We start from the raw sequence: 122,069 nt of genomic DNA, 5'->3' as shown, positions 1-122,069 counted from the left end.
ATTCTGTTTTACGCAATTAAAAACCTTACTCCAACAAGTGGTCTATGGGCTTCACCAGTGCGCTGAAGGTCAAGAAAGCCTACTCTCAGAAATGAAGTTAGTGGTTATCCTAAAGACTAGCAACTTGAAGAAATGAGGAGATAGAAACACAAATCATCAAAAGTAGTACTTTTGAAAAAAGAGAACGAGATGGGTATTTCGTACAGATGGGCTTTGACTTTAGAATTCTTGGGGGGAGATCAGCTTTGGGTGTACAAACCATGATGGCACCAGCTGATTACTCTGTCAGCTCCCAACTAGTGTGGTCTCAAAGGAACTAAAGCCAAAAGACTTCATGGAGGATCAACCATAGCACGTGAGGAAACAGGAACAGAGACCATAGCATGGCCCAGCAGATAGACTGCAGTTCCTGGATTTCAAATCCTGACTCACTTTACTAACACCACTAAGAACTCAATTTCCTCATCTATATAATGAAGATGATAATAGTACCTACCTTCTAGGGTTGTTGTATGGAGCAAAATCCACAAAGTGCTATCATAGTCAAATGATGCACAACAAAATGAGCAGAATTGCACATTTACCACATGTATGAAGACTATGCCCAAAACTATTAAAAGTTTTAGGAAGTACTGAGATTTGGAGTATATTCTATTAAAATTATTAACAAAATAGGAAGAAAAATGGTGTCAAAAATGGCAGAAGTTCAGATAGTTCTAGGAATCTAGATAGTCTAAAGGGTTATGGGGAAGAGGGGGAGAAAGCATTCTTTTTTTGTTAATTTGGTTCTGATCTATAAAAGGCTAAGAATTTAGGGCAAGTCTCTCACATTTTATGTTTTTTTTTTTAAATAATGATGTTACTATATCATATTGTATTACTTGCCATCTAAGGGAGGGGGTGGGAAAAAGGGGGTGGAAATTTGGAACACAAGATTTTCCAAGGGTCAATGTTGAAAAATTATCCATGCATATGTTCCGAAAATAAAAAGCTTTAGTAAAAAAGGGGGAAATGACGTTACTATGCTTATAACAATTTTCTTGAAGAATCAACCACAAGTTTTGAATTTTCAAAATTTTCTTCTTGGCAGATCAAATTTAGGGAATAGCAATATATAGCAAATATATTTCTTAGCCATAATGATCATACTTACCTTCTAACCCTTGGAACTGCTTCAATGATGATACACCTCATAAATCATCTTAAATAATTCACGCTTTACAAATAAACGACTCATTAATGATCTTTGGATATAATTTAATGAAATAGTAGGCAAGCTACAAAAAAGTGTACATCTATTCAGGGGCTGTTTTTTTGATGAAATGATTAATCGCTCTAATTTGAGACTTAATTGTGAACCTAAGGGATATCTGTTTTTTACTTTGTTTATCTACTTTTGTTCCGTATTAAGAGAAATGGCAGATCTCTTATCTGGGGGTTAAAACAAAAAATGCCTTTTCACATTCAACCGCAATCAAAATGCACCTGCTTACACACTGCCCGATTTTCTAGCTCTGAACAAAAGGACAACTTGCTTGTACTTCTAGTTCTCTCGGTGGCTCCGCTCTGGACGTGAACATAGTTAGCTGAGACACTGCCAGAGTTAGACATGCTCCCAGTTCTTTCACTTGAGCGCTCTCCTTGTAGAGTTCCAAGGTTGCAGAGTTTGGGCTAACTGACTACAGCAGCACCAAGTCTCCCAACCAGGATGAAGAAGACAGAGAAGTACAAAAAAGGCACCTCATTTTCTCCAGAGATTTTTCAAATTGAATGAGGGAATGATATGGAGATAATCGTAGTTGTCCTCTGACAGTGGAATTCTTTTAAGGGTGAAGTTAAATAGAGAAGGACCGATCAGACCCCCTTTAAAAAGAGAAGTTGATGAAAATATGGACAAAGAGTTAAAATTCTATTTTCATTTAAGGCAGTTTCCGATTCAAGTTTTTCTCTGGCTTTGAATGAAAGCCAATTCAAAAGACAAAATAATACATTATCTGGAGAAGAATCTTTAACCTGATGTAAGAGAATCATCATAGGAGCTACATTAGCTCTCACAGAGTTTATTACAGTATTTTCATTTCTTATTGCATATACTGTTACATGCCCTCTACGGATCAGTATTTATATGTATTGATACATATATACATTATGCACAAGTGAACATCTCTCCATATTATCATGAAAATTCTTTCTCTTTTGATGAAATTCAGCAGCATGCAGTGCAACATTTGATGTGCAAAGCTATTGTTTTAGAAAGTGAAAAACTACTTGGGTTTAACTGCAAAGGGAACATGATCTTTATTGGTTGATATGCAGAGGTTAATTTTGGTTTTATGCAGAGATTGCATAGTTCATGATTAGTTTCTAATGAAAAACTAGAGGTGTGTTGTCAGTGACCTGGGAGAAGATCAAGTGACAGTAGCAAAAAGGAAAATTTGAAGAAGAGGCATGACTTTTAAAGTGGAAAGGTCAGCGAGCACGGCCTGAAACAAACAAAAAAGAAATGTCAGAGAGAAGCCTTTTAACCCCGTGACAAAGAAGACAATGACAAACGCCGCAGTAGGGATACAGCGGGGTCAATAATCATCCCAAATTGTCTTCTTAGCGCCTCGATTTTTAATTTAATTTTAATTTTCAATTATTCATTTTATCACTTATTATTAATAATTTAATTTTAATTTAATTGCTCCAGTTAAATGACTGTACTATTTTGACTTTTTCTTCCTAGATTCTTCCATTTCAACGCATATGCAAAAAGCTGAGACGCTGTCAGGAAGAGAGCTGAACTTTACCCCAACTTGAAATGTACAAGATAGCAAGAGTTTATAAGAGGTCTAATATTTCAGTTTGTTTCTATAAATAAATGCTCATTATGAATCCTCATCCCGTTATACTGGTATAAAGGAGGGATGACTTTAAGTGAATCATTCTGAGGCAACAATAATATCTATTCCGCAAGACTCATATATATTCACTCCCTTTAACTAAAGGTAGAACGATTGCTAGTGGGAGGATAGAATTTATATTTCTATAAAATAATAGATTTAGTAACACTATGACTCACAATTTCAAATCATATTGACGTATAAAATATAGCAGAGGAAAATGCTATTAAATAATTGGCCGAGAATTTTTTTTAAATTGATGGAAAACAAGTATTACCTATGTGTGTATATACCTATGTGTATATATAAATATACACATTCAATTCAATGCTATGGCTATAAAGTTGTTTACTCGTCCCGTGGCTATAACGCACTCATATGAACGGCAACAACAACTGGAGGGTCAACAATGATATTAGGAGCCATATAATGCTTACGATATTATCACGTGACACTATCCCAAGAGGCCCTTTATCACGGAATGAAGAAGGCTTAAGTATTTAAATATGCTCTTGAGATTAGACCTTTCGGTTTTATGTAAATTTTAAAAATGAAAGAATAATAGCACACGCTTTATGCATCTGAAGCTGAAATTGCTCCGGTTGGCAGTATTTCAGAACGTATTTCTATCTGCTCTCGCCTAAGTGAAACTTATCCTTACTTCGGCCGCCGCCAGCGATGTCACCTCCATCAGGTTTACTGCTCGGAAAGCAAACACGGCAGCTGCCAGAACTGCAAAAGAATGCACAGGGTTTTCAACTGCTGACCTACTGATCAGTCCAACACATTTACCTTGATCAAGCATAGACTTGCCCTGCTTTTGAATGAGAAGACTTGACAATTTATTAAATCTAATTCCTATCAATTGTTTCTTTGTTTCCCAGAATTTTCTCTCCTTCCCCCACTGCCCCCTAAAAAAAAAAGGCTCATTAAAGTTAAATAGGAGAGTGACGCTTCTGAGAGTTCATGTTCTCTCATATACCTCTCTCTTCCAATCAAATCATCTCTTTTTTTTTTTTTTCATTTAAATGACTATCTCCATAGGGTCACACTGGTTAATTCCTAAATATTAGAAACAAAACAGAGGAAGGTCTCTCCAGTGCCCAGGATGGATCCTCTATGGAAGATTTATGAAAAGATGAGGAAATAGTTGCACAGAATGCAAATGAGTGGAGAGGTTCTGATTGGCACAGGTGGAGGGAGCGTTCATCTCAGTAAAGCTACACAGGAGGAAAATATTAACAAAAAGAGAAACAGAACCAATAATTTCCCTAATAGAATTAAATTTTAAGATGCCCTCATAGCACTTATTTTTAAAATCTAAATGATCAAAAGCTTCTTTAATAAGTACTTCAAAGTATTACATACTTGCTATTTAATATTTAACTAATGAAAAACAAAGACATTTTTTAAAGCATACTATTTTTCATTTTCTTTGTGTTTGTGTTTTCTTTCACAATATGACTGACATGGAAATTGTTTTTCATGATTGCACATATATAACATGTATCAAATTCTTACCATCTCAGTGATGTTGGAGAGAAGGAAGAGGGCAGAGAATTTGGAACTCAAAAGTTTTTTTTTTAAATGTTAAATTAAAACAAAGAAATTTGAACAAAAAACCAAGTGAACTAAGGCAAACACAGATATGTAAGGTATTTTAACTGACATAGACAGGTACAATCTTAGAAGAAGATATTTAGAAATATCTTGTAAAACAACATGAACTATGTGCTAGGACGAAGGAGACCAGTTGTTCTTATTCAGGGTAAAGGACAGTAAGAAAAAAAAACAAAACTGTTTTGTTTCAGAGCAGAAGGCATTTCTTGCTATTTTCAGATAATAGGATAATCCAAAAGCAAAAGAATAGTTTTTAAACTTTAAGACTGTGGAAAGAATCATGGTTATAACTTGGGGACAAGCCCTGGAAAAAGAACTGAGCAAGACTGCCAATTGAGGTATGGCGGAGAGGTTCTGGGTTCTAGAACTGACTCTGGTGAACTGATTATGAGCAGGTCACTTCATTTTGGTGGAGCCTGAGTTCTTCAGAGGAAAGTGAGGGGACTGGACAAGATGACCTACGTTCTCTTGAAGGTCTCATTTCTATGACTTCATGGTTAATGCTATACCATGACTAGGATCTGGATGGCCCAATGAGAAAAACAACAGCTCAAAGAGAGGGGAGCTGTTGTTACCAAGGAGATCTGAGGATCACTTGCAAGAGTTAAGTTTCTAAAAGTGAGACATCTCGCAATGTTGGGGAGAAAGCCTTTTCGGTCTGACTTAGAGGGTCTGAGTTTGATGGAGAATAAAAGTGATCACCTGACAACACAATAGACATGTTACAATCAGTTTTTTAGCTTCAATATGCAAGAAACTACGTTTTAAATTTCTGACAATTAGGAACACAGATTCAAACACTACTTCCAATATTAATGAATCTTCTCTCCTTCTAATTCCCTGCTTCAGACCCTCGGGGGATCCTTCACCCTGGTCTCCACAGGATCTCTGCATCTGCCCCGTCCCCAACGTGGCCTCTTGACGGACTCCGGGTCCCAGCTCTTTCCCTTGGACTCCTCTCCCACTCAACTGACAGAATGGACTTGACTTGCTGAAGCTTACAGGCTGCCCTGCCTACCCTTTTCAAGGACTCCCGGGGTTCTCTGCTGCCTTTGAAGCAGACAGCCGGCCCTGCCCGATTCATTCTGACCTCTTCACATTATGAGGCTTCCTGCCTTTGCCTAAAGCTCAATATGCCATCTCTCATCTTCAAGCCCTTGCATAAGCTGCTGCCCATGCTTGAAGTGTACTCCCTCCTCACCTCTGCCTCTCAGAATCCTTAGCTTCCTTTGAGTCTCAGTTTGGGGGTCACTTCCTACTGGGGGGCCTTCCCTGATCCCCTTAGTAATGAGTGTTCTTTCCCTGTGCAGGGTAATTAGTAGAAAGTCTAAGTGAGCTATACTTAATGTGATTAAAAGAAATTGAGGAGAAAGACATTATTTTACAAACTGAAAACAGAAGAAGTTAGATTTTAGAGCCACTGACTATTAAGCTTACAAAAATATCGAATTATTAACTTTCCAGCGTCAGTCTCCTGAATCCCATTTTTGGTCAGTGGAGCCCCGAGAGCGCCAGGGGATGGGCCGACTGGGTTCTGTTCCTCTGGTGTTGCTGACTGACAGCCACAGAGGCTGGACTGGCCCATGAATTCCCTTTGTCAGAGCAGGAAAGGACTCTAAAGTGGAGGCAATTAACCTTTTTCCAAGGTAGGAAGGCAAGAAAAAGCGAGGGCAGCTCCCCAACTGAGCTCAGGTCCCAAAATGCTTATGTACTCACGATCTTTATTTATCTTGGTGTCACATCACAGAATTTCCTTTTGGTCGGCTTGGCCTTAATGCTTGGCCTTCCAGCCTTTCTTTGGAACAGCCCTGTCGGCCACAGGGCCAAGATACACAATTTCTCATATTTTTTTGAATATTTGTCAACCAAATGAAGGCCGGCCCTCATATGAGAGGGGTGATTCTCTTATTTCCTTTTGACTTTACAATCTACACTCATTCTTTTATCCCTAAACAACTATATCAATAACACTGTTTGGATACTTTTCCTTTAAGCTAACTCACACAAATCTTGGACTCTAAGAATATCAGATTCAGAGATGATTCAGTCCAATTATATCATCTAATTGGGGAAACTGAGGCACAAGGATTAAATGGCTTCCCGAAAGTCATATAGTGAGACAGCAGAGTGAAGGCTAGAACTCCATCTTCCGGACTTCTATTCAATGCCTTTTTTACTATAACACAAGAAAAGTTCTGGATAAAATCACAATTCTTCAAATTGAACCAGATTCCTAATATACTGCTATTTTCTCAAGGGCTACACTACAATCAATAAGGGTTCATATTTATTTATTCATTAAAAACATAGAAGCAATACTAATCAGCACTATTTACCTAAAACAACTCACTCCCATGTATAGCTGCGACCTAATGTGAGGATACTTGTTATTTTCATTCCTCATTTTCAGAGCTCCCAAGAATTTTTCCTTTCAATTTTTTGAAAAGCAAATGGGAAATTGGGATGGGAAAGGCAATGTTAAATTGGTTCCTTTTCTCCTTGGAAGTCAGAGATTATGTGTTCCAATCTCCTACACAACAGAATAATTCCTTTGATGAGATCTCTGATAAGTGGTTATCCAGCCTCTCCACCAATGTTTCTAATGGGAGGGAATTTGCCACCTAATTCATTACATTTATGAACAATTCTGATCATTAGAAAGGCTTTCCTTATATTGCATCTTCCTTTGAACTAAGAAATTTAGAATCCATCTAGAGTACATACAAGGAAAGGGAGGGATTAGGACAGGAATGAACAGAGGGGCCAAAGGAGAGCATAATGGCTATCTTTAACATTTAAAGGGCTGTGTTACAAAAATAAGTAAATAAATAAATAAAGGCTTGTTTTCTATGGGGAATCGATAGGGAGGGAGATTTTAGCTCAATATAAAAGGGAATTTTCAATGCCATGGATGAAATTCTTACTAATGCAACTTTATTGATAGTCTAATTTTCATTTTCAGACATCTTAACAATCCATCTGTCTATCCATCCAGTGAGGCTGTGTGATTTTGCACAGTCTTCCCTCATTTAAATCTAACTCACACGTCAAGAACAACACATCCATCCATGTATACAGATATCTATCCACATATGAATGTTTATGCACATGTATATATATATATATGTATATATACACATATACAGAAACATATAGATACATATGCATACATAGACATATAAATGTGTATACACATACTTATACAAAGGCCATCAGTAGTTTCAAAGCTGTGGTTGGTAAAGGAATACAGACAGATGACTTCCTCTTTGAAAAATTAATTTTACTATAATTCCTCCTATAAGAAACTGTAATTCAATAAAAACACTGTTTCCATTTTTTTCCTATTTTTTCACAAGAAATGCTGTCCATATATTAGAAGATGAAAGAAGAGAAAAAAATAAAAAGTCTTGAGACTTTTGCTCCCCCCCAAAAGCTATTTATTTGAAAGCTCAGAATTTTGATATCCTACTTTGGAAGAAAGGATGGGGTGAAAAAAAATACATTCTTCATAGAACTATCAGATTTTAGACCTGGAAGAGACCTTAAAACTCACCCAGTCCATTCTTCTCATCCAGAGAGAAGCAGCGGGCCTGGCCTAATGGGCTTATTAACGGCAGAGCCAGCATTAGAATCACCTGCCCAAATTCCCCAAAGACCCAGATTTTTGTACTCTATTGTATTCTTTGTGCGGTGGCTGTTGGGCATTTGATTTTCCTGATGATTCCAGTTCCATCCCGTCCCAGATCTATTTAGCACAAGAGAAGCAGTGAAATCTAATTAACAGACTATCCTATGATAAAGCTGTTTCTTCCTTCCCCTCTCAATTCCTCATGCTTGCATACATGATAACCTTGGGGTAATTATGCCAGTCCCTGACACACACACATGAAACCCAGGTTGTCACATTAGTTTATTGTTAAATAAGGAATATCCATGAAAGACTGCAAGATTTTAGTGAGGAGGATAAATAAATACACACCCAAAGCACCTGGGCAGTCACCATTAGAGAAAGAGAACGAGTTTCAATTAGTATAAACTAAATGCTACAGAAAAGACATATTCCTCAGGAGAACAAGGAGGCCCAGTTTGGATGCTGGAGCCACAAACTCTCAGATAACCAGGGACAGCTGGGAGAGGAGGAATGGCAGGAGGGAGCCCTGGGCCTCAATACACCTGCTTCCACACTTATTATGTGATTACTGGCAAGTCTTAGCACCTCACTTTTCTCAGCCATAAAATGGGGACAACAATATTTGCCTTATCTATCTTATGAGATCATCGTGAAGACGGCACTTTGTAAAATTTAAAGTTCCATAAAATGTGGATTACTATTATTACCTGGATTCTAGTGGCAGGAGACCTCTCATATAACATAGAATCACGAAATCTCAAGCTTCCACGAGGCAATCTAGACCAATTTTTGTCTGAAGAGCAATCTCTTACAGAACAGACCTGAAAATGGTTATATAGCTTCTGCTTGAGGTCCCCCAGGGGTGGGAGAACACTACATTGCACCCTATCCCCCCCAAACCCAGTCGTGCCTTTAAAGAGCTTATACTTAAATGGAGATATAAAAACATGATCTCAAATACAAGGTTAAGAGGAGAATACAAATAACTGGGGGAAACCAAGGAACACTCCATGTTTAAAAAGATTGGAGTTTCTTTGAAGGAAAAGAATTCTTAAGGGTTGAAATTGAGTATTTCAGACACAGTGAACAGTTTCTGAGTCAGGAGATACAATGCAAATTTGAGGGAACATGGAAAGATAGGCTGGAAAAGACAATGGAGTGTGCGCCAAGTGAACATTTTGGGTCAGGGTATTGACATGATCTGTCTGTGGAGTCAGAAGATTATTCAGCAATTACATGGAAGACAGTTGAGGAGATAAGAGAAGCATGGATATCATGTAGAAAGCACTATGCCAGGAGAGAGATGGCAAGAGCTTGTAGCTTAGTGAGTGAGGGATAAGGAGGATGGTAAAAGAAATGTAATGGAGATAGAAAGTGGAGTAATAAAACTGAGCAATTTCAGTTTTAAAAACTCTACTCTTTGATAATTTGAGAAACTGGACTGTCCATAAAGGGGCCCATTAGCCTAATAAAAATGATAAATCCTTGACAACTACAATAAAATAATTCTCGATTAACTCAACAAGAGTGAATTGCTGTCACAATGAAATAGTAAGAGGAAATGAATAAGAGAACTACTTTTCTGAGGTACTGAGTTGACCTTTACCCTAAGCCCTGAATTCTTTGGTACAGTGAATGAATATTTTGCTTAAATGACAGAAATAATTAATAACAAGCTCAGATATCATAGGTCAGAGAATCATAGAACTAGAACGTAAAAAAGGATGTTAAAGGTCATCAAATCCAACCTTCACCCAAAGTATAAATCATGCTTCTAGTATCCTTGGCAGACAGCTATATGGACCATACTTCTAGTGTCCTTGGCAGATATGGCTGCTACTTAGATATGTTTAGTGAAGAACTACTTACTATTTTTCAGAGTAACCCAGTCATTCTTGAATAGCTCAAATTATTGGGAAATTTTTCTTTATGTTGTTAGGAAGTTGGAGTTTTTTTTTTTTTTTTTTTTTGAGGGGGGGAGAATGAGGGGCAGATTTTATTTGAATATTGAATAAAAACCTGCTTTCCTATAATGAAGTTCTTAAAGGTTCTTTAAGAATGCCTTTCTCTTTAAAGTCACTGCCACTCTTGATCTTAGTTCTGTTCTCTGATTTTAAGTTGAACAAATCTAATCCTTAGTCCACATAACAACCCTTAAATATTTGAAGACATATTTATCCTAATTATTTTTTCTCCAGGTTGCACATTTCCAGTACTTTCAACCAAATAAGTTATGATTTGGAATTCCATTGCCATTCTGGGTCACCCACTTGTGGATTCACTCTAAATCTGTGGTTCCCAGAAAGGAGTAGGACAATGCCTATGTGGTCTCACCAGTTGGGTGAGAGTTGCATCTCTTTCCCTCAAGACACTCTACTCTGAGATCTCATCATGGAGATATCTGGATTCTTGAAGGCTCTGTCAGGAAAGTGTCAACTCTGGCAGGTACCATAAAACTGGAGAGTCTCCAAGAGATTATGGGCAAGATCAAATGTCTCTTTTCCCCAAGATCTGTCTCGCCAAGCTTAGAGAGGTTCATCAACAGACTGGAAGCAAATTGATACATTTTTTGGCCCCAGAAATGCTGCAAAACTTGTACTAAATTACCAGTTCAAGAAGGTAGCACTCACACAGTGAGGAAATCACAGATTGAAAAAAAAAAATTTAAGAAAGGGAATTTGAACTTGCTTTCTATCAAAAGAATCTTGTCTTTTACACACCGATTGTTTTATAGCCACATTTTTTTCTACCCTTTATAGTCTCATCTTCTTATGACATTTTCTACTTCTCCTATTTACTTCTAAAGGTAATTTTTAAATGAAGTGAACAATCTTATCCCTATTCAATTTAATCTTAATATTTAATAATTTATTTTCAGTCAATTAAACAAATATTGATATTAAACAAACAAATATTGATATTTGAGGGCAGACCCTCACTATGATAGAAGAACAGAATTTTAAAACTAGAAGGGGCCTAACGGATCACATAAGGCAAATTTATTTTACAGAGGAAAAAAATGCAGGTTTGAAAATTGGCTCAGATTTGAAAAGGCAATTAGGATCAAAGATGGACCTAGAATCTAGGTTTCCTGCCTCTTCTGTTACAAATCTTTTTGTTACGCCACGATTCTGAATAAAATACTGTAAATGTTTGCAGATGGGGACTTACTGTTGCAATATTTACTCAACATAAAGAAAAGGATTGTTCTTTTTTGGATACATATGTTTTACAAATAGACATTTCATATTACCAGCAAGAATTTCCAGAGAGTTGTATCCTAGGATTCTATCCCATAAAAGCAAAAGCTGGTCTGTAGCTAGGTAACCGGAGAATGCACGTACCATCCACTTAAATGATATACGAAGTCTGTAATGAAGAGGAAAAGGAACAAAGTGTCAACTCTATTTCTCTTCAAAAAATTTAAATACCCAGAAAAAGACCAAATCATTCAATAGTTAGGAATATTCCTTGCAAATATATTTAGGAGTTAAGAATGCAACTAATCTCTGGCAGACAATAGAACTGCATAGTTGAAGAATTCCATAATCTGCAGGATTAAATTATGAGGAGGCTGAAAAGTATCACCTAAAATTCCTGCATCAGCCATGAGAAATTCTCCTTTTAGGGTTAGGGTTGGGGTTAGAGTTGGGAGGCAGCGCGTATTTAAGGTTAGGGTTAGAGTCGGGAGTCAGGAGGCTTGATAGAGTCAGGAGTCAGGAGGCAGCATGCATTTAGGGTTAGGGTTAGCCCCACTTTTTAGATTATACTGATTAACAAATGGAGGGTGAATAAAAAACGAAATGCTGGAGGCCAGCCATAATGAAAGCAGATGCCATCTTCTCTGTAATTGTCTTGATTATCCCAGTGATAAAGAGCCCTTCCTTCACCATGCCTTCAGTCATCCTGGGCTATAAACTCAACCGCCCTGACTCTTCACCTTCATTCATTAGCAGATCAAATCAAACCTTGTGATTTCTATTATTACAATATTTATGGTTTTCCTCTTCTTTTTTCCTTTTTAACTTTCTTAACTTTCCCTACTCTTAACTCAGAACTCCCACTCCTAGTTGCTTGACATATTGCAAGTTTCTACCCAGTCTTCCCTGCTTCATTCCAGTCCATCATCTACAAGACTGTCAAAATAAACACGTCACCCTCCCCATTTTCCCCCTTAATAAACTCTAGTGGCTCCCTATATTCCAAGGACCAATATAAACTCTGTTTTGCATTTAAAGCTCTTTACAATGTGGTTCTAAATGACTTCTCCAACCTAAGTAGACATAACTTTGGTTCATCTTCAGCCAAAATTTCCTCCTTACTATTCCTCATGCATGACACCAGTTTCTATGACTTTCCACTGGTTACTCCCCAGATTTAAAAAACACATCCACCTAACTGCCACCTCTTAGAACACCTCGTTTCCTTCCAGATTTGGTTCAAACTCATTTCCTGATTGTTCTCCACTTATTAGAGCTTTTTGTCAAAAAATACTTTGATATACTCATACATTATGTGTGTGTGTGTGTGTGTATTTAATCCACCCATCTGTCCATCCATCTATCCATGCATATTATCTCCCTTATCTAAATTTCCTCCTTAGAGAAAGGATTGTTTGTGCTAATTTTCTAGCCCCACTTTACTACCAGCCTAGAAGCTTCTTGAGATCAGAGACTGAAACATATCTTATCTTTGAATCTTCAAGACCTAGTGAAGTACAGTGTGCTTAATGAACATTTGGCAAATGAAATAATCAATGTACTATTATTCAAACAATTTGAAGGAGTCAAGCTATATCAAAATAGGATGAATACATATTTCCTTTAATACATCATAACAAATTTAACTCTTCTTTAGCTTTGGTTAATCAGAATATCATGGTAATCTTAACATCACACTTATCATTCAGTATTTGTTTCTACAAAAGGTTTCCTCATTTATGGCAAATATCTTTCATCATAAATAGAAAAGATTTCATTGTTGTAACTCTTGTACCAGACAGGAAATTTCTGATAAAGAATGTATTGGGTATGTCTAAATCCTTCTATAAATTTTCAGAAGATTTTCAAGGTATACTTTATTATTGAATAGTTATTCCATTTAACTTAATGGTATATTTCTGTCTTGAAAGAGTTAAATCACCTCAAAGCATTTTCTTTTCCGAAAGATTCACCTTGAAGCACCACTTCTGCATTAGCTCTTTCTTGGTGCTCCCAGCTGCCAGGACCTTCCCTACATAGTATCTATTTTACATGAGTATTTACAGTACACTTATAAATGTACATATTGTCTCCCTCATTAGTCATAAGCTGTTTGAGAATGGGGATGGTTTTGCTTTTGTCTTTGTAGCCTAGCATAGTATCTTTCACAGAGTATATGTTTAATAAATATTTTTAATTGATAAAATGATTAATGTGGGAATGTTTCCCTATTACACAAATAAGAGAAAAATACTCACGGTTGAGCTCCAATTTCCCGTAGATGGTAAAAGAGTTGTGGAAGATGAGTTTGAAGAAGTGTCTCAAACAGGAAACACAGTGAAACAATACCCTAATGCAATAATAATTCATTAAAATATAGTTATAGTACTTGAATTATTTCAAGTACTCAATGAAAAAAATGATAAATATTAATGTAAATATCACCTAAATATTTTTAATTTAAGCAGCAAAAATACAAATGGAAAATGTCAGTAAATCATTTAGCACATTGAACAAACATGAAATTTCATTCATGTGTCTAAAGAGCTTTTCTTATATGTCCCAGGATATCTCATTTTTGACCCAAGGGTCTCTCTACTCAATTAGGTATATACCACACAAATAGTCCAGGAAAAACATGATTACACAGAACAAAACATTATTTGGCCTGACATGTAAGATTACTGAGGTCACAGAGAAATTAGTTGTTTTCTGGATACTTGCCAGTTTGGGGGCATTTCCCTGTTGCCTTCCCCACACCCTTTGCTGACTCTCACTCTATAATGGCTTTCCCCTTCTGTTGCCTCTCTCCTAGGGAAAAATATTTCCTGTTGCTTTCCCCACTCCTCCTATAATGTGCAACCTCCCCTTCCTTCCCTCCTTTACTCTGTCACCCCACCAGGAAAACTATTTGTTTGGTAGACATTAAACACGACTCTCTGAATAACCAATAAAAAAGAAGAAGAAAGTAATATTGATATAGCATAAACCACAACATAAAAGTGGATTCTTTAAGAAAAGTATATAAATAAATGCCTAGATCAAAACTCTGGTAGCTTAGCACTCTTTGAGACTGACTCTGCAAGGGAAATTTTGAGTTTCTACAGAAAAAGAGTTGTTCTAATTCCAAATTCAGAGGATTCACTGCAGGCTTAAAAAAAAAGGGCAACTCCCTGCAAATTCTCACCCTAGGGAAAAAGAATGGTTCTGACTCTGAATTCTGGTCTTCTTTCACCATGTGACTAAAGTGGAAATGTGTTTAACACAAGAGTACATGTTTGCTCTCTTGGGGAAGGGAAGAACAGGGAAAAGCAAATTTTAAAAACTATCTCTACATGTAATTGGGAAAAACAAATTCTATTGAACTGGGGAGAAGGCGGGCAGAGAATGAGCAGGCCAAAGTAAGCTGAAATACCCAAGTGATAGGAAATCTAAGAACTATTCATTATCATTTTGGCGGGGGTTAGGTCCAAGGAAATGGTAATTACCCAGGCTGCTTTGAACCCTGACATACAGAACTGTGCAGGGAAATAAGGGAAGAAAGGGAAGAAAATTTCAGGCTGCCCCGAGGTAGAAGATAAGAAGATAGATTTTATGAGTTTGACTTCCACTCCAGATAAAAGGAAGAAGAGCAAAATCAAGTGATCCAAATATTTTCTGTCCTAAGGTACCGGACAGAATTGCATTCTTTACATCTATGAATTTAAAGCTTTAGTTTGGAATAAAACAGTCTAAGATTAAGATTGTATAAAGAGATTTATTAACTCCTCTCCTACCTCCCACATACCAAAATGCTTGTGATTAAAGGAAATGAATAAAGAGCAGATAATTCAATATAAACATCTTCCTCAGATACCACGATGGCTCTTAAAACAAATAGAAAAATCTTTTTTTGGTCCCTCACATGTGAATTTTACTTAGCATTTCAACTGTATGGTCAAAACCACCTCTCTAAGGGTGTCAAGGAAGCTCAAAAAAGATACATTTCAAAAACTAAACAAAAGCCATTGCTCATTCTAATTGTTAGAAGAGACAGGAAGAAAATAGTAATAAAGATAAGATAAGAACCAAAGAAAGTGGAGAGATTTTTAAAATGCTATGCTCAATTTGCTTTTTACTTGTTTCTAAAACTTTAGCAAAGTTAAGGGAAAACATTTAAAATTATGTGGATAACTAGTCAAAATATGAAATTATGAACTTGGGAAACAAGTGACAAGTAATCATTTCTCTACCGATAGTATGAAATGCTTCATTTTCTACAAAATCAGAAAGGCCAGTAACACATGTGGCAAATAAAAGTGGCTACTTTTACATTAAAATGATTTTTTTACAGAACTCTGAATTTACTTTCACGTTTCAATACATAAAAGATGAGACTTCTCTAAATCTAACTATTGTCATTTTTTTCTTGTTATTCATAAAAACACTTATATTTCCTTTTTCTTAAAACTACCCCATTGTCCTGATTTTTTTGCCAAAATTACTATAATCTGTTATTCAATATCACAAATTGGATGCATAGTTTTATAATATTATTTTAACAAGTTTACATAAATTAAAAGACAATCTGCCACTACATAATCTTCTAATAAAAAAATTACAGCTATAAACTAATTTGACTCAATTTCTAATGAACTTACAGAATGATGAGAAGAGATGGAATGGAGTCTGAAGAAAAACCGCACATACATCTCACGGAATATCTGATACAATTTGGAAGGTTCATGGTACAGAAAACAAAGTGGAGCAACTGAAAGGATAAAAAAATTAATTGACAACATTGCAAACTACTAATTTAGTTTAATGAATAAAAATGCATGATGCATGTAAGTAATACATACATTCCTAGTATTTACACTCATCAAGAAGTAACAATCATAAATATGTCTAATTATGACCTCTATTATTTTAAATTTTAGACTCTACTATTTTAAATCCACTTGCTGGATCTGAAGCACATGTAAAAAGTACCAATCTTGAAAGAGGAAACTAGACTTGGTCTGGCTATATTTGGGTTTTCTGCCATTAGTGGATTTTAAATTGAAAAAAGCAGAAATAAGGCATGAGCTAAATATGATCTAGGCTTCTAAAATCATCACATCTAGACATTTTTCTAGAGGACATTTTCAATGTCAAACAAACTCGTAAGGAACCACAACCACAACAACAAAAGATAAAAATAAAATCATCTATAGCTTTGTATACAGGATGACTGAATGGACGTTCATTTCCACATTGCTCTCTAAAGGAAGCAGATTTGCCTTCTAGCATTCGAACCTTTTGAAAGAATAAAGAAAAAGTTCAAGATTTCAGAGGAAAGTGGCATAGGCCCATAGAGATTCAAAGATCCAAGTTCTTCTAATGATTGACTTAGGAGTTCCACCAATAATAATACTTAGCATTTATGGAATATCTACTATGTTCCAGGAACCGTGCTAAACTCTTTACAAATATCTCATTTGAACTCAAAAAATGAGACATGCTGGGAGACAAGATGTCATTATTATCTCCATTCTTCAGGAAAGGAAACAGGCTGAGAGAGAAGTTAAATGCCTTGCCCTGGGCCACACATTCAATAAAGTTTCTGAGGCTGGATTTGAATTCAGGTTTTCCTAACTTCAGACTCAGCACTCTATCTGATATACCACATACCTACATACAATATGAGAGGATTAAACCGAGTACATTTAAATTTTCATATAGATAAGTTTTGCTAAGTTCTTAGAATTTTTAAAAACCTCAAAAAGATGATTTAAAAATGAATGTTTAAGAACTAGCTTAGTTTAGAGAACAGTACGTACCAAGGTCAGAGAGCTGTTTTCAAACTTGCCTAACAACAAATCAATTATCAAAAAGAAGCTGGAATTATTTAACAAAGAAAAATTGAATGGTTCTTCACCTCATATAAAATCACTGCACAAGGCAGAGAAAGGCACAATAGACAGATATATGTGAGTTTAATTTTGTATCAGCATGTCAAGAAGTTGTAATTTTAGATACTGGTAAAAGAAAAAATGTAACAAAATGATTTTTGAGATTTAAAAACCTTTCAAAGTGTCATAATAAAGATTTTGGGAATAAAAACAGTAATCATCTTGTGGCTCATGAATAAAAACTGAATTCAGAAGATTTACCAGCTTTAATAAAATAAAAATTACTCATTGTCAATGATGTAAAATTGATTGGTAAGAAGCTCTAGAGCTAGTCACTAGTGGGTCATAGCTAAGAGCAGCAAGAGATGAAATGAGTTCATCAATCAGTCTCCTGCCTTTCTTGATTCTTTTCACATTTAAAAAATGAAAGGGAAAAAATGATCAAATATAAATGCTTAAAAAAATTCAATTCCAACTCTCTGGAATTAAGAGTAATTTAGTCTGATGATTCTGTTCACCAAAACATCACAAGAAAACCATTGTTAGCAACTGTCACTTTAATTTATCAGAAGAATTAGGAAAAATAAAGACAAACTAATTTTAGGGATAATTTCTAAATGAAAATATAGCTAGGGAGTTGATAAGCTACCCACCAAATTCATAAAAAAGTAAAAGGTAAAAAAGATGCTAATATATTCACTAACTATTCTACATCTATTTATTTTAGTCAAAATTAAGTACTATTTATTAAACATTTTTTTTAGGTGTGCTACATACATTAGAAAAGATATAGTTCCATCCTCATGAACATCTCAATGTAATGAAATACGTTGGATGAAGCCTATGTACATCAGATACATTAGGATGGAGTTCTGTGTGTGCCTTTTTTTTTGTTTTGCTTTTTAAAGACTCAATTTCATTTCTGTAGTAAGCAGCTAACTTCTTCAGCTATTGACACTTAATCTTACAGTCTGAAAGTTTTTTTTGTTTTTTTGTTTTTTTGCTGAGTCAATTGGGGTTAAGTGACTTGCCTAGAGTTACATGGCTAGGAAGTGTTAAGTGTCTGAGGCCACATTTGAACTCAGGTCCTCCTGATTTCAGGGCTGGTACTCTAACCACTGTACCAACTAGCTGTCCCATTTGGAAAGTTTTTAAACTATTATTTAGTGAATAAATGCAGAAAAATAATTTTATATGAAATGAGAAAACTGTAACTCCTTTCCAATATACGTAACAAAGGCTTAAAGGATCCATTTATGGTTAATATTTAAAACAGCAGATTAATTTGTTTATGATTTATATGCTAACCTACTTCTAAAAAAAGAATTTAAAGCAGCAAAAATAGTAGAAGTTTTATGTTTCACTCTGTCAGATAGGAATAGACATAGGAATAAAAACTGGACCTGTGTTTTCATTGCTCCAAAAAGAAATTGACATATGTTATTTTTTCCCATCAGTTTAAAACTAATCCTTTCCTTTGGAAAATGATTTTTTAAAAATATTTTAAAATTATTTCACTAATCTGCACAAAATGAAGGGAAGACTAGTTGGTAGAAATTAGGAAAAAATATGGATCATCATATTTAAAAAAAAATTAATACAATTGTATTGCTTTCAGGTTCATAAGTTACCTAAAACTAACTGTAAAGTGGGTACTCTTTATTATATCGTATTTTTAAGAATGATAATATACATAATTAAAATAAATATACAGATAAATGGATTCTGCTAAATAGTTATGGATATTAGAAGTTTTCTTAAATGCTTTGAATATAATCTCCATTAATTTCTTTTTATATAATGACAAATTTTGAATTAATGGAGTATCATTTACTTTGGAAATACTTAAGAATCATTTAATTTCATGGCATCAATCAGTGCCTTTATGTCATCTAAATGAACAAAACCAAAAGTTTTACTGTAAAAATATTTCAAATCAATTTTTCATGATGCAGATTAACTTTATACAGCAGAATATTAATTTTATGATTAAAGGACAAGAATATAGATTTAATTAAGATGCATTATTATCTTAATTTGTTTTTAGAAAATGGAAATACATTAGAATTTCTTTATAATACTATTTGCTATGGAGTGTTGGTAAAAGGCGGGTTCAAATGTCAATACTGTAGCACCACAAATTATGTAGCTTTACCATTCATTCCTGAGACCAGAGAAGACAATAATATCAAATTGCCTCTGTGTGTAACTTGAATGTTATCTGCTGTCTATTGAAACATTAGTTTTAAATGCTTTATATTTACACCATCAACCTAGATTTTAATTTTTATTTTGTTTAGTTTTTTCCTACTTTAGTCGATTTTATTTTGAGGGGGGAATAAAATTATTAAGATGTATTTATTTTAATAAATTTAATCCCTACTGCATGCAGAAGGAACACAGATCATGGAAATTAACTGGTTCTTGATCAACTTAGATTTTTAAAAATATTGAGCACTACTGAATTTTATAAAGTAAAATATTCAATGATTTATGAATTTTTTTTTTTTTTGCCAGAACCTATGAAATTCTCAGACAGGTGATTAAAAATATCCCTTAGAAAGTATTAGTCATGATGAATTCCAAATTTTAAAACTCCATGCCAGAAGCACCTGACAGGCTTCCTCAAACTGTCCCGTTTGCCACTCTAAGCAGGGCCCAAAGCTCATTAGCTCCTCATTCATCATCTGCTGGCTTGGGGTGACAGAGTGGCCCTCCAGCCTCTCTTCACACGTATTTGAAGCAGACTGCATACGTCAGTGTAACAGATGTAGCACATACCAACAGCCTAGGCAAATCAGGAGGTCAAACCTGATGCTCTATTTTCCATTTAATGCTTCCTGGTTCATTTATATTTTTAAAATTTCCTGGTGTGACTGGCCCTCAAACTCCAGAATCTTGCCATATTATTCACTGTGTATTAAAATGAAATCTTAACATTACACACCCTATTTCTACTAACAGAATTCAAAGTAAATGTTAATTTGCCAGACAACTAGTATAGCCTCTGTATATGTAAAACTATATATATCTATATCTATAAATATAGATATATATATAAAACTTTTATATATATATAATATAAACAGCTGTACATACTTAATATATAGCAAACAAAATGAACTGTTAGTTTACTTTTTAATAAAACAAATAAACAAATAAGAAATTGAAGATTTAAAACCTATGTAGCATGGTTAACTAGCCAACTATATAATGTGGGGAGAATAAATATGTTGGTAAAAGCATCATATAAATCATTCATTTAAAGCCCAACTTACCATACATTGAAAATCCATGGAAAGGGATTACACCTATAAAATAAAAATGACAGTCAGGTTAATAACAATGTTTTCATAATAAATCTATATTAGATCCCATCCTAAATGGGTTAGGGTTAGGGCTAGGTAAATCACCCTGCCTATTGTTTCTTATAGAACAATAATATTCCATAACATTCACATCTGGTGAGTTTTTTTACCCTGCATTATTTCAAAGTAAGTAAAATTTAAAAAATATAATGGCATGTTGTATATTAACAGTAAAAATAATAAATTTAAGTCATTAATAAGGGCAGCTAAGTGGCACAGTGGAGAGAGTCCTGGGCATGCATGGAGTGAAAAAGACACTTAGTAACTGTGTGATCCCGCCTCAGTTTCCTCATCTGTGAAATGAGCTGGAGAAGGACGTAACAAAATATTTCAGGATCTTTGCCAAGAAAACCCCAAAGAGGATCACAAAGAATAAGCATGATTGAAAGGAATGAACAATAATAAGTCATTAAATACTGTAAAAGGTACTAGAACAGGATCATATTTAAGAAATGTAATATCAAGAATACTGTTTTACAATACTTGCCCCAAAATTTAAAAAAGGACTAAGTAATTTGAACATAGAAAAAAATATATAATATACAAAATATTTCGTACTTATTACATAATAGAGGTGGTTTGGTCTAGTGGATAAATAGCTAGCCTGGAAGTTAGTTAGGGGTTCAAATACTCTATTGATACATAATGACTGTGGAGAAGTCACTAATTCTCACAAATCTGTAACATATGAATTTCTTGGTCTACTGAAGCTAAAAACAAATGATCACCTGCCCGTGTTCTCTACTTTTTGGTTGCACCCTTTTTACGGTTTCCACCAAGTTGTCAACATGCCCTTGATTTTTCACCAATGTTTCTTTGGTCAATATTTCAAAATGGTGGCATGTTGAATTTTCCAGTTTCTGTGCAGTCTTACTGGGTTTAATCTCTCATCTGACTTGTGCTGCCCTGTCCCTAACACAGTATCCTGATATGACAATTTGCAATCTTTTCTGGATCTCTTTTCTATAAAGCTCTCTGGCTTATACTTTGTACCTGGTGATTTTTTTTTTAAATAATAGTTTTTTATTTTCAAAATACACATAAAGCTTCAACATTCACCCTTGCAAAACCTTGTATTCCAAATTTTTCTCCCTTCCTTCTTCCCACCATTCCCTTAGACTACATGTAATGCAATGTATAGTAAATACGTACAATTCTTCTATACATATTTCCACATTTATTGTGCTGTACAAGAAAAATCAAAAAGGAAAAAAATGAAGAAAAAAGCAAACAACAAAAAAGGTAAAAATACTATACTGTGACCCAAATTCAATTCCTATAATTCTCTTTCTGCATGCAGGTGGCTCTCTCGTCACAAATCTATTGGAACTGGTTTGAATCACCCCACTGTTGAGAAGAGCCACGTCCATCAGAATTGATCACCACATAATCTTGTCGCTGTGTACAATGATCTCCTGGTTCTGCTCACCTCACTTAGCATCAGTTCACGCAAGTCTCTCCAGGTCTCTCTGAAATTACCCTGCCTATTGTTTCTTATAGAACAATAATATTCCATAACATTCACATCTGGTGAGTTTTTTTACCCTGCATTATTTCAAAGTAAGTAAAATTTAAAAAAAATATATTTTTCTCCCTTTAAAAAATAATTTTATTTAGAATATAGTCTAACAGTCCTTGAACTTTGGTTTTATACAACCATTAGCTTTTTTCTCTCTCAATCATACATACACATGTTTGTATATGTACATATCTACATATATGCATGTATAAGTACTTATCATTTTTGTTCTAGTTCAAAGGATGATTGCTTTTTAAAATTAATGCATTTTGAGTATTTTAGTTATATTAATGGTACTTGATATCACTAAGTCATATCTACTTATATATATATTGTATTTTATAGTATTTTTATATGTGTGTCTAAGTGTATTACACAGAGTAAAGAATAATTACAACTTAATAGGAAGGAAAACGGGGCTAAAAATTAAGAGAAAGAGCTAGGGTAAAATACAGATAGTAAATAGGGAAAGCTGGCTTTCTTTTCCTTTTTAGTAATAGAGAAAATGACTAGGAAGAGTAGATATAAGGAAAATTTAGTGAAATAAGGACAAATTAGGATCAAGCATAATAACAGGGTTACATTATAAGTTGGGAAAGCTTATTTTAGCATTTTAAAAGTAAAATTTTAAAGTCTTAAAACTAGATTTTTAATAGGATAGCTATATGGTATAGAGAATAGAGTGCTAGACCTGGAGTCAGACTTATCTTCCTAAGTTCAAAGTTCAGACAGTTGCTTGGACAAGTCACTTCACCCCATTTGCCTTGGTTTCCTCATCTATTAAATAAGCTTGAGAAGGAAATGGCAAATCACCCCAGTATCCTTGCCAAGAAAATCCCTAATAGGGTCACAAAGAGTCGGATATGTTTGAAATGACTGAACAACAAAGACTTTCAATATGAGACTGGCTCTTGACTAAATGGCATTTCAACTTGCATAAAATGAAGTAAATCAGGTTTGTGAGTGAATTACAAAGATAAAACTTAATAACAGAGAAGATGAGAGGATGATTTAGTAAGAAAGATATTTTATGGGGTATTTTCTCATTCTGAGTTTCATCCACTTTAAGATTTCTTTTTTGATAAGTAATACTTGTGTAGCTGGGAGTTGGACTTTTCTCAAAAGAATCTCCACGACAAGGAATCAATTTCATATTCAATTCATGAATATTTCATATTCATATCAAGGAATCAAATTCATATCGTTGTAACATATTGAGGATTTTTGCCTTTCTTCAGATGTATGGAGGAGAAGAGTATCTCAAAATAAGTGTCTCCATCAAACATATGAAACTTAAGGCAAGATTGGTTGGAAGATAGTGAATACAAGAAAAAATAGTTCAAGGACATGAGTGTCCATTAAGAAAAAACCTTTCTGGATGAAGGCCAGGGGACTGAAATGTAACTCTTAAAGAACCAAAGGTAGGAGAAGCAGAGAGAAAGGTATTTTTTTTTTAAAAATTGTTTAGGACTATGACTATATTTGAAATAAAAAAAATCATATGCCAGAAATAATGTGCGATTTAAGGCTACAATGAATTCTTTGCTCATAATAAGGTGTTTAGATCAAGGAGAAATCTGTGGCCATTAAAAGAAATTGTTGTAAAAACAATCACCCTGTAATTGGCTATTCCTAATGTCCTTTCAACTACTTCCCTCCCTAAGTCCTTTGACATTATATGAAGTTTGAAGGGAAGAACAGAAAACCCTTTGTATTTTCGGTCTTAATCTTCTCGGGCGGAATTCTGCGAGTTTCTGGTATCTGACTTAGGAAAAGCAGCCGCCTTTTAGATGACGGCCAGCCAGCGTCTCTATAAGGCTGGCGCAGCACTTGGCATGTGGTATCTCCTTTAATCCCCACAACAAGCCTGGGAGGCAGATCTCATTACTACTCTCCTTTTCAGGGGAAACTGAAGTCGGATCGTGCCCAAGATCGGGGGCGCTCCGCCAAGTGTCGGAGGGCTTCGGGCGGCCACATCCCCGGGGCTCTGTCCCCGAGCCCCACGGCCGCCCCCTGCAGAATATTTCAGAGCGGACTTTTTGCGGTGGGGCCGGGGCTGCGAGGCGGGGGTTTCTGGATGGGAGGCAGGAGATGGGCCCGCGTCCCGCGGCCTTGGCGGGGGCTTTCGTCAGTCAGTCTCCGCAGGGGTAGGATGAGAGACCTTATTCTATGGGGAGTCCCCCCCACTCCGGGAACCCCAGGATGAGAGCCCTTCGCGCTTTCTATCCCGCTCGGTTTGGAAACTAACTCAAGGAGCTTTGGGGACCCCGCAGGGGGAGCAGCTCTCCTCGGGAGGACGGCTCTCTCCGGCTAAACGTGGCCGGGATGGGGCTGTTTACTTCCTGTTTCTCAGCCCTGCTTTCAATAGTGCCTCAGAGCTCAGTTTCTTTGGGAGCCAGGTGTCCAAGGGCATCCAGCACTGACACTCCATCAATATCTTACGGGGGTCGCCCCCCCCCCTTTAAAAATTAATCCCCCCAGTGCGCAGTCGGGACGCACTGATTTTCACACTGTCTTGTGCGCCTCTGTCATTGTCACTGTCCCTTCCCCTCCTCAGGGTGTCTCTCCGGGAACGTGGGGACGCGGGCTTCCTGCTTCCTCGCTTTGCCCTTTCCTTCCTGCTTCCCTAACCCGGCCCGGCTCTGGGAGGGACCCCACGACCCTCAGGCCTTCTCCTGCCGGGTCTTTGGTCAGTAACCCAGCTCCATTCATCCACGATCTCAAGTGCGCCACGGCGCCCCCTAGCGGCTGCCGGCACACGGAGGCCTGCCTGCCCCCTGCACATCGTGGCGTCCTCTAGGCCAGCCCGGGAGTCCCGCTCGCTCTCTGCGCCCCACGGTGCCCCTTAGCGGCTGCCAGCGCAGGAAGGCCTACCTGCCTACTCTCTGCACGGTATGGCGCCCCGCAGCGGCGGCCAGCACACAGAGGCCTGCCCGCCCTGTATGTAGTACGGCGCCCCCTAGCAGCTGCTGGTACGTGAAGGCCTTCCTGCTGTCTGTGCACCGTCGCGCCCCCTAGTGGCTGCCGACACATGGAAGCCAGCCTGCCCACTCTCTGTGCGGTACGGCCTCCCCCACGAAGCAGCCAACACACGGAAGCCTACTTGCCCTATGCACACCACAGCGCCCCCTAGTGGCTGCCAGTTCTAGGGTGCCTCTATGCACCCTGCTCTCTACTCAGTACGGGGCCCCTAGCAGCTGCCAGCATGAGGCCCGCCTGCGCTCTGTAGACTACAGCACCCCCTAGCATCCAGCTCCAGGGTGCTTCCTAGCGGCTGTGGGCACATGGAGGCCTGCATGCTCACCTTCTATGTAATATGGCGCCCCCTAGTGGCGACCAACACATGGCCCTGCTCACCCTCTGCACATCACCTCACCCCTCGCAGCAATAGGCACAGGAAGGCCTGCATGCCCACTCTTTGCGCAGTACAGCGCCCCCGAGTAGCGACCCGCCCATGGAGGCCTACTATCCCTCTGTATACCACGGCGCCCCCTAGCGGCGGCGGTGCCAGTCACTCTAAATCACGTGACCTGTGAAGCTCGGCGGAGAGGGTCTGGGTCTAATAAAAGGGAGCGGAATCGGGATGGGGGGCGGGGCGGGCGCCGCTGCTGACCCCCAGCCCCCCTTTCCTTATAGGGCAGGGCCCGAGGGGTGGGGCCGTGCAATCCCTCTGGCTCTAAGTAACGTGTGTGTATAGCTTGGATCTCTAACAGAGCTTTAGTTTGCGCAGAAGCCTCTCTCCCCCTCACCCAGACCCCTCCGCGGCTTCTGGGACCGCTTGTAACGGGCCTGGCTGACGCCTGCCTGCCCCCACGCAGAGCTGGGCGGGGCTCGGTCTCCCTTTTTCGGGGGGTCTCGCCAAGCACAGGACTACTCCGTTCGCCGAGGTCAGACCCCGGCTGCCGCCGCCCGGCCGGCCCCAGGCCGCAGGATGAGCGGGAGCGGCCTCCTCCCGGCCTCAGGCCCCGGGCAGCTTGGGGGGCTTCGGGCCCGCCTTCAGACTGCGCCGCCTGGCGGTGGGTGCGGGCTCGGGCGGCCCCGGGCCGGGTTTCTGCTTTCTCCCCAGCTCTGGGGCCCCCCGGCAGCCGCGGGGAACTTCCCCTCTGGCTCTGGGGGAGCCAGCAAAACCACGCTTTTCGTCACTCCTGGAAAAGCGCTGGTGAAGGCTCGGCCACAACGTGGGGGACGTCGCTTCCGGGGGCCACAGCGCCATGTACTTACGCACTCACATGCATCCACATCCACATGTCCTTGCCTCCGGAAACTCCGACCCCCGAGACCGCCTGGCTTTGGTGACTGCAGCCCCAGCACGTGCCTGGCATAGAACAGGCACTTTGCGTGGGCGCTCATCCATCCATCCATCCATCTAGTAAGGTGCCTCTAGGGAATTTGGTGGGTGACGCATTTTCTCGGACTGTTTTGTGTCACTATGACTTTGGCTGCACGTGTGTGACTCAGCCACCACGACAGTGACATGGCTCCGATTCCTTTCTTTAAGAGCGCGCTGTATGGTGATGTTTATGTCTCCGGCGGGGCAGGATCCGTCCTCTCTTCTCTCCTTCTCCCCCGGACTGGAGGCCTCTCATCCGGACCACGCCCACTAATTATGGGTGTCCAGGGCTCCGTCCCAGCCCTCTGCTCTCCTCCTTTTACCTGCCTCCCTGGTGATCTCGTCAGTGCCCGTGGTTTCAACGACTCTCTCTGCCCAGAAGGACCCCAGCTGCACCTTTCTCCCGAGTTCCCATCCTTCACCGTTAACTGCCTTTTGAACATCTCAAAGAGGAGATCCGACAGGCGTCGCGAACGCTCGGGGACCCAAACAGACCGCCTTTCCCCCCAAGCGCTTGCCTCTCTCTCCAGCTTCCCTGTTATGCCCCCGCTATCCAGCTTTCCAAGCTCAGTGATCACAGCTCCTTCACAGCCAACGTGTTGTCAGATCCCCTTGAGCTTACCCTCACAGACTCTTTTGTGTATGTCCCCTTATTCATGGAGCTATGGCCCTGGCAGAGATTCTTCTCCCTGGTGCACCTGCGGAAGCCATCCCTTCTTGCAGACAACCTTTCATTTCTGTCTCCTTGTCATTCTACAGTCACGTCCGGCTCTTCATGACTCCACTCGGAGTTTTCTTGCAAAGATGCTGGAGTAGTTTGCCATTTCCGATGAGAAAACTGAGGCAAGCAGGGTGAAGGCTCGGCCAGAGTCACCCAGTGAGTAAGTGTCTGAGGCCAGGCTGGGACACAGGAGGATGAGGAGTTCAGAGCTGGCCTTCTCTGGACTAGCTGCTCCAAGTCAGTCAATCACCTAAAGAGCCAGTCCTGGGCTAAGGGTTGGGGTTACCAGGGCAGAAAAAACCAAACAGCAAACCAACAGGATTACAAACAAAACAAACACGCTCCCTTTGCCCTAACGCAGGCCCACATCCACCCATAGAACTCAGGCTGTGGGAGGTGGTTGTCCCTCGCTTTCAGCTCATCATCTCCGGCAATGTTGTCTCTGCAAATGATTGGGGAAAGGGGATGGCTTATACAGCCCTTGGGTCAGACATTCTCCACCATGTTCTAAAAGACCTCATGGTCTAACGGAGGAGGCAAAATGAGAATAACTACTTAGAAGCCACCTATAAGATAAATTGAGAATAGTTCCAGAGGGAAGGCAACAAGGTTTAAAAGGTCTAGGGTGGGACCATAATGGGGGCAAGAAACCAGCCAGGAAACCAAGAAGCTGAGGTGCCAGCAGCAGGGCTACAGATGGGAGGCAGCAAGCAAATATGTTGGAAGTCAGGAGACAAGGGTCACCATCAAAGAGTACATGTGAGGCTGTGCCAGGGCTGGAAATGCAGGAAGGATGAAGGGCTTTAAAAGACAAATCAAGATTTTGTGTCTGACTGGAGGCGACCAAGACACTGCTGTGTATTAAATGGCGGGTCACATAAGCTGGACTGGGGCAGAGAAGCCAACCATGACGCTACAGAAATAGTGAACGGGTAAAGAGGGCCTTCTGCCTGGGGCATTCCAAGCTAGAAGGAAAGAAGGTCAGGACCTGCGTGATGTCATGGCGGGGATGAGAGGGTAAGAGCGAGGAAAACATCCCGCTCTGGCTGCATGCTTTCTTGGAACTCCACAGCCCCTCATTTCTCTTTGTTTTTAAATATTGACCCACAGCTGTCTGGATTCATTTAGCTGCTCTAGAAGTCATGTTCCCTTTTGTTGTTAAGATCTTCCCTATTGGTTTATTTTAGGCTCAAGGTCCTTAACTGCATTTTCTTCTTCCCAAGATCCTGGGTAATTGCAGTCTTTCCCTTTTATATTACTCTGATGTTCATTTTCTGATTCTTTTCACTTTGATTATGGTTTCTCTGGACTTTGAAGCCATTCATCCTCTTACAGCTGTAGAGCTCCCTGCCTTGGCTGATTTCAAGGCTGGGCAGGGATCAGAAATGACCGAGCTGATGTTGGGATGGGGGCTTCAGGCAGAGGTGGGACACCCACGTGCAACTGGAGCACTGTCCTGTGCCCTCTGTTCCACTGCTGTAGCACAGAGCATTTCCATGCTGTCTCCTGGCCAGAACATAAATTTTGGGGTTAGAGCTGATTTCTCTTGTAAGCTGTGGATCTCCTTGCGAAGCCCTGCCCAAGCATAGTGGGGCTGGGAAGGCAGGTGCCACAATGAGTATAGAGAGATTTGGGGATGAGCCATCTCTGCTGTTAGATCATCAGATGTGTTCCTTGCTAAGTCTCTTAGTGTCCTAGACCAAAGCTTATTAAACTGTTTCTGCTTGTGATCCCTTTTCACCTGAGAAATTTTTACATGATCCCACGTATATAGATAATATAAAACAGATCTATAAGTCAAATATTTACCGATAATAAATAATTTCATAGTCCCCACATTCAGTTACATGACCTCATCTGGGTTCATAATCCACAGTATAGAAGCTTTCTCCTAGACTTGGAGATATCTGAAACTGCTTTATCTCTTGTGTCTAATTCCTATTTTGGAGAGCTCTGAGGTCAGAAAAAGTGCCTTGTCCTTTATCTTGTTGGTCATGTGACCTGGAAATCTGCAACAGATTTCTAAAGGGTCTTTCTGCCTCAGGTCTCTCTCAACTCAGCTGCCAAAGTGATTTTCCTGATGAGCAAAGTTCTCCATGTTATCCCTCTACCCTGGAAACTAAAAACTCCCTACAACCTTCAGAATTAAATAAATTAAAAAAAACCTGCGCTTGGCATTAAATCACTTAAGCTGTATCCTACCTAACCTTTACAATCTCCCTCTATTCTATAATCCAGTCACATTGGTCCATGTGCTGTTTTCTGCCCTTGTACTAACTGGTGGCCATATCTGGAATGCTCCCCCTTCCTCACTTCTGCCTATCTTCCCTGGCTTCCTTCAAAACTAAGATTAAATCCCACTTTTTTTGCCAATCTTTCCCAGGTCCACTTCATCTTGCCATGCTTCCTTCTGGAATTACTTTCCATTTATATGCTATATGTTAGATTTTGTGAAAGACTTTCTGAATTTATTGAAATAATTATGAGATTGGGACATTTTTGTTTACATAATTAATTGTTTTCCTAATACTGAGTTATTCTTGCAAGCTTGGTACAAATCCAACTTGGTTAGAGTTGTGAATTGTTTGGATCTGTTGCTCTAATTTTTCTGCTAGGATTTCATTTGAAATATTTGTATCAGTATTCATTAGTGACAATGGTCTATAATGATTTTTCCTTCTCTGCTTTGTTAGAACCATATGAGTCCTACAAAAAGAATCTGATGAACGTTTTATTTCTCAACTTTTTAAGAATAATTGCAATGATATAGGTATTAGTTGTTCTTAATAATTTAATAGAATTCACTGGTAAATCCATCTGGATCACTGCTTTTTTTTAATTTATGAGTTTCTTTATAATTTTGATTTCAGTCTTCAAAGTGGGTTTAATATTTCCAAATCAGGATCTCTTTATTTAGGCATTTTATATTTTGATAGGTAGTACTCAATTTAAGAAAAAGTCTAAGTTTTGCTAGCATACCTTATGTATCCTAGAAGTGCTAATTAAATATGCCTTGCCAAACTAAAAACTTTGGATTACTCCCTTCCTCCCATTTTCTTTGCTCATATAAGTGAGGCTGAACTTATCCAGAAAAAAAAAAAAATGAAACTGTATTAATTGGGTCTGCTACAAATTTATGTAATATAATATCAACCACATCCTTATTCAGCAATGTAATCTTTCATTACTTTGTGACAGATTCTCTCTCCAAGGCACCTTGGCAGCTTTCCTACATTTTGTCATCTTTTCTCAAACCTCTCAATATCCCTAATTTTCCCCTTTATTAAGATCTTACTTGGTTACCAAATTGAAGCTGTTCACAATTTTTTGTCTTTTCCTCTTTTATGCACATCTCACTGACCCTTCCCGACCCCACTACATTCCACCCCTCCAGTCTCCAAAGAGATGCTTCTTCTCGTTGCCTGAACAATTGTCCCCTCTAGGAGGAGTCCAACTTTTCCTGACATTCCCAACAAACTCCCCTCATTATCATCTCCATTCTAGGTACTATTCCTTTCCTGCTGCTTGCAAATATGCCCATATTTCCTCAGTGCTTAAAAAACCCTTGCTTGATCTGATCCACTAGCTATCAACCCCTATTTAAACACCTATTTTCAACTAAACTCCTGAAGTTGTTTATAACCTGTGCTCCTACTTCTGCTCCTCTCTTCCTTTTCTAAATCCTTCACAATCTGCCTTCCAAGCTTACCATTCAATTTCTGTCTCTGGGTGTGTCTGTCTTTCTGTCTCTTGCTTGACTGTCTCTTTTTCTTTCCCTCTCATTACGAAGGAGCTCATATAATTGATAAATTCTGACCTTTTCTCAGTCCCAATTCTACTTTGCAGCATTTGCCACTATTATCCCCTCCTCCTAGATACTTTCTCCTCTCTAGGTTTTAGTGTTACTGTTTGCTCTTGGCTCCCCTCTGACTCCAGAACTCCTTCACAATCTCCTTTGCTGGAGATTCAGGAGTATCCTGTAAGCTTCTGTTCTGGGTCTTCTCATCTCTCTCAATCAGTAATCTCATCAGATCCTTTGGATTCAATGACCTTATCTATGAAAATGCCTTCAGAACTCTATACTCACCCTTAGTCTTCCTCCTGAGTTCCACTTCATCATTAACTATCTTTTGGATACTTTGATTTGGATACTTGGATACTTTGGATACTAGAAGAATATCCTTCTAGGCTTTTAAAATCCAATAACTGCAAATAAAAATTTATCTTTCCTCCAAAATTCTCCACTCTTCTGAGTTGAACTAATACTGTTGAAGGCACCAACATCCTTCCAAATGTAGGAGTCACGCTCAAGCCCTCACTAGCACTCATCCCATATCAGTTTCCAGATCTTGGCAGTTTGCATCACAATGTTTCTAGTGTAAGTCCCTTCCCTTACCTGTAGATTACAATGATAACCTTCTAAATGTTCTCCTGGCACTTCAATCCAGCATCTACAAAGATGCCCAACTTATTTTCTGACATGAAACATGTCCCTCCACTCACCATACCCAGACACTCGGTAAACTTCATGGATTTCTATTATCTCTAGGATAAAATTATGGAGTATTTTGTTTAGAATTTAAAGCTCTGTACAATCTGGCTCCTTCCCCCTTTTTTAGATGTACATTTTACAACTTTTTCAGGGTGTTATTTTCTAATGTCCTATTTTTCCTCCTTACCCTGATGAAAATCAATGCAAAGTCCTGGTAGAGAAGATAAACATCCTCATATTCTTTTCTAGATAATTGTACTTATTAACTGTACTTACATTTTCTATTATTTGAGGTATCTGAAAATTAATTTGTTGCTCACTTTTGATTTTGTTTGTAAGCATGCTTTAAATATTTTTGCATTAAAAGTCTATCCTTTTCTTTGGTAATTTGATTCGGGTTTTCAGGATAAATTCATTGTAGCTTAAATTCCTTTGCTTTTCATTTTTTAATTCATTTTCCTGAATTATTGTGTTTGTAGAATAATCTTATTTGATTGCAATTGTCTTTCTTTCATATTTAAAATCTTTCATCTGGCTCCTTGCAAATTTTTTTTGTTTGTTATTGAAGTAGTAAATTTTCCTTTTCTTGTAAAAGTCTGTGGATTTTAATAATCATTGATTTGTTGTCCAAATCAAAAGTTTTGGACAACTTTGTTGAAAATTATTTCATGAATTGCACATGTTTAACATATACTGGGTTATTCACTGTCTAGAGGAGGGAGTGGGGAAAAGGAAAGGAAAAAATTTGGAACACAAGGTTTTGCAAAGGTGAGTGCTGAAAATTATTTATGCATATCTTTTGAAAATAAAAAACTAATAAAATTTTTTTAAAAATAAAAAAAAAAAGAATTATTTCATGAAACATGGCATTCGGGTTTTTTATTTGCTTTGTTCTTCTGGAAGACCTACGATGCTTAAAAGTTAGCTTCATTTATCGTGATGTTAAGATTAATAACTTTGGCTTCTCAAGAAGCTAGATGTCTTTTTAACATTGTTAACTTCTGTTCCTTTTCTGCCAAATTTACATCCACCTCAATATTTGGCCTTCCTGAATTCTTTACTTTGTAAAAATTTTTCATTGTGTACACAATTCTTCCTATTTTGTGGTTTGTTTCCTCTTAAAATTCTGCAATATGTTTTGAATAGTGATTTAAATTCTTTTCTCATTTTTTAAAAAAGTTTTATTTCTGTATATCTTTGATTTGGACTTGTTATTTCATTACATAGGACACTTTGGGCCAATGGAAATCAGCACATATGCTAATAGGTCGGAGAGAATTGACAGGAGCCACTAAGCTGCTAAAATGCTTTCCTAAGGCCAAGAAGGCAGTAGGTATCAATGGCAGAATTTAAATCCAAGTCTTCTTGATATCAAGATAATTTTCTCTTTCCTCTGCTAGGTAGCCTCCTTTTATTTCTTTTCTGGAACTCCTGTTCATTTTTTTTATGTTGTTCAATTATTTCTGGGCAGTTCTCAGAGTTTTCTTTTCTTCTCAGGTAATATGACTTCATTTGCCTTCATATTGCAATAGCTGTTCAATACACTACATGAGCCTCTCTTCTGAATTCTCTGCTTGTCAGTGAGGATTTGTTTCAGATTTTTTCCCTTGAACTTCTGGTCTCTCAACTTTGGGTTATTCCTGCCACTTGTGTCTGGTTTTCCTTCTGACTCCTTGGCCCCTTTCTCTTGCCCTTGGTTTGAGCCATTGAAAGTCTTTAGTTTCTCCATATTTAGGGATGTCAGGATAAGCCAAACTAGGATCCTTACCCAGGGAAAATTTAGGGGTGGGGGACAAAAGGGGAAAGGAAGCACAGAAAAGATCTGTTCTTGCTTTGTTCCCAACCCCCTCTTTCTTTCTTTCCCTTCAGGCTCTGCCTGAGTGTTATAATTTGATCATATATTGTTTTGGATTTTTTCCTAATAAGCTTATCTTTAGAAGTCCAAGTAGTACTTTGGAATAATCTGATTAGCTCACAAAGTAAATATTTAATTTCTAAAGAGGACTACATTTAATATGTCACTATTGCTATATTTGATCCTGTCTAAATTGAAGTTTTTATAATTACTAGCTTAAATCTAAGTCGTCCCCCCCCCCCAGAATTAGAATAAAGGCAAAGCACATCAAACAGCAATTAAATATGATAATTAGAGCATGATGTTAATGAAGCCAGGGTCATGAATCTTTTGCACCAGTAGCTTTCCAGAAAGAAAAGATTTTATTTCATGGATATAGACTACATTTAATTTTTATCTCACAGATAGAACGTTCTTGGTCAAATGCAAGAAAAAATGAATAGGTCAACATAAACCTCTTACACTAATTGAAAAATCAATTGTACTCTATTATGTCATAGACAGTGAGGTAGAAACATAATCTTGATATAAGGCTACACTTTTTAAAAGAAATATAGATCAGCAATCATCTTTTTCATTATAAAACATTGTAATATTTCTTTCTTCCACTAGAGGAAGCAATAGTATCACTCTTACCATTTGGTGGATAAAAAACAGCATAATCTTCCATTCCTAGTTTTCCTATAAAAAGACCACAAAGATAATGATACAATTAAATGGGGGGGGGGGGGGGGGGGGGGGGAGAAAGGTACCTATTTGATTCACATATTTTGTTAATGTTGTTATTTATACTGTTACAATAAAACTGCATTATTTAGCACTTGGGAAATCTTTGTACAAAGATATAGCAAACTTTTTTTTTTTTTTTAATGAAGTCCAAATAAACACTAAAAGAAGAGTTAAAAAATAATTAAATTTAGTAAAGTTTCTTACAATTCTTTCAAGCAATATTTCTTGTTTAATTTGATTCTGGTATAATGTACTTTAATGTGGTAAATCTCTAATTCAGATTTCTATCAATACGAAGTAAAATTCCTCCCAAATTATTAGAGATTAGGAAGTTTAACTGTAAACTTAGACCCTATAAAAATTAATACTTTAAAGTTCTTTTTACTCAAAATCTTAAAATACTACCTCTCTTGACAATGATAACAGAGCCCCAATACCCATAAAATAATTGGTGGTAGTTGGAAATAAGTCAACAAGTATTGCCTTCAGTACTTCCTATGTGTGTTAGACCTAATAAAAACTATAGAGAACAGAAACATAACAAAATGTGATCCTTGCCTTAAAGATATTTCAAGAGATAAACATAATACATGAGAGAATAGTTAACAATATATTATACAATTAATATTTCAAGGAATTGACGATGTCACTGATGTAGATACTCCCTCCATTGGTGCAAATTGTATCCTTTTCCAAGCCTTTCATTCTTATCCATGCCCTCCCATAATTCTCCACAAGGGAGTGTCCCACTGTCCCAAAGATTATTCCCAAGGGTTTTTCATATTTCATGGATATTAGTACAGTCGTTAAGATTCTCTACCTGCTATCTTTCACCCCTACCAGAAGACTTTTTCTGATCACACCTTTCCAGGATGTTATCTTTTAGGCCATTTCCTATGGATAATCTATTGATGTCTACTTACATGAATCATGTATTTCTCCACTGTCTTTTGGGTCACTTGCAGTTATGATTTTTTTGAGGTCATGGTGTCACCACAATAACACCACCAGAAAAATTGATGATGATCGGATTACTTTGCCTCCCTGAGACTATGACTGTGGGGAGGAGGCAAGAGCTAATGGAAGGAGCACAGTCCCAAATGTGGGCATTTTGGCTGAAGGACAGGCCCAGAAATAAGAATGAACAGAATGTGTTTGAAGAACAATGAGCAGGCACTAGGTTAACGTGGAAGGGAAGTAGAGACCTTGAACACCAGGATGATCTTGGATTTAAGCCATTTATTTATAGCAATCTGTTATCAATTTTTAAGGAAAGGAGTGACATCAAGAAAAGATTAATTTGGAAGAAAACAGTCAAATATTAAGCACTTGCTACATTGCCAGACATTGTACTAGATGTTTTACAAATACTATCTCATTTGATTATTACAAGTCTGGGAAGTACGTCCTATTATTATTTCCATTTTACAATTGAGGAAACTGAGGCAGGGATGGGATAAGTGACCTGGTCAGGGTCGCACAGCTAGTCTGAGGTCAGATTTAAACACAAGTTGCTACAGGGCTACTACTCTATCCACTGTATTACCTAGCTACGTCTGAGTATTTGCTCGGAAGCAGGATATATGTCAAAATTAGAGATACAGACTGAACATTCATTAAAATACAGGGTGTGATTTAAATCACGATGGAGGTTGAGCTATTTAAAAAAAGAAAAACAAAAAGACAACGTATTGAGCTTAGAGATATCATTGCAATTAGGAGAAAGAGGAGTTAGAAAGGGGAATAAGAATCTAATACCAAGTATGGAGGGCTTTAAGGAAGTGGGATTGATGCTTTCAACTGCAGCAGAGAAAGCTGAGATGTCACATTCCCTCTTGTTGGAAGGCTGAGCCATGAGAAGTATTATACTCAGGCCTGAGAAAGTTACAGGGGAGATTTCTTTCAGATAGAGGTTATACTGGATAACCACTAAGTTCCCCTTCTGGGTCAAATTCTGTGAATCTGTGAGAGGAAATGTAGCCTGATAAACTGGCCCCAGGTTTTAAACCATGGTTTCCCCTCTTCCATTTAGGACTTAAATTCTTCAAACCAATTTTTGACGAGAAATAGTAAAGGGGACATTAAAAAGGAAACACAAGAAAAGTAATTTTAAAATTTTAACAGGAAATAAAGCTTCTGTGTTTTTTAAGGTATTTCAAAGGCAGAGACTTAATTAAGAGTAAAAAAATGAACCCATATAATTCTAACTATTCTATTAAAAAGCTAAATAAGAACTTTAACCACAAGTTAACTTGTGGTTAACTTAACCACAGTAAAAATTTCTGATAAAACTAGAAATCTGCAAAAAAACATAAATTTTTGATAAATCAGTACAAGATGCACCATAATTTTTTAAGCAACTAAAGCTTAAGTCTTTTAAAATTCTCTATGTCAATTACATTTTTACCTCTTATGTATGACTTTGGTGGTGAAGCACTATTGTAGGCAAAGTGTCCTAATACAGATGTATCCCGGGAGAAACATAGTAATACCTGTGGAGAATATTGGAAAAGGAACAAGTTAATCCTGTATGCTATTACTGGAAATCATATTTGTGAAAACAGAATCCTTGTCCTGTATTGCAATACTTGCAGTAGTTTCCAATGGTTGGGTATGGAAGTGGTCAGGAGCCAAAACCAGTTTTTTGTTTTTTTGTTTTTTTTTTTTTTTATAATAATAATTCACAGAATTGTTTTATTTTTAAAGTTGGACTTTTGGGGGGATATATTTATTTTTATGTGACTTTCATTTCTTAAATCATTCTTCCAATTTCCCTACTCAGAAAGACATTCCTTGTAACAAAAAAATTAAAAAGGGAAGAAAATAAAAGCCGTTTAACAAAACCAACCAACAAATCAACCAGGTCTGAGATTATACATAATGTGATACCCAGAGTCTCCCACTTCTTCAAAGAAGTGAGGGAAGTCTCCCCCCCCGCCTCCCCCTTATCTCTTCTTAGAAGCCAAGGGTTATTATAATTGCACAGTATTCAATTTTGGATCTTTTTTGCCATTTTTCTCATTTACATTAATTATTGCATATAAACTTGTTTTTTTGATTCTGTTTTATTCCACCCTGTAGCAGTTATAGATATTTTCTAGGTTTGGTTGAACAATTCACAGAATTTTAGAGCTGAAGGGGACCTTAGAGATTTTTCACCACACACCATCAATTTCATATGACTTCAGTTTTATCATCTATAAAATTAAGAGTTTGGGTTGGAGAATCTCTAAAGCTCCTTCCAGCTTGAATATTTTGTGATTCTTTCCTACCCACCACTTTAATAATGGCAAACACTCCACAGGCTGGTTATAATTCATCACCAGATTAAGTAATTTACTTGATCCTAAACATTTTACTTATAGATAAAACTGGAGAAGACAGTAGTTGCAAAAAAAAAAAAAAAAAAAAAAGTGAAAATGGATAGCAAACTTCAGAAATAATTGGTAAATATGCTTCAAATAAATGCACTTCAAATAATCCCACAAAATCCCACAAAAATTAGCCGGTTCTACCCCCAATAAAGAAAAGACCAGCCACAACATTCTACTATCTTTTCAACTGGTACTACTGAATTACTAAATAAAAAAATCCAAATACACTTGGTAATCAACAATAATAAGCAGAATGAAAATAAGTTAGTGGAAATGACAATTATTCTAACTTTCAGTTAAAACCATCTAAACAATCTTTCCCTAAACAGTGATTTATCAGAGGAACTCAGAAGCACCGGTTGTTCCACATTAAATTCTGTGCAGATTATCAGTTCTGATTAGTTTGATTTAAAAAAAAATTACTGTAGGTACTGTTTTTTTAGACTGTTTTTAGAAGTCATGTGAAAAGAAAAGAAAAGATTACAAAGGAGAAGAAAAATATAATGGATTTCTTTTATATACAAAACTTTGAATTTTTTTGAGATTTCCATCTGTCCTGACTTCTTTTAGACTATTTTCTTGGCTACCAACCCTGGAGTCACCATTCCACTATCACATAGAAGAATTCAGTGGTAAGGCACTTGGCAAACCTCCAAGTGCTATGTAAATCTTAGCTATGATTTGGGATAGAATTAGACTTGCATCCATCATTTAGTAAATATCCTTGGTGTAACATAAAAGTGTTAAGTCAGGAGTCAGACTGGGAGGTGGAGCCCAATTCTCAAACTTCGGAGCATGTCATTTCACTTCATTAAACTCTGATTTCTTCATTTGTAAAAAAAAAAAAAAATCTTCCTGTCTTACAAGATTGCCATAACAAGGCATTGTACATGGGTGACTATTAACACTGACAAAAAACTTCATGTGTTTGAATAGTTATTCATACACCTTTCATATCCTCTGAACTAATTAAAAGATCTGAGATCAAAGACTTTATTTTCTCCATTTCCTTACTCTGTATTTCCCTAATACAGTGCTCTGTACAAAGGCACACACAGTAAATGAATTCTACCAAAGAAAGAATCAATGAATGAAATGCAATTTAAAAAATCATAGACATTCTAAATAGAAAAAGATTAGAATTAAAATCAGATGATTTGGCTCTGAAATTTATCAGCTATATAACCATGATCGATTAAGTTCTCTAGTCCCTAAAGCCTTCTTTATAATGAATATAACATTTATATTGCCTACTTACACAAAGAGGGATATCCTTTATAAACCATAAAGCACTAGAGAGACGTAAGCTATTACTACTATCAGACAAAAACTTCAAAATATCCTTCCTGTACCTTCTCCTCCCCTCCTAAGAATCTGTAATGCAATAATACTTAGTGGTTCAAGTCCAGCTTTTTCATTCTGGCATTCAAAGCTTTCATTCTGAGTTCCCAATTAATCTAATCATATTTCCTACTCTTCTGCCAAATGGCAGAGTCTCAAAGAAATTATTATTTTTCACTAACACTTTCAATCCTACTTGCATCTTTCCTTGTGCTATCTTTTGATAAGTCACTAGCCTCTTAGGTCATTTATGCAGAGTCTATCCATCCTTCAGGACTTAGAAGCTCTGCCTTTTCCAAAAATTTCATCCCACACCGATTTCTTTCTTTTAATATTTCCTTTCATATTTAAGGTTCAACAAGGCACATTCCTTAGAAACAAGAGTTCTTAAGCTTTTTGAGTCATTAATACTTAAGCAGTTTAAGTTCTAATAACCTTTTCTTAGACTGTTTTTAAATGTATAAAATACATGATTATGAAGGAAATAAATTATAATGAAATAGTTATCTTTTTTAAGTTTATGGACCACAATTTCAGTAACTCTGCTTAGAATATAAGCAGTTGGTGGGAGGAAGAGCAAGTCAATTAGTTCTAAGAGTCAAAAGATTTTTAGAACCAAGTCTGGAAAAATAGGAGGGTAATCATGTATTGGCTTTGAAATAAAGTCTTTGATCTCAGGGAACAATCAGTTCAATTACTTCATCTCAGGGGATATGAAAGAGGCACGAGTGACTATTTAAATACATAAAGTTTGTGGTCAATGTTACTAGCCACTCATGTATAATATCTTATCATGACAGTCTCAAAAGACAGGAAAGCATTATTACTGACTTTTATTTTTATAAATGAAGAAAATCAAAAGTTAATCAAGTTAAATGAAACAAATGTGAAAAATGGCCATTGGATCACAGTAGGCCTAGAGAATAATTATGTTATTTTTGTGTAGTTTTAAAACTGGCTCTGAAGGAACTTCCAAATGCATAGTTCAAAAAAAAAAAAATTGGGGCAATGGCAATATCTTTGAAAAACATGTGTAGACTATTGACAAGAGGAATGAAAATTAAAACAATTCTGAGGTACCACTTCACACCTATCAGAATGGCTAAGATGACAGGAAAAGATGATGATAAATGGTGGAGGTAATGTGGAAAAAGGAGAACATTATTGGTGGAGTTGTAAATTGATCCAGCTATTTTGGAGAACAATTTGGAACTGTCCAAAGTGCTATAACACTTTGCATTCTTTTGAGCCAGCAGTGTCACGCCTGGCGAGATCATAAGAAAGAGAAAAAAATCTTCAGACAAAAAAAAGTTTGTAGCAGTTTTTTTGGTGGTGGTAAGGAATCGGAAATTAAAAGGATACCCATCAGTCGGGGAATGGCTGAATGTGAAGGTAACGGAATATTATTGTCTTATAAAAAAATGATAAGCAGGCAGATTTCAGAAAGGGTTGGATTTACATGAATTGATACTACGTGAAGGGAGCAGAACCAAGAGAACATGGTACACAGCAACAGCAAGATTATGTGATGATCAACTCTGATTAAGATTTATCTCTAGACAATATCAATAGACTTAGGAAGAGATATGACATCCACATCCAGAGAAAGAACTATGGAGACTGACTGCATGCTGAATGCAGACTGAAGCTTACTATTTTTACCTTTTTTTTGGTTTGGTTTTTCCCTTTTGTTCTGATTTTTCTTTCACATCATGACCAATATGGAAATATGTTTAAAATGACTGAACCTCTATTAGATTACTGACTGTCTTGGGAAGGGGGAGATGGAGGGAGAAAAAAAATTAAAACTCAAAATCTTACAAAAGTGAATGTTGAAAACTATCTTTACATGTAATTGGAAAAAATGCTATTGAGAAAAAATCTGCTAGATTTTAGCAGATAATTACTTTAAAAGGCAATGTTCAACTCAATAAATTTCTTAAGAATACTATGCTAGGAAGTCTCTACTTTTACATCCAAATGGAACAGGGTAATGGAAGATGGAGGGTGTTATGATATGTAACACTTTTGATTTCTAATGGAGTTAGCATGAAGAGAAAAGTGTACAAAACAGACTCTTGGAGATCACCCATGTTTAATGAGTAGAAGATAGATGATAATCCAACAAAGAAAACTGAGGTTTAGTCAGATGTGTGGGAGGAAAACTACAAATTAGTAATGTCACAGAATCAAAAAAAAAGTAGGGGGGGGGGAAGGGTCTGGTTAATGAAAGCCGAACTGAAAGATGACCATTAGATCAAATATTAATAACCTTACAGAAAGCAGTTTGGATATAGGAGTGAAGTAGATTTCAGAAGAATGCAAGGAACTAACATTTAAAGAAATGGGAGCAATGAACATCAACAATCTTTTTGAGGAGTTTTATTACAAAAGACAAAATAGGTACAAGGATGATAATTTGAAGGAAGTGGCAGGATCAACCATGTATATAAAGGATAAAAGCAGCCTAGTATGTTGGGAAACAGAAGTAAAGGAAAAAATAGAAAAAGAAAGATCAAAGATGGGAGAGAAGGGGAATGACCAAAAAGAAAGACTTAGGCATCTTACATCCCAAACCTTATCCCAATGGGACAAAAGGTTATTTACACAAAATCTGTAGTTTTCATTTATATACTAATTTTTTGCACATGAAACTCTTCCTGAACTAAGAAATTAAGGATTTATTCTTTTACCTTTAGAGATGGTATTATAGGATATTCATTCTCCCAGAAACAGTATATAAATCTTTTCTGCATGACTTTTGGACACTCCTATAGGATAGTGGACATCTGGCCTATCAAATCAAGGTTAGACTCCTACTCATGAATCTTCCTGATATTGTGTTGATTTTTAATAAGTTAGGAATATTGTTTATCATAAATTAAGTATATATACCAACATTTGATTATCTATTATTTTCTTAACTAAGTACAAATAAAGAGACTTTTGCTTCAACTCATTTATAATCCTCTGAATAAGAGGAATAACTTGAAAGTGCTCCCAGAATCTAGTAGTAAAACTCCTTCATTTTATAGATGAAATGAAGCCCCCCCCCAAATTTAAGTGACTTGTCCCAGATTACAAGGCTAATTAACAGCAATGAGGACTAGAGCGCACTCTCCTGCATTCTAATTCCATGTGCTTTCTGCAGTAATACTCAAATATTAATTTGTATATGTGTATTTTGATACTTTAAAAGTTAGCTGACATTATTATTTTATTTATATAGTTATTTATATTTATTATATACTTATTTAATCTTATACCATTACAGCAGCAACTCACATATTTGTTTTTTAGCATTTGATTGTGGTCTATCTTATGTTTTTTTTTTTCTAAAGTAATTTCATGTTCTTTAGTTTTATCTCCTCAATAATACTATGGCATTGTTTAGAATAAGAACACACAATCAAATCTCATTTATTTAGGTGTCAGAATTCTGACAATATTAACAATCTATAATACAAACCTAGAAGGAGAAAACATAGTACACCTCAACTTGGAGGAAAATGATTGCTACAACCAATGGTGCAAAAACATCTCTTAAGAAAGACAATTCTTTAAGAGTGGCTGAGGAAACCCTGAAGAACAGCAGGAAGTGAAAAAATGACCGTGGAGGGAAGGTGAAGAGATAAGTGATAAAAAGAATAAAGTTTACGTATATGTATATGTGTGTATGTATGTATGTACATGTGGAGAGAGGCAGACAGACACAGACACAGAGACAGAAAGAATAACAAAAGCAGTTTGATATTGTATATTATCGGTTTCAACTGTTCACATGCCCATCATCATCTTAGAATCACAGAATGGCAATGCACAAGGAACCCTCAAGATTATCCAGTCCATTGGCCTTATTTTATAAATGAGAAAATAGTCCAGAAAAGGTCATGTGCCTTGTCTGAGATCAGATGACTACGAGCTAGAGATGCACTTATACTAAATCCAGTTATTCTACCATAGGACCCAGCTTTCTTTCCAGTGCTCTGTACCACATACCATTTCCTGCCTCCATGCCTTTGCACAGGAAGTCCCCACATGCCTGGGATGTACTTTCTCTTTACCCCCACATCTTGGAAAACCTAGAAGCCTTAAAAATGCAGATCTAGGGCCACTTGTGAGGGCTTTTCTGGTTCCCCATTTAGCAGAACCTTTTTACTTGATATATCTTTTGCATATACTGATAGATCAGCGCCTATTTTATGCAATACAGAACATAGGCTTCTTCAAGGGGAGACCTTCATTTTTGTCTTTGTATTTCTAGCACTTAGCACCTAATGGGCGCATAATAAATGCTGAGAGTTTGATGTTCACAATGATATCCCTGAGTCATTAAGGTTAAATTAAGCTAACTGCTATTTAATGTATGATACATTTTAGAAAGACTGCCAAAATTTTAAAAATATCTGTGTATGTCATTAAAAGAACAAGCTTCTGTTGTCTAAATAATTTACTCATGTTTGACAATTCATTTTGAATGAAGAACAAACAAAGCATTTATATTTGGAGATTATAAATTTAGAGCTGGAATGGACTTTAAATATCCTCTAGTTTCACTTCCTCAGTTTCCAAATTAGGAAACTGAGGTCTCTTTGCAATCTACTCACCCAAAAACATAACAACTTATAAAATCCTAGACATACAGCAGGATTCAAATTAGTGTTTTAGAGAGCAAAATATAAGGGAGGAAAGTGAAAAAAATAAAAGCAAAAAAAAAAAGGAAATGAGAAATTAAAACAGGATCAAATAAAAAATGGAAACAAATATTAGGCAAGAGACGTGGTGATGTTTCTCTTGAAGAGAAAAATGTCAAGACTGGAAGCATAGAATACAGAAAGAAAAATTCTGAATAAATGCTATAATACAAAACCATGAAATCTAGCAGACTGATTTATTTGTCTTTGGGTAGCCTGGATTTTCCTGTTTGCTGCAAAGGTCTATTAGGAGGACCCTGATTTACTGTACTGTCATAAGATGCAGCAGAGCACTTCAGAACAACTTCTGTGACAAACATCAGCTTTTAAATGAGCAAGATCATGGGAAAAGGCAACAAGCAGAACCAGAGGAATTTTGTTTCTGATCTTGAAAGAGTAAGTACTGACACTGTGAGCAGTGTTGAACGTTCAAATTAATACAAATCAGTGAAAATTTGGAAATCTAAATCATGGCTGAGAATTTAGATTCATTCAGAGTATGAAATTATACATTTCTTTTAAACAGCCTCCAATGTCTTAGTATAGAGGAATTCCTTAAATTAATAGTGATTTCCTTTCATCAAAGGCTAAACTACATAGAAAACAGCATATGTCAAATTGCTACTAATTAAAAGACCAACATATTGGGCATAAAAAGTATTTAAAGAGCAAGGTGTGGAACACAATTTGTTTTTTTTTAAAATCTTTTTTAAAAAAGATTATGAAAAGTAATTCTGGGCTCTGGAGGCCATGGAGAGAGTAAGGCTGTCAAGGAATCATACCCCATGCAGCTTGCTGCCCTCATCCAAGACCCCTGAGAGCAAAAATCTGTCTTTTTCTCTTTGCATCCCAGTGCTTGGCACGTGTTAAACATTTCACAAATGCTTTTTCTTTCATTCATTCAATTTATCTTGCAGAACATTTATATACATTTCTCATTTCTTACTAGTATTAAAAGCATCTTTCTTTATTCCTTCTCGTCTACTGTTAAACAACTGGAATAATCAATCAATACTCATTCTCATTCCTCATTCTCTTAAACTCCGACAGAATCCGTGCCGTTTTTCAGAAACTGTTCTCAGATCACCAGCAACACCTTCCTTGACACCTTTTTCAGGGCTGCTGACTATTCTTTCTGCTGCATACCTGCGCTCAGCCACATCGTACTCTTGGCCTGTGTCTCTCAATACGCCTTCCTTGTCTCCTTTGTTGACTCTTCATCTTTTTCTTTCCCTAACATCCGTCCTCACTTCTAACCTACTTATGTTCCCTTTGCTTTGGCACTGACATTCCCTTCCATGACGTGACTGACAACATCTATGTCAATGATTCTTAAATCTTTTGAGCTTCAAACTTTTTATCCTCTATCTTTTAGCATGATCACTCTACAAGGAGAGCCCATCACCGCCTCAAATCTGTACCTCCCACACTGACCTTATCTTTTCCTTCTAAATCTCATTTCCCTTTTCACTATTTCTGCCAGTAGAATTATCATTGAGATGATTCTTATGTTTATAACCTTTCAGTCAGCCTTCCTTCCCAAGTTCCTGCATCTCCAGCCTTCACTTCCTCTTAATTCACATTATAATCACCACACAGTCCCCACACTTCAATTCAGTTCACTTGCACAACACGCCATCACCTCTCTGATGTCCTGGTCAAGAATGAGGGACAGAAATCCACGACTGAATAAGAACCTATTTTTATGCACGTTTTAGTAGCAAGATTGCTACTGGCTTTTCCTTCTCACTCCTCACTGAGACAATCCGTTTTTCATATCACAGAGTAAAAAAAAAAAAAGTTTGGTTTGGTTTTGTTTTTTTACTCAGAGATCAAATCATTGAGAGAGAAAGTAGCCAAATATATCGAGGTCTGGATCTAATATCAGAAAGACAAAGATACAAATTCTATTTCAAACTTAAAAATCAAGAAGTCACACAACTTCTTGAGTCTCAGCTTTGATGTCCTCATCTGTAAAATAGAGATAATCACAGCACATCTCAAAGGACCAAACAAAACAATGTCTGAAAAATGATTTGTAATTTTAGAGAACGTCAATAATTATGATTATCATTTTCATGTCACTACTTGCCAAGAAGTCTTCAGTGAAGTCTTAATTGCCTACTGAAAGAAGTTCAAACTCCATGCCTGCAGTGTGATACCATGCTGCTTTTTTACCCTCACACGGGGGGGGGGGGGGGGGGGGGGGGGGGGGGGCGCGCTGTGCGTATAAGTCTCTGCTCTGAACCCACATTATACTTTTATGTTTCTTAGCCTTTGATCATGTTGCTACCTCTGCTTGGAGAATTGGCCCCTCTTCATTTTCTTCATCTGGATGAATTTCTTTCAAATCTGCTACCACATCTAAGAAGTTCTTCTTGATTCTCCTGAAGATTTCATTTTGAAATTCTCTAATGAATTTATTAAATATCCCTTATTATAGCATATATCAAATCGACCCTCACCTAAATTTTGTACCTACTCAACTGACTAGCACAGTGATTTGCACACAGTAGGTATTTAAGAAATATATTTGCATTACAGTTTTTCTAGAGTGTTTTACTTGAGAAAAATAAAGATATGTTACCTAGAGGGACAACTCAGTGATAAATCTAATCTGCCAGTATTTCTGTTGTCCCAAAATCAAAGCAGGGAGTCTAGGACAGTAATGATAAAACCCAGCTTCTTAAAACTATGGATCACAAACACTTATAGGGTCTCATAACTGAATATGGGGGGTTCGCAAAATTATGAATTATCATCAGTAAATGTTTAATTTGTATACTTATTTTACATAGTGTCATGCTCACTGTCATGCAAAAATTTCTCAAGAGAAAAGGAGCCATGAGTGGAAAAATTTTAAGAAAATCTTTGATAAAGGGCTAGTCCACAACTGGTATATCACATACATTTGAGTATGCTGTGTTCTGGCATGATAACAAGATTATTAATCATTGCTGTATTGAACAAAAGCCTAATTATTTTACATGTAAAGATAAAATTATAGCTCCAGTATAAATTTGTAGGAAGAAATAATTGCCAATAACATACATATCTACTTTTGTCGGAGAAATTTTCCTTAATCATTTACCAATTAAGTGAAGATTATCCTTTGACTGAATATTAGTTGTTTATTGGTGACAATTTCCTTAATTTTTAACTGGAGCACTTCAGAATTATAAGACATTTAGTACAGAAATAGAAAATACTATACATATAGCATAAATACACTTAAAACTTCTCTATTTTGCTAACTAGCTGAAGAACTATATTTTCTTCAGTGAAATATAGTAGGAGAAAGTAAAAATTATTTCAATAAAGTCATATAAATGTGAAATGAAAAAAAAGACCTAATTAACTTCTTCATTAGTATAGAACTTATTCTACACCTTTTATTTTCTAGATTATTACCCAAACATATTTGGAAAATGCTCAAAGGATTGATTGTCAGGAATGTTCCCCTGCTCACCTCCTCCCCCACTACTTTTTGTTGCTATTGTTGCAAAGTTCATAAAGTCCAGTGGTTTGGGTTAAACAGAACATTTAACACATTTAACACTATTGATGGCAGTGTCAGTACTCCCACCTGCAAACTCAGGGGAATATTGGAAACAAAATCCAGAAACAAGAGACTTCTGCTGGTTCCTACTTCTTGCCTGATTTAGAAATTCGATCATCTCTTATCAATGCACCTGTAAGAAAGAAAAAGAGGCGCCAGAGCTAGGATGCATTTGGACCTCTGTCCGACTATGTCCATGGTCATTGAAATACTCACAAGGCCTCCCTCCTCTCATGTGTGGAAGAGCAACAAGAACACAAAACTGGGCACACAAAAACTCCCCATGTCACCTCCTCTATTTTTTTCTCAAGACATCAATTCCCTCCAAAAAATAGTTTACAAACTTTAGACAGCACTCCTACAGGATCTCGGAGCCATTTAGTTTCTGGACAAGCATGCACTAGAAACTTGAAAATGCTAATGTATAAACTACCTAATTTACTTTTTGAATGAAGGGCACTGAGGGGGGAGGGAAGGGAAGAGGAGCGATCTCCACAAGTTTTAAAACTGAGCTTCAATAAAAAAACATCTGATGAAATTCAGTACTGTAATTGTCATGTCAATTAACTCATGAGCAATAATGAAATATTATAACTCACTAAAACTCAAAACCTATCAAATTAAAGATTACTCAACATTAAACAACAATTGAAAAAATTAAATTAGTTTGATAAAACAACAATACTAAATTGTATTGAATATTTATTTTCTAACTTCACTACTTCCAAAGATCTGTGCTTTCACTAATGTTGGTTCTCCTTCCACTACCAGAGCTCTTCATGCCATTATGTATGGTTTCATTGGCCTTTGTGGCCAAAAGTTCGAACACATGTGGCCACATATTTTTGTCATGAGCCACTTGGGATTTAGGATAGCTCTTCATTTAACAGTTGGATCTATATTTATTTACAATCCTATATATCACATGACAGTTTATCTTAAATGCTTTCTATGTGCGTACAAGGAAATTATTAGTTTCCTTATTAGAAAGAGAACATAATAAAATTGTTAAATTTGTCAAAATGTTAACAAAGAAGTAATGTTAAAAGGCACATATGAAGAATTATGAATATACACATATGTAATAAGGTATATAAAAATACACATTGTTGTAATATAATTTTACTCCTCATCCATGGACTGGACAGAAACATTCTGAATCGACATTTTATTTCATATGAAATATAAACCATATGAAAGTTCAGAGGAGCGATGTGGTCCCCACCATGGTAGGAAAATCAACTACATATCATTATTGATAATTTCATATTCAGAAGTATATTAACGGATATGAGTTCTCAAGGGGGAGCCTGTAAATGATAAATACAAGCTTATTTCTGCCATATCGGCTACATTAAATTTCAAATTTAAAAAAGAATAGACATCATCTAATGGTAACATTTGATTTTCAATGTATACATTTTTTTTCTGAGTGAACTACGCTAACTACTAGCTAATGAACAGATGTAATGATAGAAAAGTGATTTCTTTAATAAGCATTCAATTAAATATAGTTCTACAAAGTTCATAAAGGGTAAAGCCAGTAAGTATATTTGAATCAACTTTCATTTCAGATTAATTCCTGAGGATTAGATTCCACACTAATATTTATTTAGGGGCCATTCAACCAAGAAAATCAATTATATACGTGGGCACTAAAGTCTGAAAGCTTTAAGGAATAAGTAGCATGATGCAATGGAAAAGATTTGGATTCTAGGCCTTGAATGTAAATCCCAAATCTGCCCTTCACTGCCCATGAGACCAACCCTCAGCAAATCATGTCACCACTTAGAATCTCAATTTTCTTAATTATAAAATAAACAGCTTGAATTCAAGAATATCCAAATTCCCTTCTCATTCTAAATTTATCATCCTAGGATAAGTGCAAAAAAATATAAACTAAGGCACACTTCTATAGCACTTATTGTCAATTATACAAATCTGTCGCTTCATCTGTTTCTGTTACCTATTTTAGTACATATTCTATCTTCTCAATTGGATTGCCCAAGCTCCACAGCAAGGGCCATATTTATACTTCTTTGCATCTCTGGTACTTAGTGCACTGTACTTGTAACACATGTGGCATTGCAAGCACTAGCCAAGCACTTATTTTACAATATTCTACTATAATATTTATTAGGCACCTTCTGTGTGACAGGCACCGAGGAATTTAAAACACAAGAAGAGTCTCTGATCTCAGTGAGTTCACAGTTTTTGTGAGGAACAACATAAAACGAGGACGTACAAAGTTCGTACAGCATAAACTGGGGAAGAGTATGGGAAGGAAGAGACTCACTTTATTTAGGTTTCTTGGCTTGAAGGAAGCCAAGGAAAGAGGCAGAAACAAGGAGGAAGCGTGTCTCAGGAGTGGCAAGAGAGGGACAGCCTGTGAGATTGCATGTCCTGTTGAGGACCAGTGAGAGGCTGGTGTGCTGGCTCACAGAGCACGTGCAGGGAAATAGGGGGAAGGACTCGGGAAGGTCAGAGAGGGACACGGTTACGGAAGACCAAATGCCAAACCGAAGCTTTCATACCTGATTCAAGAGGAATTTACTGAATAGAACAGGGACAGGGTCAGATCACCAGGAAGATCTGTTTGACAGAGGAGTGGGAGTGGTCCTGAGACAGAGACCCCCGGCACAAGTCTAGGAACAGCACGGAGTCTGTGCCAGGTGGTGGAAGGGCCAGGGAGAAAAAGAGGGGCAATTATGAGATGCTGCTGTTGTTGTTTGTCCTCAGCTCCTGCCTCACTTTCCCCTCCAGAGCCAGATGTAGATCAGGAGGATGGAGATGGCTCTGGATGCAGGGGGAGACCTTGGCCTTCTGACAGTCTTTAATAGGGTCTCAGTTTGACTGAGGAAATGCCCATTTGGTAATTAAGGCCAGGGAGTAATCAAGGCAAAGAATGGCCTCTTTCACCTTGTCCAAAAAAGGAAAAAATAACTAAGTAAACCCGGGAGGGGAAAGTCCTCAAAGCTTTTGGCCAAAACAGAAATGATGCTATTTACATTCCCTCTAAGTCAATCAGGTCCCAAATGGTGGGTCCCAAGTGGGGTGTGACCTGGGACCTACTGTTGGGCAATCTGAGAGTCAGAGGGCAAGGTCACCTGCCTCACTTTCCCCTTCAGAGCTATCTAGGCCACTGGCTAGGTACAGATTAGGATGGAAGACGGCCTTGGATGTAGTGGCTTTTTAAAGAGCATCTGTAGGTATGATATATGGACAAAAGGAAGGAGAGGCAGGGAAGGAGGGGGGAAGGAGATGTAGCAAAGGTAGAGCTGACAAGATGGGGCAGCTGACTGGATATGGGCAGGGAAAGAGAATGATGAGTCAGGAATAACATCTTAATTACAGACAAACTACTAGCTTTTTGTTTAAATCGTTCATTGTAATGCTTACCCACCACAAATCAAAAAAGGCTTATTTATGTGCTCTTCTTTTTCTATTTTCATAGTTACTACTCAACTATAATACTCCTTGAAAGAATAATCCTAATTATCTTAGTAAGTGACGTTGCTTTTATAGTGCTTTATAAACAACAGGTGTTTAATAATATCTGTTTGACTGAAATAACATAACTTGATGATCCTGGTGCTTCCAGATCTAACTGGAAAGAGTTCATCAATTTCAAACTTTTACAGCTATACAATGAAGACACTGAGTTGGGGACGGTACAACACGCCATTATTGCTTACAGGCTAACATTTTAATTTTTTTTCAATTAATTCACTTATCAGTCAGCAAGTATTTATTAAATATTGACAATGTGCCTCGATACTATGCTGGACTTAAGATTCAATGATGAAAACCAGACAGTCCCTGCTCTTGATAAGCTTATGTTCTTTTGGGGAAGATATCCTCAAATCCCCAAATTATGATATCAAAAACTTTTCCATCACCAAAATACCATTACTAATGTTGGCACGAGAAAATCTTTCATGTTGATTTTCTTTTGCTAGTATATTTCTGAGGCTATATTACATGTTAATTTTATATAATATTGTGCTATAATAGATTATTTTTATTAATACTTGATTTATAAAATACCCTACCATATTGAAAATTTTTCATAAGGGGACAAATGGGACTCAGGAAAATAATAGTAAAGCCATTGTAAATCAGCATTCATCAATTATCCTATTTATGAGTATAGTTTCTAAGCCTTGAGAACCAGCAAAGAATGAATTATACAATCAAAAAATAAGCTAAAATGCTTCCCTTAAATACCCCAAACATGCAACTACTTAAACATTAATTAAAAGGTAAATGCTACCAGAAATTATCACAGAAAGTGTTAATCTTACCCTCAAGGCTTTAAGAAAAGATGTTCATATCATTCTATCTTTTTCTTGCTAATTAAGAGGGGGGAAAGCCGCTTTGTTCTGAGGAAAGGGTATATGGATCTTTTATGAGGGAAACACAATCATCCTATAAATGTATAGAAAATTACTGTGAAGTCCACTTTGGTCTTGTTGAGTTTTTTTGCAACTGGCATCCATAAACGGACTCGATCTTGGTTCATTTAGTCAGCAAACATTTATTATGTGCCTACTAGATGCAGTGCACCATACACCAGAGTGTAGGGGGAAAGGACATACAAAGAAGCCCACAGACTAATAGGAGGTTAAAGATTATGTAAAAAATTATAATATGATAAGGTGGACAACAATTCAGTGGCTACGATGATAAGAGTGATCACTTCTAGCAAGGGGGAAAATGTTAAGTTTCACAGAACGAGATGGCATTTGAGCTGAGTCTTGAATGGGCAAGAATATCGTCAGGTAGAATCATACAGTAAATGTGTGGAGATGGGAAAAGGTACCCACAGAAGGCACCCGCCACACAAAATAGCTAAGGTATTACTGTATGATATGCATCATGTAAATCACTGACAAACACTAACTCCATCAGAAAGTGTACAGAGGACAAATTCAGGAAAATTTCCTTTATCTGATATCTTCAGCAGAGATTTTTTTCTTGTTCTAAAAGGATAAGGAGAAATAAAATATACACATGAAAGAATAGGCAAACAAAAGCTGCTAAGAAGCAGTATCTTATGATGAATGCCCACCAGTACTAAGATATTCCTTGATCAAAGGGATGAAGTATAAAGTGTAAGAGCTTAAGCATAAATATGAGTGACATTAAATTGACCTTAGAAAGAGAAAAATAGCTTCTTCTATTGAGAAATTGATAAGTATTTCAAAAACACAAGCCTAGTAACCAATCATTATTGGGAAAGAAGAAATATTAACTTCAAGAGTGTTTTTGTTCTTAATAGCTAATAATCTGTGATCAGTATACCCATATCTCCTTTATTTTGCCTTTATCTCATGAAAGAGCATCTTTACTTCTGATATCTGATGACATAAAGAAAAGAACAATTGGGTTTTTACGTCCGGAGAGGTTACAAACTGAATGAATTTAAAAAAAAATTATTTATTTTATATTAAAATCTTATGAGAAAATAAGTGAAACAAAAGACTTATTTCTTACTGAGATTTAAAAGATACTCAATGATACGCAGGAGCATCCTAATTAAATAAAAATTGTTTCCAAGGTTTCTTTTCTTTCTACCTGCAAATAGTATTTACTTTTCAAATTTCATCTCCTGTAGGATACTAGTAATTACATCTTTCTGAAAGATTCTGATTTAGCATCCTCTTCTGTTTTTCAAGAAAAAAAAGACACACCTACCCTAACATCTGTAACTAATTTACATCTAATCAAGTAAAAATTACCATGTGTATTCTACATTACTTCCATGACATTTATGCTGACATCCCAATCAAATTCCCATTAGTAAATTTGCATATCTGATCTACTTCTACTTTAAAAGAAAAAATCCATAATCTAGGTAACTCCACATAAAATTAATTTCTCATATATGATAAAATATTTCAGCAAAGATGAAAATGACCTAGAGATAACCAGTTACAATATCTTGGCTTGTATAATCAGGTGGTAATGATGTTTTGCAAGCATTTAAGGACATTTATCTATTCTATTACTCAGTGAGATATTTTCATGCAGCAATTTCTTTGAAAAGGTTCCTGCAGTCATAAAATAAATGCTCCCTCTGAATTCTGATATTCATTTTAATCACTTGTACCTATAACAATGATTAATATGTTGACAGTTTCTACCTCCAAGTTCTATTTTGCAATAAAAAAATAATAAAAAATTCACTCGTCTGGAGACTTTTTTCCTTCCAACTAGTCCCTTACTATGGGCAAAAAATTAAAATATTCCATACTGAGAACATTTTATTTGATTATTAAAAAACAAGATTTGGATTTTAGAACTGCAAAATGTTAATGATAACTACCTCTTGAGTAGTTGGCACAATTTAAATGCTAGTTGCCACCTGTAAAAGAAAACATTGATTCTTTCAAACTTACCTGATACAAATAATCTTCAAATACAAAATAGTAATCGTCATTGCTGGCTGTCAGCTTCACGTCCTGGAATTAAAGACAGAATGTACTGAAAAAGCCATAGATCATGTATTTTTTTTCTAAATAGGAAAATCATAGAACGAAAACATCACCACCACAATAAATATATATTCAAAAGGTGTCTCATTTCATTTATTGAAGAAACTGCTAATGAGTTAATCCTCTCTAGCCATTCAGGCAAGCATCTACTCCACAATTTATTGAGAAGCAAAATATCCAAATCACACAGTACCTGGGTGTAGAAGATGAAATTTGAACTCAAATCTTACAGACTTTAAGGCAGAGCTTTTAAGAGATAGTTATAGCTCAATAATACCCAACAGAATCCTTCTACTTATTTTTGTGTCACTCACAATTTCTATTCTTTACAGACTGTGAGATTTTAAAATTTGAAACCATATAGCATCTTGTAAAAATATTGAGAAAAAGTAGATAGGTCTTTGCTTTAGGAAATGAGCTAGGGATTTTTTGTAATGCTGTGTAACTTCTTTAGACTGCTCTCTTAATCCTACTAAGAATATGCACAGCTCATCAATGTCTGTCCAGTACATAGGAAGTCGTTTAATCAGATGTCCAGTCAACCAACATATGATAATTTAGGTTACAAGCATTCTTCTTTATAGAATAAGAGCTTTAGAGTGGTTGTAGATCTTACTTAAGAAGTTCTGTGGTATTCTAGGGCCTGATATAAACAACATGATGTCACCTAAAATTAAGAGGAAATGGAAGATTTCATCATCTCTACTGTGAATAGTGAAAACGAATATTGATAAATCTACATGAAGGTCTAATAGATTTAGTTTCTATTCCACAGTATGAGATGTAATCCCCCATTTAGAGTTCCCTATTTCTGTCAGAAGCTTTACTCATGTTTCAGAAAAATTTACATTAAAATAGTTATCATAACTTGCTGATGTAAAATATTCCATTAAGCAGGTAATATCTTTCATAATATCTCAGTCGATAAATGAAAAGAACGTCTGTTGCTTATGATTGTGAAAACAGATTAGTTACTTAGTTTCTGACTATCGGTTCCTTACTTTCAATCGAGGCCAATCAGAAATCGCTAATGCTCATGATAATCATAATCTTTTTTGTTCCTCCTTACTGATTATAAGAAAGCTTTATGACTTACCATTTGGCATCCTTAGTTTCTAAGGAGCCTTAAGATCTCATTTACTGGCAATTGCTAGGCTTGCTAATCAATTGATATGCTTGGATATTATTGCCTTAAACAACGAATTGATTTTAAAAGTGACAATATGGCATTTCTCTTCCATCTGGCCATGCAACATCTTTCACGGTAAAGACCAATAACTTTATTGGTCTTTGTCTTTGTCTAATATCATGTTTGGTATTGAAAATCATTATCAGAAGATACTTGATTATATTACCCTTGAATCAGAGGAACAACAAAGTTACTGCTATGATTATACCTGTCAAAGAATCCAATGTGATATCAGCCATATTAATATATTCACAGAATAAAACTTAATGGAAGATAATGTTGAATGCTGAATTTTGCTCCACTGAATTAAATAACTTTTTTATGTTCAACAAAGTGTCTGAAATTCTGTCATTTGCATAACTCTGAAGAGATAGTCATTTAAAAGCTTGCTAATTTCCTTCCATGTTTTTATTAAGGATATCCCTCCATGTAATATTACTTCTAATATCTAATCTCTAATCTAATAATCTAATATCTTGAAACGTTTAAAACAATGAACATAGTTGTTTTAAACGTTTCAAGATATTAGTCTCACTGTATTCAGCTAGAGTCTCTGTTTCCTATCTTTATGCCTGATGCATCTTGCTTGGAGGAGATCAAATTATTTGTAGATTTTTCTTCCACTTGTTTAATGTTATTTCTGGATTCAAGGAGGATGTTTCAAATAGAGAACAATTTTCCATGTAGATATCAGCTATTTTAGAGTTCTCATAACATTTGAAACTATTTCATATATTTTCAGTTCCTGAATGTGAAACTGAGTCAAAGACTTTGTGATAATGAATAAAGGTAGTAAAAATGTTAGGTGGCCTAGGGCAGCTTACTCAGTAATTATCCAATCAATAATTATGTTCTTTAATGCTTGTGACTTGTTGGCATAAGGTGTTTGCTTCTCAATCAATATATTGGAGGCTTGGGGAAACTTTTTAAAAATGATATCAGGTATGAATTCTTTGAATAAAGAAAATAAAAATATAATTGGCTGATATTTGTCACTGTTGTGCTCAATTCTGTGGTATTAGATATGTGACACTTTTTAAAAGAAAGCTGGAGTTAGTTTCTAATCTGGAAGAGGTTGGTAAAGTGTCATAATCTCCCAGTTATCCAAGATTATAATCTTCATTACAATCTTCACTTGCTCTCCTCCATGATGATGAAGAGGATGACAATGATAATATAACTTATCCCTTATAATCATTTTAAGGGTTTGCAAAGCACGTTAAAGCAGTTCATTTTATCCTCACAATAATCTCAGAATAATCCTTATTTTACAGATGTGAAATCTATAGAAGTTAGTGTTGGTCTATCACCAATATTTTTCTTTTTCCTTTTTCCTTCCATCTCCTATTTTTTCCACACCAAGAGCATGCTTAGTTAGGTTGGATTTGAATTGTATGCTGCAGCTTCTCATCTTTATCTTTTCTTCTAATTAGGTATTTATTTTGATTTTGGTTCAACAAGTCAAGGTGACAGCACTTGGCTTATCCCAACAGGATTCCCCTCAAAATAACTGGTTGTTTCCTGCCTTTGAAGAAAAATCAAATCCCCTCAGGTTACTGTTTGGCCATGCCCAGCATCTGGCAGTCTTTAAAGTCTCCCCAGTCATTTCTTTTTTCCCCCAAGGCATGGCAAGGAGAAATGACCGAGGGTCTCACGAAAAACTGTGACAGTCAGGGGAGCCCTGGTTTCAGACACTTCTTCAGACACTTCCTGTGACCCGGGCAGCTCACGCAACCACTAAAGCCTTGTATATTAGGCAGAATTGCTGCTTTTGTCACTACAACTACTTACATTACCCCTGTCTCCCAAGGCTATTATAAAGAGGTGCTTTGCAAACCATAAGTGATATACAAATGCAATTTGCTCCCATTATGGTTTTAATCCGTATCCTATCATCTAGCTTCATATCAAAAATCATGCCTTTCAGCTGATCCAGAACGAACCACAGACTAAACCACACAGACACAGACAAAAGTCAACAATTTACCTTCCTTTCAATATAAGAGTGTATGTTAATATGTCACTAGTTGATATATCAGACACAAAATATACTTGTTTATTTACATTGCAATTTTATCTTTCTCATCTTCCCATTAGATAGCAAACTCTGTAGAGAATCAGAATTGCACATCCAAGTAGTTGTCATAAGAAAAAACATATAAATTAAAAACTTCTTTATTCAAAGAGAATAATAAAATCAGGTGATAAACATAAAATGAAGGCAACATTCTGCCTATTATTGATCCTATGCAGTTTAACATTTTCAACAGAAACTTGAATGAAAGTATCGATGGCTTTTTGCCAGAATGATTCAGCAGTTACCTGATAACCCAAATATCTAAGACAATTTCAATTTGCCCTAAAAGAGTCCATAGTCATGGCTTGGGAGTTAATAGCTACGATGGTCTTCTCTGGTCAGACCATATTTAACTGTGTTAGTTCGGAACATTGCATTTTAGGAAGAGTGTTGAGAAGCAGAAGAGTTTCTAATTAATCAAGCCAGCAAGTAAGCATTTCTTAAGAGTCTACGAAGCGCTAAGAATTATGCCAGGTACTGGGAATACGAGTCAAACCATCGTCCCTCTCAAGGAGTTTCCGTTCTCTTGGAAGGGAGATATACCTATGTTTACAAAGCATACACAGAAAATGAATACATAAATATTTACAAAGTAGTGAAACACAAAGGCGTTCAGGAGTGAGGGCACTAGGGTAGATCAGGAAAAGATTCATGCAGTGGCTGGTGAAGGGTGCTGAGGTTCAGGCATATGTGAGAACAACCAGGAAAACGTCATAGTCATTCCCAAAGTCTGTCACCTGAAAGAAGACGACATTAATCCTGCCAATCAAAACCTTAATGGATTTTTCCAAAGGTTTTATAAGACTGATCTAACCCATAGCATGCTAATATGTGTCATTTATTCTGTGGATCCTCTATAATGAATGTTTAATGATATTTAATGAAATGAGAAATATAATGATTCACGACCACACTTACTTACCTTATAAATGAGGCTATCCACCAAAAGGTCATGCTGAATCACATTAGATTTGAGCTGCTCATAATACAATAGATCCTAAAATAAAAGAAACAATTTTGAAATCCAAACAATCCTTTTTTTAAGCAGGATCAAACCTTTTGGTAAAACACAAAATTACAAATTATTTATTCAAGCTATCTGACCAAAGTAGAAAACAATATAGAGTGTTGACTCTGAAATTTTGTTTCCTTACCTGTGTATAAGTTATATTTCTCCAATTGGACATAAGTTCTTGGAGGGCAGGAAATATTTTCATTTTTCACTTTGCTAACACAGAGCCTTGCACAGAGATACTTAAGTATTTGTTGATTTATATACAAATACTCCAAATCAGGCCTCCCAAAAGTCCCAAATTTGTTCTTTGGGGATTGGGGTATCTGGTCACTTCTCAGGATGGAAAAGTAATAGAGAACATTATAGAAGCAGACTGAAAGCAAAGCTCTTGAGATCTGAGATTTACAACTAGTACTCCTGAAGAAAACAAGAGTTTTATGTTTTACAAGCCCTAGCCTAAGAAAAACAAAATAGGATAAAGGACAGAACCTGGAGGTACTTAATATTCTCCATCAGGACTTTGTTCCATGGATTACATGGCAGTCCACAATACTCATGCTCATGTTGGGGATACTCTACATCAGTGGTTCTCAAAGTATGGTCTAGAGAATCCTGGGGATCTCTGAAACCCTTTAGAGGGTCTAAAATTCAAAAATAGTTTTTATTTCCAATATGGTAAATGTCTATAAACATAATCCAGATAAACAAAAACTCTTTGGAGAGATCCTCAATCATTTTTAATAGGATAAAGATACTGAAAACAAAAGTTTGAGAACCACTGCCCTAGGTGCAATCTCCTGGTTCATTTTGAGACCAAATACTAGACCAATGTTAATGGACAGATGATTTTAGAGTAAAATGTGAGATACATTAATATCTCCAGTCTCTGAAATTATTCCTTTTAATGTAGAACAGAGTATTTAAGGGAAAGATAAAGACTCCTCTAAAGGAACCTTTTACATCTGCCCACAAAGTACAATTCAGATGCCAGAGACAAATATAAGACGGGAAAGGAACCAAAACACAGTTGGGCCTAGTAGATACTCCATAATCCAGCATCTTCTATCACTGGATCTTCAGCAGAAGATGGGATAAGGAAATGATAATATTTTATTTTCAAATCTCCTTTAAAACCTTTTTTCATGTTTCCTAAATCACCTCCAACTATGATAGACGCACATTTAACTAAATAATAAAACGAGTGCTTTTCTACTACTCACTCCCCCTCCTATCTTTATTTCTTGCCTAAATTATTTTACTTTAAAAAGTGCATTGGGATATAATTCATGTGGAAAAATCATTTATGAGATATGAAAAATCGGTTTAACAAAAGAAATAAGTCTTTGTATTCATGGGCAGGACAAGCCAAAATACAATGGCAAGATGGGAGAGGATATTGCTTTTTATAATAAAGAGAAATAGAATGAAAGATTATGAGATAGATTAATAAGTAACAGGACAACTGAAGTCACAAATACAGAAATCTAAGCGTTTTCATGAATAAATATTGAAGAATTTGCATTAATTTTAAACAGTAATATACAGATTAAATGTAACCAATAAAAGCAACTGAAGGTGCTTCTAAAACAGGGATTCTTAACTTAGGGTCTATGATTTGGCTGCTTTTTTTTTCACTCTCCCATCACTGTATTTTAATATAATTAGTGTCCTTTGTAATCCTATATATTTTATTATTAATTATTATTATTATTATTAATTAATAAATTAAATTATACATTTAAAAGCCTTATTCTGAGAAGGGAGCCATAGCCTTTACCAGACAGCCACCAGATATTCATGACACAAAAAGAGTTAAGAATACCTGTTTCAGAACAAACTTTTAATAAAAATAGAGGTTCTGAAATAATCAGGTTACCTAGATTGAGAATAAATTTATTTGTTTCAATAAGTATTAATTGTGCTCTATGTTGTGTAGTCTACATAGAAAAACAAGAGTCTCTCTCTCTCAAGAAATCTACAACCTAATAGGGAAATTTGGGGGAAGAGAAGCTTAATTGGAAACTCCTTCTTCCTATGCCATCATTCTATAATTTATGGTACTAGTGAGTTTCCTGGGAGCACTAAAAAGTTAAATTATTTGTTCAGGGTCACACAGGACTTAAAAATGCAAAGAGAGCTCTCTATCAATCATGATACACTGCCTCTCATAGGGGAGATGTGCAATAGTTGACATTTGAAATATTTTTTAAAATATAAAAGTAGTAGTAGAGTCACTAGATAGTATCGGAAATTCTTAATTTTTTCACGTAGTATAGTTGCTATACTTCACACCACAAATGAAAGGCTGTACAGCACAATGAAGAGAGTACTGAAGTTGGAAGCTGGAAGACCTATATTCGAATCCTGCCTCAGACACTTACCAGCTGTGTGACCCTAGCCAAGTCATTTAACCCCTCTCAGCTTCAGTTTTCTTATCTGTAAAATGAGGAAATAATAGCAACTACTTCATAGAGTTCTGAAAAATCAAATATATGAAAACGTAAGTAAATGTTTATCATCATTATTAATATCATTAATGTGTATACATTACGGTCTATAGATGGAAAACAGACCATTTACAGATGGAGGAAATCTATAAAAAAGCTGATTCGTCCTAGCCCCAAATGATGAAACCTGAAGAGTTATTCAAAACCGTTAGTGCAATTAATTCTGATACTTTAGTAAGCACAGTTTTCTTTTTCTTTTTTAACAGTACAATGAAAAACCTTTTTCTTGAACTTATTTATAAGCTATCATCTGGAGCAACTATGTGATAAAGACTCATCTTCATAAGTTCAAATTTGACCTTAACCTGATTTGCCTCAGTTTTCTCATCTGTAAAAAGAGCTAGATAAGCAAACCACTCTAGAATCTTTGCCAAGAAAACCACCAAATGGATTCATGAGGAGTTGGACACAACTGAAAAATGACTGAACAACAACAATATATTCAAAATCCTTATGTGGTTAAAAAATTAGCCATATGATAAAATTAGCTACTTTGGTTTCTAAGCAACTCAAATAGTATTAAAAAATTAAGATTTTATACACAGATGTATATATAATATGTATATATAGGTATGTATATACATATATGTGTGTATCTTGATTATAAAAAATAATGTTTGTAAGACTTTTTAAAAAAAGTGAATAGAAAAGACACAAATATATATGATTGTTCTCTAATAATTTTGATGTACTAGTTAAGACTAAAATACAACAATATAATTTTACTATAGATAATACATTACAAAGCATTATTCAAGTTAACTCGAGTATCTTCATCCATAGAGAATTTTATTTTCTTTTTCAAAACAATAATCTGCCCCTGCATTTGTAATGCTCCTTTGGTTTGAAGTTAATAATAAAGAAGATCCTTGAAGATCACTGCTAGGAGAGCAACAATTTAATAACAGACAAACCATAAAAATTCTAATCTAGGTGTAAAATGCTTCTCTACAGAATCAATGTTGTAAATGTTTGCAGTGAATTCTATACCATACCTACCTCCTGAGTTCCTATTCATGTGGGGCTGAACAGAGATGCAAAGAGTCACAGACTGCATCGCTATCTGACATCACGGGCCCTCCGGTAGCCAGACACTCAGGCTCTTCAACCCACTGTCCCAGGCTCCAAAGCAACTATTCCAAAGTCTCTTTGTCCTCCCCAAACTCCCCTCCCATAGTACACGTCCTCTTCTCTCCCTTCATACAGCTCTGGTCCTACTGCCAATTCTCACTTCAACCACAGTGCTAGCTATCTTTTAACTGGTCACCTCCCCCAAGCCTCTTCTTGCTCCCGTCCATCTGCGGCTGAGCGGTGTGAGATGCTAGCAGAGTACAGGTGCTGCCCAAGGACCCAGCTCCCCTCTGTCACTTTGAGATCCAACACAAATGCCACCATTTAAAGCTCCCTTTCCACCTTTCCCACTTTAGGTATGTCCTATCCCTTAGACAGATGCATTCTACCTCTGGCCAAGCCCATGATTCCTAGACTTTAAGTCCTCATGTGCAAATACAGACCTTACTCTCAGACCCTCTTTTCTTAGTCGCCTCTTCCTACCTCTAACTCTTTCTCCCAGATCCCATGACTTTAACAAAGGGCATCACATCCCGGATAAATGTCCTAGGAAGACAGCTGTCTTCCCACACGGACACGAGTCCTGGGAAGACTTCTCTACTGTGACTCAGTCGGACAAATCCCAGCTGCCACCACTCATTTTTCTTTATCAATCACTTCATGACTGCCCTCCTCCTCACACCTGTGGATCCCCAAGTCCTGCCCTGGAAAGCACGGAGCTGGCCCCTTTTCAGAGTCCACTGGCTCTCTACAGGGCAAGAAGCTCCTTTTTGTTAATGAGCTTCAGTCTCTGGTGGCCCTTCCTCCCTTTCTACTCAGCATCTTGTTCTGTCTTTCACAGCCTGGGCCAGGATTCCCTTCTGTTTCTACGGATCCACTGTCTTTGCTTTTACTTTGATATCCTTCTTCAACGTCCAAAGGACAAAGGTGTTCTCTCCAACACTCTGGAGAATGATGCCCTTGGCCTTTGGGGAGTTGGTCTCTCCCTTAAGGAGAGTTCAAGCCTGCTCTGTGGTTGTGGACAGTAGTGGACATGCATTCTACACGTAGGTCAATGTGCAGCTTTCTTTTCTGTATCTGGAGTTCTTAAACATGTTTGTATAGTGGGTCTTTTAGCCTAGGGAAGCCTACAGAGCCATCCTCGGAAAAATGTTTTTAAATGCATGAGATAAAATTCACAGGATTACAAAGGATACCAATTGTAATAAAATATGATTATACAAAAAAATAAAATAAAAATTCACAGATCCCAGGCTAAGAATTCTTGGGTCTATCTTCTTCCTTCATGATCTAATTCAAGCACTCCTTTCTACAAGAAGCCTTTTTTCTAATTAATTACTGTGTATTTAACAACTTGGTATATGTATTCACTTTCTCTATATACTTCTACTACATGTACAAATAAGATAGTATTTGAAAAGTGCTTAGCATGATGCCTGATATATAGCAGGAATTTAATATTTGTACCCCTCCGCCTTTTCTTTCCCATTGTTCTTTAGCTATTATTTAATTTTTATATTTGTTTCCCTAGCACTTTTTACGGTGTTTCATACATAGGCAGGTATTCAATACGTGCTTATAGACTGATTTTTCGTGTGTGTTTACCATCCATATTGCCAATCTCCCTTGGGGTTCAGCTATTACGGCTCCTCAAAGGTTTAATAAAATATATAGCTATTCTACAAATCTTAGCAATAAATTATCCACTCTTAAGAAAAAAAATTTAAATATAACAACTTGTAGCATGCAATTTTCAGTCTGTGGCAACAGTTTGTCATACGATAGTAACTATGAACAACTTTATTTTCTAAAAAGTGAAGGTTTTTTTTTTTAAGAATTACACAGATTCTTTTTTGTGAGAGATACTGACAACTCTTCTTTCTCATTTACTTGAAAGATTATTGGAATATTTACATTTATAAATCATTGATATTATTCAGACAAGCATTTTAAATATGAAAAACCTTCAAGGTATCTTTACAAGTAAATAACAATGTAATCAATTTTCTTTTAGTCTCTTCCATTTCACTGATATTTTCCTTATGAAATATTCTCATTCAAAAGTTTATTCTACACATACATTCCCACAGGACTTAGCTGCTTTGTTTTGTTTTGTTTTGATTGCTACATGTTTATGCTATTCAAGTTTTTCGAGCACCTTTTTTTATTTCCTTCAAGAACTATCCCACCATGTAACTTCCTGCTTCCCCAACTGCTGGTACCATTTTCTCAGCAGTTACCTTCCATGTGATCTAGATTCATCCTGCAGATTTTGAATGACATAATATCACTTCATAATGTTTATTAATTGACTAACAGATACAACTAATGGTAAATTCCTTGGGTATAAGGACTCTCTTAATTTTCATATTCCAGCACTTTATACATATTAGGCATCTAATAAATATTTGTTATAGCAGAATTTTAATATAATTGAAGTATAACAATGTTCAAATTACACGTTAATCTTGTTTCAAAAATTCTAAAAGTAACACAACTTAAAAAGTTGAAAAAAATTCTCTCAGGATCAAATAACCAAATATTCCTACTTCCTACAACTGACCCTTTATAAAATATGTATGTAAAATGAAAAGATAGACTCATGGTTTTTTCCTACTTACCTCAGGCTGATTAGAAACATTCAAAATAAGGGCCCACAATTCTGCTCGGAGTGCGGTTGGGCTACCTTGTCTGACATACTGTTGAGCAGCAGCACTATCTTGTTCAGCTAAAACTGCCAAAAGAAAAAGAAAATACCATATTAGGATTTCATTAAAAATGTAAAAGTTGATATATAATTTTGAAATATATTCTAAATTATCTGGTTAAATAGAAAAGGTCCAAGTGATAAACGGATTACTTAGTGTTATGCACTGGTTTGGTGGTCTTAATTCAAGAGCTGCTTATTCTTAAAACTGTGTATATTCCTAAGATCCTATTATCAACATAGTGTAGCTTATGACTTTCTCATCTGGGGCATTTCCAGTGCGATGGATAACACCCTCCTCATAGCACTTCACTGTCAAGTTTTTAATTGTTCTGGAGTTCTTATCTTTTAATCTAAGTTTTGATTGTAATAATATTCTCTGCCTAAGGCCCATCCCACTTCTGCAACAATTTAAGGGACTAATATTCAATGAGGAGAGTTTTTAGAGGCACAAAGTCAAATCCAATCACATTCTTTCATACTTCCTTAAATTAAGTTCCTTTACATTCATGAATTAGAACTCTCTCTCTATTTGTTCCTCTTAAGTAATATTCAGTTACTTGCCATTCTCCTTATCATTTAACTTTGTCAAAAATGTAATCTTATTGCAGTTGTTTACAATGCATTCAATTTCTTTTTTTAATATTTCTGACTCTTTCCCCAACCTACTGCCAGACGTAAGTGAATGGAAATTTCTAAAAGCTACATCAATGAGCAGAAATGATTTAAAGAGGGAACTTTCTCATGACTCAGACTACTACTCAAAATAGCTATTTTTTACCTCATGAATAAAATTTTATTAAAAATTAAATTCCTTTAATCTTTAAACTCTTTTCAAGTTAAGAGTTTTCCAGCTATTGAGAAAAAGTAATAAAAGATGAAGACACAAGCATATCATTAACTTTATCGAAGAGCACCAGTTTTATAGGACAACATAATGCAGTGTAAGGATCTCAACCTTTTTTGGTGTCATGAGGAAGACTGATAAAGCCTATGGAGCTCTTCTCAGAATAAGTATTTTAATGTATAAAATGAAATACACAAAATCACAAATGAAACCTGTTATACTGAGGTACAATTATCAAACTATTGGAAAAAAAAATTAAGATTAATGACTGCTAGTTAAAAAAAAAAAAAAAAACTTAGCATAGTGGAAATAGCTCTGAATTCCAAGCCACCACTGATGCTTAATTATCCAAGTGACCAGAGGCATGTGACAAGTTTCTCAAGTCTCAGTTTCCTCATATGCAAAATGGGATCTACCTCACAGTGTTACTTTGATCACATTATGATAAAATTGTGTATCTGTTGTTGTTCTAAAATGTTTTCAAATACTAAACTGTTATGTGAATTTTAGCAATCATCATTATTATATTGTACAGAATTAATAAAAGCTATCCTATTAATAAAAAAGAAAAAAAGGTTGATATGCCAAAAAAAAAAAAACCAAACAAACCCAAAAGCCTGTTGACCTCTAATTTAAAAAATTAATACTAACAAACATGTACAAGATCATCTTCTATTTTGTATTTATGGCAAAAGTTCTACAGAATGAAAATCCTACAAATTAGGTTTTTTATTGCTACATTTGGATTTAGGTTATAATATTGTAAAATATCTACATTTGGATTTAGGACTCAATGTAATATTATAAAGTACCTACATTGATATTCCAGATGGTTGTGCTTTAAAAGAAAAATCAGCTACATTAAAATCAGGGAAATGTTCATTATACAAAGGGGAAAATATTTCAAAAGGCACTAATAGCTGAATCAGTTGTTGAGTCTTACATCTGAGAAAAATCATCTGCAACTATTTATGGTTATATTTTCCCCAGATGCATGTGCATAATTTCTATTAACACTAATGAAATGTGTGTGTATCCAAAATAAAACAGGCTTCTTTGATTTTAAAATAAAATTCAAAGGTAGCACGGGTGAAATTATCATCCTAGAGATATGTGTCTGTGCTTTCTATTTCTTTTTTAGTGTTCTGGTTAGGGAGCTTTTCAGCTGTTATTTTTAACTAAAGCTAAAATAAAAGAATAGCTCCTTTTGTCTATACCCATTTTCATTATTGTTTTATTGGCTGTAGTTGTATGTGATTATTTCCTTAGGTTCTTAAAGGGAACAGGTTGTTTGGTAATGGTGTTGAATAAAACATTTCTTTAGAGAATGCTATATTCTTAAGAATTTAGGAAAATTAGAAATCTAACTTACCTTTTTGTCCAAGTCTCACATGTTCATTTTCAAAAAGCTCTGAGTTTGGAGAGAAAATAACATTATGAGATAAAAAATGCCCTAGAGCATTAAAATGTATAACTTCTACCACCCCTTTTAGGCATTTACAAATATGGATGCTATATATGGTGGACTATGTTAAAAACATTGATCTCTAGTGACAATGACCATATTTTTCTATACAGAAAGTTCCTTTTTCTAAGTTGTCTAAATTTATATAAAGTTGGGGTCTCATTTAAAAAACCTCTAAAAATACATGAAAAAGAAAGAATAAGTCCACTTTCCTCTGCTTCTACTAAAATACTTACTGATCCTAAAAAAAAGAGGAAGCAAAAAATATCATTAAAAGTAGAATTATCCGCTGATTGTATATTTTCACCCAAATATACTTTTGGTAATAAACAATGATTCATGTCATCATAAAATTTATTATCAAGCACTGACCACTGGTAGTACTTTTTTCCACTGAAAACTTTAAGATTCTGGTAATGTACAAACTCACCAGAATTCTAATATAACAAATATTATTATTACAGTGATTTGACTATCCTGAGGATGTCCCTCAAAATCATAAAGAAGAAGAAAGACTGCTTCTGAAAACATTATTAGCCCTATTCTCCAGTGTTGGTGCCATGACAAATGTGTCTAAGAACAAAACATATGTGAGTCTGTAGACATAACGTATGACCCATAGAGAGAAAAAAATTGAATTTTACTTTTTTTTAAATTATCAGATATATATTCTGAATTTAAACAGTATAGTTTTTCCTAATTATATTTGTAAATGAACTTAAAATTATGAACAGAATAAAATATGAATAAAAATAATAAAAAAATCAATACATGGATTGATTTAAAAGAATTTGCAAGACAGTCCACATTCAGCTACAATTTAAACTTGTAAGTGAAACTTGTTTAAAAACTTCAATCAGCAATATTTTTTAATTTTCAGGATTATATTTCAATTTAACTACAGTCATAAGGCATAAAACATTTAAGTCAAGTGGCACTTATAAGTTAAAAAATAAGTCTGTGATCTCCTTCTTTATCCCAAGTATTAACACCAAGGCACAATAGTAGCAAAAACAGTATTAGTAAGGAAGTGGCAATTTAACTCATCTCAAACAGTCATTTCCTGTGAATAAGAGATAACCAAAAACAATCATAACAACTAAGTGATATCAAAGTGATATTGAAAAATAAAATAAAATGTATTTTCAATAGTCATATGAAAATTATCTTTAAGCACTCTCAGAGGATCAAAGAAAAGGGAAAAACTAAAAACAAAGACTATGTAAAATAAAATCTCACCTACTGCATGGCAATGAAAATGTGGCCAAGAAAAAAAGATATTATATATGTTTTTAGGATCAAATAAAGTTTAAGTCAAATGAAATACTGGGTACATAGGGATTTGACCATACTTATCTACTCCTTATGGTACCTTTATAGGATAGTTGATATTTATAGTGGGACTATGAAACTATATCTATTTAGGAAAGAGAATTTAAAAGTTGAGGAAATTATCTGCATAATTAAGATTTGTATAAATATTATTTTTAACCTTATCACTGTTTTATCTAACAATCATCTTAATGACAGTACAAATGGATAGTGATGAGTAGGAGGGGAGAATAGGAGTGCAAATGACATAGATTTTGCCCCCAAAAATTAAGTTTGCAAGCCTAATGACTTTTAAAACCACAGTCTCTATCACTAATAACTTTTGAAAGATGGTTTCTAAATAAAACAAATTTATAAAATCATAATTCTAAACAATAGTAATTCTTAACAATATAATGATCAGAAAAAGCATTTTGATTTTTAAAGCAAAATGTTAAAGGGCTAATTTGAAATAAACTTATCTTTTAAAAGAAGGCCATTAGTCATGATTATTATATTGCATTTAGCAGATAAATACTAACCAGGAGGCACTTGTGTAGCATCATCAATACCCAGCTGTCCTGTATTTAAGCTCAATTCAATAAAGTAATCTTTCTGGAAAATAAAAATAAAAAATGAATAAAGAATAATCATAAGCCCTCTTGCTAAGAATATTATTTAACACTAACTTTTAAAATAAAGAACAAGGATAATGCAAAGACAATATGATACACTACTGTCCTACAATAGCAGTCTCTTTTGTGCAAATAATTCACATTTTAAAGGATGAAAGAAATTCACGCAGGTTTCTCTGATTAGTCCTTCCTTCCCCACCTATATGATTTTGCTCTTACTCATTCTATTTAAAACAACAACAATAACAACTTTTAATTTTATGCCTTCCTACTAACAAGTATTTTTCCCAGTTAACTTTTCTGTTAGTGATTTTTAATGTCTACCATGAACACAATAAAGCAGAAGCCAGAGGGAAAATAAATAACAGTCCCTAAATAATCAAGTCCTTTCCCCAGATTTTCCTTTTCTTAATACATCATATTTTTATAGTTCTATGTTTAAAAAATTCTATTCTAGCCACAATCTTTCGAAATAAAGAGCACAAGTATTATTATTCTCAGTTTGCAGGTTAAAAAAATGGAAGCTCCAAGCAATTGAATGCCTATCCCATGGTCAAATACCCAGCAGGTAGTGGAGGCAGGTCTTGAACTCTGGTTTTCTAACTCATTTCTACACTTTAATTACTAGAGATGATTAGTGTAAAGAACTGCTATGTTCTCGTCTCAATTGTTGTGGATTAAATGTTCATCCAAAGAGTACATTATCACTTTCTACATCATGGTTTGGGTTATTCTTCTTTAACCACTCAGGCTCAAATTATAATTTTAAAATGAGAAGTTATTAGATACTTTTAATATCTGAAACTACATAAATTATTTTTCCAGATGAAATTAAATCAAACGTATTAGAAAAATAAAGACAAAGAACATTTATACCCTAGACATTTTTTATAATTTTTATAATTCATGAAAAAAGAAGTAATCACAATTGTCTAGAATAATTATTCTTTTGAAATCCTTAAACTATGATCAGAATCCACACAATTTTATTATATTCCAGTTTTATAAATTATTTTTACCTGCTATTTAAAAAATAACTTTTCATAGCTACAAATCTTAGAACACTAAGATTTCAGAAAATTCAAAGATGCATGGTGGACATAAAAAGGCTGGAATATATTAGCAGACCATTAGCAATGATGGCTTCCATAACAAAAGCAACAAAATGTGGCAGCACGGATATGCACGGCTAGAACAGGGCAAAGCTGATCTTGTGGCACAAGTGAAGACTGACAGACAGACAGAGTCCTGGGACAGAATCCTTTCTGGGTTTGAATCCCATTGTCAAACATTCCCTAATTGGGTCACTGTGAGATAGGACCCCAGGCTCTTGCATGTCTGACACTCAGTAGCTTCATCTACAAAATGAGATAATAACGGCAGCTAATTTTCATGGCTATGGAGTTCAAAGCTGTAGTTTCATTTGTAGGCAGAAGTGCTTCACCCTGGAGTCTTAAAGACGTTTGACCAGACAGTGGTGTTAAACTCAATACAAAAATAACAAAATTAACAACCAAAACCCAGATCTCTGACTACAGCACTTCTCTTCCTGTAGCACTTAGAAAACCACAACGTAACATTATGTTGCACTATATATATATATATATATATATATTTTTTTTTTTTTTTAAACTCTGCTAAACACTTCCTAATTACATTTTAATCCGGTTCCAGCTCCACTATTAGGATACAGCCCCGCCAGTGGGATACCTCTAATCTGGAATACTAGGGGTTAAGCTTCTAAGTTATGTGGAAGGCATCGAGCTAAATGCTAAAAAAGCCAAAGAGCAGTTCTTGCCCTCAAAGGATCATAATTAACGGGATACAACATGCAAACAGCTTTGTTCAAATAAAGTATATACAGGAAAAATCAGCAGTAATGTCAGAGAGAAAGCAAATGAGACTCAGGTATTTAGCACCTTTTTATGGCATACAGTTGATTGAGTTTGTATCAACAAGCACTTATTAAGTACCTACTATGTGCCAAGTACTGTGCCAAGTGCTGAAAAGACAGATAAGAAAAAGCCAGTCCCTTAAGGAGCTTACAATTCTAATGAAGGAAGACAAGAAAGAAAGTTGAAAAGTGATAGTGGGCTGGGAAGAAATTGCTGGCTCAAGGGTATGATGTCCTGGGAGCCAAACCCACCCAGAGCCACTGATGGAAAGTGAAGAGTAACCTAGCAAGTTTTGAGCCCTATAAAAAGTAAGGGTATGGGGGGAGTTTGTGGCTCTGATCTTCAGCTCTCCACTCTGAGGGAAGAAGTGATTAAAGGTGCTGAGTGAGTCTACAAGGTGATAAGATTTCAGGAGAATTATTTATTCTGAGGTTAGGGAGTCAAAGTTAAGCAGATCAGGCTAAAGGAAAATTAAGAGATACCCAGAAAGTTCTGAGTCTCCTCCCTCTCTAAAGAAAGGCTTTGGGAGGAGTTTATTGCTCTGCCCCACAATCCTTCTAAGGAAGATAGTTTGATTCCATTCATGCATCTTAGCACTTTCATAGATTCCTTATTTATTTTATTGTACTGGTGGTCTGTATTAAATAAAGAAGAGTTTTCCATGCAAGCATCAGAAGTTTCAGAGTTCTAGTAATATCTGGGCCTATTTATTATGTGTTTACAATTTATGAATAAGCCAAGAGTGCAGAATTCCATAAAAAGTTTTGCAATGATCAATAAAAGTAGCAAAAATGGTATGACATTTATGGGTGACTGACTCAGCAAACACTATATCAATAGTGAGTTATTCTTTATATCCTGCAACTTTCTAGTATATTCTTTTTATTCCCTAGTTAATATATTGTTTTCTTTCAAATGTTTATGTATTTTAGGATGATTCTTGATATGAACGCTTTTTATAAAGTATATATAAAAGTTATACTCAAAAAAACCTTTGATCTACTCATTTCACTGATTTTCTTGAAGTTTGAAATATATTATGGACACAAATATTTAGCTTAAAAATTTGCACTTTTAACAGTTATTTTTAAATGGCTTTACTTACCAATTCAGAGATATATTTCACTTTCAGAGGAACCTGGATTAAACCCAAATGAGTTCTTAAATTAAGATGATCACCATTTTCATAATTTGGGTTGCGAAGATTAATTAACACCTTTAAAAAACAAACAACAAATTAGTCATTATCTATATGAATTATTAGACTTTAAATACAACTAAACCTACAGCATAGAATGACTAAGTGACTAGGCCATTAGAATAAGCAGAAATCAAACTTTAAGATGTAAATAACCACATATTAAAACACACTTAAAAGTTTTTACTTTTTGCCCCAAAACATAGGAGCTTAGTAATAAATAGGAATGTCTTAACTGTAGGGATAATGAATTATAAGAACAGATTACCAAGGAAAGGTTTTTTCCTCCATCTTCCTCAAGAATTTTAAGATTGACCACCAGTTACATAGAAAGGTAACAGTGAACTGTTAGAAGCAATTTCACTAATTTTAATAATATAAAAATTAATATACAGGGTGTTAGGAACCTAATTCTTAAATATATGATACTAAAAGCTTCTTTTTAAGAATCATACATCATATATGTGTATATATATGTATACATTCTGTAGTATAATAGCACATAATTGGCACTCAATAAATGCCAATCTGATCAACAGAATCAAACTGATGGAAAAATAAAGCTATAAATATAAAAAATCAAGGAAAAAATCCCGTTTACTTCATTTCTTAACTTAGAGATACTAGGATGTTGTGAAAATTACCCAGTCAAAGAATGATGTTAATTGTCTATGTATTAGAAATACAATATTGGGAATATAAAGACAAAAGTAAATGGTTGCTGCCATCATGGGGCCCACATATTTTTGGAAAAAACCACACATAGATAAGTAAATACATTTAAAATCAAATGGAGACAGTGACAAGTGGAGAGGCCCAATGAAGAAGGAGGCACTTCAGTGAGTAATGATAAAAGGCAGAAGCCAGGAAGGAACCGATTCCAGGATTAAGGAACAGTCTATGCAAGGACACAGAGAGAGGAGATGAAATGTCATCTATGAGACACAGCAGGAAGGCCACTTAGTGCATAAACCAATGGAAACCCTCAAAGATGGGTAAGAGCCAGAATGTGAAGGACTTTGACAAAGAGAGGAATATGAATTTGTTCCAAGAGACAGTTGGAACCCAAAGAATTGCTGAACAGGGAGCAATGGGGTAAGCTGTTCTTTAGTCAGTCAGTCAATAAAAATGCATAAAATGTCTACTCTGTGTCAGCTACTGTGCTGAGCACTGGGGACACGAAGAAAGGCCAAAGCCAGTCCCTGCCTTCAGGGGGTTCACAGCCTCATGGAGGGGACCACATGAAGGTGGCCATGTTCAGATAAGATCGATGCAGGACAAACTGGAGATAATCAACAGAGGGAAGGGCTAAGAGGTAAGGAGGCCTGGGAAAGCTTTGTAGAAGGTGGGAGCAAGCCAAGGAAGGCTGGAGGCAGACAGGAAGGAGCACGGACAAGAGGTGTTACCAAGGTCAAATCCACCAGAGTTGGCAGCAGATTGGAGATGGAGTAAGGAGAGAGGAACAATCCCAGAGGGCTTGTAGTGTTCTGGTTGGTGGGCTGAGAAGGGTGAGACAAGAGGAGTCCAGAGGAAGAGAGGTTTGGGGGAAAGACAGTCTGGGACATGCTGAGTTAAGATGTCTACAGGACATACAGCACAAGATGGCCGAGAAGCAGATGGGGAGATCAGGAAAGGATTCATTAACAAGGTTATGTCCAACAAGTACCTTGAAGAGAGGATCCCAAGAGGTAAAGGGGAGTCTGTGTCAAACATGGGGGCCAGGACAGTAGCAGCCAGAAGGTGCAGTGTGAGGAGCAATGAGGCAGTTTGTCCGAATCACAGAGTGCAAGTTGGGGTATTAGGTTGGAGAGGTAGATGATACAGGGTTTCAAAGCTAAACAAGGGGTTTAAATTCTGTCCTAGACATTACTCAGAAGTCACTGACATTGTTTGGATAGGAGAAATCACATACAAGATCTGCATCTGAGAAACATCATTGTGGCAGCTGTATAGAACATAGAGTAGGGAGAGACTTGAGACACGGACAACAAACAGGAGGCTGCTGCAATGATTTACGTGAAGGCTGATAAGGGCTTGCACTATGGGAGGGCTGGGGATTGTGTGAGAAAAGAGAAGGGGCTGGTACAAGAGATATGCTGGAGGCATTTTTAACGAAATAACAGAAATACGCATACATCTTCTAGAGCATCTTGGCAAAAAGCAGAACTGGAGATGCTACAATTGTCTTAAAAATAACTTTATTCTTCAATAGATAAAAGACCAGATGAGAATTACTGTTTTGAACTTCACTCTGACCTAGAGAGAAGAACTGATGCTGAAACAGAACTTGTCAAGTGACACTGCTGTTTTAGAATATATACCATAGTGAGTTTGGGAAAGATGGAGAAATGAGCTTTCTCAAAGATTTCAGCTTCTCAGCCTCTCCACTTTCATAGGAAGAAAATTTTCTCCAAAAAAATCTTTTTAAAAAAAAAATAAAGATTTGCAGAAAGACAGAAAAATTGAATACACCATAGAATATTCTACTCAACAAAATTAAGAATTATATACAAAGAGTAAATAAAATGATGCCCATAGGTATATTCAAGCCTTTTTGAAAAAAAAAAAAAAAAGATTCCAGGAACTCCAAGCAAGACTAAGCTTAAGGCGGGGAAATCTTACATACAAAACAATTAAATTCCATATAAAAGTTATTCAGCATCTGAAAAACTACAATGAGGGTGGCCTGATACTGTTTCAAGGAATTTGGAATTGGGGGGAGTAGAAGTGTCTGGAAGAAATATGATCTCCAATAATTTGGGGAAGGGAAGAAATATATATATATATAGTATATATATATATATATATATATATATATATATATATATATACACACACACACATATATTATATATATATATATATATATATATATATATATATATGTAAAAGGGGAATTTATACATATATACATAAATATAATATAAATATTGTATAAATATAAATATATATAATTATATATATATATATATATATATTTTATATATAAAATATATATTATTTTATTTTTTTAAAATCCATTTAGCAGTGTTTACCTCAAGAAAATCTTTAGGAGCATAAACAGGTCTGAAAAGGCTTAAATCTAGAATGAGAAAGATTGAAAGAAAACTTCATTTAAAATCTTATTATTGAGCATTTAACTAATAAACAACATGAATTTGATTAACATTTTTATAATGTTACTATGGAAACAGATGGCAAAAGTCTTATGTTATAACCAAAAAATTACTTTTTTTCCATTATAAATTTGTAAATACCCATTTAACTACAGCTTGACAGAATATCAAACTAGGCAAATATAAAAAATATAACTTTAAATAAGGGTAATATGTTTTCTGTTTTATTAATTAATGCTTCTCAAAACAGTCACAAAACCATCCACATAAACTTGTTTTAAATAACAATAACCATTGCTCACAATTAAATAGCCTTTTAGTGTTCATAAAGAGATTTCCTCACAATAACTTTGTGAGGCAGTTATTACCTCATTTTACACATAAAAAAATGAGATGTAAAGAGAGATTGTGTGACTTGTCCATGGTTACACAGTGAATAAGTGGCAGAGTCCAGACATAAACTAGGATTTGTAGTGACTCCAAATCTATTGCTTATTCCACTGTTCCATAATATTCTTAAAAAAAAAAAAACAGCTTGGAAAATTCCAATTCATATTGTCTTATTTAATATCTTTAAAATATTAATTGAAATATGGGAAATATTCAGTTTAAGTACATATTATCTATATATGGCTCTAGAAGTAAGCAGAGTTAACAACAACAATATTAAAAGACTAATTTTAAGGTTAAATAATGCAAATTCTCTTCAATAGTGATCAGGAAAAGAGGTCAATCTAGTTGGAATTATTTAAAGATGGAATAAAAAGTTGAACAAAATACATAATAGATATATTTTAATTATATAAACTTACTGGGGATAAAAAATAAGCTACTAAATTTCCTGAACAATTGTCACATAGGCTATTTTAGATTTATAATTGTGGACTAGATAATTTTGTATTACTTTTTACACTAGGAAAAAAAATGTAATTCGACATACCTGGTTCATCTGTTCCCATTTCATTCCACTTATTGAGAAGTTCCTTTTGCTCTACAACTGGTCTCTACAAAAAAAAGGTTATTCTTCAATTTTTAAAAATTTTATGAACTTTAGCCATGTCTTTGAAAACAACTATTTTCTAAAATCATATGCTGTTCTGTACACAGTAACAGCAGTACTGTGTGACAATCAACTATGACAGACGTGGCTCTTCTCAGCAATACAATGACCTAAGACAATCCCAAAAGACTCATGATGCTCTCCACCTCCAGAAAAATAAGTAATGGAAACTAAATGAAGACTGAAACATACTATTTTCCCTTCTCCCCCCTTTTCCCCCCCTTTTTGTTCTGTTTCTTTTTTCACAACATAATTAATATGGAAATAGGTTTTACATGATTCAACATTCATCACCTAGATCATACTGCTTACCATGTCAGGGAGGGGGGAGGGCAGGAAGGAAGGAAGAAAATTTGGAATTCAAAATTTTACAGGAAATAAATATTAAAAGTTGTCTTTACATGTAACTGGAAAAAATAAAACAGTATTTTAAAAAATAAAAAATAAATATTATCCTAACATGAGAAAGAATTTTATTACAATGGTGACTTAGCTAATAAACTTAAGAGGCTTATTATTTTCTTGCACTCTTATCTCTGCTCAACAATATTTTACCAAGCCAAAGTTCATTAAATGGACTAGCAAGTTACTCTCATACAAAAACCAGCTCCTTGCCAGAAAATCAATTTCTGCAAGTTATGTTATTTATGTCGATTAGCTATTTTCAGATTCCTCACACTCCTTAAAAGGCTTATAATTCCCATTGGAACTCTACCTACTGGAGAGGGAATATTTCTGATACTCTCACTACATTAAGACATTCTCATGATGCTTAATTTTTTCACACTTGAGCAACAGAAAAGTAAGCACCAAGGGATACCAGGCTTAAGACTTGAAAATGAGAAGGAGAAAAATAATAAGTACATAAGATAGTACATTTTTAGAGAAACTGCCTTATGTTCAAACAAATGGATTTTCTCCAATAATAGAGAACAACTTATCAGTTATTACTTTAGATGATTAAGGAATTGAATAAGCAGTGAGGTTGTATAAACTACTAGAAATAGTCACCATGGAATTTCCAAGCTAAATTCTGAATTGTAGCTCTGATTGCATTATTTCTAAGTAAATCATAATTCTAGGAAGAAATGAAGAAAAGAAGGAAGAGAAAGAGGATGGGAGAAAAGGAAGGAAAGAAGAAAGGGAGGGAGGGTAGGAAGGAAGGAAGGAAGGAAGAGAGGAAGAGAGGGTGGGAGGGAAGGAAGGAAGGGAGAGAGAGAGGGAGGGTGGGAGGGAGAAAAGGAAGGAAGGGAGGGAAGGAGGAAGGGAAGGAAGGAAGGAAAGGGAAGGAAGGAAGAGAGGAAGAGAGGGTGGGAGGGAAGGAAGGAAGGGAGAGAGAGAGGGAGGGTGGGAGAGAGAAGGAGGGTGGGAGGGAGAAAAGGAAGGAAGGGAGGGAAGGAGGAAGGGAGGGAAGGAGGAAGGGAAGGAAGGAAGGAAGGAAGGAAGGAAGGAAGGAAGGAAGGAAGGAGAAGAAAGACAGACCAAACTACCAGAAAGTTCTGCTAGATCAAGATGGAAAGGTTCAAGGAGATTAGCTGGTTTACATAGAAATTATGTTGAAGGCAAAAAAAGCTACTGATGTTGATTGAAACCTTTGAGTCTCTATCATTAATGTTCTGGTTAAATTTTTTTAATGAAATGGTTATTTAACTAGTCTTTATTTCTGATTAAAGGAATCAAAAATGAAAATGAAATTGCTAAAAGCTACACACATATATATTTATGTTTATAATAATTATTCACACTAATATTGTAGTAGAGAAGCTTCAAGAGTTTGTGATTTAACTAATCCCTGAAGAAAAACATGAATGAAATATATGTTTGCATTTAAGAAACTATTCTTGGAAACAAAGGTATGTCATAGTACCCACAGAGGACTGAATTGACATATGTTGTGGAAAATGCACCCATACAACCCTCTCAAAAGAGACTATCATACTATGTAAACAGTGCAGAGAGTAAACAGTACTTCTGGCTAAACTGTAACTATTCTCATAGCACCTTCCATGAGTATTAACTTCACTTTAAAATACATAAGCAATAAAAATGTTAACAGTACCTTCCGTGCCAACGGGATACTTAATTCAGTACACATACTATTTAGACTCTTCAAAATTCTTTTCTCCCAACTTCCCTGAAACATATATAAAACCAGTAAGTTTTTCCTTTAATTCATGTTTAAAATTGGTTACTATAAAAATTTTAAATAAAGTAAATACAGAACAAAAACGTTTTTAATGGTGGTTAGTAATCTTAATTTTTGTTAAGATGTATTGGTAGTTGGAAGAACATTAAATTAATTTTAAGCATTTTTGAAATGATTATAAAAGTTGAGATGACAGAATCATTAGCAATTTTGTTATTTCAATACCAATAGTAAATTATGATTTTATTATTCACATAGCATGTTATGTCATTCTGCGAAATTACATAAGCCGCCACCGCAAAATATATTTGCCATACCATTAAAATATGCCTAGACAGTAACAGCAGATTATGGTACCTAATCCACAGAGACAGAATAAAATCAGATTAAAAGAAATAACAAAGTGGGAAGTGAGAAACTGAGGAGTCAAAAATGTTACCTTGATTGAAAGCCTGAATTAATTATGATGGAAGAACTAGACTACCATTCAAAGTAATAGAGAAATTGGAAAGAGGAGAGAGTTTAGTGGGAAAAAGAAATAAATTCAAATCTAGATATATTGAGTTTAAGACATTTATGGAACATCTTTCAAGATGTCCAATTAGAATTTAGGGACATAAGACTGGAAGCCAGAATAAGGTTAGAGCTAGATAAGCAGACCTGAGATATGTCTGCACAGAGATAAAAACAAACAATAGGAGCTGACGAGGTCTTGTTCCCCTGATAAGAGTGTACACGGAGAAGAGAAGAGGAAACAGGACAGAACCCTGAGGAGGTCATCCATATGGAGATAACATGGAAAAAGATCATAAAGATTATCTGGACAGGAAAAAAATAAAACAAGAGTTTTCCTGAGATTTGTCATCACCTGCAGTTCCTACTTTTCATACAGCCAGGAAATTGATGAATGCTTGGTGAAAGAATGAAACAAGAAATGAGAGAAGTAGAGATTAAAAAACACATTCATGAATTTTTACAGATCCATATTTATAATTAGAAAAACAAAGAGCCCCGGGAAAAGCAATCCCCTATAAAAACCCTACTTCCTTTCTCACTAATATATATTTATTATGACTTGATTTTTTCTCCCTTTCTGCCTTCAAGGCAGTTCTTTCTTATTCCTACTTGGTCAGTATTAAAAATTCCTTGGATAATAGTGCTTTCTAATTTTCCTAGAAATTCAACAGTTACTGTGACTTTTGTATGACTATTATTTTTTCCACTTGCTCACTTTTCATTCTCTCAGGCTGCTATGTGGGACAACTTTCATAGGAGGAAAGAAAGGATCTTCTTTGATTACTGCTGCCCTCCTAACCTCAAAATCTAATGATATCATTCTCAATAGTCCTTATTATCTGTGGAGTGGAAAGAGATAAAACCTCCAAAAACTTTAAAAGGATATTGGGAAATTTTAATAATGTTAGATAGTAAGAGTTTAACACAAATGCTCATTTATTACTTGTTATTTACAAGCCAAAAAAAGAGTAACAAGTAAATTATTTATTAGACACTGAGAAAAGTAAGCTTTTTCAGTTTAGAACAGTGAACATTAGTACAAAATGTAAAGACTTCCAAAATAAATAAAAGCTTTGAACATTGATTAAAAAGAAAATGAACAGTGACTTCCTTTTTTACATGCTAAAATTTTAATATAGGAAGACATTACCTTTTATTGTAAACTACTTCCTGAATGAAATTACTATCCACTTACATTCACTTTCCATTACAAGTAACATCTACAGTATTAACTCAAAGGATTTCAAACAGCTTCATATGCATTATTTATACCATGAATATCAAAAAGTTTATGACTAAAAAAGGCCAGTGAATCAATAAGATTTTTAAAATTATTTTTGGCAGCATCGCACCAATTTTTAATATGCTTAAGACAATTGAATAAGAATTTTTTTTTTTAATTTCATCAATCTGTTTCTATTATACTTAACATGTAAAAAGACCCTTTGGATCTTTAGATGTTACAAATGCTTCTTTCTCAAAACAACAAGGTTAAATAGGAAAAAAAGCAGGTTTTAAGACAGTATCTTAGTATCTATTGGCTAAATAAAACTGTTAACATTCTAAAAAGTAATAAGTTCAAACTAAAACCTTGATCAACATAAAACCCAGGAAGTCATATTTTCCTACAAGATATATAAAACTGGGTACTTTTCTCTTTGTATATATTCACAGTAAATATTAAAAAATGATAATGCTAACTGGAAATTCTACCATATCTCAAACTCCTTTTTCTGTTGTAAGACAGCACTGCCATTCCTCATTTGTAGAATGAAATGGATGAAGAAGATAAATCGTTAGGGGCCTTTTAACTGTAACATTTAATGATTTTTGTGGCCATAAATGCTTTTGCAATCTACTTATGTCAAGGAACCAATTGGTAATTAATTCTCTCTTCACCTCTTGACTCAAAAAGCTCTATTTCACTTCTAGAAATTCTATATATCCTAAAAGTCAAAGAAGAAAATTTTAATATAATTGAGGTTGATTTGACCTTTTCTGAGAATCTGTTGAAATATAAATATTAATGAAGCCAAATAAAAAATATAATAATGCTGAGACTTCAAGAGATTGTAAGCTCAACAATGTGGGTATTCCTGTGAATAATAATAGAAATACTAGCTAGCATATATATAGTGCTTTAAGATTTGCAAAGTGCTTCACAAATAATATTTAGTTTTATCCTCATCATACTCTGGGAGGTTATGTGCTATTATTATTCCCATTTTACAGATGAGAAAACAGATAGACAAAAGTTAAAATAACATGCTCAGAGAGAGTCACCTGGTTCATGTCTGAGGCAACATTTGAACTCAGGTCTTCCCGACCCAAAGCGCATTATGCAATGTACCATTTAGTTGCCCTGTGTACCCACCCTATCTGATTCTCATTCATGTCCTCTCACAAATTCCCCAAATACGGTCCTCCCACATACTTGGGACCTTCCTTTAATATTCAGTCAATTAATTGGTCCATTACCTTTCATTAAGCATCTACTGTCTGCCTGGCATTGTGCTGGCTGCTAGAGATACAAAAACAAAGCTTATTCCTGACATCAAGACCCTTAATTTCTACTGGAGAAAACAAGAGAAGTAACTTTGGAGAGGGGATCAGTGGGGAAAAGGAGAGGGTAAGAATCACGAAAGGTCTCAGGCAGGAGTTAGCCATTGAGTCGAACTTGGAAAGTACCTCAGGGTTCTAAAGGGTCTGTTCCAGGCCCAGAAGCAGGACGTGGGATGCTGGGGGGGGGGGGGGGGGAATCAGGAAATATGAAGGACAGGAATATATAGTAACTCTAGAAAGGTGGGCTACGATAAGATTCCAATGCTTCAAAGACTCTGTCCTGGGTCATTCTTCATCCATCTTGCTCTTTCTGGTTCTTTCCCTGTCTCTTTTTATCTGTGTCGGTCTGTCTCTCTCTCTCCATTTTTTGTCATTTTTAATATTTCAGGACAATGTGGGATGAGATCTTTTTTCTTCCTCTTTTGTCCAATGGTTGCTATAATTATTGGCTCTGATGTTTTGATTAGAATTGCTAAACAGATGCAAAAAATTTTTTTATTTCTCATACCTCAATAGTTGCTCATAGCTGCTTTTCCCAAGGTTTCATATAATGAATAAATACTTATAAGATTAGTAAAGGTTTTTCAGTTAGTGGTGGGAAAATATATATCTATATATACATATTTATATGTATACAAATGAATAATAGCCAACCTGTGCTTTTCTCATGTATACCAAAGGTTCTTTTAGATGTTCAGGGGGTGCTGCAGGATGCCTAGGTAAAGGAAACCTGGAAAAATACATAAAAATACATTAATAAATCATAAAAGGAGATTAAAGGTTTATATTACTTGTAACAATTTGTGGGTTCTGTGAGTATGTTTTAGTTAAAGTATTCTTATTTCCACAGCACACATTATCAATGAAATAGCATGGTTATCCATAGGCCTAAGGCCAACCTGCAAAGACTTATTTTTACTTCTTATCTCAATAACAGTAACTGGAATTTACAAAGCAGACTGAAAAATTCTAAAAGCCGTATGCTTTGTATAAAATGTCTAATTTATAAATTTACATAATTTGAAGTGTACAATGCGAATCATTCACTTTTAACTATTTTGAAATTAAATCACCTCTTTTTCAGAAACTTGTGAACATTTATAAGTGTCTTAAGTTATAATATAATTATTTCAAACCACTTTGAAATCAGAAAACTAACCAAATGCAGATGTGGAAGGGATACATCTTGTACTTTACTAAAAATACAGATTAGATTAAATTAATCATAAGGTCAGAGGCTGTGAGGACTCCTGTTTTCTGCAGGAAAAGTCTAAAGGAGATGCTTGAACCCAAGAAAATATAGAAAGAATTAATGAAGTATTATACAGCTATCTGTAACTCAACATCAAATTTGCTCTTCAAAAATAAGCATGATAAATGTGGAAATATGTATAGAAGAATTGCACATGTTTAACATATATTGGATTACTTTGCTGTCTGGGATGGGGGAAGGGAGAAAAATTTGGAATACAAGGCTTTGTAAAGTGAATACTGCAAACTATCTTCGCATGTATTTTGAAAATAAAAAAGCCAATATTATCAAAAACAAGAGGTATAAACAACTAATGACAGTTTTGTTCAAGGAAGAGATCTGGTTATATTTTAAATGCTTTAGTAGTCTGCTTCTACCTTCCCCCCTAAGTTTTACATTTCCAGCTTTCCTTGAACAACACATCAGAGTAAAGAAGAGAATGTCCAGCAGTCCCAGTCCTGAATGTTTAGTGTTGTTGCTGTTCAGCCATGCCTGACTCTTCACGACCCATGGACCACACTTTCCACAGAGTTTTCTTGGCAAATACTGGAATGGCTTGAAATTTCCTTCTCAAGTAGATTAAGGCAAACAGTATTAAGAGACTTGTATAAGTGTCTGAGTCCTGATCTGAATTCAAGTTTTCCTGACTCCAGGCCCTGTGCTCTATCTAACAAAAGACATTATAATACTGGTACTGGTAGAGAAGGAAGGCCATATGGTCACCATTATTTACATATAGTAAAAATAGGCACTATACATTACTGAGTGCATAAGAGAAAGTATTATGTTGATGGTAAGAGTCAAATCTTTTGATAAGTCTTATTCTATTTCTTACTTCAATGTCTTAATAGATCTGTAATCTTACTAGGTAAGGGTAGGTACACTCATCAAAGGTGAAGCACTCAACTCCACGCCATCTTACCCTGTTAAACCTTGATCTCACCATTTCCTAATTCTATAGAGGAACTACTGAATGCTATCCAGAACAAAGCTAAAAACCAGAAATTGAGCCTATAACAATAAAAGTCAAAAAGATTTACGCTAAGTTAGTGAATTTCCACAGTAAGGTAGGGGTAATAATGTTTCAACACTAAGATCTTAAATAAAATATTAATTGTCCCAAGAAGATATACACAGCACCTCTTGTAAGACCTCTAAGTATTTTCACATAGATTATTTCATCTATCTTCACAACATCCTTATGTGATAGTTAAGGACAGGAAATGAGAAAAATATCATAAATGCAGCATGACAGAGAAATATAAAAACAGGTGGAAAAACTCACACAGTCAGTTCACTATAAACAGCATTCTGAAGTTTCTTCTCCCAACCTGTAAAAAGGAAACATTTTCAATATTTAGATTTCAATGAAAAATTATATGTCATTATTAACTATATAATGTGAAACTATGTTATTTTGATTTTCATTAGAATTCTCCTACACATCCACCAAGTCCCATTAGCTAACAATGGGTACCTGAGTCAATTCTCCTTGATAAAATAGCACCATTTTCTTGGGCTAAAAGTACCATTTAACCCTCTTTTCTTTTGTCAGGATACACAATATTTCTGGATGCTATGTACAGTGGTAAAAAATACTAATTTTATTATATAATTATATAGGATTTATTTATTATTATGTATTTATTATATATAATAGTAAAAAGACTAGTAATAAAAGGATCTAATACTTGGGTATGTCACAATCTTTCTGGGGCTTAGATATAAAAGTAATTTGGGCAAGGTGAGTTTTTAAGGTCTTCCCTATATCTCTCCCCTTCAGGTATGTGCATGTATAAGCATGTATGCACATGCACACACATATACACACATGCACACATTTGAATTTGCTATTTTATCTCTTCTTTTTCAGTTGGAAAAAACAGATGAGGGGTATGAAGAAAGGAGGAATGCAAAAGAAAAAATAAATGGAAAATCACAAGCTAAAAGTAACATGATTTATTAAACATGATTTGTTTGTTAGACTCATTACATAACTCATTATGCTTAATATATTTTTCATCTGGAATAAAGTCACTTATATTCATTAATGTAATCAGTCATTTACCCAGCACTTACCGAGTCTTCAGAAATTCTCTCTACACAACTAGAAACTCATTCACTCTTTGAATCTGCTACTCATTCTTTTCCACAAGGAGACCAGATAGGGTGGGTGGGGGTGGAGAGGTAAAGTCTTTGAGTATGACAAAAAATTAAAAAGAGTTAAATTTACAAACCTGTTATTCTAAAGAACTCCTTAATATCTTCTTTGAGTGATTCAAGTTTAATCTCAGGTTTCTGAAGACTAACCTGTTATGGTAAAAAAAAAAAAATTGTTAAAATTTTTTTGGTTGATATTGATTCCAGTTCAACCCAAGAGAGATATGGTAAATATATATACACTGCAAAGAAACTCTATTTCTCTGTCACAACATTATAAAACATCTATCTTTTGGAAAGCCTAAGGAAGGACTTTCTCACTTCTTAAAACAGGAGAATCATGGATGATAGTTCATAATCCACTCAAAATACAGAGACTTGTAGCTTATGCATATTTACGTTTTTTTACATATAAACCTCAATAGTAAAGCAATAGATATGAATTCTTCTATACATCTCTATGATGTGTGAAGACTGACTGTTCTTTAGAAGTTAACCCTTTGGATAAGTTTTTATAAAAGTACTGAGAGAGATATTTGTAAGTGATTTTTTTTAACTTTCTCTAAATTTGCACCAAATAATCATGGGATCACTCATTCCTCATACAGATACCTTCCTTAACTTCATCAAGCTTTTCATTGAAATTATACTTTTTATCCTAATTTTCTCCCCAAACAGAAGACAGTATGATATAGAAAAAAGTTTTCAATTCAGAGTTAGATAAGTTGTGCTTGAATCCTATCCCCAACCACATACTACTTGTATAACCCATGCTCTGAACATGAAGAAGGATGTTGAGCAAGGAATGGATCGGGATGGGAGGGGCAGGGGAAGAAAAATGAATTTTGTTGTGGACATAGCAAGTTTGAGATCCTTACAGGATACAGGCATTAAAGTGGGGCAGGAGAAGTGATGTAGGAGTTGGCTGCAATCTGTGGGTTCTGAGGAGTTCACCAAGGGAGAGTGAGAAACAGAAGAAGCAGGTCCAGGCCAGGCCCTTGAAAAACAGGGAGAAAAAAATAGGGAGAGGGGGAGAGAGGGAGGGGAAGAGAGAGGGGCAAAGAGAAGGAGGGAGGGAGGGAGAATAAAAAAAACAGAGAGACACACAGAGATAGAAAGAAGCAGATGGAGAGAGAAGGAACTGAGAGAGAGGGAAAAAAAGGAATCAAAAGACAGAGAGAAGGAAATGAATGACAGAGACAGACAAAGAAGGAATCAAAAGACAGAGACAGATACACAAAGATAGAGACAGATAGACACACACACACAGAGAGAGACAGACAGACAGAGAGAGAGAGAGAGAGAGAGAGAGAAATTCAGATTCAGAAAAGCCTTTGTCCTATAGGAGAGTGTAGTTAATTAATAGTGTCAAATGTTGCATAGGTTAAAAAAAAAAAAAAAAAAAAAAGGAACAGGCCTGGAAAGGGTCATGAAATTTATCCATTAAGCAATCATTGCTGGGTGCCCAACAAGATGGAGGGTTTCTTTCAAGCTTCAAGATCTCTCACACTTCTTCAAAATAAGAATTGAGTTTAAGAGATAAGGTGATTTCAACTGTCTCCAGGGTATGGGACATCAAGAAACCAAAGAAGGCAAAAACACAAAGAATTAACAATATAGAAAAAATCCCTCACCCCCATTCCCTTTACTCAGTCACTCTTCCCCTACAACCCACCCCATGCCCAGAAGCAGGGCTCCCAAAGCCAACCCACAGGCTCTACCCCCAAGCACCTCAGAACTCCCAGTGTGCACATCTCCAAATGCAAGAAATTTGCTCAGCCTGCAATAGCAGCACAGTCCCAGTGGAGCTTAGGCAGAGAACAGAAAACCAAGAAGAAAAAAGCCAGCTGCCTATGGGTGAGGCTGCAGAGCACTCAAGAAGCCTGGGCCAAGGGCCGGCGCCATCCATCTGGGCCAGTTCGGGTTCCCTTAGAAGCCCCTTGGGCAGATAAGAAAGCTAGTATCCTAAGAATTGCTACCTTAGAGAGGAGGCTGAGAGAACCCCGAACTGCAGCCTCCAAGGAACCTGCCATCAAAAAGGAGGAGGAGAGTGCATTCGAGGAAAAGGGGGTGGGGGGGGAATTGAAATCACCAAAGATCTCAAGGGGAAGAAAACTCAAGACTTTGAGCACAATCATAGAAGACAAAGGGGAAGATCTTAAAGTTGAAAGGGAAATGAGCTCCAGAGGTGAGAGTTACAGGACTTTGGAAAGGGAGAAAATCACCTGAGATAGCTCCCTGGAATTTTAAAATCCTCTAATAACTGCACTTGAGGAAATGGCTGAAGCTGGTTATTTTTCCATCTAACTCTGCATTTTAGAAGCTAACTGCTATTTATGCCACATGGATGTTGCTTTGATTCTTTCCTGGCAAAACACTAGGGGGTTTGAGGGTGGGAGCCACTTGGAAAGGCAGGGCTTAATTCTGCCTAGAGCCCAGTAAGCTTCCTGGGACTGGGGATACGGACAAATAGCAGCTATGCCCCAGTTTATTTGCTGAAGAGAGGCAGAGAAGCACATCAGTTTTTAAAGTTTCCTCTCTCACTTCCACGTTCTGAGCTCTAATTCCCAAATTTTCACTGAGGGCACCGCTGAAGAGCTCAGAGGCTCTCTATCAATCTAGCAGAAATGGCTCTGCTTATAGAGTAGAGAGAACATTAAGTATCAGTCTAATGTTTTGTGTTTGTTTGTTTTTTGTTTTGTTTTTTAGTGTTATGCCTCCTTGAGCAGAGGTGGATATTTCTGGTCTTAGTGACAGCTTTCCTCATTGAGAGGCAACTGTCAACAGAAGGAATTTCCGGCACTAAACAAGATGACCACTGACAGGATCCCCAAATTTGGCATCATTGGGAGTTTCCTGAGCCAACTTGGGAGTTCTTGATTGTATCCAGTAGGGGAGACCAGCTGAAGCAGTGACATTTGAGTTTGCAGGACCCACCTCTAGCATAGGAAGGCAGAGCCAGATTTTAGAAGAGCACTCAGAAGCGCTCCTACGGAACACTCAAGGCCAGGGTCAGCAAGGAAGCATTCCCCCCAGCAAAAAAAAAAAAAAAAAAAAAAAAAAAAAACCCTTAGGCCCCCAGCCCACTTATTTAGGAAGGAAGAATCAAGAGGCAGAAAAAGTGAAATGCCCAGAGTTTTTCAGCTAATCCCAGGCAATTAAAACTTAGGTCTTCATGGTTTAAACCCAGAGTGTTAACCATGAAATTATGCTATTCATAAAGCAATCTAGATGTTTGGGGGAATCAAAATCAAATTCGCTGGTATATAGTTCTACAATCTACTCTCCTAAAATTTTCAAAACTAGGGCAATACTTTCCTCTGGTTCTATGTCACCTCTCATCTTCTCCACAATCTTTCAGAGATCACTGACTGTGGTTCAGTAATATCATCTGTCAGTTTTCTCAATATCCTGGGATATAGTTTATCTGGGCTTGATGATGACCTCATCAAAAGAAACCATGCTCAAATACTGTCTCTCTAGTTTTGACTTAAACTTCCTCTTGGCCATTTTTGTTCTGTCCTTTCAAAAGCAAAGATCATTCTTCTAATTCAAAAAATCAGCAAAGTAATAGTTTGGTGTGTTCCTTGGCCCTATACCCAACAATTGTTATAATAGTCCCATTCACCATGGGCTGTAATACTCTCTTTTTTTGATTATCCTCTTTTCTCTAAAATTGTTAAAACACAAAACAAAAGCATCTTTTTTATAACCTTGACTTTTCTAGCCACTTTCAGCTCATTTTGAACTTCACACACACATATATGTATATTTATATGTGTGTGTACACACACACACACACACACACACACACATATACACACCCCTTTTACATAAGAATGGAGGTACCTGAACCTGGGAGAGTTAAATGACTTGCCTTTGATGACATAGCTAGTAAGTTTCAGAGACAGAATCTGAATCCACATAATCTTGCTAGCTAACTTTATCCACTGTGTTATACTACTAAGAAATAAATATTTTCCTTAAAATGTTTCATAAAAAGGAAAAAAAGTACCTAACATACAGAAATACTCATAATTGTATAAATAATTAACTTGTAGATATATCTGTAATAACAGATATTGTAAATAAACATGTCCAAAAGTTAAGACATATTAATATACTAGTGTAATGATACCTAAAATAAGAAATATGAACATAAAAACATATAAAGAGATCAATATAAATACAAAATGAAATTAACAGAACCAGAAACAGCATACACATTACAACTCCACATTTAAAAGACAATTTAAAAAAACAAGCAAAAAGTAAATCTTTCTCATGGATTTGGAGGCAAATACACATTCTCCAGATTTTCTGCTAATCCATTTGACTCCACACTTAAATTATAAGGCTTTATGTAGTCTATTCTTTATTTTGTACATTTACTTGGTTGTTTTTGATGATGGGTTTTAAGTTTAGGATAAATTTTAAGAAGTTTATGATGGTCAGTGAGAAGCATTAGAGGCTTCTTCCTGGTGTCCCTGGATCCTCTTTTCATCCTTTTCCTCTCAATCCTCCATATTAATATTCCTAAATCTCAAGTCTGAACACATCACTCCCTTTTCAAGATGTCACAAAACCTTTCCATTGTCTTTAGATTAAAATACAAACTCCTAAATTTGGCATTTAAAACGCAAAACCATTTGGATCAAGCTACAGTTTTGAAATGACTACATAAACATTTCTTCTTTCTAATACACCTTTCTAGTCAGCTTGTGTTTCTTATCCACAGCATTTCATTCCGTTCCCCATCCCTTGAAATTGCCCAACAACCCTGGATAATCATTGGTGACAAGAATATTAAGTAACCAAAATAATTAAGCATCTACTGATTGACTTCAAGGGTCTAGAAATAAAAAAAAGAAACAGTTTCGTCTAAAACTCACATAGTATTGGAGTGGGATACAAAGTCACAGAGAAGTAAATACAACATATTTACAAAGTACATAGAAAGTAAATTAGGGGAAAGGAGAAGAAAAGGAAACAATAACAAGTGTGGGAGGTGGGGGAAGGTCTAATGTGGGAAATAGATCTTGAGCTAAGAGGAGTTCCAAGAATTATAGATGAGGGAGAAGCAGATGGAACCCTGAACAAGAACAATAAGCAGGGTTCCCTGTGCAGAGAGCAATATGAAACAAGCCTGGAGAAACTGACATCCAAGGCTAGTACAATCTTTATCCAATCAGAAAAGTGTGAATTTTATCATAGAGGCAACAGGAAAACAGATGTTTCTTGAGCAGCAGAAGAGCATAAGCAGACTATGCTTCAGGAAGATATTCTGACAGATGGTGCAGAGACAAGGTGGAGGTAGAGAAGCCACTCAGACAATACTTGTGATTCTCTAGATGAGAGATTAGGAGAAGTGGATGGAAGCAAAGAATGTCATGTAATTAAAACTGCCAGGACTGAGCAAACAATTGTATAGGAATAGAGAGAGTGAAGCTGCCAAATCAAGGATGACTCTGACACTGCAAAGGTGGATGACTAGAAGGGTGATGGTACTCTTGAACCAAAATGAAAAGTTAAGGAGGAAAGCAAGCAGGCAATGATGCAAAAATAGAAGATGGAGGACTAAATATGTCTATTTCGAAATCATCTAAATAGATGATCATAGGGCAGATAGATAGTGCAGTAGATAGAGCACTGGCCCTGAAGTCAGGAGGAGCTGGATTCAAATTCAACTCAGAAATTTAATTAACACTTAATAGCTGTGTGACCCTGCCATTTAACCCCAACTGCCTAGGACAAAAAAAAAAAAAAAAAAAAAAAAAAAAGCAATAAGATCTACTTATTAGTAGAATGGGAGAAGATAAAATCCCTCAGAACCATGAAGAAAAAAGAGAGGACTCAGGACATCATCCAGGTGATTTTAACCCTGCAAAGGAGACTGGGAAGGAAAAGCCACACAAGGGGAATGAAGATCAGAAGAACAATATTATGAAAGCTTAGGAAGAGAAAGGTATCCAGGAAGAAAGTGGTCAATAGTGTCAAAAGGATTTCATTTAGCTGTGATATAAGACAGAGTTGGGTTGGCTGATGAGCTTCAGTTATGCCCAGTGGGGATCATACAAAACCAGTTATCTAATTCACATTCACTTCTGGAAACTTAGTTGTAAAAGACCAATTTCTTTGAGAAGGACTTAGTGGGAAGAGGGAGAAAAAAATAAAAGAGGGGTCTTGTGAACTTTGGAGGGCCAAAAACTTTTTATTTTTTTCCATCTCTCCTAGCAATATTCCTGACAACCATCAGTCAATAAGTATTTATTAAGCACCTACTATGTGCTGATTATGAGGAAAGCAAAAAGGCAAAAGATAGTCTCTGTCCCCAAAGAGCTCACAATAGAATAGGAGAGCCAGCATGAAAACAAGTGATGTACAAATAAGGCATATACAGAAAGAAAAAAGGAAATTAACAGAAGGAAAACAAATTGAAGAGGATGATGAAAAGATTAAGAGCATGAACATCTTTTCTAATTTGCTCATAGTTACTGAGCAATGGAAGAACTGAGAAGTTTGGGTGTTTGAGAAGATCGGGCAAGATCTTTCCTCTAGGATGAAGGCAGGAATTGTTGTAGACTATGAACCAAGCAAGGAACTTATTAAAGAAGGAAAGGGTCCTGGGAGACAGCAGATAATAGCAATAAAATTCTTGTCTGGGTGACAAATTTGGATTGAATGAAGCACAGAGAACAGGTTCCTGAGCCTTCACTGGGACTCAGGGACAAAGTAGACACACTCCCTAGAAGAAGTCCAGAACTGTATAAAGAGTCTGGCAGAAAGCTGCAGCATCCTTGGGAGGGGCTTCGTGTACAGCCCTGACAGGGAGAAGAAGGTCAGCAACTAGGAACTGTGTACACTTTTTTGCCATTTGCATTCTAAACTTGAGCTAAATTTTAAAAACTTTTCTAAAAGCCAACTAATTGATATCAACTGATAATCATAGGGAAGGGGACACAAGTAGGGTCTTGTGAGCTAAAGCCTTAGAAAAACATCCTCCATCTATCCATGCTTTGCCTAGAATTCTTAGGGCACACACAGCAGCTGCCCTCTAAAGTGCTGGAGAAGGAGGAGAAAATAAGCACAAAATACTACAAAAAGAGGGAGATAGTATCACATTAGATGTGTTCCTCCAGAATGTGTAGAGGACACTTGGTCTCCAAGGCTTAATAAGTAGACAGGGGCCTTGGAGACAAATACTGTGGGTGATTCATGGAAACTCACATCATCTCTTGACTGTTTCAGGCTCTTTCTAAGATTATCCTAGTGAAGTGATGAAAGATAAAGAGAGGAAGGACATAGATTATTATAATATCCAATATTTTTAAATAGAGGTCACATAGCATAATGAATAGAGAGAACGTTACAGGTCACAAAGACCTGGATTCAAGAGCCACCTCTGACAGGCTTTGGCTAGATGACTCTGAGGATGTCATGTAAACTCTTAGTGCCCCAGACAACCCTCTGGGACTGCATATTGCAGAGAGGGTAATTATGAGATTCACTGATAAAGTTTCCACCACTAACAAAATCACAGGCCCTTTCTTAAAAAAAAAAAAAAATGAAAGATGGATTAAGGGACTGAAGGAAGGGAAAAACAGAAGCAAGAAAATCTGTTAAAAGACAAATAATAATAAGGGAATTAAAACGCTGATGGCACTTGGAAAGTAGAAGATAAAGATATCATCAAAGGATGCACGTTTAGGATTTTTTTCTTGTGACATTTTTTCCACTTAACTTCCTACAATCAAATTAACAATTTTAATGAGATTACCAAATTTTTAAAAATTGTCATTACATTATTTTCTTAAAACAATTGTTTTCTAAAACTAAGATCTTAAAACTTAGGACAGTTAATTGATGGAATCCCAATTTTGGAAAAAGAGAAAATCAAGACGATTCCCCTGTAAACCAGAGAAAGGTTTTTAGATGTAAAGAAGCAGGATATACATGGATACATAATTAATAAATGTGATAACATAAACACACTAGTCCTAAAAACGTTTCACTAAAAAACTTATTAAGCAACTTTGTAGCATTTAAAAAAACTAAATAATAGATGCTGAAGTTATCCTATCTTTTTACCCAGATACTAAAAATTGAAATGATGCTACAGCAAACAGTAAGTCTTATATTAAATTTCAAATCATAAAAAGAACCTCACTTCCAAAACAAACCCAAAGCTCAAGACTTAAGACGGGCTAGCAACAACGCGCAGAAGGTAACAGATGTTTTATCCTGCACCCGGGATGAAAAAGGAATAAATTAGGAACTAAGGTTAGATTTAATAGGAGGAGTCTGGGGATCCCAACAGAGGAGGAAATCAAAGTCCCAATAATGTTCAGCCTTCCCCCCGCACTTACTGAAGCCTGAAAACCCAGCTGAGTGCTCAACCTGGAGCTTCGGAGCTTCTGGACAATGTGGGCAATAATAACAGACAGATCGGTCTCTTCCTGCAGCATGTTCCCTTGGTGCTGAGGAAAAGTAGCAAGTGGGGGAAACCAATGGGTCCCGGAGAAGAAACGTTAGCCTCAACTGGACTAAAACTTCTCCAGGACCCTTTTAACAAAGGGACGCTTCCGCGTTACCAAGCAACTGCAGACGCTGTCGGTGCATCCTTCTCTGCCGCCCGCAGTGAGCCCAGAGCTTCTCATCCCAATGGTTCCGCGACAGGAAGAACCCCAGGAAGGGCACAAAGAAGGCGCCTCAGGCCCTCGCCCAGCCCAGACTAAAGGGGGTGCCCATTCTGTCTTGCAATTGTCTCATAGTCTGACATAGTCTTCCCACATGTGGAACAGGAAAATAGCAGCTTTTACCATTAAACAGTCATGAAAACGGAAATAAATTTTCTAAATTCAATCTGTACTCCAATAGTGCCTGGGTAGGAAGCCATTGATTTGCCAAGTCCCAGACCTGGGAGCCTCTTCTCAAAGCAGTGTGACTGGAAGTGCCATAGAGCTGGAAAATGGCTGTCTCGAAAGTCATGGTGCGCTTTTAAGTTAGTAAAACGTAAAACTTTAAGCTTCCAAAGCTTGAAACTACACGACTAACAGGGGACATCCTGTTATCTACCTCTTACATGAAATACCAAATAAAGGATTTCCCATATCCCGGTGGATCCTAGTCTTCTAATTATCAGTCCTCCCCTGAAAAGCTCTTTCTACCTAATTTCCAAGGGATTTTCTTTTTTTCTGCAGTCCTTGGTTTAAAAGGAATTGAGTCTAGGCTATTAACCAGTCACATGCAATATTTTTTTTTAAAAAGTAAAATTTAAAAAATAGAAACGAAAAAATTTCAAACCAACATAACAGCCGGGATTTTCTCCCTTCTCATTTCTGCCTCCCGGCTTCCTTCAAGTCCCAGCTAAAATCTGACCTTCTAGAGGAAGCCTTTCCCAAAGGTACCTTGTGTTAACTCGTTTATATATAAAATGGTGGTTTTCATATAGTTTTCCCCGTTTCCTTGTGAGGTCCCTGAGAACAGGGTCAGGCTTCTGCCTTTCTCTGTACACCCAGGGCTTAGCCCAGTGCCCGGCACATAGCAGGCCAAAGCTTAATATTTTTAAGCCACTCAATCAATGTTTACTGAGTGACACATAAATAAACACGCGTCCATACGGCACAAGCGAATGAATGAATGGTCCGGCACTCCCGCCTGCTTGCCAGCTCCAGTACTTTTCAAAGACCAGAATGCAATTCTCAATTCCACAACAAAAGTGGGGGTTTGGGGAAGGTTCAGAAGAGAGCCAGAACTGAAATGTTCGAAGAGCAGACAGATCATTATCCAGAGAGAGTTGAGCAAAAGCCCCATGGCCTTGCCTCTCCCAGGCATCTATTCCCAAGCTCGCGGCCCGCAAGCTGCACGTGCAGATGCAAACCCACCTGTCACTCTCCGAGTTTTAAATCAAAGAGCGCTGTGGGTGTGGGTGTGGGTGCAAGATCCGGGCGGGGCCTGCGTGCAGGAGCGGGAGAGAGGGAGGGGGCCGCCCGGGGGCCGCCCGCCTCCTTCCCGGCCCAGACCCGGAGGCTCCGCGGTTCTCAGCCCGCGGCTGTCAGGGCCCGCCACGCCGCCGCCCAGCAGCCCACCAAGGCGCGGCCTCCGCAGCGGAAGGCCCGGAGACACCCCGCGGAGCCCCGGGAGGATCCCCGGCAAAGCCCCGGGATACGCTCCCCCGCACAGCCCCGGAGACCCCCCCCCCTTCCCCGCGGAGCCCCATTAGACAGCCCTCTCCCCGCCGCGGAACCCACGGAGACCCCCCCCCCCTCCTCCCACAGAGCACTGAGAGACAGCCCTCCCAGGGACCCAGGAGCCCCCTCCCCGAGTCCCTCCTCAGAGACCCTCTGAGCCCCCCAGGACCGCCGCGGAGCCGGGCCGGGCGCGGCCTCCCTCACCCAGGCCTGGCGCTCCAGCTGCGAGTAGAGCCGGGAGCCTTTGAGCTTCTGGACGATATGGGCGATGGTCAGGGACAGGTCCTCCTCCTCCTGCAGCATGGTCCCCGCGGGGCCGGCCAGGGCGCAGGGCGAGGCGAGGCCGAGCCGCGGCGGCGCCGAGAGGGGACCCCGGGTCCGAGGTACCGGCGGGGACGCCAGCCCGGCTGGACGCTACACCGGGACTCCGCGGGCGTTACCAGGCAACTGAAGGGCCGGCCGGTCCGTCCCCCTCAGCGCTCCCCAAAGCCCAAAGACCCCGACACAAAAGTTCCTGGGTGGCGCAGGGCCTGGGCGGAGAGCCTGGCAAAGGGGAGGAGGGAGAGAGGAAAGACAGGGGAGGGAGGGGAGAAGAGAGAGAGGGAGGGACTGGGGAGAGACAAAGGGAGGGAGGAAGGAAGGGAAGAAAAAGGAGGGAAAGACGGGAAGGGAGAGGGAGACAGAGACAGAGAGAAAGAAGGAAGGATCCACTTTCTTTCTGAGTTACACCACACCTGAGTACCCCAGAAAACCCAGAAGCCCCTTTTCTTCCAAATGAAACAGCAAAATTGAGCAACATACGCACAAGTCCGCCCATCTCCTTCCAAAAGGAACCCGAATTCAGCAACCTACACCCTATACAATCCACACTCTCGAGGGCTTTCTGAAGAATTGCTTGTTGGACAGGGGAGCCACTGACAAGGCACTGGCCAGCGTGGCGCGCCTGAATCATAGAAGGTTCTGTGTTCTGAGGGAAGCAGAACTGCGGGAGCTCAAAAGAAATGGGCCATGTGGAAATTTAGAGACATGGCAACTCTTCATGTTCACGTGGACTGTTTGTGCCTGACCCACGGTAGAACCTTCCCAGCTTGCCCAGGTCAGATCCCCTGTAGCTTGACTCCAAAGTGGAGGTATCATTGTGGCCCTTCCAGAACGAAAGAACCAACTTTATATGGGGTGAGATAATTCATGATATATACAAGCAACGCACACTCCCTGAACATGTCACCATTTTTAATCTATTTGAAAAAGCATAACCATTTTTTTCTTCTTCCTCTTAAAAAAAAACAACAACTTTGTTTTAAAAAGTCAGTCTTTGGGAAGTAGATAGGCAGAAGGATACAGAGAGGAACCCAAGATTTAAAGACAAAAAAACAAAAAGAGAGAGAGAGAGAAATTGAAACTAATATCACCACTATCAGTCAATATAGTATTAGAAATGCTAGCTGTAGCAGTAAAGGGGGGGGGGGGCGAATAAGTGGCATTTTAAAAAGCAATGAGAATAAAAGACTATCACACTTCGCAGATAATATACTTCGAGAGCGCTAGAGAATCCACTAAAAACTAGTTGAACCAATTAAAAATTATTACAACAAATAACAATAGATAGCAATCTAATAAAGTTGCGGGATATAAAATAAACCGATATAAATTATTAGCATTTTTATATATTACTAATAAATCCCATCAGGGAGAGAGAGAGAGAGAGAAATTCTATTTAAAATAATTTCAGACAATCTAAAATACTTGGGAGTCTACGAGGGTTATAGATGAAACCCAAGGACTACATGAATACAATTACAAAACATGACAGTTCTGTTTAATATTTGCTTTTATGTTGACTTTAAACAGCACCTTTCCTGTAAGGCAAGAAATTTCAACCTTTCTTTATAACATTAAGAACATTAAGAGTTGAGATGTCTCTAAATTTACACATGATCCATTTCTTTGGAGCTCCTGCAGTTCTGCTTCCTTCATAGAACACAGAACCTTCTTTGATTCAGACATTCCATGCTGGGCAGTCTCTTGTCAGTGGCTCCCATGTCGAACAAGCAATTCCAAAATTCTTCAGAAAGCCCTTGAGAGGTTCACTGTATAGTGTGTATGTTGCTGAATTTGGATGCCTTTTTGGAAGGGGATTACACACAAAATCAGTTCTAAACAGTTGGAGAAATATGAATTGCTCATGGATAGCTAGTGCTAATAGAATAAAAAGGATAATTCTACCTAAGTTAAATGACTTTAAACTGTTAAAACAAATGATTAAAAAGATGGTTTCAGAGAAACCTGGGAAGATTTATATGAACTGATTCGAAGTGAAATGAGCAGAACCGGGAGAACAAACTATGCGGTAACAGCAGTACTATAAGGATGGTCAATTGTAAAAAGATTTAACTATTCTAATCAAGATATGCTCCAAGACAATTCCAAAGGACACATCATGAAAAATACCATCCACCTCCAGAGAGAACTGATGAACTGAGTGTAGATTGAATCCTATATTTTTAAACTTCATTTTCCTTATTTTTGACTATGTTTTCTCATGGATAACATGGATATATGTTTTGTGTGATTTCACATGTATAATCAATATCATATCACTTGCCTTCTCAAGGAGTGGGGAAAGAGTAAGAGGAAAGGCAAGAATTTGGAACTCAAAATTTAAAAAAAAATAAATGGTAATTTCAACATAATTCAGAAATAGTTAATGAAATAAAATATATTAATGCAAAAATGAAATAAAAACAAATTATCGTAATAAAAATCTATTTTTAAAAATACACAGAAAAGAATAAGAAGGAAGTTTAGAAGAGAACACAGATCAACAAGGCAATATCAGAACAACTATGCTAAATTTCATATATATTTAAAAATCCAACTCTTTTCCTAGTCCTTGTTCTTTTTTTATACATTCATCAAATTCATTGTCATAAAGTTTTTTAAAAAACCTAATAGAAAAAGGAAACAAGAATTCTAGTTCAGTACTTTCATTTCATAACTGAACAAACTCCACTTCAGAGAAGCCAAGTGACACAAAGGGACACAAAGGGAATACTTGATACCCAGCACTCTTCTTAATGAATCATGAAAAAGATGCTCTAGAATTCTCGATACATCCTTCCCCACTCCACTCCCCCAAAATCATTTAATTCAAAAGCAATCCCTTTAGCACTGGATAAAATCAAGAGACAAGCTCCGGCAGTAAGCCACTATAATCTAGGAGTCATCAAATAGCCTGACCTTTAGTTTTTCTCATCTGTAAAATGGGGGTGAGCAATGGAAGAGGAAGTAGGATCCGACGAGTTCTAAGTTCCCTTTTCATTCTAAGATTCCATGGTTCTAATATTCTAAACATTTAAATAAACGCCAAATAGGAAGCTTGCTAAGGGAAAAGGAGTGTTGGAAAAAGTAAAGACCATATAGGGTGGTTTAAATAAAGAAAGGCTGAAATTTCTTGCCTTACAGGAAAAGTGCTGTTTAAAGTCAACATAAAAGTGAATATTAGACAGAAATGTCATATTGACTACTGCCTAAAAAGACCAGAATTTTTCTTTCTATTCAATGAAGTAAACTTTTAAAATTACTCAACTATGTTTTCTATGTCCTGATAGTTCCTAATATCTTCTCCTACATTGTTAATCCTAATTAAAGATTCTATTCAATTCTAAGGATGTAATCTTGAAAATTTTTAAGAATTGTAGTTATTAAGTATAAGGTAGTTCTGAATGATCTAGCTGAATAACACTGTCTCAAGCCATTCTTTCTGAAAAGTAATTTTTTTGAAAACTAATAAATGGTTGAACCTGAAGGTTAGAAATCACTACGACTCTTCAAAGCTAATAATCAAGCTTAGGGAATTTGGCATAGATTATAATTTCTTATTGGAGAGCAATTATTTCTCCTAGGAATCTAAGACTTTAAGGAGATTCATTTATTTCCAATACATCAAAGGCTTGCAGGGTTTAGCTGATACCTCAAAAATTTTTGTTTCATTTTTTTTTCCCCTTTAAACAATTAAGTGACCTAGTCAGAGTGAATCTAGATATTATGTGTAATAAGGCAAGATTATAAGGATTCTACCGGCTTCTGCTGCTGTGATTTCAAAAGAGTCCATAAAAGAACCAGATTAATCTGTCAATCTTGCAGGCATTTTTTTGTTTGTCCAGAGCTGTGGGTTCATCTAATGTGACATTTCTAACCTAGAAAGTTCTAGATACAATAATTATAATAATAATTATTATTATTTAATGTTTACAAAATATGTATATTATCTCATTTGATCTTCACAATAACACTGTGAGGCAAATTTTATTATCTCCACTTTACGGATGAGGAAACTAAGACTGGGAGGAAGGTTAAATGACTTGTCCAGAGTGTCACAATTAAATGTATGTTTGTTGAATGGTTTGAACACTCTATTCTCTGAACCAAATAGCTGTCTCAGATACTTACTGAGATACGGGGGTCCAGAAAAAGAACAGGAGAAAAGGAATACCAAGCAAGAGAGAAATATGAATTGGGCAGTAAAGTGTGTTTGATAGAAACAAACTAAGACCAAACCACCTAGACGATTTTCCAAACTACAATAGGTTCTAATGTAAATTAACTTTGCTTATTTTACTTTTTATTTTGATTTGTTTATAATGATGCTAGTTTTATTCACAGACCCTCTAGAGAGTATAGTAAGGTGCATATAAACAGCTTTGCATTTTAAGCAGAGGTAAAATTCCTTAACCTTGAGACCAATCGCACAATCCCTAATTTCCTATCCCAGAAGTCAGTGTAATTGACTTGAGGCTACAAGGTGCAAAATGAGGAATGCCTCAGAGAAGGGAGAGGATTACACTTAAAAATGGAATAGTCTTTGGAGATCTTGCCTGACTTAGGATAGAAAACTAGCTAAAATTATGGAACTAAATTCCATGCATCCCACGGAACATATTCAAAGCTAAACATTTTAAAACCTGAAACAAGCAGTATAAAACAAGACAAGTTCAGTTGATGAAGAGAAGTCAAGATAACATGAATGAATGGAGCATGGGAAGTGAGGCAAGGGTAGGGAGTAGCTCTCCTGGGGTGTAGGCAAGAGAAGTGGTCATTTGATATCTTCTTATTTTAATTTGTTGTTCTTGATAACTGGGTGATAAGCTTTACTATTTCTATTGCTGCTGAAGACTGCAAGTGCTTTAAATTCCTTCTAAATTTTGGCACCCAGAGACAAAATACCAGTCATTCCACCCTAGTTACTGCCCTGACTTAGCATATGCACAGCAGCACATTGAGCATATGATTAATCAGTCAAAAATACTTTTGGAATGAAGAGACATAACTTCACTGAGCAGTAAAAAAGAATGATCTGTTACATATATGTGTATTACATATATGTGTATGTCCATATATATTTATTTTTCACACACATATATTGGTAGAATGTGCCTTTGGATTTCTCAAACATAAAGGTTATTTAGCACCATATGAATTCTGAAACAGCTAAAATCCAAAACTTTTTTAAAAAATCCTTAACGAGAGACAGCTGGCTGGACTTAACAATATTTCAATAAAGGAACATTGAATTATAAAAGCAAAAAACTGAAAGATTTAGGAACCAAAAACAATTCCAGAGAAGTCATGATGAAACATGCTACCTAACTTATTATAAAATATGATTATATAAAATATGATACTCAGATGTATTATATATGTATATATTAGATGATGTATTAGATACTCAGAGTATATTTTCACACACACACACAGCTAATATGGGGATTTTTTTCCTCCATTATATATATTTATAATAGGTTTGTAACAGGGATTTTTGTTTTTCTTGTTTTTTAATAGTGAGGGAAGAAAAAAAATTTAAAAAAATAGTGAGGGAAGAGAAGGTAGATTTTTACTACTAAAAAAAAGCACTGAAGGAAAGTTTGAAGATTAGGTCATTGCTACCAAAAGTTACAGAAGGGTTATCTATAAGGAGTCCAGATTAGCGATCCATGTAACTAATGCAAGGAAATTATAGAAACCTCATAGCACATCCCCAAAGGCTATAAAAATTTAGTACCTACCCAAAATCTTGCAGCTAGGTAGCTAGAATTATATCTCAGAAGGCGACTATTTTTCATGGACTTACAGATTATAAATCCTGAAAAAAATGAATTCACACCTTAAAATAGCCTAAAGAACTTGCAAACAATATACTGTGCTGAAGTATATCATTACTGGAGAACAAAATGTTACCAAGATGAAATCACTTAGAGAAAACATTGATCCATAACACCATAAGAACACTTTTTGAATGGATGCTACCATAGCAAATTCTCGGGGACAAAAGAAGCTTTGAAATACAGAACCCTAATGCAGGAGAACAGACTGGTATGGGAACAGGATGAAGTGCATAGAGTTCCTGTTGCTTTGTCTGCCATCTGATGTACAGAAAGAATACTTTCAGTTAGGTAGACGGGGAAGCGATAAGAACGAACTGAGAATTTACAATGCACCAGGCATGGTGCTGAGTGCTGAGGACACAAACACAATTTCTGTGTACCGGGTAAGATAATGCGTTCCATTTTGGGACATATTCACTTTAAAATGTCTACAAGCAAAAAGAAACAATTCTTGCCTTCAGTAAGTTGGCTTCCTAATGGGGAGGACAACACAGAAAAGAGATAGGAGAGAATAAAAGTAATCTGAGTCAGAAATCCAGCTAGAAGCTTGGCTATACTGGGCCACCCCCAAAATGGAGACTCCTTGCATGCCATAGGAATTCGCCAATGGGAGTAGGGACTGGCGCGAATGATCGAGGGCAGGAAGGCAACTGAGTCACAGTGGTGGAAGTCTGGGAAAGTCTGCTGAGAAGAAGCTTGCATCGTAATACTTTAAGTGGCAAAAGTAATTATTTCATTGACTTCATAAAATGTCCATTCAGATTTATCTTGGGTCCAGTAAGTCAAGCAAAAATATTTATGAAGCCCCTATTAGTTTATAGGTACTGTGCTAAGTGCTGGGAATACAAAGAAAGGCAAAAGACAATTCCTTTTCTCCAGGAGCTCACAGTCTAATGAGAAAGGCAATATGTAAACAACTATGTACAAACAAGCTAAATATAGGATAAATAGGAAATAGTCAATAGAGGGAAGGCACTAAAATTAAAGGGGATTAGGAGCCACTTTCTGTGTAATTTGAGTTTTAACTTGATGTGAAAGACACCAGGGAAGGTAGATAGGAGACAGAGATGGGGAAGCAGAGAATGTTAAGTATGGGGTCCAGAGTTGGGAAGTTGAAAGTCTTGTTTGAGGAAATACAGAAGGAGGATGGCATTGGATCTCAAAGTACTTAGTGGAGGAGAGGGGAGGGGAGCAGGAGGGTTGTTGGTATCAGATACAAGAAGAATAGAAAGGCATGGGCTGAGGGTGGAAATTGTAAAGGCCTTTGGATAACAGTAGATTTTATATTTGATTTATATTTTATACTTACATATTATATTTAATTAATGTTTGTATTTTAATAATCTCATATTTAATTAAGATAAACTTTAGTAGGAAAGTACTTGAGGCAACTCAACCAAGAGGCTATTGCAATCCAGGTGTGAATGTTAAGGGAAAGTGAGCATAGAGTAGAAGGCAATTGGTGTCTGAAGGTACACATTTGGGAGATGTTATGAAGATAAAATCTAAAGGCTTTGGATGTCAAAGAAAGTCAAGGATGGTCTCTAGACTGTGAACCTGGAGTCTGGGAAGATGGGGGTACATTTGGCAGTAACAGGGACATTGAGGGAGGAGTTACAGGGTAAGATAATGGGTTCTGTTTGGAACATGTTGACTTTAAGATGCTCATAAGGCATCCATTTTGAGAGGGCCTGAGACAAGAGATCAGTTAGAGCTGCATAAGTGGATTTGAGAATCTTCAGCATAGAAATGGTCATTCAACCCATGGGAGCTGATGAGATCACCAAGTGAAATAGTATCAAGGGAGAATATAAGAAGGCCTAGGACGGAGCCCAGGACAGGACAATCACAGTTAGTAGTCATGCTCTAACTATACATCCAACAAAGGAGATCGATGATATCAGATAGGTAGGAGGAGAATCAGAAGAGAAAGGTGTCCTGAACAGCTAGAGAAAAGACATCATTAAAAAGAAAGAGAATGATTAATAGCGCCAAAAACTGCAGAGAGATCAAGAAAGATGAGGATTGATTTGATTCCAAAGGTACAACAGAGTATTCAAGATGTGGGAAACCAGAACAAAATGTGTTATATGGAGAAGACCAAAGAGATTAGTCATGATGACCACTGAGGATCTAACACTGATGATTTACTATGAAAGTCCAGAATTTATGAATTGGAAATTTCTATGATAATAACAGCAATATTTTGAATGAAAATAGTTTCATCATTAATAACTTCATATGAATGATGTCAGAAGCCACCCTGTAGGGACTTAAGGATGGAGTAAGGGATTCATTGTAAACCTTCTTCTCAAGGGTTTTAGCTACAAAAGGGAAACTAGATATGGAAAAATGGCTAGCAGGGATGGATGCGTCAAGTGAGAGCTTTATTGGGATGAGGGAGTCATGGGCATAGATGGGCTAGTAGAGCAGGAGATTGAAAATAAGTGAGAGAGAGTAGGAATGAAAGAGGGGGGAATTTGCTGATAAAGACACACTAGAATAGGATCATTTGTGTAAGGGGTAGCAGGGTTTGCCTTGGCAAGAAGACCACTTGTTCATGTGAGACAAGTGAAGGAGACAGTGGCAGAACACATTTGTATGATATGAGATGAAGAGGAAAGGAAAGGAGGGCCCTCTTAGAAAAGAATCAATTTTTTTTAGTGAAATATGAAGCAAAGTTCTCACTGAGAGACTTGACAGCAAAGAGCCATGGGAGTTCTGAGGAGGAGTGAAAAGGTTGGAATGCTGCTGTGGGGAATGGGTTAGTGAGTTAATTAGAGAGTTTTTAAAGTATCCCTTTGCAGCACTGAAGATGCAGAGGAGATTATGTAACAAATTTGGACTGGAGTCAGTCATCACAAATTGGTTAATTTTTCTACCTTCAACAATAAGATTAAAGGTAGGAATACTTCACGGTTGAGTATTGGCAGGGCAAGATTGGTGATGGGATAAGAAGGTGAGGAACTCAAGAGAAGAGAGCCTTGTAGTTAAACTTGTTCACCATCAAGATGGGGAAAGGAAATGAACATAACTAGTGCAGAGATGATGGACTGGGAGACAACAGAGGGATGGGAGGTTGGGAAGTTGTGGTGGAGACTAAGACAGTCCTATTAATTCATAGCATATTTTTTAACAACTCACTTCACATTTCTGAGCTTCTATTTCCTCATCTATAAAATGATTATTGGACTAAATAATCTCTAATAAATTTTACTGTTCCTCCTAATTCTAACATTCTGGGTCCAGTCTCTGTCATGTAGACAGATTCATGGATGACATCTATGTCCTATACTGAGGATCTGCTATGGAAAGAGATGGGGAAATGTGTTTCATAACAACAATTAAAGACATTACATTCTTCTTGTCTCCTTTTGATAAGCAGTACAAAGGAAGGCCAAAAAAGAAGAATTATGGGAAATTTTTCTGTGTTACCCCCAGAACAACTTGTCCAAGGCAGTGACTTACACTAGAATCCAAAAAAGAGAGGAAAATATGCACAACCCACACAGACCATTGGATTATTAATAATACCAAGTATTTTCATCTTCTGAATACTCAACATTTACTAAGATTGTAGTTAGGGAAAACAGGACAAAAAAACATGCTATAGTGGTTGGTTATAAGTTAGAAGAGTCACTTGGAATTAGATAATCTGGAATTTGGATAAATACTGAATTCTTTGGTTAGAAATGGACTCATTACATATGGGGAAAAATACACATTCAAGATTTTTTTTTTACCATTTTCTGAACCCCAGGACCATATCCACTGAACCAATAGGGACTAAATTCACATCAAACCTTCCCAGAGCTGCTATATATGTGTGTGTGTGTACTGTTCTTATTCCTAATCAATGGTATCCAGGGCAGAATTCTGTACGGTGCAAATGATTTTAAATGAGCTCTTACCTCCCAAATAAAACTGATTATTTCATCAGTATGCAAAATTTTGATGAAAAGTTCCAGCTGAAGTGTTTCTATTCTCTCTCTTGAATGTCATATTTCCCCCCACCATTAATTTTTGATCATGTATGCTGTCCTCTCTCACACACAGCTAAATTTTCTTTATTCATTAAATTAGTGTCATCACAATTTTTTGTTTAAAATAGCAAATAGAGCCCGATGGAAGCAAATTGTTTAAGAAGTCTATAAAATGGAATCTCCCTGTGCCCTATTGCAACCTTCAGGGAAAGTAAAACATTCAGTCAATCAGATGATATTTCTAAATATCCACATCTGGTACCATAAAGACAAAAAATTTAGGCAACTTATTGATTTTTTTTTAATTTCATGCAGTCATATTAGTGTCATTATCATAGAAATCTCCAATACCCAAATCCTGTATTTTCACAGTGATTTGTAAACTTGTAAAATCATCACTAGGCATGGTAAGTGGTCTCTTTGGCTTTTTCCTATCTCATTCTGGTCTCTTGCCTCTCTAGAATGCTGTCCTTTATTTGCAACTGTTGCTATTGCTACCTTTCTTCAAGGCTCAGCTCAAATGTCTCTCAGTAACATAAGGATTTTTTCTGATTTACCCTCCTCAGGTTCCAGTACTCTATTTCTCCACTCCATTACTGAAATAACTTTGTATTTATTATTTCATATACATGTTATCCCCTCCACTTCACGATACAATGTAAAGAGAACAAAAATAGATTTGTTTTTGACTTTGCCTAAGTCAGATCCTTGAAGATTTGGTGAGCTGAGGTAGGGAGAGAGAGGTCAAGACCAATAACCTGATTAGTGTGGAATTCCCAGGGTGGAAATTTCATCCACCAATACAGACCAATGGTTTGTCTTTAACTTTAAGTATTGGAGTTTTCTGGAGAAATTGAAGGATTGGGATTTACATGCACCTATCATGTTTCATAATCAAAACTTGAATCCAGGTCTTGATTTTTCACTCTCTGCCTTCATGACTGCTTTTTAGACTGATTATCATGCTAACCGGGTGTTATAAATTCATGTTACATCAATGAGGCCCCCATTGTAGCAAGGCACTGCACTTCAGGCCATTGCCTGTACCACCAGAATAAAAGTAAGGCTCATAGACCCCCCATATACACACATCTCCTTGATTGTTTGAGGATTTGGGAAAGCAATCGAGATTAAGTGCCTTGTCCAAAGTCATACAGTTAGCAAGTGTCAAGTACTAAGGCTGGATTTGAATTCAGGTGCTCCTGACTTTAGGCCAGTGTTCTATCCATTGCTCCACCAACCTGTGCTGCTATTCTCCCCTCAAAAATGTGGTAGATCCTGAATTTCAAACAGTGGATCAGAGGATTTCAAGCTTCCCTAGTGCATTAGATATTTTATAGGCAAGAAAACCGAGGCTTTAAGAGGTTGGGAGATTTGGCCAAGGTGATACAAGTAGTTATCCCCGAGTTCAAATCCAGGGATTTTTGACTTCCAATCGAGTGCTCTAAGCAAATCTTTGGGTTCTGCTCCCAGTCATGCCTCTTTCTCAGCCTTCTCAACCCTAAGTCCTCTTTTCAAGAACACAATATCTTAGAGACTTCCATATGATTGAACTATTAGTGACCTTTGGTTGAGAAATACATTAAATGAACATTTATCATGTACGAGGAGCCAGACACTGCAGATACAAAAATGAAACGAAACAATCCCTTCCCTTAAGGAACATGCCATAAAAGTGGAGCAGAGTAGAGAACACGGTCGCAGAAAATGTATAGAAGATATAAATGGAGTGGCTGATGGTCTTTCCAGCAATCTAGCCCCTTATACAGAGCACAGTCCTTCACTCACTCTGTGACTTGGATCACTTAACCTGATCTGCCCTTGCAGCAATAGATCTGGAAATTCCCCCTTGCCATTTTGGTATGACTTTTAATTTCTCAAAGGTAAACTTTTCCAAAAGTAAATCAGGGGAGAAGGAGAAGAGGGGAATATAGTCCTTCTATTCACAGTGGTAACTATCAATTCCCTACCAGCATTCTTCCACCAAAGCAAAATCAGTCACAATGATGATACAATTAACTCTTTAACATAAAACATTTACTTAATAATATGGAAAAAATTCAAAGGTAATATACCACAGTTACCCAATATTACACAAGACAATGTATTACTCATTCATCACAGTTAACCCATAAACTTGATTATGACTTCCCACCAAATCACACAGAAGAGTGAGCAAATAATTACATAAACCTAGGGGGAAGGGGACAATGAGTGAAGACCAATGTCCTCAGGGTAACTCACTACTTTGAATCAGGTGTTGATTTATTTGATTCTACCATGAATTATCTGGATCACAAGAAGCCATTTGTGGGTTAATTGCCCTTCTGCTGGGCAAATCTGCTCTTCAACCCTTGAACAAGTTCTTTGAACTCTCAAATACCCTGAAAAGGAAACTGAGAAAGATTACTAGTCAACAAACATTTATTAAGGGTTTATTATGTGCCAGGTACTAAGTGCTGGGGATACCAATGCAAGAAAGAAGATAAAGTCCCTGTGCTCAGGGAGCTTACATTGTAATGGGAAAAGATCAGGGAGCTGAAAAACAGGGAGAAGAGGAAAGTATTCTCATGGAATGATAGGGTGAAGAATTTCAGAGAATGAAGGATGGACTTTCCTCAAAATAGACATCCTAGGAGGAACTTACCAATGGGAGAAGGGAGATACAAGAGCAGAAGGAGAAGACAATCAAAGTATGGTGATAAAATGAAGTATGGCTGATCTGAGGTCTTCAAGTTGGAGATTCTGGGAGGAATTGCCAGTGGGAGAGGAGGACCCCAAGGTCAGAGGAATAGTGTAAACATAGCGGTTTCCATAAGACATAAAATTGCCTACTTCCTAGGGTTAGCTAGCCCTGCTAACTCTACATTCAAGTAGATGGCTTATCAGCTTTTCCTAACGGGGAAGCTTAATTCAAAGGGAAACTCTTCACTGTCACTGAAGACTTGCTTAGCCAGGATGCCGCATTATCCAGCTGGCTTCAACTTTATCTTTTAACAATGCAGAAATAAATCCTCTTTTTCCGGATTACTTTTCCCTTTCAAGCCAGAGGGTGGCCACAGAGAGCAACCAGGCACTTTGGAGAAGTTTCACCTTTCGCAAATTATAGATGGTGTGCATGGCCAATAGGTTAGACTGAGCTGGCTTCCATAATCTTCAGATTTCTCAAACCCATCAGCAGCTTTCCTGCTGCCAAATTAACCATTTCTTTTGCTCCTTGTCTTGCTCCTGTTCCTGCTGGGTTCTTCAGCCTCCTCAGTGGCTCAGATCAGAGCCTTCTGATATTTAACTCCCCCCTTAGGAACTAAAACTCTTGAAAACCCAGCTTTTGATTAGTCTGAATACACAGTCTTTATTGAATCATCCCATAGTGATTTATATATATGTATTGTAATGCCGGAGAAACTGAGGCAGGAGAGAGATTAGAGAATTTTCAATAGTTTATTAATTGGAGAGTATAATTGACTGGACAGGACTCTCGTCTCAAATTATCCAGTCAGATAGAGATAAAGATATACTGGGACCAAGGAAACCATGTTGGTCCCAGGGCTGTCATCTCAAAGAATGAAGCAAAGAATAAGAGCGGCCCCCTCCTTTAAATAACCCTAGAGACAAAGACCCCCCAAAAAGGCGGGAAGGCTTCTGTCAGGTTGGAGGGAGACCATAACTCCTAAAAGCCCAGAGAGAGGATGTCTGAATACCCAGAGATAAAGATGTCAGTGAGGTATCTTGGAATATTTTAGAGGAATATTGTAAATTCTTGAGAACAGGGAAGGGTCAGGAGTTCTGCTCTCTTGATTATCTTGCTAGCAATTTATAACCTTAAACAGTTCCCAGTCTTAATGGACCAGAGTGGGTTTTTTACGACTAAGGGGATTTGACAGAACAGTTAAGGAAACTGAGACAAAGGAAACTAGTTTAGGGAAACCGAGTCAGAACAGTTAAAGAGAACTGAGGCATAACAGTATATGTATGTGTATATATATATATGTATGTATGTGTATTATGTGTGTGTGTATATATATATATATATATATATGTATGTATGTGTATTATGTGTGTGTGTATATATATATATATATATATATATATATTAAGATGGTCATCTTGTCATTATGCATAGCTTTCTATTAGTCTGAACACAACAGTCTTTATTGAAACATCCCACAGTGACTTCGTGTTGTTGTTAAATTTACCACTTAGTGAATTTTAACTTCTCAAACTTTAAAAAATAGTTACTTGCCAATGCAAAGGAGCCGAAGGAACAAAATGCCCTGCAGCTTCAATCACCTCTGCCCTTAAATAGTGCCTTCAAATTTTCTATTCAGTCCTTTTAGCAATCTCCTTTCATGCTTTGAGGAATACTGTTTCTTTAGATGCAGATTTTTAACAGTCTTTGTGTACAAAAGTTATTTTTTGCCCATTTCAACCACCAACTGTTCACCTACAAAAGGAAAAGTGTCATTTTTCATGGGCTAATTTAATCCTTTTCTTTATTCAAAAATTCACTTTATATCTCCATAGTCCATTTTCTTCTGTACCTTTTAAAAAACAGTCAGTTAAAATTTCAAAGGGACACTAACTTTCATATGCATAGTATATACAAGCTAATTCTGGAACTGGGGAGAGCCCTGACAACTAGAATGGACAGGAAAGGGCCTATATAAGAAGTAGGCCTTCAAATCTTTGAGCTGTTTTCTTTTTGAGGGAATTAGGGTTTGGGAGAAGCAAACATAAGAGAAGAGAAACAGGGAAGATGTGGAAATGACTGGAGTCAGGAGTGGAGATACTATATCTCTTTGGATATTGCAGAGATAACTGAAGTTGTGGGGCATTTTGTTCCTTCAGTTCCTTTGCAATGGCAAGTAACTATTTTTTAGAGCTTGAAAGTTTAAACTTTACTAAGTGGTATATTAAACAAGAAGAAGTGGTCACTCTGGGATGATTCAATAAAGACCTTTGTATTCAGATTAATAGAAAGTGATGTGATGACAAGATAACCACTCATGGTGTATTTGTATGTTTGTATGTATACATATGAATACACACATATATATACATATATATACACATATATAAATATTAGACCTGTGCAAGAACTACATTTGTCTGCAGCCCATAAGTTTAGAAAATGTGTGCAAAGAACAAAGTACAGATGGAGAGTTGCTATGTTACATGTGCTCCTCCCTACGTTATTCACTCCAAAGGAATCATGATGGTTCACATTCTCTCAATTTTAAGTGTCACAAGGGGTTGTCATCATGTACTGCTTCCAAGAAGGCAAAAATGACATCTCTAGCATCTCCTCCTCCAACCCTTCTCTAAGGGGGACCTTAATTCCTGCAGGGAGGGAAAATAAGAGGGTAGATCAGAAGCCAGCCACTCTGCTCTCATCAGAGAGGGAATTATATTTATCTACTCCCTTGAATATTATTACTCTAGGTCACAGCTTCTTAAACTTTTCCCACTTGTGATCCCTTTTCTCCCAAAGAATTTTTACACGACCCCACGTATATAGATATATAAAATAGATATACAAATCAAACATTTACTAATAATAAGTCATAATTTTTTAACTCGTATATTCAACTGAATGGGTCACAACTCACAATTTAAGAAGCTTGGATCTAAGGAATATGACTTTTTTAAAATTTAAACTAAGTTCCTAATTACTTTTCATTAAGAGGGAAAGGAGGACTCCAAGCTTTCTATGCAAGACTCATCTCCCGTTCCACCAAATGCCAGTTCCACAATGAACACGGAAATAGCAAATAGTGAAAAAGCCAATCAAACAAATAAAAAAAAACTCTTCCTTTATGCACATCAATAGCAAAAGAGAAATCAGGGAAAGTATACATATGAAAATGTATATCAGATAATATATTCCAAAGGAACTGTACCATTGGGAAAGAAGTAATCTAGCTCAACCAATCTCACTCCAAGGAAAATATCATAAAATCTTTAGTGTAGCAAGCTGGGAATGGGGACATGATTAAAATTCAGCATATCAACTTCTTCCCAGAGTCATTCTCTCTTTGTGGCCCTGAACAAAAACTAAGAATCCCCTGCATCCTCTTTCTTGTTGCTAGAGGCCAGAAAGACCCGAAGAAAATGAAGAGACAAGATGTCTTTTACCAGCTGCAGCCCAACTCTCATGTAAGTGGGTAATTGATTGTCTATCAATGAAGACAGAGTCTGATGCCAATGGATTTGGGAGGTTGGGTTACATAAAGATGTAGAAAATTCTGACAAAATACTCTACTTATATATTCAAGTTAATTGTCAGAAAATCTACAAATCAACCCTTTCGGTGATTGAGTATGACCTGGGGTCATTGATCAGTCCTAAGGTCCAATTGAAAAAAAAAATGGAGCTTAAATATCAAGAGTCTGTGTCACTAGCTAGTTAAATCCATCTCTAAACTTCTCAAGTCCCTGTTTCCCTGACCATTAGGTGAGAAAGCTGGATTAGATGATATCAAAAAAAGTTCCTTCAAGTTTTAAGATTTTATGACATATACTGTATTTAACATATACTTTAACATATTTAACATGTATGGGACTACCTACCATCTAGGGGAAGGGATGGGGGGAAGGAGGGGAAAAGTTGGAACAGAAGGTTTTGCAAGGGTCAGTGTTGAAAAATTACCCATGCATATGTTTTGTAAATAAAAAGCTATAATAAAAAAAAGATTTTATGATAGCACAAGGCTGACTGAGATTGACATCAGAATTTACTCCATTATACATTTGTACAAGAGAGAAATCTGAACAGTATAATTAAGGACAAGGTAGTATAGAGTTTCTCAATTATGTGACTTACTTTTAATGTTTGAAAATACATCCAGAAAAGTAAAGTCAAAGATGGTCTTTAGGAAATTAGGAGAACAAGGAATAGAATTTATGAACAAACAAGGTAGAGAGCATTACAAAATGTAAAATAGATACTTATGATTATATTAAATTAAAAGGGATTTTGCACACACAAAAAACTTCCAATGTAATCAAAATTAGAAAATAGAAAACTAGGAAAGAGTCTTTACAGCAAGTGCCTCTGATAAAGGTCTCATTTCTCAAATATATAGAAAACGGAGTCAAATTTATAATAATACAAGTCATTCCCCAACAGATAATGATCAAAGGATATGAAGGTGGTTTTCAGATCAGAAAATTAAAGCTATATATAGTTATATAGAAAAATTCAACTTAAAACAACTCTAAGGTACCACCTCACACCTATCAGATTGGCTAATAATTGGGGAGGATATGAGGAACATTAATGCACAACAATAATGCTGATGTTGTGAACTGATCCAACTAGTCCGGAGGCTAATTTGGAACTTTGCCTGCATACCCTTTGATCCACTGATATACAACTAAATCTGTATCCCAAAGAGATCACAAAAAACAGAAAAGGACCTTTATATACAAAAATATTTATAGCAGCTCTTCTAGTAGTGGCAAAGAACTGGAAATTGAGGGAATGACTATCAAATGGGGAATAGCTGAACAGCTTGTGGTAAATGAATGTAATGGAAAATTATTGTGCTGTAAGAAATGATGAGCAGGCAGATTTCAGAAAAACCTGGAAAGGCTTACATGAACTGATAACAAAGTGAAGTAACAAGAATCAAGAGAACCTTGTACACAGTGTCAGCAACCTTGTGCTATAATCAACTATTTGACTCTTCTTAGCAATACAATTACAAAATACTTATGATAGAAAATGTCATTCATATGCAAAGAAAGGACTGATGGATTCTGAATACAGATTGAAGCACACTACTTTTACTTTGTTTTTTTTTTTCCTGATTCTTTTCTGTTGGCCTGTTTCTTCTTTCACAACATTCAGCTTTCACAACATGGAAATATATTTTACATGATTGAACACAAATAAACCATATTGAATCACTAACCATCTTTGGGAGGAAGTGAAAAAAAAAAGAGAGGGAAATAGCTTGGAAATTAATTTAAAAAAAGAGTATTATAAAATGTCTTTACATGTAATTGGAAGAAATAAAATTCTATTTAAAAAGATAGGATTTACCATCTATAGTAATATGAAAAAAATGCTCTGAATCACTATTGATTAGAGAAATGCAAACTAAAACAACTCTGAGGAACCACTTCACATCTCTTAGATTGGCTAAAATAACAGGAAAAGATAAAGATAAATCTTGGAGGGGATGTGAGAAAACTGGGACACTAATGCATCGTTGGTGAAGTTGTGAAATGATCTAGCATTCTGAAGAGCAACCTGGAACTATGCCCAAAGGGCTATAAAACTGTGCATATCCTTTGAGCCAGCAGTGCTACTACTGAGTCTGTATCCCAAGGAAATCATAAAGAAGGGGAAAGAACCCACAGGTGCAAACATGTTTGTAGCAGCTATTTTTGTGGTAGCAAAGAATTGGAAAAGGAGTAGATGCTCACTGATTGGGGAATGGCTAAACTAGTTGTGGTACATGAAAGTAATGGAATGTTATTTTTCTATAAAAAATGATGAACAAGCTGATTTTAGAAAGTCCTGGAACGATTTACATGAACTGATACTGAGTGAAACAAGCAGAACCAGGAAGACATTGTATCATAACAGCAAGATTGTGCAAGGAGCGGGTATGAAAGACTTGATTCTTCTCAATTGTTCAGTAGTCCAAAGCAACCCCTATAGACTTTGGACAGAAAATACCATCTGCATCCAGAAAAAGAACTAAGGAGATTAAAGGTAAATCAATACGTGCTAGGCTCACTTTTTTTATCTTTCCCATGGTTTTTCTCTTTTTTCTCAGATCTTTCTCTCCCAACATGATTCATAAAACATTGTGTACGATATATATATGAAACAATTTTTTTTAAAGATAGGCTTAAGGAACATTATAGGAGAGAAGTGACAATCAAAAGATCTTTAAAAAATTGATAAATGATTATAATAAAGATCAGGAATAGCTCTTACTGTTCTGATGTCATGAATCACATCTATGAAACAAAGCCCACATGGTGGTTGATTCTATGCTACCAAAATATCCTGATGCAAAGCAAAGATTTGTATCCATCATCAGGATTTGGGGCATTGCAATCTGAAAGCATCCCAATGAGGTTTCTGAAAGGTTTAATTGTATAAATTACTTTGATTATTTTTTATATTCTAAACTCAACAAACAGCAAATAAGAAAATCATTTCCATATTTATAGCAAAACAGAAAAAGGGGATTGTGCATGTAGCTGCAATGCTGTCTCATGTATACCACTTGTCCTTCCAAGACAACAGTGAATTTTCACACATTATTTTCAAAACTATCCTGCTTGTCTTTGTTTATTCCTGGCCTTCCCTTTGCTCTCTTCTGTGCATTGAAAAATGTTCAATGAATATTTCTTCTTACTTTTTAAACTTATAAATTACAATCTACATGGGTCCTTTATTTAGTGCATAAATTTATTAAATTAAAAATGTGCAAACGATCCCAACTTGGATATAGAATTTGAGTATTTCACACAGTATAGCCCTATGAGCTGTGCAATTCCAGAAAACAGAGATAATAGCAAAGACTATTCACTATTCTCATTCCTTCCCAGTTCCACCACCATTTCCCTCACAAGGAATTCTATTGATGTTTGAAATTTCAATAAAAAATAACTTTTTTAGGGAACCTGCTATGTGCTAGGCACTTGCTAATTACCATCTCATTTGATCCTCAGAATAACTCTGGGAGTTAGATGATATTATTATTCTCACTTTACAGATTAAAAAAAAACTGAGGCACATAGAGGTTATTACTTACCCAGGGTCACACAGCTGGCAAGTATCTATGTTCAGATCTATCATTCTACCCACTGTATCACTGAGTTGCCTTAGACATTAATTCCTTCTTTTTTAAGATGCTGTCTTTGGTTAAAATGCAAAGCTCTTGAAATGTTTATACATTATTATCATTTATACTTTAGTATAAATGAAAGCTTAAAAGAGTTAAAGGAAAAGAGAGACTTATTTACAAATAGGCCTAGAATCTTTAAATCTCATGAAAGAAAATAAAATTCCACATTCAAAATTACTAACTTACAACACTTGATTAAGCAAGAATTTTGAGCCACTGAGCAAAATGTTCAGTAAGACAGTTTCCTGTGAAATGAATAGAAATCCAACTTCCTTACATTATAGAATATACTTGCTACTTCTATATCTCCTCAAAGTATGATACTCCCAAAGATTTGGGTAGTTAATTCTTTTCTTTTCTTCCTTTTCCTTTTCTTTCCCCTTCTCTTCTCTTCTTCTCTTTTCCCTTTCTTTGCTTTTTTTGTGACTAAGTTGATCAAGATCTTTTCTGAGAGGAGATTTGTATATATTGAACAGGAAATTTGTATAAGTTGAACAGGACAGAGAAGATGAAGCTCTTGCTGTTAGGAAGGATAGGGCCACTAATGGAAAAAGAATTCAAAAAAGGAAAGCTGAGTAACCTCTTGTGTTTCTGTGACATCTGACAAACTTCAATGTTGTTTCACATTTGTAATCTCATTTTGTCACTAATTTTGTGAGACAGGTAATGTAGGCATTATTATTTCCATTTCACAGAAGTAGAGCCTGTAGGTCAGGAAAGTTAAATGATTGATCCAATGTCACAAGGGCAGCAAATGACAGAGCTAGGACTAGAACCCTGTTCTCCTGCCTCTTTCCATTTTACCCAATTACTTCCATTTTTTTTTCTTGGAAATGGCTCGGCTTCAGAGTTTCTGTGCCTATTGATTCATCACCATTTTTCTAAGAATAGCTGCTGCTGAACAGATTAGAACAAAGAGAAATGTATTCTTGAATATATGAGTAAGATGTTTAATAGTTCATTCATTTGTTTTTTTTCTACTTCCTAAATAGAAGGGGGAAAAAACTGCTACAAGAAATGCTGCTTACTGCCTAAATGTATTGATATAGGGTTTTGAGGGGGATAGGGAAAGGAAGGGATCTCCAGATAATGGAAAAGACAAGGATTCTATTGGCATAGGAAACTACAGAGGGACAACTCCATCAAAACTCAATCTTGGAAAGTTGTTAAAGGTAATCTTGCCCATGGGTATACAGATAGTATCTGTCAGAAGTAGGACTTGAACTCGGGCATTTGTGATTCCAAGATTCAATCCATCCCATCACTATTGCCTACCAGTAATTATACAAAATGTGCAAGTTTTGGTGTGGTTGGGAGAACACTATTTTGGGAAGACATTGTTTTATGAGAAATGATGAAGGGGATGACTCCTGAAAAATCTGGGAAGACTTAAATGAATTGATGCAAATTGAACATTGTGTACATAAACAGCAATAGTGTAACAATAATAAACTGTTAAGCGATTCTGATCAATGCAATGATCCATGACAGCTCAAAAAACTCTTGCAAAAAAAAGGAGCATCAAATTCAAGAGAGAAAAGACAGACTCTGAATGAAGAATGGAGCACATTATTTATTGATTGGTTAGTTGATTGATTTTTCTTGCTTTCTTCTCCCATCATGGCTAAAATTTGCATAACTTCATATGTATAAAATGGGTATGGGTATTTCTCACCTTTTCAATGGGTGGAAAAAGTCATGGAAGGAGGGAGAGAATTTAGAACTGAAAATAAAAGTTTTAAATTCTTTTTTTAAAAGAAAGAACACTATTTTGAGTTGGAAGGCTTGGCTTCAAATCTTTCCTCTAACTCAACTTACCTGTATGATTTTAAATAAATCTTTTCATTTCACTGGACTTCAGGTTGTTTTTAATCAGCACATAAATTGAGGAGTGTGGATTAGATGAGCTCTGAGGTGCTGACCTATAGCTATGTTCCTATGGTTACTGAAAAATCATTACTTCAGGGACTTTGTCCTTGAATAAGTAGATTTGGGGAGAAGGTCAATTTTCAAGGTCCTTCCTACTGAAAATTGTAATATTCAACTGAATTTTTTTTTAAAAAATGGATAGTTCTGTACATATCAACAAAGAGTCACATCTTCATATACTCATGTTACAGCAAAATACAAAAGTGTCTTATTTTTATCAATATACAATATAATTTTTTCTTGTCTCCATCTGAATTTTTAATTCTATTTAATTTTTTATAATACTAGCTTTTTATTTTTTTAAATACATGCAAAGATAGCTTTCAACATGTGCCCCCACAAACCCTTGTGTTCTAATTTTTTCTCCCTCCTCACCCCACCCTCCCAAATCCCTGCATCCTGCTCTAGATAGCAAGTAATCCAATATAGGTTAAACATGTGCTGTGTTTCTGAACATATTTCCACATATATCATGCTGCACAAGAAAAATCAGATCAAAAAGGGAAAAAAATGAGAAGAAAAAAAGAGGCAAGCAAACAACAACAAAAGGTGAATATACAATGTTGTGATTCCCATTCAATCCCCATAGTCCTCTCTTAATGAAGGTGACTCTCTCCACAAGTCTATTAAAATTGGACTGAATCATCTCATTGTTGAAAAGAGCCACATCCATCATAGTTGATCATCGTATAATCTTATTATAGCTAGACACAGTGTTCTCTTGGTTCTACTCACTTCACTAAGTTTCATTTTTTAAATTAACAAAAATCTATTTCCCCTCTCTCACACCTCTCGCTCCATTAAAAAAGAAAAAGAAAACGCTGTAATCTATACGGTGAAATAAAACAAACTCCCACACTGTCTATGTTCCAAAAATGTGTCCCACTCTGCACCCTGACGTTATCAACTAGCTGGCAGGAGAGAGGATACTGTCCTCGGGAATCATTCTTGGTCATTGTGTTGATCAGAGTTCTTTAGGCTTTCAAAGCTGTTTATTTTTTACAATGCTGTTGTATTTGTGGAAATCAATTCCTCAATTTAAATCAGATGAATATTTCTTAACTATATTAAGAACCTTCTACTGTGTGTGAAAATCTGTGGGTTTCTGGGGATAGAAATAAAGATGAAAGGATGATATAGTCCCTGACTTCCATAAAGAGAAGATAAGAAAGTCACTTGAAAGGTAGAGGACGAAGGTGGATGAAAAACCACTTAGATGTGGCAATAAGGTGGCAACCGATCATGTTCAAATGAGCAGTTTCATGAGCATGATGAGGATAGTAGAGAAATCACTGAACATTTCCTAACTTAATTTTTGTGAAACTATCTAGATGATGCTAGTTCCATTCTCTAAAGTCTCCTTTGTTTCACTGATTTCACAACAGTGAGGAAGAAATGGGAAGCAGCATGGACCAGGTAAGTTGAACTACCTCCACCACTTTGACCATATTTTCCTCTTGGATACTGATGGAAAGAGCCCAGGAAGCTATACTCAAGACCCTAGGGAATATCAGGATCTCCCAAAGCAACAGACTAATTAATTTCAGCCTATTCTTTGAAGCCACCATTGAGGAGAGAAATCATCATAGCAAAAGAGTTCATCTCACTCAACAACTGCTGACCATCTGCCACCCTCCAAATGTCAATCCACTTCCCGTCCAGCCCTGGGGAAGTTACTCTTATGGAGATGGATGCAGCGATCCTCAACCCCCAGGAATCAAAGGTAGGTGCTGGGCAGGCAAACTAGGCTAGCTAAGCAGGAAGGTACTCTGAGGGAGATGCAGGAGGCAGTATGTGCCAGCAAAGTCAAAGCACTGGGACCACCTCAAGCGCCATTTCTCCTAAGATCCCAATGGAGACCATTCAGAACTTGAACCTTAGAGCCTCGAGAATAGCAGCACTGCCAGCTCAGTGTTTCCAGACATTCTCCTGGGCAGCAATCCTTGGGATGAGGCAGCTGAGCAACTTTACTTTCAAGCAGCTACATCGATTGCAGACCCAGAAAGAAAGTGCTTGTTGTAAAAGTCTTTGGCTCTGTCAAATAGTCCAATATCATAAACTGAGATGATTTTATCAATGATGAAGCAGAAGTCATTAGCTTTGCCCAGATCCTCTCCTCCTCCCAACTATCCTATTGCTGTTGGGCACAACGCGCCCCCAGTCAAACAGACTTACAGCTTTAGCGGCGTCACCAACTCTTCATTCACCCACAAATCCAATCTGTTGCCACTTCTTGTTTCTGCCTTTATACCATATCTTGAATACATCTTCTCACCCCTCACAGGTCCAGCAGCCTGGTGCGGGTCTTCACTGTTTCATGGCAGAGCTGCTTGCCTCTTCCCACTCCATCCTCAACTCAGTTCCCAAAAGGATCTCCCTAGAGTAGTTTGGACTGTCACATTTCCTCCTTACTGAACTCCAATTCACTGTGTCACTAGAGACTCCCTTTTCCTTTTAGAAATAAATAGAAAATTCTCTGCCATTAAAATCTCTTCAGAACCTCATTCTGCCCTCCCTTTTACAGTCTTCTCATGCTTAATTCCAGGCACTGCCCAATTTGGTGCCCTGGGCTTTATTGCTGTTTCTGGCATATAACAGCATCTTTCATCTCTGTACCTTTTCATGGTGCTCCCCCGGGCTTGGAAAGCTCTCTCCCTTTGCCTCTTACCCCACCCCCAACTTCCCTGGCTTCCTCCCCAAAGAGTTATATTGCACTTTCTTTAATCAATCTTTCCCGTTCCCAGCATTACCTTCTGCTTACACTCTACATTTGTTTTCAACATGAGCTCCTTGGAAATTGAGTCTCTCTTTTTGCCTTTCATGCATAGTTCAGTGACGGGCTCACATCAAGCCCTTATTAAATGCTTATTGATGGACTTTTCTCCCTCTTCGGAAGCATTTTATTTCATTAGAATGTGATCCTTGAGGGAACCTCAATCCCTTTTTGCCTGTCTTCCCTGTAAAGAGGGCTGACATTTCTAGATCCTTTCAAGGCTTACAAAGAGCTTTGCATATATTACCCATTTGTTCTTCATAAAAACCATTTGAATTAAGGAATACACACTTTCCAGATAAAAAACTCAAAGGAAGTCCTCACTTTCCAGACCAAACATGGATACCCAAGGAAGTTAAGTCATGTGACTATTGTCACAGAACAAGTCAGTTTTAGTCACAGGATTTGAATGCAAGTCCTGTTCTCCTTCCACTGAATCCCAAAACCTTCTCTTCTAGGTCAGGGCTTTGAAACTTTTCCCACTCACAACCTCTTTTCATCTGAAAACATTATTATGTGACTCCATGTATAAAGTATATAAAATAGGTATACAAATCAAACATTTATTGATAATAAATCATAAAGAAATGTATTATAAAACAATGCTGATTTTGACAGTTATTAAAGATGAAAGTAAATTTGCGTACTAGTGATGGATGTGCTTGTTTATTTTTATACAAACAATTAAATCTTGGCAGAATATCGGATACCTTTTACTGTTGCCAAATTTTTCACAACCCCTACGTTCAGTTATGTGACCCCATATGGGGTCACCATTAAAGAAGCTTTGTTCCAGGCCATGGGACATTCGCAAAATTTTCCTTGAATTCCTTGCTCCCCCAGAATTACGGTGAGAATCTGATTTCTCCTTTTTATGTATCGGAAACTCGGATATGGTCGAATAACTACCCCCCAAGGAGCCTGTCATTCCTCCTTCAGCAAAACATTATTTCTGGCTGGTCAGAATGAGGTCAAGAATAGCAGTTCCCCTTTAGTTATTGCTGCTGTATTTTGCGGAAGGACATTTGTACTGAAGCACATCAAGAATAGGTCAGTTTGGATTTCAGGCCAAAGAGAGGGCCTGCACATAGTTGGAGTCCCCGGCCACTTATGCCTCGGGTTCCTCAGCTCTAACACAAGAGGGGATTGCTCTCGGTTGGTCCCTCTGTATGATCTGAGGATGAAGCTTTGAAGAGATGAGCAAAGAGCAAGGGGTCAAGAACTGGATCCCAGTTCTCAGGATTTGAGCTGGCTGCTTTTCCTTGTTTTTATTCTCAGGAACTTTGATTCTCTTTTGGATCGCAAAAACACCAAGCTTATTTCAAAGCAGCAGCAAACTAATTTTCTTCCCTACTCATTTATATGGCAGCAGTTTTAATGAGAGTTCCCGGATAGAAGGTAACAATGCAGCATGGTCAAAATGGTCACAAATCCTGCTTCCCTTCTTTAATTCACTTCAGTGCCCATTGTTCCTTTGTAAGTAGACAGAAGTCAGTGGGTAAACTAAGAGCTCCAGAGTAAATGTGTTGCTTACATTTTTAGCTTTTTAGTCATGTAAACATTTTTCCCATCTAATTTAAAATACAGTCCTTTGTCAACACAGCCAACTTGCCAAGCCACCTATGGTTTGTCTGCAACCACTTTTCTGAACAAAAAGCACCCTGGGAAGGAAAAGAGAGGAAGAAAAGAAGAAAAGGAAGTAAGGAAGAGAAAAGAAGGAAGGAAAGAAGGAAGGAAGGAAGGAAGGAAGGAAGGAAGGAAGGAAGGAAGGAAGGAAGGAAGGAAGGAAGGAAGGAAGGAAGGGAAAAAGAAAAGGAAGGAGGGGAGTAAAGAAAAGGAAGGGGAGGGAGGAAGGAAAGAAAGAAGGATGGAAGGATGGAAGGAAGGAATGAAAAAAGAAGGATGAAAGGATGGAAGAAAGGAAGGAAGAAAAGAAAGAAAGGAAAAAAGAAAAATGGAGAAAGGAAAGGGAGGAAGAAAGAAAAGAAGAAAGGGAGGAATTAAGGAAGGAAGGGAAGGGGGAAAGAGGGAAGAAGAGAGGAAAAGACAGAAGGAAAAGAGAGAGGGAGGGAGGGAAGGAGGAAAGGGAGGAAAGGAAGAAGGAAGAATGGAAGAGGGAGAAATCAATTGATTTAAATTTTCTTTAATTTCTGGCCTATCCTGTTTGAAGGACTCCCCAGGTCCAGTTCTCCTGGCTGTAGCAAGCCCCTGGTTCTTCCATCCTTCTGGATTCATCTTTTTTGTTAAGAATTGATATAGTTCCCAGCAAGCACTTCTCATCCCGAAGGTGGAACCAGCTCATGAACTCAGAAACCCAGGAACTCTCAGACTCAGTCACCAATGTGTGAAACATCCATCAGGATGAGGTTGCTTTATGCCCACCTGTGCTCAAGATAAAAACTCAAAGTAGGAGAGAAGCCAAGGTTTTAAGATTCAGTGTCAGGCTCATGTGGGCATACCCATGCTTTCTTGGCCATTGCTTCTGGGAAGATGGAGGAAGGGAGAAAAAAATCTCCTTCCCTCCCCCATAAGCTAGAAGTTCAAAAAATCATTAGCAGAGTCTCAGAAAGGTATTCAAAAAAGATGGAAAATGGAGCTTTCCTATGGCTTTTATAATTATTTAAATATAATCTTAGTCATAAGGACCAGTCCCTGGGCCAGACAGACCACATGTTCCCACAGAGAGGGCTCACAGGATTTCCATGGGAAACATCCCAATACATCCCTCCCTACATCCCTCTT

The 122,069-nt window shown here is 36.5% G+C and overlaps 1 protein-coding gene and 1 long non-coding RNA gene across 4 annotated transcripts; one reads left to right on the top strand and one right to left on the bottom strand.

Moving 5' to 3' along the window:
- Positions 1–1,236: 1,236 nt before the first annotated feature.
- TBC1D19 (TBC1 domain family member 19) lies at positions 1,237–95,150 on the bottom strand. 3 transcript variants are annotated; one of them, XM_031943932.1, is made up of 21 exons: positions 94,812–95,149; positions 84,495–84,567; positions 83,543–83,588; positions 81,660–81,735; positions 77,841–77,915; positions 75,662–75,725; positions 74,641–74,687; positions 71,513–71,623; positions 68,420–68,492; positions 66,474–66,512; positions 64,169–64,281; positions 57,877–57,951; positions 53,593–53,655; positions 36,631–36,715; positions 34,131–34,175; positions 20,488–20,520; positions 15,977–16,086; positions 13,595–13,686; positions 11,390–11,505; positions 3,547–3,617; positions 1,237–2,483 (listed from the first exon to the last, which is right to left on the bottom strand). In XM_031943932.1, the coding sequence occupies exons 1-21, from the start codon at positions 94,908–94,910 to the stop codon at positions 2,409–2,411; spliced, it is 1,581 nt and encodes a 526-aa protein (XP_031799792.1). In that variant the 5' UTR covers positions 94,911–95,149; the 3' UTR covers positions 1,237–2,408. The 3 variants fall into 3 exon arrangements, with proteins under 3 accessions (XP_031799792.1, XP_031799793.1, XP_031799794.1); XM_031943933.1 differs by lacking the exon at positions 94,812–95,149 and adding an exon at positions 92,784–92,984; XM_031943934.1 differs by lacking the exon at positions 34,131–34,175 and having other exon boundaries at positions 94,812–95,150.
- Positions 95,151–106,988: 11,838 nt separating this feature from the next.
- LOC116419972 lies at positions 106,989–119,216 on the top strand. The gene is made up of 3 exons (XR_004230296.1): positions 106,989–107,536; positions 110,844–110,910; positions 117,940–119,216. It is a non-coding gene; the product is annotated as an uncharacterized LOC116419972 (long non-coding RNA).
- Positions 119,217–122,069: the final 2,853 nt, after the last annotated feature.

The sequence above is a fragment of the Sarcophilus harrisii genome, chromosome 6, assembly GCF_902635505.1.
Source record: "Sarcophilus harrisii chromosome 6, mSarHar1.11, whole genome shotgun sequence".
Classification (NCBI taxonomy): domain Eukaryota; kingdom Metazoa; phylum Chordata; class Mammalia; order Dasyuromorphia; family Dasyuridae; genus Sarcophilus; species Sarcophilus harrisii.
The sequence above is the reverse complement of the archived record's forward strand: the minus strand, read 5'-3'. Positions and strand labels throughout refer to the sequence as shown.

Bases quoted from the DNA above. Each gene is read 5' to 3' on its own strand.
- TBC1D19 (XM_031943932.1), bottom strand. From the start codon at position 94,910: ATGCTGCAGGAGGAGGAGGACCTGTCCCTGACCATCGCCCATATCGTC. The intron at 68,493-71,512 runs GTAAGTAAAGCC...TTTATTTTCCAG, and splicing joins TGAAATATATCTCTGAATTG to AAAGATTACTTTATTGAATT. The intron at 3,618-11,389 runs GTAATATGAAAT...ATTCTTTTGCAG, and splicing joins CTCTCTGGAAATTCTTGCTG to TTCTGGCAGCTGCCGTGTTT.